The following is a 144,179-nucleotide window of genomic DNA, read 5'->3' as shown; positions in this document are numbered from 1 at the left end:
TGTGCAGATCAGTGGAAGATTGTAGCTACTACGGCTTTTTAAGTGCAAATCGGGCGATACATATATATGGGAGCTATATCGTAATCTGAACCGATGTTGATGAAATCTAGCAGATACGTTAAGATCAGTATCAAAACAATCCATGCCAAATTTTGTGCAGATCGGTGGAAAATTGTAGCTACTACGGTCAACGGTAAACAACAGTGGAACAGTGAGTTGTGTTAGGCCCCTCGACCCCAGATTTGGATATAACTGCCATAAGGACCGATCTCTCGATTTAAGGTTTTGGGCCCATAAAAGCCACATTTATTGTCTGATTTCGCCGAAATTTGGGACTCTAAGTTGCGTTAGGCCCTTCGACAACTTTCTATAATTTAGCCCAGATCGGTTCAGATTTGGATACAGCTGCCATATTGACCGATTTCTCGATTTAAGGTTTTGGGCCCATAAAAGCCACACTTATTGTCTGATTTCGCCAAAATTTGGGACAGTGAGTTAAGTTAAGCCCTTTGACATGCTTCTGGATTATGGCACAGATCGGTTGAGATTTGGATATAGCTGCCATATGGACCGATCTCTCGATTTAAGGTTTTGGGCGCATAAAAGGAGGATTTATATTCCGATGTCGTCGAAATTTGGGACAGTGAGTTGTGTTAGGACCTTCGATATCCTGCCTCAATTTGGCCCAGGTCGGTCCAGATTTGGATATAGCTGCCATATAGACTGATCCGCCGTTTTAGGGTCTTGGGCCCATAAAATCCACATTTATTATCAGATTTTGCTGAAATTTGGGACAGTGAGTTGTGATAGGCCAATCGACATCCTTCTTCAATTTGGCTCAGATCGGTTGAGATTTGGATATAGCTGCCATATAGAGCAATCTCTCGATATAAAGTTTTGGGCCCATAAAAGCCAAATTTATTGTCTGATTTCGCCGAAATTTGGGATAGCGAGTTGCCTTAGGCCCTTTGACAACTTTCTGCAATTTGGCTCAGATCGGTTCAGACCGATTTCTTGATTTAAGGTTTTGGTTTCATAAAAGGGGGATTTATTGTCCGATTTCCCCGAAATTTGAGACTGTGATTTGTATTTGGCCCTTAGGCAGCCCTCTTCAAGTTGGCCCAGATCGATTCAGATTTGGATGTAGCTGCCATATAGACCGATCTCTCCATTTAAAGTCTTGGCCCCATAAAAGGCACATTTAAAATCCGATTTCGCTGAAATTTCACACAATGACTTATGTTAGGCTTTTCTGCTTACTTAGTCCAAAGTAGCATCTGTTTGCCAGTATTAGTCTTCGCTTAATCTCAAAACTGGTGTCATTCGTTTCGGTAACGGCGGTGCCGAGGTGGATAAAGTTACAGACTGCCTCCAGAAGCTTAGAGAAGTCAAAAGTGGTCAACTTTGAAACCCTGTATAAAGATATGGACAAAAAGTTGTAAACTTATTTCCACTTATTTTGCCGTTTGGCCCACTGTGCAGTGTTTGTAAGGGGGTTAACCATGGCTGAAAATTTTCCTCATGCTCACGCCGGGGTTCGAACTCAGGCATTCGGCGTCATAAACGAACATGCTAATCTCTGCACCACTGTGGCTTCCAGGCTTGTAAATGTAACGATGTTCAAATCTGATTCTACTTGCTGCCATGTTTGTGTGCGGCGAAATCTGTAAGCCTCAATTCATTAACGGAAGTTAAATTGTGGAGGCTGAATATTTCTACCTTTGCATGCCCAATACCGTGTGCGGGGCAGTTTTCTTACGTTCTCTCTAGGCTTTCGTTAGATATATTTTTAGTCTGTTTGTCCTTGTCTGCTGTCGGGTCATGGACAAATGCGAGACTCCATCGAAGTAAATCTGGAGACAAGGTGTTCTAGTCTTCAACAAACTACAAATCTACAGCTAAACTCTTGTCTTGTATGATGGCCACTACACCTTTCGGTGTTGCTGTAACATCTCTCCCAATCCATCGCACTTCCTCTTAGATGAAAATGTCGGTCTGGTACCTTGTAATGCACCTTCTCTGCAGAGAGAGGTCGGATATACCAGGTTTAGATTAGCAAATCATGGCTCCTTAACCTTTTGTGGAGAAAATTTCAATATTAGGAGAATGTGTTTTGCTCTTTGTTCGTTTTTACAGAGAAATTTGTTGTTTAAACAATGGAGGATTACTGGCCTGCATGCTATATCACTACCTTTAACGGATGCTAGAGATAGCTACCTAAGCTCAAACAAATGGACCACTTTATTCCCAAAAGCAGGTGGATTTAAAAACGACTTTAAGTAGGTATATCATCACAAAGGCCTTTTACGATATCATAGCTATCCTATGCGTTAAATCTTCAAGTTGAACATTTTCTATACTTGTTCGCCATTATATGTGTGCCAGGAAATTTATAAAAAATATTTTTTACCCTCCCAGTTAGAGCACCAATGCCATCCATATTTAAAATATTTAGTTGTAATTTATGAGACAACAATGTCACATAAATAAATAACACAACAATGAAAGCCTTTTTCCTCCATGGTCTTGTATTTGATTTCATGAAAGGCAGGCAGTTCACAGTTTGCCTTCGCCCTCAGACTCAATAAAAGACAAACTTTTTCTCTTTCAAAATTTATGTTGATTTTATTTAGTAGCCATAGCCATAGATTTCGAAACAGAAATCTCCGATTTGAAAATCGAAAATTAACAGAGAAAAAACTTGATGATGATGATTTATGGTTTTAATAAATATTTAATTAAAATACCATTACAAAGATCAAAAGTCTGTGGAAATCTAGAAACCAAACCGAAAATATTGAAACTCACACACACTGTGGGCTCCCCACAGCAAAAGGCCTGGTAATTTATACAAATTTATGGGAAAACAAATATTGGATTTGGACTCGTTGCTTTTTTTTTTTTGCTTTTGATCTTTTGTTATCACAAAAATTTTATTGAATTGAAAAGTGGGCGCCAATTGTATGCCATAAAGTGAGGCCGAGTGTGTGTGTGTGTGTGTGCTTGGTGTCTGAACTCCCAAGCCAACGATGAACGATGAATACCAACAACAATACGGAACTCTAGATTGAAATCAAATTGAAATTTTAGCACGTCTGCTCGCCCAATCAAATCCCAAAAACCACAACGACACATTTCTATCGTAAATAAATACAACATTTAATTGCATTTCATTTCATTCGTGATTGCCGGATAACAATAAAATTGAATTTGCCTTCAATTAAAGTTGTTACAAATGCATTTTATTTGGAAATTTCATTTAAGCAAAAAAAAAACAAGAAAAACTTTTGAGTGAGTGAATGTCAGAAAAAAAACAAATTGGATTTAATAATGCCTGCGGTTATATTTCATATACAAAAGATGAATTTCAATCAAAAAAGAAGACAAAATTGATTAAAAAATCATTAAATATACACAATATGCATGAAAACTACTGAAAACCTAAACTACTGCGAAGGAAAGACCGTTAATGGATTGGGGCTACTAGACTTTGCCGTGGGAAAAAATTAGATAGTTCACACTCCCAGACTTCAACATCGTGATGTCTACAAGGCCACATGGTTGTCTCTCGAATAAAAAACAAGTAACATGTAAAAAGGCGTTAAGTTCGACCGGGCCGGACTTTGGATACCCACCACCTCGGGTATATATGTAAACCACCTTTCATCAAAATCCGGTGCAAATTGCATACCTTATGTCCCATAGCAGTTATAACGAAATATGTTCCGATTTGAACCAAATACTAATAAAACAAAAAATATTGGTCTTTTAAGTAGCTATATCTAAAAATAAACCCATCTGAACCATATACAACATGGATGTCGAAAAGCCTAACATAAGGCACTGTGTCAAATTTGAGTGAAATCGGATTATAAATGCGACTTTAAATCGAGATATCGTTCTATATGGCAGCTATTTGCAAATCTTGATTGATTTAGACCAAATTGCAGAAATATGTGGAGCTTAGCTTAACTTAACTCTCTGTACAAAATGTCGGCAACATCGGACAATAAATGCTCCTTTTATGGTCCCAAAACCTTAAATCGAGAGAACGGTCTATATGGCAGCTATATCCAAATCTGGACCGATCTGTGCCATATTGCAGAAGTTGCAAATTGGAGAAAGATGTCGAAGGGCCCAAGACATCTCACTGTTTCAAATTTCACCAAAATCGGATGATAAATGTGGCTTTTATGGGCCTAAGACCGTAAATCGGAGGATCTGTCTATATGGCAGCTATATCCAAATCTGGACCGATCTGGGCCGAATTGACGAACGATGTCCAAGGGCCTAACACAACTCAGTGTCCCGAATTTCATCAAAATCGGATAATAAAAGTGGCTTTTATGGGCCGAAGACCCTTAATCGGCGGATTGGTCTATATGGGGGCTATATCAAGATATAGTCCGATATAGCCCAACTTCGAACTTAACCAGCTTATGGACACAAAAAGAAGCTGTACTTTGCACAGCTTCAGCCCAATATCTCTATTTTTGAAGACTGTAGCGTGATTTCAACAGATAGACGGACAGACGGACGGACATGTCAAGATTGTCTTAGATTTTTACGCTGATCGAGAACATATATACATTATAGGGTCGGAAATGGATATTTCGATGTGTTGCAAACGGAATGACAAAATGTATATACCCCCCTCCTTCGGTGGTGGGTATAACAAGTAAAAAGGCCTTAAGTTCGGCCGTGCCGAACTTTGGATACCCACCACCTCGGGTATATAAGAAAACCCTACTTCGGACCAATCCGGTAAAAATTAGATAACTTATGCACCCAAATTCGACACGGATATTGAGTGGTCTAATATATACAAGCCACTGTTGAATTTTGTATTTCAAATTTCAACAAAATCGGGTAATAAATAAAGCTTTTATATGAGTATTCAGACCCTTAAACTGCACATCGGTCCATATGACAGCTATATCTAAATACAGTCCGATCTTTACCATATTTGGGTCGGATAGAGAGTGGCCTAAAACTACTTACTGTTTGAAATTTCAACGACATTGGAAAAAAATAAAGCTTTTATTTCCTTCAGACCCTTTATCGGGATATGTCAGTTATATCTTAATCTAGTCCGATCCGAACCATATTTGGGTCGGATGTCGGGAGAACTAATATTGTAAATAGAGCTTTCATGGGCTTCAGACCATTTATCGGCAGATCGGTCTATATGACAGCTATATCTAAATATAGTTCGATCTGAACCATATTTGGATCCTATGTTAGGAAGCGTAAAACTACTCAGTATTTAAAATTTCAGTGAAATCGTTTAAAAATAAAGCTTTTATAGGTTTTAGGCCCTTTATCTGGAGATCGGTCTATATGGCAGCTATACCTGAATATAGTCCGATTTGATCCATACTTAGGTCAGATATCAGGAGACTTAACATAACCCTCTGTTTCAAATTTCAGCGAAATCGTGTAATAAATAAAGTTTTTGTGGGCTTCAGACCCTTTATCGGCAGATCGGTCTATATGACAGCTATATCTAAATATAGTTCGATCTGAACCATATTTGGGTCCTATGTTAGGAAGCGTAAAACTACTCAATATTTCAAATTTCAGTGAAATCGTTTAAAAATAAAGCTTTTATAGGTTTTAGGCCCTTTATCTGGAGATCGGTCTATATGGCAGCTATACCTGAATATAGTCCGATTTGATCCATACTTAGGTCAGATATCAGGAGACTTAACATAACCCTCTGTTTCAAATTTCAGCGAAATCGTGTAATAAATAAAGTTTTTGTGGGCTTCAGACCCTTTATCGGCAGATCGGTCTATATGACAGCTATATCTAAATATAGTCTGATCTGAACAATATTTGGTTCCTCTCTTAGGAAGCGTAAAACTACTCAGTGAAATCGGTTAAAAAATAAAGCTTTTATGTGCTCTAGACCCTTTGTCTGGAGATCGGCCTACATGGCAGCTATACCTGAATATGGTCCGATTTGATCCATACTTAGGTGAGATATCAGGAGACTTAAGATAATCCTCTGTTTCAAATTTCAGCTAAATTGGGTGATAAATATAGCTTTTATGAGCTTCAGACCCTTTATCGGTAGATCGGTATACATACATATACAGATTTTTTTACTATAGTTTTTTATACCCATCACCATAGAATGGGGGTATACTAATCTAGTCGTTCCGTTTGTAACACCTCGAAATATCGAGGACCCCATAAAGTATATATATTCTTGATCATTTCGAAATTGTGATTCGAACAAGCCGTGTCCGTTCGTCCGTCTGTCGGAATCACTATAGCGGTAGAACGCGTAGAGCTAGGCGCTTCAAATTTTAAGTGATGTAGGTCATTGGGGATTGCAAATGTGCCATATCGCTTGGGTATAGCGGCCATATAAACCGATCTCCCAATTGGATTTCTCGAGCCCATGGAAGCCACAATTTTAGTCCGATTTGGCTGAAAGTTTGTACAAACTGTGCGAAATAAGGTCTAAATCGGTCAAGAATCTGATATAGCTCCCATATAAACCGATCTCCCTATTTGACTTCTTTAGCCCTTTAGCCGGAATTTTTTACGATTATGGACCGAATGACGAAATTAGTATACCCCCATCCTATGGTGAAAGGTATAAAAATGTGTTTTTATTCGTCATTCTGTTTGTAACTACTCGAAATATTTGTCTGAGACCCCATAAAGTATATATATGCTTGATCGTCATGACATTTTAAGTCGAAGTAGCCATGTCCGTCTGTCTGTCCGTCTGTCTGTCGAAAGCACGCTAACTTTCGAAGGAGTAGAGCTAGCCGCTTGAAATTTTGCACAACTGCTTCTTGTTAGTGTAGGTCGGTTGGGATTGCAAATGGGCCAAATCGGTCCATGTTTTGATATAGCTGCCATATAAACCGATCTTGGGTCTTGACTTCTTGAGCCTCTACAGGGCGCAATTCTTATCGGATTGGAATGAAAGTTTGCACGACGCATTTTGTTATAGTATCCAACAACTGTGCCAAGTATGGTTCAAATCGGTTGATAACCTGATATAGCTCCCATATAAATCGATCTTGGGTCTTGAATTCTTGAATCTCTAGAGGGCGCATAACTTAATATAGCTGCCATATAAACCGATCATGGGTCTAGACTTCTTGAGCCTTTCGTAGGCGCAATTCCTATCCGATTTGGCTGATATTTTGCACGAGGTGTTTTATGATGTCTTTTAATAACTGTGTCAAATAAGGTTCAAATCGGTTCATAACCTGATATAGCTGTCATATAAACCGATCTGGGATCTTGACTACTTGAGCCTCTAGAGGTGGCAATTATTATCCGATTTGCCTGAAATTTTGTACGACGGATCCTCTCATGACCATCAGCATACGTGTTTACTATGGTCTGAATCGGTCTATAGCCTGATACAGCTCCCACATATATCGATCTCTCTATTTTACTTCTTGAGCCCCCAAAGGGCTCAATTCTTGTTGGAATTGGCTGACATTTTACACAGGTCTCCAACAGATAATTTAATTGTGGTCCGAACCATCACCGAATTGTGATCCGAAGACCATATCATGATATCGCTCTAATAGAGCGATAGGAGGCCTAAATTTTCATCCGATGTGGCTGAAATTTTGCACATCGGGTCCAAAACGGTCAAGAGCCTGATGTAGCACCAATATAAACCGATCTCCCTATTTGACTTCTTGAGCCCTTACAAGCCACGATTTTTATCCGATTTGACTGAAATTTTGCACATGGTATTTTATTATCACTTCCAACAACTGTGCTAAGTATGGTTTAAATCGGTTCATAACCTGATATAGCTGCTTGTAATCATAGATCTTGACTTCTTCAGCTTTTTGAAGGCGCAATTCTCATCCGATTTGGTAGAAATTTTGTACAACGACTTGTCCCCTGACCTTCAACTACGTGTCCAATATGGTCTGAATCGATCTAGAGCCTGATACAGCTCCCATATAAACCGAGCTCCCGATTTTGCTTCTTGAGCCCCTACAAGGCGCAATTCTTATCCGAATGGACTGAAATATTACACAATGACTTTTACAATGTTCAGCATTTAATTCATTTAATGTCCGAATCGGACTATAACTTGATATAGCTCCAATAGCATAACAGTTCTTATTCCATATTCTTTATTTGCCTAAAAAGACATACCGCGCAAAGAACTCGACAAATGTTGACTATGGTGGAGGGTATATAAGATTCGGCCTGGCCGAACTTTGCACATTCTTACTTCTTATGTCTTTTTTCACTTACAGAGACCTGTACTTATCAAAGAATATGAACTTTTATTTCGACAATTTAAGCTTTTCATAGAATGACCCAATTTGTAGCCACATTTTATCTACCATCCCATGTCACATTCTTAAAGCATACAAAGAAAGAGTTCTATTTTCCTAGCTGGCTTGGCGTTTTGTTCATTATTTACCCACATAGTAGAATGTATTTACCGAGCTCAGAATGTTTTGAATTTTTTTTCTTTTTCAAGTGATCCATCCATATGCAGTTTCCATTGTGCAAACTCTATGGAAATTCTGTGTGTGAGTGTATGTGTGTGTGTGTGTGTGTCTTTTTGCCTGTGGTCTAGATTCAAACAAACCTGAAAGGAAATATCTGTTTATCGTGTCACAAACGGATATACAAACAATGTGGGCTATTCATTGAAATTCGCCTTTGCTTTGCATTGCATTACATTGCATTGTATGGCCATTGCATTATTCTGCTCGAATAAAATAAAAGATTTTGAAATGGACCTCAGCCATTCATTCGTTTGTTCGTTCGTTCATTCATTTGCATGCTCGGCATGTTTCAAAGCCACAAAATTTTAAATGCTCTTCTTTTAGTAGATTGAAGAATGCCATAGATTTGCATTCATAATCCCAGGCATGGGACTTTGTGGCAAAGTAATACAAATGTATAAATAGTTGGCAAAGATTTTGGAAACAAAAGACGAAAAAAAAAACAAAATCGTAAATAATATGGGGGGTTAGCTTAAGAGAAAGGAAATAGTTGTACAAATTTTTTTAATAAACGGTATTACCCCATAGGTTGGGTATGTTGGATACTTCTATGATATTCTATGTAAGACAGGCGATGTCCGTCTGCAATTAAATCTTCTGATTTGACTTCTGGAGCCCCTTAGGGGAAACAATTGATTTAACATTTGGGTCCAATTTTGCAAGAAAATGTCTGGCATGACTTCCAATATTTGTGTTAAAGTTCCCATATAATGTACACCTGCGATCCCTTTGTCACACATCAGTTATCTGTGATACCAAGAAGGTCACAGACAGGCCTCAGCAAGTTTGCTACACTCACCGAAAAAATGAGGCGCGACGTTGTGGAATTGACCCCAAGGTTCATTAAATTGATTCACCACATTATCAGACGGTTAGTGTTATCAGACCCACCGACCAATTGGTCATTAATCAACAACAATTGTCTGTGAACAAAACGTTCGAAACTGTCCACAGCCGTTGATATTCTGACAACGATTTGTGCACCGCTTGTTTTAAAGTTTTTGTTTGCTGGTGAGAATCGAAATTGTGTGCCATCCATTGCATGATTGTGTGGTGCAATGTGGTAATGCACCGCCTTTGTGCATTCAATATACAAATCCATGTGCCCGAGCAATAGGACAGTTTAAGCAACATCGTGTGCCTTCGTTCGGTTATTGTTGTTATTTTACATTTTGTTGACTGTTCGTATTTTACTGACACTCACACAAACACAATTTAGAATTTTCAAGTGTGTTAGAGAGCTCATCACTGGTTTACACACACATTTTGTAGGGATGACGTTCATAACGACTGATGCATGAAATCAACAACGTATGTTCACAAAATCCATACTCCTCTACAGGCCTTCAAAAATTCCTGTACAGGGAAATGAGACTAATGGTGTATGATTTTGCAACGCATTTTTGTAACCACCATTATAGGATAGAGGGTACATTCATTTAGTCATTCCGTTTGCAAAACATCGAAATACCCATTGCCGATACTACAAAGAATATATATTTCTGATCGTCGTAAAATTCTAAGACTATCGAACGATATCCTTGTGTCTGTCCGTCCGTCAGTTGTAATCACGCTAGTCTTTAACAAGTAAAGCGTGATAAGTTCGACCAGCCGAATCTTGGGAACCCGCCTGCATGGATCGCGGATTCCAGTGGCTCAAGAAGTCAAATCGAGAGATCCGTTTATATTGGAGCTATATTAGGTTATAGACCGATCTGAACCGGACTTGACACAGTTGTTGGAATTCACAACAGAACACTACATGCACAATTTCTGCCATATCGGATGAAAATTGTGGCTTCTATGTGTTCAAGAGGTAACATCGAGTGATCGGTTTATATGGGAGCTATATCAGAGTATATACCGATTTGGACGGTACTAGGCATATTTGTTGGAAGTCATAACAGAACACTATGTGCAATATTTCAGCCACATCAAATGAAAAATGAGGCTACCAGTATTTCTTCAATACGCAGGTTAAGTTCTTGAATGGGCCAAATCGGACTATATTTGGATATAGCTCCCATATAGACCGATCTGGCGATTTAGAGTATTAAGCACGTAAAAGCCCCAGTTTTTTGTCCGATTTCGCAGAAATTTGAAACAGAAAGTTGTACTAGGGTCCACGATATTCAAAACTAATATGGCCCATATCGGGCCATATATACATATAGATGCCATATAGACCGATCTGCCATAAAAGCCGCAGATATTATTCGATTTCAATGAAATTGAAACCTGTGAACTGTTTTAAACCCCCCGACATCCGACTCAAATATGGTTCAGTTTGGAAAATATTTAGATATCACAGAGACCGATTTGCAGATTTAGAGTCTTAAGCCAACGAAAGCCGCAATTTTTACCCGTTTTCGATAAAACATAGTGAGCCGTTTTAAGCCTCCCGACATCCGACCTAAATATGGTTCAGATCGGACTATATTAAGATATGCCTGCCATATAGACCGATTTGCCGATTTAGGTCCTAAGCCTAAAAAAGCCGCAATTATTACTCGATTTCGCTGAAATTTGAACTAGGGAGTTGTTCTGAGCCTCCCTACATCCAATTTAAATATGGTTCAGATCAGGCTATATAAAGATATGCCTGCCATATAGACCGTTCAGCCGATTGAGGGTCTTAAGCCCACAAAAGTCGCAATTATTACCCGATTTTGACGAAATTTGAAACTTTTAGTTGCTTTGTGTCTCCCGACATCCGACCCAAATATGCTTCAGATCGGACTATATTAAGATATAGCTGCCATATAGACCGATCTGTCGAAAGCCCATAAAAACTGCAATTATTACCCAATTTCGCTGAAATTTGAAATGCAGAGTTGTTATGAGCCTCCCGATAACCGACTCAAATATGGTTCAAATTGGACTATATTTAGATAAAGCTGTCATATAGACCGATCTTCCGATCGAGGGTCTTAAGGCCCTAAAAGCCGCAATTATTATCCGATTTCGCTAGATATGCTTGTCATATAGACCGATCTGCCGTTTCAGGGTCTCAAGCCCATAAAAGTCGCAATTATTACCCGATTTTGCTAAAATTTGACACTGTGACTTGTATTAACCCTTCCGTCATCCGACCACCATATGGTCCAGAACAGAGTTTATTACTAATCACATAAATAGCGAATTTTACTTGTATTAACCCTCCATTCATCCGACCACCATATGGTCCAGTTCAGAGTTTATTACTAATACCATTAAAAGCGAATTTGTTGCCCGACTTGAACAAGAGTTCTCGGCACCTGCATCAAATATGATCTAGGCCAGCCCTTACTTGCATATAACTATCGATATTTAGAGGAGTTGTTATAAAAGAGGAAGGCTAATATGTCCATGGTGGTGGGTATCCAAAGTTTGGCACGGCCGAGGCTAACACGTTTTTACTTGGTTTTATACTCACCACCATAGGATGGGGGTGTACCAATTTAGTCATTCCGTTTGGTAAACCTCGAAATATTCGTCTAAGACCCCATAAAATATATAAATTCTTGATCGTCTCGATGTTCTGAGTCGATCTAGACATGTTCGTCCGTCCGAAATCACTAATATGGTCGAACGTCATATCGGTTCAGGTTTGGATGTAGCACCCATATAAACCGATCTCCCGATTTGATTTCTGGAGCACCTGGAAGCCTCATTTTTCATCCGATTTAGCAGAAATTTTGCACACAGTGCTCTGTTAAAACTTTAAACAACTGGGCTAAGTACGGTCAAAATTGGTCTATAATCTGATATAGCTCCCATATAAACCGATCTCCCGATTTGACTTCTTGAGCCCCTACAAGCCACAATTTTTGTCCGAATTGGCTGAAATTTTTAATTTGGGGTTCTGTTAACACTTCTAACAACTGTGCCAAGTGCGGTCAAAATCGGTCTAAAACCTGATATAGCTCCCTTATAAACCGATCTCCCGATTTGACTTCTTGAGCCCCCACAAGCCACAATTTTTGTCCGAATTAGCTGAAATTTTGAATGTGGGGTTCTGTTAACACTTCTAACAACTGTACCAAGTACAGTTCAAATCGGTCTATAACCTGATATAGCTCCCTTATAAACCGATCTCCCGATTTGACTTCTTGAGCCCTTACAAGAGGCAATTTTGGTCCGATTTGGCTGAAATTTTGCATGCGGTGTTCTGTTATGACTTCCAACAAATGTGCCTAGTACGGTCCGAATCGGTGTATAACCTGATATAGCTCCCATATAGACCGATCTCCTGATTTGACTTCTTGAGCCCCCGGAAGCCGCAATTTTTGTCCGATTTAGCTAAAATTTTGCATGTCGTGTTCTGTTACGACTTCCAACAACTGTGCCAAGTACGGTCCGAATCGGGTTATAACCCGATATAGCTCCCATATAAACCGATCTCCCGATTTGACTTCATGAGCCCTTACAAGCCGTAATGTTTGTCCGATCTGGCTGAAATTTTGCATGTGATGTTCTGTAATGACGTTCCCAATCAGTTTTTAACATGATATAGTTCCCATATAAACCCGTCTCTCGATTATCCTTGTTCGGTTCCTAGTAGCTTTAATTTTTGATGGTTTGACAGAAGTTTGGTATGCAGAATAAAACTATGTCCTTCAACTAAATTTATTTTGTATGAATTTTTAGCAGAATCCATGATCGTGGGTTTCCAAGATTCGGCCCGGCCGAACTTAGCACACTTTTACTTGTTCTATTTTCGATCAGTGTAGTATCATACTCTTGCAACCTGGTCTTAGTTAGATTACACTCTTATGGTTATTGTCACAGTCCTCAGTGACCATAAAAAAGTTTACTTAACCATTCTATTCCCCATCTAAATGACAACTCTATTTGCAACCCCTTCCCATTCCAGGTTCTTTCTTCAGCATAATTTTTTCAGATATCATCATAGTTTTTCACTCTTACAAAAAACAAAAACTCACACAACAAAGACCTTTTCGAAGGTTAAATGTTAAATAAGACATTAAATTAGACAATAGTTTAGTTTTGTAGTTTTTTTGTTGATTTTTTCGTTCTTTTGTGTCTGTTGTTCTTTTTTTTCAAGTTTCTTGAAGAGTTATTTCTTCCCTTTTTTTATTGTTATTATTATGAGTCGTTTGCTTAATGGCATTTTACTCGGAAAAATACAAACTTTGGCACAGTGGCATTAATGATGGCCCCAAAAAAGCAATAAAATTCACTCCCAAGAAATACAACAGACACACACATACCCACACATACATGCAGACACCATGGGCTGAGCATAAGAAATGTTCAAAAACCCCTTCCTTTTTACAATTTTTATGAAGGGAATAAATTTTTGAAAAAAAAGAAACAAAAACTAATTACCTACCACAAAATAAAGTTGAGATTACCAGTTAAGCTTTTAGGAAAATACGTCATTGTAAAATTAACAGCAACAGCATAGTTCTTTTACGTATTTCAATAATAAAATGAGTTATAAACACAACACCAGGCAACAAAAGTTTAAGGCAGCAACTTCATTGTTAATCAAATGAAGGCATTTTGTCTTTATGGAGGACATAAAAACTAGAAAATTCACTTTTATTAAAAAAAAATTAACAAAAAAATGCTTATGAGGTATTTAAGCAAAAAAATTTAAAGGTCAAGTAAAAAATTTAATTACAGCAGCAGAATACATTTGAAAAAAAAAAAAAATAAAGCTACAAAAGTTAAAAACATTCAAAGACAAAAACTAAACTTTATAAGGCCAAACATCAAAAACTGACCTGCAAAATGCTACTGAGATTTTGAAGCGGTGACGTAGAGAATAAGGGGTACCAAGTAGGGTTTCTGAGCGTCTTAACTTGACAAAGTCCTGGTCATTCTGGTAGCCTCTTCATCTAATACTACTCAAAGTACTGTTAAAGACCCAAGGAAATAAAGATCGACATATTTGGACCGATGACAAAGTCGCTTTTGACAGAAACTTCAAGGGTATCTGAGTTTGATATGAAAATTGATACGATTTTGTGGGACGATGCCAGACCACAAACGTTCCTCAGTTAAAATAGGACTTCCCCTAAGCTCCGACGAGGAGAAAGTCACCCTCCGCCATGGATCAAAATGGAAATTTGCAAATTTTGCCCATGAACATTCCACTAAGGAACAGGGGCAAACTTCTCACCTATCAATGAGTGCATTCATATTCAAGTTTAAGCTCAATGATAAGGGACCTCCTTTTTAAAGCCGAGTCCGAAAGCCGTGCCACAGTGCGACAGCTCTTTGGAGAGAAGTTTTACATGGCATAGTACGACACAACTGTTGCCAGCATTAGGAGGGAAAAACCACCGCTGAAAATTATTTTCTGATGGTCTTGCCAGGATTCGAACCCAGGCGTTTAATGTCATAGGCAGACATGCTAACCTCTGCGCCACGGTGGCCTCCGCCCCCAACCAATGGTGGAGGGTATAAAATTATAAAAAACAAGTAAAAGCGTGCTAAGTTCGTCCGGGCCGAATCTTATATACCCTCCACCATGGATCGCAATTGTCGAGTTCTTTTCCCGGCATCTCTTCTTAGGCAGAAAAAAAGGATATAAGAAAAGATTTGCTCTGCTATTAGAGCGATATCAAGATATGGTCCGGTTCGGACCACATATAAATTATATGTTGGAGACCTGTGTAAAATTTCAGCCAATTCGAATAAGAATTGCGCCCATTGGGGGCTCAAGCAGTAAAATAGAGAGAACGATTTATATGGGAGCTGTATCGGGCAAAAGACCGATTCAGACCATAATACAAAATTTCAGGCATATCGGATAATAATTGCGACCTCTAGGGGTCAAAAAGTCAAGATCCCAGATCGGTTTATATGGCAGCTATATCAGGTTATGGACCGACTTGAACCTTATTTGACACAGTTGTTGAAAGTAAGAATAAAATACGTCATGCAAAATTTCAGCCAAATCGGATAGAAATTGGGCCCTCTAGAAGCTCAAGAAGTCAAATCCCCAGATCTGTTTAAACGACAGCTATATCAGGTTATGGCACAGTTGTTGGATATCATAACAAAACATGTCGTGCAAAATTTCATTCCAGTCGGATAAGAATTGCGCCCTCTAGAGGCTCAAAAAGTCAAGACCCAAGATCGGTTTATATGACAGCTATATCAGGTTATGGACCGATTTGAACCATACTTGGCACAGTTGTTGGATATCATAACGAAATACTTCGTGCAAAAATTCATTCAAATCGGATAAGAATTGCGCATTCTAGAGGCTCAAGAAGTCAAGACCACAAAGTCGATTTGAACCATACTTGGCACTGTTGTTGGATATCATAACGAAATACTTCGTGCAAAATTTCATTTCAATCGGGTAAGAATTGCGCCCTCTAGAGGCTCAAGAAGTCAAGACCACAAAGTCGGTTTATATGACAGCTATATCAGGTTATGGACCGATTTGAACCATACTTGGCACAGTTGTTGGATATCATAACAAAACACGTCGTGCGAAATTCCATTCCAATCGGATAAGAATTGCGCCCTCTAGAGGCTCAAGAAGTCAAAACCCAAGATCGGTTTATATGGCAGCTATATCAGGTTATGAGCCGATTCGAACCATACTTGGCACAGTTGTTGGGTATCATAACAAAACACGTCGTGCAAAATTCCATTCCAATCGGATAAGAATTGCGCACTCTAGAGGCTCAAGAAGTCAAGACCCAAGATCGGTTTATATGGCAGCTATATCAAAACATGGACCGACCATGGAGATCGACATAAAATGTCGCGAAGATCAAAAATATATATACTTTATGGGGTCTCAGACGAATATTTCGAGTAGTTACAAACAGAATGACGAAATTAGTATACCCCCCATCTTATGGTGGAGGGTATAAAAATCTTATTAATAATGGCAGTTCCCCCCTCCTATTCTTTAGAGCATGTTTATGAGTTCATTTACACATTAATAACCAGCGTCATAAATATTTTACACTTGTTTCTTTATTTCTCTTTTACTTTTGGGCCTTTCTCATGCAATAAATAAAACCATAGACAAAGTCCATAAATTTTGGCTTAAGATGGGATTACAAAACTCTCCTTAATTTTTGCTTTTCCATCACTCTTTTTTTGCGAATGTTATTGACTGGTATCTATGAAATGACTACATCCGATTGAACAAAAACGAAGGAAAAACGCCCAAATGCGTTGTAATGCCATCAAATGATTTGAAAGTCCAATAGGTGAATGAGCGAGTGAGTGAGTGAGCGAATCAATGAATGTTTCATGCCAACGATCAATTTATCATTACCAGTAATAAAAAATGTTGCTTGCCATTGATAAAACCATGAAAACAATCACCACAACTATAAAACAACAACAACAACAACAACATAAGCCATAAAAAGCCTATTAAATGAAATCGGGTCAGAGCTGATTACAAATTTTACCCGCTCTCTTGGTTTTTGGTATAATTTTTTGGTGGGTTTTGTTGTTATATTCTCGTTTTGGGTGTTGTTTCAAACAACAACAACAACAACAACAAAAAACGCCCCAAGAAAGGCAAATAAAAACGCAGCAGCACCAACAAATATCAAAATGGATAGTAAAGAGATTTCGTGAATTTATTTACAACAACCAATTTTTTTTTTGATATCTTTACGATACCCCATTTTTGGCTCTGATACCACCCCCTTGTCCATTGCTGACAGCCACTGCCTTTCCCACTTGCCCCAAACACCAAACAAAGCTTTTCGCCGCAGTTTGATGCGAATAAATATTTGTGTGTTAATTTACTTTCTTTCTTTCTTTCGCATGTATGCTGCTGCGCTCACTGGAGTAGCTGAGTCAAGTAATAAAGTTTTTTGTTTTCCTTGTTTGTTTTTCGGGCGTAATAAAATGCCATTTTATTTATAAATATTACAATTCTGCATATTAAATAATAAAAAAATAAACAGCACACCCCAGAGCAACAAAGTTTTTTTTTTTTTTTTGTTTTTGGTTTTATGAAATATTTTGTAAGCCAGCATGAAAGGGGGAAAGAAATGTGCTGCTCTGTGAATCGGTTTTTATGGCCGGGAGGCTTGGATAGACGGTACTCGTATTGCCTTAAATTGGGGGGGGGGGGGGGGGGGGGGGGTAAATAATTCACAACAGCAAACTTAGTCAGTCAGCTCAAGTCACACAGTCATCGGAATTATTAAAATGCTGGCAAAAGCAAAACAGATGACACTCGGCCAAAAAAATTAAATAAGTCAGAGCGTGCCAAGTTCGGCCGGTCCGAATCTTGTATACCCTCCACTATGGATGGCATTTGTCGAGTTCTATGCGGGGTATCTCTTTTTAGGCAAACAAAGAATATTGAATAAAAACTGTTATGCTATTGGAGTTATATCAAGTTAGAGTCCAATTCGAACCATAAATGAATGCTCAACATTGTGGAAGTCATTGTGTAATATTTCAGTTCATTCGGATAAGAATTGCGCCTTGTAGGGGCCCAAGAAGCAAAATCGGGAGATCGGTTTACATGGGAGCTATATCAAGCTATTGATCGATTCAGACCATATTAGACACGTCTGTTGAAGGTTATGAGAGAAGCCGTTGTACAAAATTTCTGCCAAATCGGAGGAGAATTGCGGCCTCTAGAGGCTAAAGAAGTCAAGACCCCAGATCGGTTTATATGGCAGCTATATAACGTTATGTACCGATTTGCGCTATACCTAGCACAGTTATTGGAAGTCATAACAAAACACCTCATGCAAAATTTCAACCAAATCGGATGAGAATTGCGCCCTCTAGAAGCTCAAAAAGTCAAGAACCAAGATCGGTTTATATGACAGCTATACCAGATTATGAGCCGATTTGAATCGTACTTAACACCGTTGGAGGAAGAGACACCAAAATACTACGTTCAAAATTTCAGTCAAATCAGACGAGAATTGCGCCCTCTAGGGGCTCAAGAAAATCAAGACCCAGAATCGGTTTATATGGCAGCTATATCAAAATATGGACCGATTTGAACCATACTTAGCACTGTCATTAACAGTCATAACAAAACACCTCATGAAGAATTTCATTCCAATCGGATAAGAATTGCGCCCTCTAGAGGCTCAAGAAGTCAAGATCGGATTATATGGCAGCTATACCAAAACATGGATCGATTTGAACCATAATTAGTGCAGGTGATGAAAGTGATACCAAAACACTATTTGCAAAATTTCAGTCAAATCGGAAGAGAATTGCGCCCTCTAGAGGCTAAAGAAGTCAAGATCCCAGATCGGTTTATATGGCAGCTACAACAGGTTATGAACCGATTTACGACATACTTAGCACAGTTATTGGAAATCATAACAAAACACCTGATTCAAAATTTCAGCGAAATCGGATGAAAATTGCGCCCTCTAGAGGCTCAAGAAGTCAAGACCCAAGATCGGTTTATATGGCAGCTATATCAAAACTTGGACCGATTTGAACCATACTTAGCACAGTTGTTGGAAGTGATACTACGTGCATAATTTCAGTTAAATCGGAGGAGAAATGCGCCCTCTAGAGGATAAAGAAGTCAAGACCCAAGATCGGTTTATATGACAGCTATATTACCTACACTAATAAGAAGTATTTGTGCAAAATTTGAAGCGGCTAGCTTTACTCCTTCGAAAGTTTGTGTGTTTTCGACAGACAGACGGACAGACAGACAGACGGACGGACATGGCTAGATTGACTTTAAATGACATGACGATCAAGAATGTATATACCTTATGGGGTCTCAGGCACATATTTTGAGGTGTTACAAACAGAATGACGAAATTAGTATACCCCCATCTATGGTGAAGGGTATAAAAATCAGTTGATAGGCTTATATAGAAGCAATTTCAATGCATTTACCGTTTAAAATCAAATCCAATTAAGTCAGATGGAAATTATGAGAGAAATCATTGCACCAAATTTTAGCTCAATCGGATGAAAACTGCGCCATCTATAGGCTTAAGTAGAATCGGGAGATTTAATAACGAAGATAGATCGGGTTATAAGCCGATTCGGACGATACTTAATTCACACAACAAGAAATCACGCTACAGTCCTTAAACATAGAGATATTGAGCTGAAACTTTGCACAGATTCTTTTTTTACCATAAGCAGATCGATATAGCCCTCATATAGACCAATCCGCCGATTTATGGTCTTAGGCGCATAAAACCCAAATGTTTTCTCCGATTTTGTTGAAATTTAGGGCTCGATTTAAGGTCTTGGGCCCATAAAAGGCTCATTTATTATCCGATTTCGCAAAAACTTGGAACATTGAGTTCCGTTAACCCCTTCGGCATTCTTCTTTAATTTGACCCAGATCGGTCCAAATTTGAATATAGCTGCCTATAGACTGATCTCTAGATTTAAGGTCTTGGGCCCATAAAAGGCGCATTTATTGTCCGATTTTAGGCCTTTCGTCATCCTTCTGCAATTTGGTACAGATCGGTTTAGATTTGGATATACCTGCCATATAAACCGATCTCTCAATTTAAGGTCTTGGGCCCATAATTGGCGCATTTGTTGTCCGATGTCGCCGAAATTTGGGACTGTGAGTTGTGTTAGGTCCATCGATATTCTTCTTTAAGTTCGCCCACATCGGTTCAGATTTGGATAAGCTGTCATATAGACCTGTCTAAATAAAATATGACCCGTATCGGTCTATTACGTGCACTTTCAAAAATTTTTATATTTTTGGGTTTATTCCAAAAATACTATTAGGTATATATTGAAACCTCATGGAAAAAATTTTAACTTCTTAGAGAGCCTTGCATTTGCATTTTATAGATAAGGCACATCATATATTTTCGTGTTCTGAGACTCTTATCTGTTGTTGATGAAAATGTTTGTTTGCTTTTATGGAATTCACACTTTTTATGAGCTTATGAAAAAAAAAAAATAAGGAATTGTTAAGTCAACACTGCTTGTAGCACGAAAACATTTTATTAGCCAAACATTTACGTGTCAAATGGTAGGCTAATAAAGCATTTTAAAACATCAAAAACCATGTGGAGAATAGGGCAGTTGCACAAAGCTACAATGGCTGCTAGGCAGACAATGGCAGGGCTTGATCATCAGTAGGCGAAGAGTATGTTGGCAGAGAAATGGTTAAATCTTTCAAAAATTCATGGATATAAGCAGAATAAACTTACCTATCACTCAAGAAGATATTTGTCCATTTTAAGCAGAAATGAATAAAATCCTGAAAAATATTTCACATTACGAGAGGGACACAATTCCGCTACCTGCTACTCCTTTACACTAGCCTATCATAATATATTTGAAATGGCAACCGTTCTGTATAAAACAAACAGCATTTTTCAAGAGTACTTGAAGCCATACTTGTATTTCCTAGAACCGATTTACAGTCCATGAAATATTCAAAATATTTCAAGAGGATTTTTAGCTCACTTTGATACACAGAAAAACCACTTAAAAATATTTTTTGCAATCAGCTTAAACTGGCAACTAAGAGATAACAATGCAAACATTTAATTACAATTTGTTGAGTTGCCATTCTTTTGTTATACCCTTCACCATAGGATGGGGGTATACTAATTTCGTCATTCTGTTTGTAACTAATCGAAATATTCGTCTGAGACCCCATAAAGTACATATATTCTTGATTGTCGTGACATTTTATGTCGATCTAGCCATGTCCGTCCGTCCGAATGTCCGTCCGTCATTCTGTCTGTCGAAAGCACGCTAACCTTCGAAGGAGTAAAGCTAGCCACTTGAAATATTTGCCCAAATACTTCCAATTAGTGTAGGTTGGTTGGGATTGTAAATGGGCCATATCGGTCCATGTTTTGATATAGCTGCCATATAAACCGATCTTGGGTCTTGACTTCTTGAGCCTCTAGAGGGCGCAATTCTTATCCGATGGGAATGAAATTTTGCACGATGTGTTTTGTTATGATATCCAACAACTGTGTTCAGTATGGTTTAAATCGATCCATAATCTTATATAGCTGTCCTATAAATCGATCTTGGGTCTTGACTCCTTGAGCCTCTAGAGGGCGCAATTCCTATCCGATTGGAATGAAATTTTGCACGATGTGTTTTGTTATGATATCTAAAAACTGTGCCAAGTGTGGTTCAAATCGGTCAATAACCTGATAAAGCTGCCATATAAACCGATCTTGGGTCTTGACTTCTGAAACCTCTAAAAGGCGCAATTCTTATCCGACTAGAATGAAATTTTGCACGACGTGTTTTGTTATAATATCCAACAACTGTGCCAAGTATGGCTCAAATCGGTTAATAACCTGATATAGCTGTCTTAAAAACCGTTCTTGGGTCTTGACTTCTTGAGCCTCTAGAGGGCGCACTTTTTATCCGATTGGAATGAAATTTTGCACGAAGTATTTTGTTATGTTGTATGGCTCAAATCGGTCCATAACCTGCAATAGCTGCCATATAAACCGATCTGGAATCTTGATTTCTTGAGCCTCTAGAGGTCGCAATTATTATCCGATTTGCCTCAAATTTTTTACGACATATCTTCTCACGAACATCAACATGCGTGTTTGTTATGGTCTGAATCGGTCTATAGCCTAATACAGCTCCCATATAAATCGATATCTCTATTTTACTTCTGAACCCCCAAAGGGCGCAATTCTTATTCGAATTGGCTGACATTTTACACAGGTCTCCAACATATAATTTAATTGTGGTCCGAACCGGACCATATCTTGATATCTTTCTACTAGCAGAGAAAATTTTTCTTTTATCCTTGCTTTGCCTAAGAAGAGATGCCGGGAAAAGAACTCGACAAATGCGATCCATGGTGGAGGGTATATAAGATTCGGCCCGGTCGAACTTAGCACGCCATTACTTGTTATACCCACCATCGTAGGATAGGGGGTATATTCATTTAGTCATTCCGTTTGCAACACATCGAAATATCAATTTCCAACCCTACAAGGTATATATTTTGGGTTGCCCAAAAAGTAATTGCGGATTTTTTAAAAGAAAGTAAATGCATTTTTAGTAAAACTTAGAATGAACTTTAATCATTCTAAGTTTTTTTTTCTAAAGCAAGCTAAAAGTAACAGCTGATAACTGACAGAAGAAAGAATGCAATTACAGAGTCACAAGCTGTGAAAAAATTTGCCAACGCCGACTATATGAAAAATCCGCAATTACTTTTTGGGGAACCCAATATTTCGGATCGTTGTAAAATTCTAAGACGATTTAACGATGTCCGTGTGTCTGTCCGTCCATCTGTTTTAATCACTCTGCAGGCTTCAAAAATTGAGATATTGAACTGAAATTTGGCACAGATACGTATTTTTGATGCACGCTGGTTAAGTTCTTGAACGGGTCGAATCGGACCATATTTAGATATAGCTGCCATATAGACCGATCTCCCGATAAAAGGTCTGAAGACCATAAAAGCTTTAATTTTTAAACGATTTCGCTGAAATTTAAAACAGTGAGTAGTTTAAGGCTTCTCAACTTCGAACCTAAATATGGATCTGATCGGACTATATTTAGATATAGCTGCCATATAGACCGATCTGCCGATAAAGGGTCTAAAGCCAATAAAAGCTTTATTCTTTAACCGATTTCGCTGAAATTTAAAACAGTGAGTAGTTTTAGGCCTGCCAACATTTAACTTAAATATGGTTCAGATCGGACTATATTTAGATATAGCAGCCATATAGACCAATCTCCCAATAAAGGGTCTGAAGCCCATAAAAGCTTTATTTATTACCCAACTTCGCTGAGATTCGAAACTGTGGGTTATTTTAAGCCTCCCGAGATCTGACTTAAGTATGGTTCAGATTGGACTATATTTAGATATAGCCGTCATATAGACCGATCTGCCGATAAAGGGTCTAAAGCCCATAAAAACATTATTTTTTAACCGATTTCGCTGAAATTCGAAACTGTGAGTAGCTTTAGCCCTACCAACATCTGACCAAAGTATGGTTCAGATCGGACTGTATTTAAATATAGCTGCCATATAGACCGATCTGCCGATAAAGGGTCTGAAGCCCATAAAAGCTTTATTTATTGCCCAATTTTGCTGAGATTCGAAACTGTGGGTTATTTTAAGCCACCCGACATCTGCCCTATGTATGGTTCAGATTGGACTATATTTAGATATAGCTGCCATATAGACCGATTTCCAGATAAAGTGTCTGAAGCCCATAAAAGCTTTATTTTTTAACCGATTTCGCTGAAATTTAAAAAAGTGAGTAGTTTTAGGCCTGCCAACATTTAACTCAAATATGGTTCAGATCGGACTATATTTAGATATAGCTGCCATATAGACCGATCTGGCGATAAAGGGTCTGAAGCCCATAAAAGCTTTATTTTTTAAACGATTTCGCTGAAATTTTAAGCAGTGAGTAGCTTTAGGCCTATCAACATCCGCTCCAAATATGGTTCAGATCGGCCTATATTTAGATATAGCTGCCATATTGACCGATCTCCCGATAAAGGGTCTGAAGCCCATAAAAGCTTTATTTTTTAACCGATTCCGCTAAAATTTGAAACAGTGAGTAGCTTAAGGCCTTCCAACATTTAACTGAAATTTGGTTCAGATCGGACTATATTTAGATATAGCTGCCATATAGACCGATCTCCCAATAAAGGCTTTATTTATTACCCGATTTTTTTGAAATTTGAAATACAAAATCTAACTGTGACTTATATGTATTAGACCACTCAATGTCCGTGCCGAATTTGGGTGCATAAGTTACCCAATTTTCATCGGATTATGACGAAAGGGGGTTTACATATATACCCGGGGTGGTGGGTATCCAAAGTTCGGCCCGGCCGAACTTAATGCCTTTTTGGTTGTTTTGCATTTCATGTGATCAATGAAAGGCTGCATCCTTCTACTCGCATAGCCATGGACCGACCACCTTCAACTCTTACCCTGATCCATATGTGTGCATATATTTACCATTTCGTTGACATTCGTGTTTGAGTCCCCATGGAGGTCGTCGTTCGTCGCTGTGTAATACAATTTCAAATGTAAATTATATTTTAATAGGTTTATGTCAGTTATCGTTAATGAATTGCATTCATTCACTTGGAATACATTATAATATAATTAATTGATAAAAATAACATTTACTCATTAATTTCCCATAAACTCGCATACAAATTTGCTGTTAATTTAAGTTTAGTGATTTTTTTCTACCGCTCTTTTTTTTTGTATCGTTCTGTGGCATTGTTGGGCGCTACTCTGGGCAAATGGGTCATTACGATTGGAGGAAATTATTTGAAACACATGAAAACTATTATTGTAGTAGACGAAATGATAGCAATCAACTAAAGTGGTTATGAGTCAAAGTCGTACATCAATCGTAAAAAATATTGAAGGGGGTTTCGTATGATGAGAAAAAGTGGTGAAAAAGTGGGAGCATTTATTGTGATTGGAGAGTATTGTCTAAGAATTATTTCTTTTTTTTTTTTTGTTTAATAGAAATTCGGATTCAGTAGGATGCAGGAAGTCCTTTTAAGGCCATAACATATGAGAGTAGAATGGGACAGGAAAGCTATGAGAACTACTATGAGAAACGAAGGAATGGTAAAAACGGACCCCCCCCCCCCCACGTTGACGACCCACGCAAACGAAACAAGGACCATGTTTAGCGGATCTGCACTTGGAATGTCCGCACTCTTTAAAGAAAAGATGCAGTATACGCGCTGGCGGATGTATTAGAGAAGGACAAGGCAGATATTACCGCCTTACAGGAAGTGCGATGGACTGGGAATGGCGTCACTACAACACCAAACGGTGACGAACTATACATCAGCTGCCATAACATGAGGCATGAATTTGGCTGTGGATTTGTGGTTAGTCGGAGACTGAAACACCTTGTCTCCAGCTTTACTCCGGTGGACGAGAGGCTAGCCACAATCCACATAAAACCCAAATTCTTCTACATCAGCCTTATTTGTGCCCATGCTCCGACGGAAGACAAGGACGAGCAAACCAAGGATATTTTGCACGAGCGCCTAGAGAGAGAATATGACAGCTGCCCCACCCATGATATGAAAATCGTTCTGGGAGATTTTAATGCGAAGATAGGGAAGGAAGATATTTTGGATCCAAGTTTAGCCTCCAAGAGATAACGTCCAGTAATGGGTTGAGGCTGATAGATTTCGCCGCGGCAAAAGTAGTTAGCAAAAGTAGTTAGTAGCACCAGATTTCAACATAAAAATATTCACAAAGCCTCATGGCTGTCACCCGATCAAAACACGAGAAACCAAGTTGATTACGTTGTGATAGATGGAAGGAAGGCATTCATCCAGCGTGTTAGGTCTACGATCGATCCGTGGAGCGAATATAAATTCGGATCATTACCGTTTGAACATGGCGAGGAAAGTACGATCGGACACTGCACGGAAGCTGGACATTGAAAAGCTGCAAACACAACAAATGGCAGCGGTATACTCCACTCGACTGACCCAACTGCTTGATGAAAGCACTCCTTGTTCCGATGATATAATGGCGCAGTGGCAAACTACTCCACGGAAAATGCTGCGAAATCCGTACATGGGTACCGGAAGCCTCCTCCAAGAAACCCATGGTACGGTCAAGTATGTGTAGATGCTACTGAAGCCAAGAATGCGGTATATAGAGCAACCATGCAATCAGTAGCAACGCGCCAGATGAAGGAGAGGTATCGGGAGAAAAGGAGAGAGGAGAAACGTCTATTCCGCAGAAAGAAAAAGGAAATGAAAAGACATGAGTGTGAGCGAATTGAGATGTACAGTAGTCAGAATGAAGTCCGGAAATTCTACCAAAGAATTAAACATCAAACCGATGGCTTTGCTGCGGGCACATCCTCCTGCAGAGACAAAGAAGGAAATCTGGTAACTGACACAGATAACATGCTGAGGATATGGAAAGAAAATTGTACCCAACTGCTAGTGTCCGAAGTTGGCAGCGAAGAGGATGGCGCAGAACCAATCTCTGATCATGGTATAAAATGTTTACCTCCTAATCAGAATGAGGTCCAAGTAGCAGTGACCCGACTAAAGATCAACAAGGCAGCAGGAGCCGACGGGTTACCCGCTGAACTATTTAAGACCCAACTGTTAGTGCCCGACGTTGGCGGCGAAGAGGATACCGCAAAACCAATCCCTGATGATGGTATAGAATGTTTATCTCCTAGTCAGATTGAGGTCCAAGTAACAGTGACCCCACTCAAGAACAACAAGGCAGCAGGAGCCGACGGCTTACCCGCTGAACTATTTAAGACCCAACTGCTAGTGACCCATGTTGGCGGCGATGAGAATATCGCAGAACCAATCCCTGATGATAGTATAGAATGTTTGCCTCCTAGTCAGAATGAGGTCCAAGTAGCAGTGACTCGACTAAAAAACAACAAGGCAGTAGGAGCCGACGGGTTACCCGCTGAACTATTTAAGAACGGAGGCGATACGCTGATAAGGCGTATGCATCAGCTTATCTAAGCAATCTGGCTAGAAGAACGCATACCCGATGATTGGAACCTCAGCATACTATGTTCCGTACACAAGAAAGGAGACATGACGGAATGTGCCAACTACAGAGGAATAAGTCATCTTCCCATCGCTTACAAGATACTCTCGTGCATACTGTGTGAACGATTAAAACCTAAAGTCAAATAGATAATTGAGCCCTATCAATGCGGCTTTAGACCTAGTAAATCCACCCTAAACCAGATATTCACACTGCTTCAAATCCTGGAAAAGACCCGAGAAGGACAAAACAACACCAACCATATCTTTGTTGACTGTAAAAGCTGCCTTCCATACTCCTTTACGCTCAAAGGTATTTCAATTCATGTCTGAGTTTGGTATCCCTGCAAAATGAATAAGACTCTGCAGGATGACACTTCCTGAAACGCGTTCCTCAGTAAGAATGGGAAAGAATCTCTCCGAACCATTTAATACCAAACGAGGTTTCAGACAAGGAGACAGCCTATCGTGTGATCTCTTTAATATGCTGCTGGAGAAGATTATACGAGATATAGATGTGAATAGATATGGCACACTAATCACAAGAGAAAACATGCTACTCGCCTATGCCGACAACATGGATATCATAGGTCGATCACCGGAAGTAGTAACTGCAGCCTTTGAAAGAATCGAAAGAGAGTTAGTGAAAATGGGTCTGGCAGTAAATGGAGCTAAGACGAAATGGATGGTTTCAACTCCCAAAAAGGTTTGCACAACCGAGCAGATAAAGAAAATGGGGAAAGTCAGTAACTTTATCTACCTCGGCACCGCCATAACCGAAACGAATGACACAGTTTTGAGATTAAGCAGAGAATAATACTGGCAAACAGATGATACTTTGGACTAAGAAAGCAGTTTAAAAACAAGGCCACCTCTCGACTGACGAAGATTACACTGTACAAAATACTGATACAAGCCGTGTTGTTATGTGGTTCTGAAGCATGGGTGCTTGTGAAAGCAGATGAGGCAGATGCTTGGAGTATTTGAGAGAAAGATTCTTCATTAAATATATGGACCAGTTTGCGTTAATGGAGAATATAGGCGATGTATGAACCACGAGTTGTATGAGCTGTATGATGACGATAGCATTGTTATACGCATCAAAATAAAACGTCTGCGTTGGCTAGGTCATGTTGTCAGAATGGATGAAGAAGCTCTAGCAAACAAGTCTTTTGAAGGCAAACACGGTGGTACACGAAAACCGGGAAGACCAAAAGCCCGATGGAAAGATCAAGCGGTGGGAGACACCTCGAAGCTTGGTGTCAGAGATTTTAGAATGAGCGCAGAAGATTGAGGCCCTTGGAACGTTATTCTGCGTTCGACTAGTGGAAGAAATATTCTATCATAGCCAATTAAAGTAAAGTAAATATGGGACAGTAGGAATCCTACCATGTTTTTTTGAAACCTAACCCCAGATTTATTTTTCAACCGTGACGATATTATGGGCATGTATTATTAAAACCATTATATTTGCGATTTAAATGTTTTTTAATATTCTTTTATAGAATTTTTTAGTTTTTTTTTATATTCTAATACCTAGAATTACTTTCGAAGTAGGGCATTCCTTGTTTTCAATATCCTACTGATATAGACTTTTTTCTTTGTTTATTAATTTTTTTGAACGTGTTTTACAATTATATTAACGATTACCGGTTGCTGTTGTTATTTGTCCATAATCTTTATTGTAATTATTCATAATTGAATTATAGTTTAAATAAATCCCCTTCTTTTGAATACCATCACAATATGAGTTTGATTACGCCCTTCCTAACATTTATATTAAAGAGGCGGATAGAAAATAAAAATCGGTTCTATGTGATTTATTAACATCCAGGTATTTTTCAAAAGTAATGTGAAACAGGTCTTTGTTAATGGTTTGGTATTTATAAGGCCAACATGTATGGGCTTATAAATATTCATGGAATATTTTTATAACGTTCTCTTCGCTCTACTTTAATGTTATAATTTTAAGCATTTTATTAATTCTCATATTGTAAATAAGTTTTTAATGAACAACATAATTTATTATATTTGTGTTATTGGTTTTGTTCTCTTTGCTAGGAGTTTTAATTATACTGTTCAAAACTTCTACATTGTCATCGCCATAACCGAAACAAATGACACCAGTTTTGAAATAAAACCAGTACCGAAGCATGGGTACTTGCCAAAGCAGATAAGGCACTGCTTGGAGTGTTTGGGAGAAAAATCCTTTCTAAAATATATGAAACAGTTTGCGTTAATGGCTAACAGATGTTTTTATGGACTCAGCAAGCAGTTGAGGAGCAGCCACCTCTCGACAGACAAAAATTATGCTATACAAGACACTGCCGTGCTACTGTATGAGTACTTGCGAAAGCAGATGAGGCAGTGCTTGGAGTGTTTGAGAGAAAAATCCTTCTTAAAATATATGGACCAGTTTGCGTTAATGGAGAATATAGGCGTCGTATGAATCACGAGCTGCGTGACGACGCACAGTGGCGCAATTTGGGTTTTTTCGTGGCAAAATCATATCTTTTGAACCAATTAAGATAACTGAATGATTTAAACGGCATATGAAAGATAACTGTTCATGCTATAAAGTGAATATTTGAAAAGGGTGTTACACCTGCAAGGAGTTATATGGGTCATCAAAATCATAATTTGTGGAAAAATGGTAAATAAGAGAATTAAGTGAGTAGTGTTTTGAAATTACTAACTAAAAAAATAAAAAAAAAGTAAATGCGTGCTAAGTTCGGCCGGGCCGAATTTTATTGGGTTGCCCAAAAAGTAATTGCGGATTTTTTAAAAGAAAGTAAATGCATTTTTAATGAAGCTTAGAATGACCTTTAATCAAATATACTTTTTTACACTTTTTTTCTAAAGCATGCTAAAAGTAACAGCTGATAACTGACAGAGAAAGAATACAATTACAGAGTCACAAGCTGTGAAAAAATTTGTCAACGCCCACTATATGAAAAATCCGCAATTACTTTTTGGGCAACCCAATATATACCTTCCACCATGGATCGCATTTGTGGAGTTCTATTCCCAATATCTCATTTTAGGTAAACAAAGGGTAAAAGAAAACGTGCAAATATTTTCGAACTGTTCACAAATGACAACATTATTGCAAATTACCCCAAAATTTGATAATATGGTACTCGTCGAGAAAAGCGTTGTGCAAAATTTTGGCAAGATTGGTCAAAAAATGTTCTTGCAGTGGCTCCAGAAGTGAAAATCGGATGATATACATATATAACAGCTATATCTAAATATGAACCGATTTCTATGAAATTCACCAGTAATGTCGAGAGTCAAGAGGAAATCCTTCCTGCCAAATTTCAAGAGAATCGGGTAACAAATGATCATTTTATTGCAGTATTACTGCAAATCGGATGAACATATATATGGGAGCTATATCCAAATCTGAACCGATTTCTATGAAATTCTCCTATAATGTCGAGAAAATCATTAGAAAATCCTGCCTGTCAAATTTCAAGAGAATCGGGTAACAAATGACCATTTTATTGCAGTTTTACTGCAAATCGGATGAACATATATATGGGAGCTATATACAAATCTGAACCGATTTCTATGAAATTTACCTGTAATGTCAAAAGTCACAAGAAAATCCTTCCTGCCAAATTTCAAGAGAATCAGGTAATAAATGACCATATGATTGCAGTATTACTGCAAATCGGATGAACATATATATGGGAGCTTTATCCAAATCTGAACCGATTTCCATGAAATTCACCAGTAATGTCGAGAGTCATTAGAAAATCATTCCTGCCAAATTTCGAGAGAATCGGTTAACAAATGACCATTTTATTGCAGTATTACTGCAAATCGGATGAACATATATATGGGAGCTATATCCAAATCTGAACCGATTTCTATGAAATTCTCCTATAATATCGGAAGTCATAAGAAAAACCTTCCTGCCAAATTTCGAGAAAATCGGTTAACAAACGACCATTTTATTGCACTATTACTGGAAATCGAACAAACATATATATGGGAGCTATATCCAAATCTGAACCGATTTTTTTCCAATTTCAATAGGCTTCGTTTCTAGGCCGAAAAACATTCCTGTACCAAATTTAAAGACGATCGGATGAAAATTGCGACCTGTAGTTTGTACACAAATTAATATAGACAGACGGACAGACAGACAGACAGACGGACATAGCTTAATCGAATCAGAAAGTGATTCTGAGTCCATCGGTATACTCTATCAATGTGTCTATCTCTCATCCTTTTGGGTGTTACAAACTAATTCACTAAGTTATAATACCCTGTACCACAGTAGTGGTGTAGGGTATAAAAATTACTATGCTACTAGAGGTATATCAACTTATGGTCCGATTCGTACCACAATTGAGGTGAATGTTGAAAACCAAGTCATTATGTAAAATTTCAGCCAATTGTGATATGCTTTCTGACCTTAAGGGGCTCAAGAAGTAAAATTGGGTAATTGGTTTATATGGGAGCTGTATCAGCCGAAAAACCGCTTCAGAACATATTTAATACGTATGTTGAAGGTCATGGACGAAGCTGTTGTACAAAGTTTCAGCCAAATCGAAAAATAATTGCGCCCTCTAGAGGCTCCAGAAGTCAAGATACCACTTGACTTCTTGAGCCTCTAGAGGGCCCAATTTTTATCCGATTTTGTTGAAATTTGAAATGAGGTGTTTTGTTATGACTTTGCTAAATATGGTTGAAATTGGTCCATAACCTGATATAGCTGTCATACAAACCGATCTGGGATTTTGACTTCTTGAGCCTCTAGAGGGCGCAATTCCTATCCAATATGGTTGAAATTTTGCACGACGTGTTAATTTAGGACTTTTAACAACTATGATAAGTATGGTTCAAATCGGTCTATAACCTGATATAGCTGCCATATAAACGGATCTTGAATCTTGACTTCTTGAGCCACTTGTGGGCGAAATTCTTATCCGATTTGGCTGGAATTTGTAATGAGGTGTTTCGTTAGGACTTTTAACAACTATGCTAAGTATTTTTTAAATCGGTCTATAACCTGATATAGCTGCCATATAAACCCATATTGGATCTTGGCTTCTCGAGTCGCTAGGGGGCGCAATTCTTATCCGATTTGGCTGAAATTTTGCATGGAAAGTTTTGTTATGATTTTCACCAACTGTGCTAAGTATGGCGCAAATCAATGCATAACCTGATATAGCTGCCATATAAACCGATCAGGGATCTTGACTTCTTGAGCCTCCAGAGGGCGTAATTATTGTCCGATTTGGCTGAAATTTAGTATCACCTCTTCTTCCATGATCTTCAATATACGTGTCCACTATGGTCTGAATCGATCGATATACCTTCTTACAGCTCCCATGTAAACCGATCTCCCGATTTTTGCTTCTTGAGTCCCTACAAGGCGCAATTCTTATCCGAATGGACTAAAATATTGCGCAAAGACTTCTACTATGGTCTTCAACATTCAATTCATTTATGGTCCGAATCAGACTACAACTTTATACAGCTCCAATAGTATAACACTTCGTTCTCATTATTCTTTGTTTGCCCAAAAAGAGATACCGCGCAAAGAACTCGACAAATGCGATCCCTGATGGAGGGTACATAAGATTCGGTCGAACTTAGCACGCTGTAACATGTTTCTAGCTATTTTAGATTCTATCCCACTGTGCTGTTAGGCATTCAAAATATGATATTTTTGTGTAAAGCGAGCGGAAGGGGACACCGTAGTGCAGAGGTTAGTCTCTCCGCCAATGACTCAGAATGCCTGGGTTCGAATCCTGCCGAGAACATCAGAAAAAAAGTTATCGGCGGTGGTTTTCTCCTCCTAATGCTGGCGACATTTGTGAGGTACTATGCCATTTGGTATGGCAGCCATGTAAAAACTTCTTCCCAAAAAGGTGTGGCACTGCGGCACACCGTTCGCAGTGGGTGGTCCCTTATCATTGGGTTTAAAAGTTGAATCGGACAGCACTCATTGATATGTGTGAAGTTTGCCCCTGTTCCTTTGTGGAATGTTTATGGTCAAATTTTGCATTAGGTAACTAATTCGAAAAATTAATCACAAAATATTATAAAATGAAAAATGACCTTAGTTTTTAAAACATGCGGTGAATAGTTCCATTTGTGTCACCAGAATATTTATATAGCCTACATAAGTACAATACCTATATAGTCTAATATTTCTATTTCTAAACCTTGACATATATTAAAAGTTATGATAGGAAAAAAAAAAACACCTGCAACCCCTATTCAAAATGTGCCCTCGCATTTATGAATAACAAAGTTGTTTCTTGTTCAATAAACAGCAAATTGCCATTAAACTGTATTATGCATACTATTAGCAAATAATTGCATAAAATAATTCTCTTTCATTTCTGCAATTAAGGTATTTTCATGATTTCAACTTTGTTGTTGTATTGTGCTGGGGGGAAAATTGTTCTGTCGGTCAATTGGTTAAGCAAACTGAAAACCTTAATGGTAATTGGCAATCGTTGACGTTTTGACGAATGCAATTATTCAGATATCGATTGGTCAATTTGTAAAAATGTAAATAAATTAATAAACCATAATAATAATAATAATTTCCTTTGAACACATCGTTCAAATCAAATGACATTTTAATTTTTGGCATTTTATTTTGCTTTTCAAATTTTTTCTATGACGCATTTAATTAATGTGGAAGAAACTAAGTGATCTCAATTTCTGTGAAATACAATTGTCATGAAAGGCTACAAATTCAATTCAATTCCAATTATAAAAAGGTCGGGGCAAGGTTTTTTTGTGAAGATTAGGTAGAAGGTTTCATAGAACTTCCTAAGTTTTAAGGTCAAGGCTTGAGGAGCTTGTCAAGACAAGAAAATACAAATATTGGGTTGCCCAAAAAGTAATTGCGGATTTTTCATATAGTCGGCGTTGACAAATTTTTTCACAGCTTGTGACTCTGTAATTGCATTCTTTCTTCTGTCAGTTATCAGCTGTTACTTCTACCTTGCTATAGGAAAAAAGTTTTAAAAAAGTATATTTGATTAAAGTTCATTCTAATTTTTATTAAAAATGCATTTACTTTCTTTTAAAAAATCCGCAATTACTTTTTGGGCAACCCAATTTTATGGAAAACTAGCCGAACCGGACCAGCTCCGCTGCGCCTTCTTTAACTCTCTAATATTTTTTTAGGTTGGCCACACTTCACCCTGAATGCGGATATCGAATTCGTGCCATTGTAGCCTATGAGGCTGAATGCGTTCGAATCCTGGCGAGAACATCGGACAAAGCGGTGATAGTCCCCTCTTAATGTTGGCGATATTTGCGAGGAACAATGCCATGCATGGTCATTTAAAATATTTTGCCCAAAGAGGTGTCGCACTGCGGGACGCCGTTCGGAGTCGGCTATAAAAAAAGGTCCCTTATCATTGAGTTTTAACTTGAATCGGAAAGCACTCATTGGTGTGTGAGAAATTGCCCCTTCTCGCTTCGTGGTGGTAATGTTCTTCCTTAGGGTAATGTTCTTCCTTAGGGGAGGGATGGCACCTCAGACATTTCGTCTCAAATATGGATATCAAATTCATGATGCACTTTCAAATGCCTTTAATTTGACCCCCATAATGCCATGGCCGGTATATATGAACCGTTTGGAGGGTGTTATGGGGCTGGGGCGGCCACCGAGAATAGATATCAAATTCGTTCTTTATTCCCAACGAAAATGAAGTTCATTTTATAAGAATGCTTTAGGGCTTACTCCAAAACACTTGGCTCCAAATTCGTTTTCTACTCTCAAATACCTTTCATTTGAGTCCCATATTGTCTTAATGGGTCAAATAACCCATTTGACGTATCTCTAGGAGGAAAGCGCCACCTAGACTTGAACGCAAATCTTAATGTCATATTCGTAATCTACTCTCAAATACCTTTCATTTGAGTCCCATATAGCCATGGTCGGCTAATATGCCCATACCCCCATATTTGGGGGTGGGCGACCTCCCATTACTTGGACCTAATGTTTTAAGCCATATTTGTAATCTACTGCCAATACTTTTCATTTGAGTCCCATTTTGACATAAACTTCGAATATATCTGTTTAGAGTAGTTTTGGGGATGGGGGGCCCGCTGGGTACTTGGACCCAAATTTTAATAACATATTAGTTTTCTAGTCCATAATAGCTTTCATTTGATATCCATATTGTCCCCATGGGGTAAGGGGGTAAGGGGAGGGTTCGCCTCCAACCGATATCTAAAAATCGTATAGCATAGTTTCCTTCCAGACAAACGTGAAAAATTTAAGAAAATCGCTTCAGCCAAACATAGTCATAGTCATAGCATAGTCATTATGGGACTAATGGCTCATTTGAGGGGTGGCGTGACCCTCTATACTTCGATCTGATTTTGTATGTCAGATTCGAAATCTTCTCCCAAATACCTTTCATTTGAGCCCCATATTGAATTAAACGTCCAATATGTCTGTTTGGGGAAGTTTTTGGGTTGGGGGCTATTGGCGTTTTTGAGGGGAGGCGTGACTCTCTATACTTCGATTTTATTTTGTATGCCAGATTTGAAATCTTCTCCCGAATACCTTTCATTTGAGCCCCATATTGAAATAATACTCCAATATGTCTGTTTGGTGAAGTTTTGGGATGGGGCGTCCCCCCAGGTTATTTGACCCCAAAAATTTTTACCTATTTAATGTTTCTGTGGTACCATAAGGTGGTATACAAATTGGCACTTAAATCGGTGCACGCATCTCCAAAATCTGGCGTTTTTATACCCACCACCGAATGATGGGAGTATATTCATTTTGTCATTCCGAAATATCCATTTTCGACCCTATAAAGTATATATATTCTTGATCAGCGTAAAAATCTAAGACGATCTGGACATGTCCTTCCATCTGTTCGTCTGTCTGTTGAAATCTCGCTACAGTCTTTAAAAATAGAGACATTGAGCTGAAATTTAGCACACATTCTTTTTTTGTTCATAAGCAGGTTAAGTTCGAAGATGGCCTATATCGGACTAATCTTGATATAGCCCCCATATAGACCGATCCGCCGATTTAGGGTCTTAGGCCCATATAAGCCGCATTTATTATCCGATTTTGATGAAATTTGGGACAATGAGTTGTGTTAGGCTCGTCGACATCTTTCGTCAATTTGGCCCAGATGGGTTCAGATTTGAGTATAGCTGCCATATAGACCGGTCCTCCGATTGAGGGTCTTAGGCCCATATAAGCCACATTTATTATCCGATTTTGCTGAAATTTGGGACAGTGAGTTATGTTAGGCCCCTCGACATCGTTCGTTAATTTCGCCCTGATCGGTTCAGATTTGGATATAGCTGCCATATAGACCGATCTCACGATTGAAGGTTTTGGGCCCATAAAAGCCACATTTATTATCCGATTTTGCTGAATTTTGGGTCAGTTTGTTGTGTTAGGCTTTTCAACATCCGTGTCGCATATGGTTCAGATCGGTTAACTTTTAGTTATAGCCTATAAAATGACCAATATTTTGTTATACACAATTGAACAATGACTTGTACCGATTAGTATTTGGTCCAAATCGGAACATATTTCGATAAAACTGCTATGAGACATAAGGTATACAATTTACACCGGAATTTGATGAAAGGTGGTTTACATTACCCGAGGTGGTGGGTATCCAAAGTTCGGCCCGGTCGAACTTAACGCCTTTTTACTTGTTATATAATAGATGAGCTTGGTGCGTTTTTACTTCTTTCAAACCTCCAACAGTATTCATCAACATTTGTGATACATTGTAACACAAAAATCGCCTTCAGCCAAAAAAGTTTTGTAATTGAGCAGAATTAATAGATTAAACTCATTGAAAGTTGAAACTATTACAATTAACCCCTGTAGTGCTGCTGCCTTTAACACAACAATGTTTGGAAAAAATTCTTTGCCTAACCCAGTAACTGGCATTCCAGCTTGCTCAAGGCTTAAATGGGTTTGGGTGGGTTTTGTAAAATCATTCCAAATAAGCAGGTAACCAACTATCAAAACCCTAATTATGATGATGATGATGATGATGCTGCAGACAGTACAATCTGAGCTGATCATTGTTGCTTACAACATTGTGTGGTTGGTTGTTTAAAGCCATGTTTTTGGGTAGAATTTTTTCTTCTTTCGTTTTTTTGGTCTGCTCACCGAAAATTGTTAACTTGTGCTTATATTTATTTCATGATTGCTTGCCATTGTTAGTCACGTCCAGACGGACCGTGAATAATAGTTCAAGATCATCATTTAATGACCTGCTGGGCAGATACAATTACCCATTACGAAGGTAGACCAAAAAAACAAAAACGAGTCAAAAAACGTTTAATGGCTGCAGAAAAAAGAGAACCCACCAAAAACAGGCCTGTATTAAACATTTTCTTCGCCTTCTCGTGGCAGAGGGCAGATTGGTAATAAAACACAATACTATGGCAATAATCGATTATTTAATACAAATGATTACAAGAAATTCGTAACTACTTATTATCATTATTATGTGGCTGAGATCTTATCTTTGCTGGGAGGGCGATTTTAACCTCAAAACCAAAAATGGGATGTAATCTTTTAAATGTATCAGATATTTTTGTAAGAATTTGATTGCGTATTTTGTGAGCAATTATATTCTACTTAGTCTAGAATGGAAACTCATGGCAAGCTCTGAAAATCGTTATTGAAGTAGGAAGTGAGCTTCCACCATAGCATGGGGGTATACTAATTTCGTCATTCTGTTTGTAACTCCTCGAAATATGCGTCTGAGACCCCATAAGGTACATATATTCTTGATCCTCATGTCATTTTAAGTCGATCTAGCCATGTCCGTCCGTCTGTCTGTCTAAATCAAGCTAACTTTCGAAGGAGTAAAGCTAGCCGCTTGAAATTTTGCTTAAATTTTTGTAGGTTTCTCTATCGAGACGAGCTCAATGATCGGAGATGCAAATGGAAAAGGAAAGCCAAAGATAGCAACACACCAACTACTATGGGATGAGTTTCGTCTTTGGTTAGAAGACTTTTCAACCACATTAGATATAATGGCTTCAAGGGCCGTGCGTTGGTATGTTGTATTTAAATCGTATTAATAGCGAAAACGCATCTATGATACAATTATCACATTAACCACACTCGACAACCCTGCTTATTAGCTGTACTTTTCCCAATGCATGTATTTTTGTGTAGTGACAGACATTCTTTCAGTGACAAATTACACTTCTTCCGTACTATACATGATTTTGTTCATCTGTTGGAAGCTGCATTGATGGCCTCGAACGCCAAGACAACGGCAATGGCACTCGCTGTCGCTCCGTGTGCCCAGGTTCGAATCCTGGCCGGGCATTGCCGAATTTTTAATTTTTTTAAGTTTTTTGCGTGCTAGGGCGAGATCATTAAATTTTCAAATTTTTTTTTGTTTCTCTTTCGAGACGAGCTCAATGACAAATACTTTTAATTAGTGCAATTCGGTTGGGAATGTAAATGGGCTAAATCGGTCCATGTTTTGATATAGCTGCCATATAAACCAATCTTGGGTCTTGACTTCTTGAGCCTCTAGAGGGGGCAATTCTCGTCCGATTTGGCTAAAATGTGTCTAAGACAAAGTTTTCTATAGAAAAAATTTTTCTATATAAAAAATGTGTCTGAGACAAAGTTTTCTATAGAAAAATGTGTCTGAGAAAAATTTTTCTATAGAAAAATGTGTCAGAGACAACCTTTTTTTCTATAGAAAAATGTGTCAGAGACAAACTTTTTTTCTATAGAAAAATGAGTCAGAGACAAACTTTTTTTCTATAGAAAAATGTGTCTGAGACAAATTTTTCTATAGAAAAGTGTGTCTGAGACAAATTTGTCTCAGACACATGTTTCTTAAGAAAAAAATTATCTCACACATTTTTCTAGAGAAAAATTTGTCTCAGACACATTTTTCTATAGAAAAATTTTTCTCAGACACATTTTTCTATAGAAAAATTTTTCTCAGACACATTTTTCTATAGAAAAACATTTTTCTGCAGAAAAAAGTGTCTGAGACAAATTTTTCTATTGAAAAATGTGTCTGAGACAAATTTTTCTATAGAAAAATGTGTCTGAGAAAAATTTTTCTATAGAAAAATGTGTCTGAAACAAATTTTTCTCTAGAAAAATGTGTGAGATAATTTTTTTCTTAAGAAACATGTGTCTGAGACAAATTTTTCTCTAGAAAAATGTTTCTGAGACAAATTTTTCTATAGAAAAATGTGTCTGAGAAAAATTTTTTTCTAGAAAAATGTGTCTGAGACAAATATTTCTCTAGAAAAATGTGTCTGAGACAAATTTTTCTCTAGAAAAATGTACCTGAGACAAATTTTTCTATAGAAAAATGTGTCAGAGACAAATTTTTCTATAGAAAAAAATGTCTCAGTAAAATTTTTCTATAGAAAAATGTGTCTGAGACAAATTTTTCTATAGAAAAATGTGTCAGAGACAAATTTTTCTCTAGAAAAATGTGTCTGAGACAAATTTTTCTCTAGAAAAATGTGTCTGAGACAAATTTTTCTCTAGAAAAATGTGTCTGAGACAAATTTTTCTCTAGAAAAATGTGTCTGAGACAAATTTTTCTCTAGAAAAATGTGTCTGAGACAAATTTTTCTATAGAAAAATGTGTCTGAGACAAATTTTTCTATAGAAAAATGTGTCTGAGACAAATTTTTCTATAGAAAAATGTGTCTGAGACAAATTTTTCTATAGAAAAATGTGTCTGAGACAAATTTTTCTATAGAAAAATGTGTCTGAGACAAATTTTTCTATAGAAAAATGTGTCTGAGACAAATTTTTCTATAGAAAAATGTGTCTGAGACAAATTTTTCTAGAGAAAAATGTGTCTGAAACAAATTTTTCTAGAAAAAAATGTGTCTGAGACAAATTTTTCTATAGAAAAATGTGTCTGAGACAAATTTTTCTCTAGAAAAATGTTTCTGAGACAATTTTTTCTCTAGAAAAATGTGTCTGAGACAATTTTTTCCCTAGACAAATGTGTCTGAGATAAATTTTTTCTATAGAAAAATGTGTCTGAGACAAATTTTTCTATAGAAAAATGTGTCTGAGACAAATTTTTCTATAGAAAAACGTGTCTGAGACAAATTTTTCTATAGAAAAATGTGTCTGAGACAAATTTTTCTCTAAAAAAATGTGTCTGAGACAAATTTTTCTATAGAAAAATGTGTCTGAGACAAATTTTTCTATAGAAAAATGTGTCTGAGACAAATTTTTCTATAGAAAAATGAGTCTGAGACAAATTTTTCTATAGAAAAATGTGTCTGAGACAAATTTTTCTATAGAAAAATGTGTCTGAGACAAATTTTTCTATAGAAAAATGTGTCTGAGACAAATTTTTCTATAGAAAAATGTGTCTGAGACAAATTTTTCTATAGAAAAATGTGTCTGAGACAAATTTTTCTATAGAAAAATGTGTCTGAGACAAATTTTTCTATAGAAAAATGTGTCTGAGACAAATTTTTCTATAGAAAAATGTGTCTGAGACAAATTTTTCTATAGAAAAATGTGTCTGAGACAAATTTTTCTATAGAAAAATGTGTCTGAGACAAATTTTTCTATAGAAAAATGTGTCTGAGACAAATTTTTCTATAGAAAAATGTGTCTGAGACAAATTTTTCTATAGAAAAATGTGTCTGAGACAAATTTTTCTATAGAAAAATGTGTCTGAGACAAATTTTTCTATAGAAAAATGTGTCTGAGACAAATTTTTCTATAGAAAAATGTGTCTGAGACAAATTTTTCTATAGAAAAATGTGTCTGAGACAAATTTTTCTATAGAAAAATGTATCTGAGACAAATTTTTCTCTAGAAAAATGTGTCTGAGACAAATTTTTCTCTAGAAAAATGTGTCTGAGACAATTTTTTCTCTAGAAAAATGTGTCTATAGAAAAATTTGTCTGAGACAAATTTTCCTCTTGAAAAATGCGTCTGAGACAAACTTTTTGCAAGAAAACTGTTTCTGTTGAGTCTGCCACAAAACCCTATTACCAGGAGAGTGAATGATTTATGTTTCTTTGACAAGCACAATTGTGTTGTATATATTGAAGTGTACATTAATCAATTTTGAAATAAAAACTAATTATAAATCACCTGCATAGATCCTCACTGACAGTGTTGTAGTGTCCTACTGTGGCTTTAGTTATAATGAAAGTTTTACCTAAATTGGTGTTAGGCCTAAATATAACGGCATTTTTCACTACACTGCTTGGCGTAAATGTAGACATTTGTGAAAATAATCCTACTTCTAATCCAAAAGATTTACCAGAATTACTGAAAAACATTTACAAGGAAAGATACTTCGAATCAATGGTGCTTTTGACATCTCACACTTCATTGATATCTCATAGTTGGTGGAATTCGAAGGCCATATTTGAGTGGAAAGTTCCAAAAATTATCTTAGCGCCAGGTCAGGAGTTTGAGTTAAGGAAAGTCTTCAATAAGGATATCATTGCTGTGGTCTTCATGCCTTCCACATTTGATTCAGTTTTATTTGACTCCTGTGCTCAGCTCCTAAACAATACGCGGCAGAGCAGAATTGTGGTGGCTACAAGTGATTCGAATATGCTTCACGGCCAATTCCAACAAGAGTTACTTCAATCATCCGCGGGATACAAAATGGCCAGACTTTTACTGGCGTTTCTTAATGTCAATGGTGGAGAGTTATGCACTCATCTAAAATTGCAACCTTATCCAACCTATCGTTGGCAGTGTCCTACGCACCATGGTTACTTCTATCCCGATTATTGGAGAAATTTACATAAGAAAGCGGTTGTTGTGTATGGTGAGCAATCAGTTCCTCGCGTTTTTCTTTTCAAGGATGCAATGGGCAATATTCAGTACAGCGGCCATATAGGTAGACTAGTTCGATTGTTTGTCCAACACTACAATGCAACTATGCAACCGTATCAGCCACCTGTGGAGGATAATTCAACATTTTATACAAAAATCGGAGTATTAGTGAAACAGAATCTCGTCGATATTCCCATGACTTTAGATTATGGGAAAGATGGACATTGGCATCTCAACTCAGACTTTGTAGAGGTAACTCAGGTCAAGCTAATGGTGCCTTGTCCCAGACCTCTTGCCATACAAGAGCTTTATCCGTTGATGTTAAATTTTGATTTCTTTGGAAGCCTGATTTTTTGTACCATCCTATTTTCATTTCTCCATACACTCATTGATGCAATCGTGGGAGAAATTGTACAAGCCTGTTACTTCTTTTTGGATGACAAGGCCTTACCTAGCATATTGGGACAATCATTTAAGGCCAGGCTGTCTCCTGTCTGTTCCCTCAAACTGCTATACCTCATAATGTTCTTCACAGGACTGCATACCAGTTTGCATTTTGCAGCCAAAATGAAAACACTCTTCACCACACCACCCTATCGCAGGCACCTTAAAGACTTTGATGAGCTCAACAGATCACCTGTGAAGATTCTGGTGTACGAGAATTTTTTCTCGGAACCACCATATCCCATTGAAAAGTTGATCATAACAAAGGACTATGCCTCTTTTCAGGAGATGCAGCAAAATTTCAATACCTCCTTTGGGTATTACACCACCACTACTACTTGGCAGATCTACAAGCGACAGCAACAAGGCATATCCCATAAGATTTTTTGTATGTACAATAACCTCACCATCACATCCAAGGTATTAGGCTTGCGTCTGCCGAGCAATTCGGAATTAAAAGAACCCATGGATGAGCTTATTCAACGAGCCCGTGATCTGGGCCTCATGAAGGCCTGGTATTCGATGACCTTTGGAGATATGTTGAAACATAATGAATTGCAGCTACATCATGGCGATAATGTTGGAGAAGCTTCTGCGTTAACTGCTAGCGACTTAAGTTGGTTGTGGATAATATCAGCCATGGGTTTAATGATTGGCACTGTGGTATTTTTGTTGGAAAATTTTATTGGAAGATGCAGCCGCCTATATCTACGATCCAAAAAAGATTGATAAAATAAAATAAATTTTTCGACGCGCATTTTGTATGATTAGAAAAGAAATTTTGCAAACTAATTTGAATAAATTAAATAAAAAACAAGGAAAAATGTGTTAAGTTCGGCCTTGCCGAACTTTGGATACCCACCACCGTGGATAAATTAACCAAACTCTTTTGTAACAACTCCACTATATGCCAATGGGGGCTGTACACGAGTATAAAAAAATTTGTCTCAGACATATTTTGTCATTTTTCAATAGAAAAAATTTGTCTCAGACACATTTTTCTATAGAAAAATTTGTCTCAGACACATTTTTCTATAGAAAAATTTGTCTCAGACATATTTTTCTATAGAAAAATTTGTCTCAGACACATTTTTCTATAGAAAAATTTGTCTCAGACACATTTTTCTATAGAAAAATTTGCTCAGACACATTTTTCTATAGAAAAATTTGTCGCAGACACATTTTTCTATAGAAAAATTTGTCGCAGACACATTTTTCTATAGAAAAATTTGTCGCAGACACATTTTTCTATAGAAAAATTTGTCTCAGACACATTGTTTTATAGAAAAATTTGTCGCAGACACATTTTTCTATAGAAAAATTTGTCTCAGACACATTTTTCTATAGAAAAATTTGTCTCAGACACATTTTTCTATAGACAGACACAGTTTTCTATAGAAAAATTTGTCTCAGACACAGTTTTCTATAGAAAAAATTTTCTCGATAAGGACGAGCTTGCGAGACTAGGACGAGCTTGCGAGACTAGGACGAGCTTGCGAGACTAGGACGAGCTTGCGAGACTAGGCCGAGCTTGCGAGACTAGGATGAGCTTGCGAGACTTGGACAAGCGCTGCATACTTGGACCCAAATTTTAATACCATATTCGTTTTCTGGTCTCCAATACCTTTCATTTGATACCCTTATTGTGCACATCGTACCACTTTCGGATATGGGTGGTGTTTTGGGGGTAAGGAGGAGCGTCCGCCTCCAGCCACATACACAATCTATGAAAAATTTAAGAAAATCGCTTCAGCCAAGTGTCATAATGGGTCTAATGGCGTTTTTTAGGGGTGGCATGACCCCCTATACTTTGATCTGATTTTTTATGCTAGCTTTGCAAACTACTCCCGAATACCTTTCATTTGAGCCCCATATTGCAATGAACGTCCCATATGTCTGTTTGGGGGAGTTTTGGGGTTGGGGCGGCCCGATGGGTACTTAGACTCAAATTTTAATACCACATTCATATTCTACTCTCCAATACCTTTCATTTGATATCTATATTGTCCCGATCGGCCCACTTTTGATTTTGGGTTGTGTTTGTGGCATAAGGAGAAGGGGCCGTCCCCCTTCCGATAGTGAAAAATTATATGGTCTATGTTTTCTTCCAGACCAACCTATACAATCGGAAAATCGTTTCTGCCGTTTTTCTGTCTATACGAAATAAACAAACCGAGTCCCGTATACTCGTGATTGGCTAATGTGCCCCCTTTTGGACATTTTTGTGGGGGTGGGTGTGGACCCCCTATACTTTGACATGAATTTGTATGCCAGATTCGTTATCTACTCCCGCATGCTTTTCATTTCATATATTAATTGTCTTGATCGGTCTACTTTTGATTTTGGGTAGTGTTTTTGGCATAAGGGGGAGGGTACGTCCCCCTTCCATTATCAGTAAATTATAAAGCCTATTCCTACTTACTGACCATATTCGTAATCTACTCCCGAATACCTTTCATTTGAGTCCCATATTGTCATGATCGTCAAAGAAATCTATTTTAAGGGGTTTTGGGGCGGCCCCCCAGGTACTTGGACCCAACCTTAAATATGAAATACGTACTCTACTCTTGAATATCTTTCATTTGAATCCCATATTGTCCCGATCGGTCCACTTTTATTTTTGGATTGTACTTTTGGGGTAGGGGGAGAGTCCGCCCCCCCTCCCGATATCAAAAAATCATATAGCCTTGTTTCCTTCCAGACCAAACTACACAATCTGTGGAAATTTCAAAGTAATCGGTTCAGCTGTTTTTGAGTCTATGCGGTACAAACCAACAAATTTCTTTCAGAATCTTGTTCGACTTAACGGATGTGAACACTGGATGGTTCAACGGTAGAAACTTGAAGGCATCTTCTCTCTCCTGTTCCTGTGGTATCACTATGGACGAAAACCTCGAAATGACTCTGATGGCAGACTGCCACTTAAACCTTATCTAACCAATCACTGCAAACTATTGAACTTTGCAGTACCAAATGCTACTTCCCCTCGGCTAGAAAATAATTTAATAAGCCTATAATTGCAATTACGCCGCTTAACAATGTGACTGATGTTATAACATATTATCCATGATTATATTCACTATTCATTGAAATTAGAACTCATACCGGAAATATAATTGAGGCATTTAAAATAAATAGTTCAGGGCAATTTAAAATGCTGGCAAATGACTGACTAAACGTTTAGCTAATTTGCAGAAATAAATGCAAATATCGAACAACCCTAAGTAGCAGTGAATAGGAGCGAAAAAAAAATGTATTTTCATCCATAAGAATGTGGCTATGAAAGCCCCTTACAAAACTACAGCCATTTCATTAAAAATAAACCCTAGATATATGGCATAACAATAAACTATAAAGTCATAATTATATCAATTATATGACTAGCCACAATGGCCGGCCAGGCAGTCAGCCCGCGAACTGCGAAAGCCAACATGTGGGCACTTACCTATGAGCGAGCTGGAAACTCAAGTCATTCTTATATGGAGGCTTTTTTTTTCTTTCTCACTCCCAATGTTAATTTTGCAAATAGCAGATATTTGCACAGAAAATTATGGCCATAAATGTTCAAAGTCTGTTTGAATTGATTGCCATATGTGGTCGATGATATGCATGGCACACACCACAATGGCCAAGTGATTGATTGGCCATTCTAGAATGGCAAGGCACTTGCGTTTGGTAATGATTTTCTCAAGATTTGTAGTACCGACAAGGGGGTCCATGGGGTGAGGAGGAACGTAGGGGCTAGGAGCGGTAGAATGGTTCATTTAACAGACCAACAATTAAATTGTTTGCTGCTGTTATTCATTATTAAGCAGGGGCACAAAGAACACACACACACACACATACACAGCCACACAGCACACAACTTCAATTCGAATGCTAACTAAGCAAATGGGCAGTTAGCAGACAATTAAATTAAGACTATAATTTTCAAAATTACCCACAGATGGATGACTGTTGGCCAGTCATGGCCAACGTTTAAAATAATAATGACAGAGCTTTAGTTGGGTGGCAGAGGGGCAATGTTTAATAATGGTGGAAATGTTTGTGCAAATGTTAAAGCAGAATGATTTACACAACGGCAGTTCTTCAGGATATTTCCGTTTTCTATAGAGAGAATTAAAACAATTTAAAGCTAAAGCATGCAACATATTTGAATTAACCAGTAACAAGTAAGTTTGCCCGGGCCAAATCTTGGGAACCTACCACCATGGATTCTGCTCAAAACTAATTCAAGACAAGTAAAAAGTTCGGGCGGGACGAATCTTTTTTACCCTCTACCATGGATCGCATTTGTCGAGTTCTATGCGCGGTATCTCTTTTTAGGCAAACAAAGGATAATAGAAAAGAATTGCCATGTTATTGGAACAATATCAAGTTATGGTTCATTTCGGACCTTAATTGAACTGAATATTGGAGACCATAGTAGAAGTCATTGTGTAAAATTTCAGCCAAATCTAATAAGAATTGCGCACTTTAGGGGCTGAAGAAGTAAAATAGGGAGATCGGTTTATAGGGGAGCTGTATAAAGCTATAAACCGATTCATGCCATATTCGACACGTATGTTCAAGGTCATGAGAGAAGCCGTTGTACAAAATTTCAGCCAAATCGGATAAAACTTGTGCCGTTTAGAGGCTCAAGAAGTCAAGATCCCAGATCGGTTTATATGACAGCTATATCAGGTTATAGACCGATTTGATCCATATTTGACACAGTTGTTGGATATCATAACAAAACACGTCGTGCAAAATTTTATTCCAATAGGATAAGAATTGCGCCCTCGAGAGTCTCAAGAAGTCAAGACCCAAGATCAGTTTATATAGCAGCTATATCAGGTTATGGACCGATTTGAACCATACTTAACATAGTTGTTGAATATCCTAACAAAACACGTCGTGCAAAATTTCATTCCAATCGGGTAAGAATTGTGCCCTCTAGAGGCTCAAGAAGTCAAGACCCCAGATCGGTTTATATGACAGCTATATAAGATTATGGACCGTTTTAAACTATACTTGGCACAGTTATTGGATATCATAAAAAAACACGTTGTGCAAAATTTCATTCCAATCGGATAAGAATTGCGCCCTTTAGAGGCTCAAAATCAAGATCCCAGATCGGTTTATATGGCAGCTATATCAGGATATGGACCGATTTGAACCATTCATAATTCAGTTGATGGAAGCCATAACAAAACACGTGGTGCAAAATTTCAGCCAAATCGGATAATAATTGCGCCCTCTAGTGGCTCAAGAAGTCAAGACCCCAGATCGGTTTACCTGACAGCTATATCAGGTTATGAACCAATTTGAACTATTCTTAATACAGATGTTGGAAGTCATAATAAAACACCTCATGCAAAATTTTAGCCAAATCGGATAATAATAGCGTCATCTAGTGGTTCAAGAAGTCAAGACCCCAGATCGGTTTATATGGCAGCTATATCAGGTTATTGACCGATTTGAACCTAATTCAGCACAATTGTTGGAAGTCATAGCAAAACACGTTGTGCAAAATTTCATTCCAATCGGATAATAATTGCGCCTTCTAGTGGTTCAATAAGTCAAGACCCCAGATCGGTTTATATGGCTGCTATATCAGGTTATGGACCGATTTGAACTATTCTAAGCAGAGTTGTTGGATATCATAACAAAACACGTTGTGCAAAATTTCATTCCAATCCGATAAGAATTGCGTCCTCTAGAGGCTCAAGAATTCAAGACCCCAGATCGGTTTATATGGCAGCTATATCAGGTTATGGACTGATTTCAACCATACTCAGCACAGTTGTTGAAAGTTATAACAAAACACCACATGCAAAATTTCAGCTAAACCGGATAATAATTGCTCCCTCCAGCGACTCAAGAAGTCAAGATCCCAGATCGCTTAATATGGCAGCTTTATCAAAACATGGACCTATATGGCCCATTTACAATCCCAACCGACCTACACTGATAAGAAGTATTTGTGCAAAATTTCAAGCGACTAGCTTTAGTCTTTTGAAAGTTAGCGTGTTTTCGACAGACAGACGAACGGACGGACGGACGGACATGGCTAGATCGACATTAAATATCTGACGAATATTTCGAGTAGTTGCAACCAGAATGACGAAATTAGTATACCCCCATCCTTTGGTGCAGGGTATAATAACCTTTCTCAAGGATGGGGAAAATGAGAGGGTTGAAAGTTTAGGCGCGTCGCCTTTAAAGCTGAACGCCTGAGTTGAATTCCCGGCGAAGACTTCTGAAAATTTTCAGCTGGACCTGGCGACCTTGTGGGCTTTTTGCCTTAGGTAATATGGCGAGTAAACTTGCAACCAAGTGGTGTCGGTCTGTGGCAAGCCGTTTGAAATCGGCAATAAAAAAGCAGTCCCTTTATCAATGAGCTTGAGCTTGTTTCGAACAGCACTGATTGATATGAGGGAAATATTCCCATTATTCCTTATTCCTTAATGGAACGTTTGTGGGCAAATTTGAAATTTGCGTTATTGGTTTCTACAAAGTATAATTTTATCACCAATTTCCATTAAGATCCCACCTCATGTATTTCAGCCTTGAGATTAATCAGGTTGATCATCTCCCATACCCTCTTTTGCACCAATTTTTACTTCCTTTAACTCATCTGTGGTCGACGAACTGACCTCATTCAAGCTCATTATGATTATGCATTTATTTTCTTTGTTTATTTTCGTTTTTTGTATACATTCAACGATCTCTCAGTATTTTCTCACTCAAATAATTTTTGAAAAAAAAAAATTAACAAAGCATTTCGTAAACTATTGGTGAAAACTTGTACTGGTACAGACATCATCATTGAGAATCACATGTATGTAAGGCCTTGTAAGCACTTTTCTCTCAAAAAATGCAAAATGCAAAACCATTTTCTATTGCCATGCCATTGACATTGAATTTGAATTTTTGGTTAAATTAGTTTCATTGCAAAATTCTACGCGGTATGTGAGTCTACGACGATTCACAATTTATCCCAAGAATTGAGAACCCAAAAAGAAAATAAAATCAAAGATCGAAAAAAAATAAACAATTAAAAAAAAAATATTTTTAATGTTTTGTAACGAGTCATAAGTGTTGATGTTGATGATGAAACTATTTCGCTGTGTCCTATGAATATGAAATTACATCACAATTAATTAAATTTGCGCAAAAAAAGGCTCTAAAAATATAAGTGAGAGGGCATTTTTTTTAATGAATAGAAAAATCAAATACAAGGAAGAAATACGAAAACGTGATTACCCAAAATCGTGTGAACAACAGTAAGTGAGTATTTTTCTTAACCCTGAATGAGCCGGAAGTATCCAAAATGGTTTATGATTTACAAATACATATCAATATTTTTATTTGGTTGATGGTGAAGGGAAACAGAGAAATACTCCCCCTATATCAAAGAATGTCACCAACTGCAGTGCACTACAACTTAAAGGGCCTACTCGTTTAGGCTAAAGGTATTTTGGGACAAAATATTGGGTTGCCCAAAAAGTAATTGCGGATTTTTCATATAGTCGGCGTTGACAAATTTTTTCACAGCTTGTGACTCTGTAATTGCATTCTTTCTTCTGTCAGTTATCAGCTGTTACTTTTAGCTTGCTTTAGAAAAAAGTGTAAAAAAAGTATATTTGATTAAAGTTCATTCTAAGTTTTATTAAAAATGCATTTACTTTCTTTTAAAAAATCCGCAATTACTTTTTGGGCAACCCAATACTTCTTGCCTAGATGTTGGCCCTTTGCTGACGTTGTACACAGATGTCGATAATGTTTTTCTTATTCGTGTCGCGATTTGAACACAAGTGAGAAAAGCTGCGCGAGCTGTATTGAGTTGACTAAATACGAGGGGTGATATATAAGTGTAGGCAATCAATATGGTAGTGCAGTATCGTTTATTACAAATTGAAATTTTGATCTAAGATCATTAAACGTAATTTATTCATGAATGGAATCTGGACCGAGTTTTAAATCGAGGTACCTATGTCCGCCCATTCATAGAGCCACCCACACAAACACGCGTTTTTAAATTTTAGGCACCTAGGGGGGGCAAAATCTCACAGGCTATGTCTTTCTACATTCTTACTTCGAATGGTTTTATAACCTAATATAGATTTTTATACCCACCACCATAGGATGGGGGTATACTAATTTCGTCATTATGTTTGTAACACCTCGAAATATGCGTCTGAGACCCCATAGAGTATATACAATTTTGATCGTCATGTCATTTTAAGTCGATCTAGCCATGTCAGTATGTCTGTCCGTCCGTCTGTCTGTCCATCCATCAGTCTGTCTGTAGAAAGCACGTTAATTTTCGAAAGGAATAAAGCTAGCCGCTTGAAATTTTGCACAAATACTTCTTATTAGTGTAGGTCGGTTGGGATTGTAAATGGGCCAAATCGGTCCATGTATTGATATAGCTGCTATATAAACCGACCTTGGGTCTTGACTTCTTGAGCCTCTAGAGAGCGCAATTATTGTCCAATTGGACTGAAATTTTGCACATGGTGCTTTGGTATCGCTTCCAACAACTGTGTTAAGTATGATTTAATCGGTCCATGTTTTTATATAGCTGCCATATAAACCGAACTTGGGTCTTGACTTCTTGAGCCTCTAGAGGGCGCAATTCTCGTCCGATTTAACTGAAATTTTTGCCCGTAGTGTTTTGGTATCACTTCCAACAACTGCACTAAGTATGATTCAAATCGGTTCATAATCTGGTATAGCTGTCATACAAACCGATCCGGGGTTTTGACTTCTTGAGCCACTAGAGGACGGAATTCCTATCCGATTGGAATGAAATTTTGCACGACGTGTTTTGTTATGGTATCCAACAACTGCGCCAAGTATGGTTCAAATCGGTTCATAATCTGCTATAGCTGCCATATAAAGCGATCTTGGATCTTTACTTCTTGAGCCTCTAGAGGGCGCAATTCTCGTCCGATTTAACTGAAATTGTGCCCGTAGTATTTTGATATAACTTCCAACAACTGTGTTAAGTATGACTGAAATCGGTCCATGTCTTTATATAGCTGCCATGTATACCGATCTTGACTTCTTGAGCCTCTAGAGGGCGCAATTCTCGTCCGATTTGACTGAAATTTTCCACCTGGTGTCTTGGTGTAAAATCCAACAACTGCGATCAGTATGGTTCAAATCGGTCCATGTTTTGACATAGCTGCCATATTAACCGAACTGGGATCTTGACTTCTTCAGCTTTTAGAGGGCGCAATTCTTATCCAATTTGGCTGCAATTTAGCACGTTGTGTTTTGGTATCACTTCCAACAACTGTGCTAAGTATCGTCCAAATCGGTTCATAACCTGCTATAGCTGCCATATAAAGCGATCTTGGATCTTGATTTCTTGATCATCCGATTTGGTCGAAATTTTGCATGAGGTATTTTGTTATAATTTCCAGTAACTGTGCTAAGTATGACGCAAATCGGCACATAACCTGCCATACAAACCTATCTTGGGTCCTGACTTCTTCAGCTTTTAGAGGGCGCAATTCCTATCCGATTTGGCTGAAGTTTAGCATGATGCATTTTATTCTTACTTTCAACGACTGTGCTAAATAAGGTTCAAATCGATCAATAACCTGATATAGCTGCCATATAAACCGATCTGTGATCTTGACTTCTTGACCCTGTAGAGGTCGCAATTCTCATCCGATTTGCCTGAAATTTTGTGCGACTGATCCTCTCATGACCTTCAACATATGTGTTTATTATGGCCTAAATCGGTCTATAGCCTGATACATCTCCCATATAAATCGATCTCTTTATTTTACTTGTTGAGCCCCCAAAGTGCGCAATTCTTATTCGAGTTGGCTGACATTTTACACAGGTCTCCAACATATAATTTAATTGTGGTCCGAACCGGACCATATCTTGATATCGCTCTAATAGCAGAGAAAATCTTTTTTAATATTCTTTTTTGCCTATGAAGAGATGCCTAAGAAGAGATGAAAAGAACTCGACAAATGCAATCCATGGTGGAGGGTATATAAGATTCGGCCCGGCCGAACTTAGCACGCTTCTACTTGTTCTTATACGTGTCGGAATTTGAACCCAAGTGAGCAAAGCTGCGCGAGCTGTATTGAATTAGGTATAGCAATGCTCATGCTACTACACTCAGAGAAATAAGTTTAGTTATATCAGCAAACACTGCCTGCTGGGTCAGTACGCGTCATGGATTGGCTTTATACTGCAGCTTTATGGTGTTGTGGTCTCGTGGACGGCACTTCAAAAGTCCACCTACTGTTCAATACTCAACCGGATCCAAAGGATGGCTTGTTTGTGCATCACAACTGATGCACTGAATTTAATGCTACATCTTATGCCTCTGGACAATGTGGCTAGACAAATTGCTGCGACCACTTTCGTGAATCTAAGGGAGCTTTCTCTTTGGTCATGTGGCGGCTATGGATACTGTATTGTCCTTGTTACAAGCAGTGTGGATTACACCCTTCCTGTGCAGCTCTTTGATAAAAAGTACTGTACCACTATTCCTGATAGAACCGATAGGAACAACGATATACCTGGCAATAGAAGTGACATTGACTTCTATACGGATGGTTCCAAACCGGACGACCAGGTGGGCTTTGGAGTATACTCTAGAGATCTAGAACTGGTCATATCGAAAAGGTTACCCGACCACTGCTGTGTGTATCACCTGTTGTGAGTGCCGGGCCACAAACATATCCCAAGGAAATACAAAGCGTGACTAGGAACTACCCTACACATTCCAGGGATACTGGAAACTGTGGGTATGCCTCTAGCGACATGTAATCTAAGTTTTCAGGACCAGGCCCGAAGGACAACGAATGATAGATGGTCACAAAGAGGGGGCTATGAGCATTCCAAAACTATGTGCCCTAATCTAGACTTGAAGAGATCTACCGCTTTGCTGTCATTGGCCAGAACAGACGTCTCAGTCATTGTGTCTGTCATGACAGGTCACTGTCTGATTGGAAAACATGCTGACCGACTGAAGGTTGCCAGTAACGACTTTTGCAGAAGCTGTGAGGACATCGAAGAAGAAGTGACTATAGAACACCTTCTGTGTGTGTGTGTCCCGCTCTAACAGTCAGAAGGAGTTCCACTTTAGGATATCATTACTTTGAGAACCTATCTGATTTGGAGGATGTGAACATTCGCAAGTGGAGGCCACCGTAACGCAGAGGTTAGTGTGTCCGCCTATGATGCTGAAAATTTTTTCAGCGGTGGTTTTCCCCTGCTAATGCTGGCAACATTTGTGAGGTACTTTGCAATGTAAAACTTCTCTCCAAAGAGGTGTCGCACTGCAACATGCCCTTCGGACTCGGCTATCAAAAGGAGGCCCCCTATCATTGAGCTTAAACTTGAATCGGACTGCACTCATTGATATGTGAGAGATTTTCTCCTGTTCCTTAGTGGAATGTTCATGGGCAAAATTTGCAAATTGCATTTGAACATTCGCAAGTTGTTGGGTTTGTTAAAGCGATCTGGATGGTTCAACGGTTGGAATTAGAAGGCATCTTCTCTCTCTTCGGTTCCTGTGGTATCACTATGTCCGCTCTCCGGACATAAAATCTGGAGACAATAAGTTGGTTATATATCAACCGATTTCGATGAAATTTGGCACAGTGAGCTCTCGACAGACACTTACCCATTCCTGTGAAGTATGGTCCAAATCGGACCATATTTGGATATAGCTGCCCCTATGGACCGATATAGGCTATAAAGGCAATAAAAGATCCATTTGTTACTCGATTGCGATGAAACTTGACACAATGAGTTTTGGTAGAACCCTTCCCATTCCTGTCAAATGTGGTCCAGATCGAACCATATTTGGATATAGCTGCCATATAGACCAATCTGCCGAAAGAGTAAATTGAGCCTATAAAGGGAGCATTTTTCATCCGATTTCGATGAAATTTGGCACCGTTAGTTTTGGTAGACCCCAAAACCCATTTGTTGAATGTGGTCTAGATCGGAGCGTATTTATATATAGCTACCATATAGACCGACTTCGCGATATACAGTGTTGAGCCCATAAATTTTACAGGCTCCACACTCTATATCGGAAGATTGGTCAACATGGCAGCTATATCCAAATATCGTTCGATCAGGACAACATTCAACAAATAGGTATAGGGGTCTACCACAACTCACTGTGCCAAAAACTTCATCGCAATTGAATGAAAAATTCCCTTTTAGTGGGCTCAACACTCCATATCTGGAGATCGGTCTATATGACAGATATATCTATATATGGTCCGATCTGAACAAGATTCAATAAAATGATGTAGGGGTGAACCAAAACTCACTGTGCCAAATTTTATTTCAAAATCGGAAGAAAAATGCTCTTTTTATAGGCTCAATGCTACATATCGGGAGATCGGTCTATACGGCAGCTACATCCAGATATGCTCCGATCTGAACGATGTTCGAAACAAAGGTCCGATCAAGAACACATTTAACAGAAATGGATAGAAAATGGTAGTAAATGGTAGCATGGGTAGGGGTCTACCAGAACTCACTGTGCCCTATTTTATCGGAAATCGGATAATGAATGGATCTTTTATGGCCTTTATATCCCATTTCAGTAGATCGGGCGGCCTGTGTATAGGGCAGCTGTACCCAAATATTGTCTGATCTGAACCACGTCGTGCCAAAATTCATTCAAATCGGATAAGAATTGTGTCCTCTAGAAGTCAAGACCCAAGATCGGTTTATATGGCAGCTATATCAGGTAATGGACCGATTTGAACCATACTTGGCACAGTTGGTGGATATCATAACAAAACACGTCGTGCCAAAATTCATTCAAATCGGATAAGAATTGCGCCCTCGAGAGGCTCAAGAAGTCAAGACCCAAGATCGGTTTATATGACAGCTATATCAGGTTATGGACGGATTTGAACCATACTTGGCACAGTTGGTGGATATTATAACAAAACATGTCGTGCCAAAACTCATTCAAATCGGAGAAGAATTGCGCCCTCTAGAGGCTCAAGAAGTCAAGACCCAAGATCGATTTATATGACAGCTATATCAAAACATAGACCGATATGGCCCATTTACAATACCAACCGACCTATACTAATAAGAAGTATTTGTGCAAAATTTCAAGCGGCTAGCTTTACTCCATCGGAAGTTAGCGTGCTTTCGACAGACAGACGGACGGACGGACGGAAGGACAGACGGACGGACATGGCTAGATCGACATAAAATGTCACGACCATCAAGAATATATATACTTTATGGGGTCTCAGATGCAAATTTCGAGTAGTTACAAACAGAATGACGAAATTAGTATACCCCCATCCTATGGTGGAGGGTATAATAACCAATTTATTGCCTTAAGGGTTCAACTCTGGAAATCGGTCTATATAGCGGCTATCTATAACTAAATTCCGATTTTATGAGATCAGAAGGTCAGGTTTATATACAAAGACTACGAAATCATCGAAAATTGTTAGGAAAATGTTTTTTATACCCAAGATATCTGAAAAATTATAAATACCCAACTTTTGGCATATATGGATAAATATCCGGGTATTTACCCAATTTACCGGGTAAATACCTTTTGGCTATTTTACCATGGCCCATATCTGTCAATGCCGGATAAACTCCAAAAATCCAATATCATGTACATACTTACAGACACTCTAACTAACTCCCCCCTTACAAAATATTCAAAAGCACCGGATCCCGGAAACAAGTAGAGCTCGTTGTTTAGACTTCCATAGTAACCCAAAACCACGAAGCTGAATTGCAAACAAATTTCTAGAGTCTAGAGGGGGCTGCAAACCAAAACCCCTCTGAGGGAATATTGGCAGTTGGTTTTTTCTAAACAGACTCACATCATTAATTATTTCTCATTAAATTAATGAGCATTCTGGGTATGACAGTGTGCCCTCCCTCTTCTCTTCCCCTTCTGCTTCCCTCACTGTAGAGATACACTGGCCATTGCACAATTGCAAAACGTTAATGAAAAATTGTCAAAGGCACAGCTATCTTTTAATTAATAACACAAATGACCAAAGCAAAATTACAAGGTATCCCCCCCCCCCCCCCCTCCCCCTGAAAGTCCATAGCCGACAGAAAAGCTGAAGATTATATTCCTAGGTAATCAACAAAATTACATCAAATACCCAATAACGTCTTATGCCTTAAGGCACCAGTCGATGGAGAAGGGGGTGGGGGGGGCGAAATGAGCTTGGTGTGACTTTAGTTTTATGGCAATTTCTTAAATTAAATCACGTGCCAGCATCGTGATTTATTTCATCAATTAATGATGACACAAGTGTTCAATGTACAACGTTCAACAATTTGCCCAAGTGAACCAATTGTGGCATGGTGAATTAGGGCGACCACTATTGCTAGCGTCAGACAAATGAAGAAAATAAACTTTTCTGGGGGACCAGTATGTATAAAAGAATGCCAATAGCAGTTGGGGGGAGGGGTAGGGGAGAAGGGGGCAGTAGCAACAAATTGATGATGTCTTGGCGATAATGAGTGAAAGAAAAGTCTTTTTTTTTATCTTCTCTCTCAAACACTCCTTTGAAGTCCAACAACAGCATCTCTCATCCATAGACAATCAATCATGCGAATTCTTGGCATTGTAAGGCATTTTGCCTTTGATTGATTCTCCTGGAGGTTGGGAGTGAGGTGGTACATCTTTAATATGGTTGTTGTTGTTGTTGTTGTTGCTGGTGAAGCAATACTGCCATAATAAATTGCCAACTTGGCAAAATTGTTTTCGAAATAGAACGAGGTCATTGCGATAAAATTCCATGGTCAAATTGAGAATTTTATGGATTTGTTGTTTCAACGTGATGGATTTGCTGGTCATTTTCGGAAAGATGATTTGGAATATTACACTGGCCTAAGTAGAACAAGGACAATATGATCAAAAGCATAATGAGCCTGGAAAGTAAATGCCATAAAATAGATACCAAAAAGAAATGAACAAACAAAATGATAGACCAAAAATACAACAGGATATCAAAAGTAAATTTAAAACAAATTGGATAATATGGACTTTCTGAAGGACATACTGAACCATATACCGGGTTCCATACCAGATCAAGAATCAACTTGGAGCGTGACAATATTCCATGAAGGAAACTATAATAAGTAACAAAGCAGCAAGAACCTATGGGCTGCCATCATAGCTTAACAAGAGGAGGTACTTTAGTAAGTAGTGGAATCTGGCATGAAAAACATAATTCACAAAATGGTGGGCAAGACAGTTTCGAAGTGTCTTACTTACTAAAGTACCTCCTCTTGTTAAGCTAAGATGGCAGCCCATAGGTTCTTGCTGCTTTGTTACTTTGTTTGGTTGTTGCCAATATTATAGGCAAATCGAGTAAAAATTGAGCGCTCCAGTGGCTCAGAGTGTCAAATTGGGAGATGGGTTTATATGGGAGATTAGGTTATCAACCGATATAGGCCATACTTGGTACCGTAGTTGGAAGCTATACTTAAACGACCCGTGAAAAATTTCAAGCAAATTGGATAATAAAAGCGCCCTCTAGGAGCACAAGAAGTCTAATCGGGAGATCGGTTTCTATGGCAGCTATATCAGGTTATGAACCGATTTGAACCATACTTGGCGCAGTTATTGAAAGTAATATCAAAACATCATATGCAAAATTACAGCCAAATCGGATAAGAATTGCGCCCTCTCGAAGCTCAAGAAGTCAAGACCCAAGATCGGTTTATTTATCGGTTATGAACCGATTTAAACCATACTTAGCACAGTTGTTGGAAGTAATACCAAAACACCACCTGGAAAATATCAGCCAAATCGGATGAGAATTGCGACCTCTAGAGGCTCAATAAGTCAAGACCCAAGATCGGTTTACAGGGCTGCTACATCAAAACATGGATCGATTGGGCCCATTTACAAACCCAACTGGCCTACACTAATACAAATTTTTGTTCAAAATTTCAAACGACTAGCTTTACTCTTTGAAAAGTTTGTGTGTTTTCGCCAGACAGACGGACGTATGGACATGGCTAGATCGACTTTAAATGCCATGACAATTAACAATATATACACTTTATGAGGTCTTAGACGCATATTTCGACGTGTTACAAACAGAATGACGAAATAAGTATACCACCATTCCATGGTGTAGGGTATAAAAAGTATTGACTAGAAATAATATAAAATATTGGTTTGCCCAAAAAGTAATTGCGGATTTTTTAAAAGAAAGTAAATGCATTTTTAATAAAACTTAGAATGAACTTTAATCAAATATACTTTTTTTACACTTTTTTTCTAAAGCAAGCTAAAAGTAACAGCTGATAACTGACAGAAGAAAGAATGCAATTACAGAGTCACAAGCTGTGAAAAACTTTGTCAACGCCGACTATATGAAAAATCCGCAATTACTTTTAGGGCAACCCAATATTTTCCTTATCACAACAAAATAAGTAAAAAGACGTTAAGTTCGGCCGGGCCGAACTTTGCATACTCACTACCTCGGGTGTATACGTAAACCACCTTTTGTCATAATCCGGTAAAAAATGCATAATTTGTGCCCCCATAGTAGCTTTATCGATATATGGTCCAATTTGGACCAAATTCGACACGGATATTGAGTGGTCTAATTAGTACAAGTCATTGTTCAATTTTGCAGAACAAAATATTGGTCTTTTTGGTAGCCATATAGACCGATATGAACCATAAACGACACGGATATCGAAAAGCCTAACATAAGTTACTGTGCCAAATTTCAGAGAAATCGGATAATCTATATGTGGACCAATCTGGGCCAAGTTGAAGAAATATGTCGAAAATCTAACGCAACTCACTGTCCCAAATTTCGACGGAATCGAACAATAAAAGCGCCTTTTTTGGGCCCAAGACCTTAAATCGAGAGATCGGTCTATATGGCAGCTATATCCAAATCCGGACTGATCTCAGCCAAACTGAAGACGAATGTTGAAGGACCTAACACAATTCACCGTCCCCAATTTTGGCTAAATCGGACAATAAATGCGCCTTTTATGGGCCCAAAACCTTAAATCAAGAGATCGGTCTATATGGCAGCTATATCAAAATTTGGACCGATCTGGGTCAAATTGAGGAAGGAAATCGAAGGGCCTAACAAAACTCACTGTCCCAAATTTTGGCTAAATCGAACAATAAATGCGCCTTTTATGGACCTATGACCTTAAATCACCATAGGATGGGGGTTTGTAACACCTTGAAATAATGATCTAGGACCCCACACAGTATACATATTCTTGATCGTCTCGCCATTCTGAGCCGACCGTCCGTCTGTAGCAATCACAACAGCGGTCGAACGAGTAAAGTTAGCAGCTTGAAATTTTGCACAGATACTTTATATCGATGTAGGTCGTTGGAGATTGCGAATGGGCTATATCGGTTCAAATTTGGATAAAGCACCCATAAGAACCGATCTTCCGATTTGACTTCTTGAGCACCTGGAAGCCGCAGTTTTTGTCTGATTTGGCTAAAATTTTGCACATAGTGTTCTGTTACGACTTCCAACAACTGTGTCAAGTACAGTCGTAATCGAGGAAGAACCAGATATAGCTCCCATATAAACCAACCTCCCGATTTGACTTCTTGAGCCCCTGGAAGCCTCAATTTTCATCCGATGTCGCTGAAATTTTTTACATAGTGTTCTGTAATGACTTTCAATAACAGTGTTAAATATAGTCCAAATCGGTCAAGAACCTGATATAGCTCCCATATCAACCGACCTACCGATTTGACTTCTTAAGCCCCTGAATACCGAAATTTTTGCCCGATTTTGCTGAAATTTTCCACATAGTGTTCTGCTATGACTCTCAACAACTGTGACAAGTACGGTTCAAATCGGTTAATAACCAGATATAGCTCCCATATTTTAGCAGAATCCATGGTGGTGGGTTCCCAAGATTCGGCCCGGCCGAACTTAGCACTCTTTTACTTGTTATTTTTACAATGGGGTGTAAGGACACTAATGAGTATGCTCAACTAATTTTCTCCAAATTACATTTAGCAACATGAGCCCTGCCTTTACACCATTTTAGACCAATTTTAGTTAATAATTAAAATCTCTTTCGTTTATAATCTTTTTCATTTCACCCTAATGTATTGATTGTAATTTTCTGTCGATACACTTCTTGCTGTCAATCTCTTTGATTAGCTATAAACAGCGATATGTCTCTCTCTCTCTCTCCCTCTGCTTTCAGTATTGAACATTCAGCAACAAAGTTTAAATATTCAGCATTTCAATTTCCTCATCATTTTAATTGGGGTTTTTTGCCTTTTTTTAGCAATTTCTTTTTTTTTTGTTTTGCAAAAAATTGTTGTACTATTTTAGAGGGTATGCTAGTTGCGGTAGTCAGTTTTTATTTGGCTTTCTTTCATTTCTTTTTCTTTACATCACCATCGAGCATACGAATGCAATAAATTTGAAAAGTAATGCGGTTGTTTTTTTGGTCTTACCAATGAATGACGCTTGGAATGGGAACACCACGGTTGCCGCTTGTCAATATAATGCGCGTGTGAACCAATTTACATATCTTCACCTACCACATTGTCTGTGTTTAGAGCAATTTAGTCATTTGGTTATATTATGGTTGGTATCTATGAGGAAGATGAAGGGATGACGAATAAGGAAGACATTTTATATTGGGGGATTGTTGTTAAATAAACTAATGACGTCTCTCATTTAAAATTTTCAATTCCTGAGAAGAGAAAATTCTCTATATGCAAAATTCTCTTTAACAAGCACGAGCGTGCTAAGTTCGGACGGGCCGAATCTCATATACCCTCCACCATGGTCGCATCTGTCGAGTTCTTTGCGCAGTATCTGTTTCTAGGCAAACAAAGTATAATGAATAAGGACGAAGGAGCAGCTATATCAAGTTATAGTCCGATTCGGGGCTCAAGAAGCGAAATCGGGAGATCGCTTTACATGGGAGCTGTATCAAGCTATAGATCGATTCTGACCATATTGCACACGTATTTTGAAGGCCATGGGAGGAGCCGTTGTCAAGAAGTCAAGACCCAAGATCGGTTTATATGGCAGCTATATCAGGTTATAGAGCGATATGAACTATACTTAGCGCAGTTGTTGGAAGTAATATCAAAAAACTATGTGCGAAATTTCAGTCAAATCGGACGAGAAGTGCGCCCTCTAGAGGCTCAAAAAATCAAGACCCAAGATCGGTTTATACGGATCGATTTGGTCCATTTACAATCCCAACCGACCTACACTAAAAAGAAATATTTGCGCAAAATTTCAAGCGCCTAGCTTTACTCCTTCAACAGTTAGCGTGCCTTCGACAGTCAGACGGACGGACATGGCTAGATCGACTGAAAATGTCATGACGATCAAGAATATATGTACTTTATGAGGTCTTAGCCATATATTTCGAAGTGATTTGCTTTGGGGTATACTAGTTGAGCGATTCCGTTTGGAACACCTCGAAATATTGATCCACGACCCTGTAAAGTACATATATTCTTGATCATCTTGACATTACAAGTCCATCTAGGTCAAGTGGTTCTTGGATTGGACTTCTTCCCGATATGTCTTCTAATCCACATTCCAATATTAATTCAAATATCAAGTGGTTCTTGGATTGGACTTCTTCCCGATATGTCTTCTAATCCACATTCCAATATTAATAAAGGGGGCCAAGACCTATCAGAATCCTTGAATACTAAAGACCTAATAGTACTTAATATTGGTAACAGCGCTACCTTTGTTAATAGGATTAGGGGGAGGTTTTAGATGTCACAATATGTTCGGAAAATATGGTCGATGAAGTTCAGGATTGGAGGGATTCCAAGGAGCATTAAGCATTAATATCTGCACCATTTTTAACCTAACCTAACCTATTGTCATAATCGACCTATAACCTGAAGTAGCTCTAATATAAACTTACATCCCGATTTGTCTTCTTTGGTAACCAAAAGCTTAAATGTTTGTCTGATTTGGCAGAAATTTAGTACGTTAGGTACACATATGCCCTTCAACTAAGTTTATTTGTGGAATTTTTCAGCAAATTCAATGGTGTTGAGTTCCCCAGTTTCATTTTTCAAGACTCTCACTAAGGATATATTTTTTAGATTCATATACAATACAATGATTATTTTCGACATCTCTATCGACAAGTATTGTATGATATGTGTATCCTAAGAACATTTATTTTAGTCTTGTCTTTCGCTCATGTTCATGTCTTTTTTTTATACATCACATGCTGTGTAATGACAAATGACACGTTTCTCTAGAGAATGTCCTTCATAGTTTGGCTGACTAACTGTGGCGTACATTAGACCGGCTCAACTAAAACCTGAACAAAATAAAATTTTTACCAGACTCCCTAATATGAGCTCTACATATATAACAGCCGGGTTCTTAACTACATTATGTGGCAAAGCCTTATGGGGAGAATGGTAAATTCCTAGAAGACGTATTGTATTTATGTTTGTTTATACCAACCACCGCAGGATGGGGTAGAAACTTACTTACTAAAAGATGCATTACCGCAGGCTTGGGATCTGTGGATCTAAAAAGATGGGTCAGAGGAACACCTCTAGGAGGTGTACTATCTCCTCTAATTTTGAATATAGCCATTAACAATATATTATTGTCTCTGGAAGAAAAATGTAAAAGTGGTCACGTATGCTGACTACATGGCAATTGCAGTTAGGGAAAGGACCCAGAAATCTAAGAAATATGGTTCAATGAGCTCTACGTGCAACAGCAAAGTGGTCTAGGTATGAATCCATGCAAGACAGAAGTAGTTCTTTTCAACAGGAGATACAAGTTGCCTACAGTGGAACCTATCTCCATGGGTGGAGAGAATGTTCCACTTACAGAAAACGCAAAATACCTGAGTGTTTTGCTGGACATGAAATTGAACTCAAATCCAACACTTTTGGAAAGGGCAAGGAATGCCGCTCCTGCCCTATACAACTGCAAAAGATTCATTGGCAAATATTGGGGATTTAGACCGTGTGTCATGCATTCTGTATATGCTGCAGTTGTCAGACCTATAATGCTATATGGTGTTGTGGTCTAGTGGACAGCACTTCAAAAATCCACCTACTGCTCAATACTTAACCGGATCCAAAGGATGGCTTGTTTGTGTATCACAACCGCACTGAGGACGACACCATTTAATGCACTGAATTCAATGCTACATCTTATGCCTCTGGACATTATGGCTACCCAAAGTGCAGCGACCACTACCGTGAGGTTAAGGGAGCTTTCTCATTGGTCATGTGGCGGCTATGGACACTGTGTTATCCTTGATACAATATCTGAGGTTCTAGTGTTGATTACACCCTACCTGAGCCGCTTTTTGATAAAAAGTACTGTACCACTATTCCTGATAGAACCGATTGGAACTTCGATACCCATGGTAACAGAAGTTACATAGACTTCAATACGGATGGTTCCAAACTAAACGACCAGGTGGGCTTTGGGGTGTACTCTAAAGATCTAGAACTGGTCATATCGAAAAGGTTACCCGACCACTGCAGTGTGTATCAAGCGGAGATCCTTGCAATTAAGGAAGCGGTGGAATGGCTAAGGTATAATGTCATAACGACGATTGGCATAAATATCTTCTCAGACAGCCCTTAAATCCCTGGAAAACGCATTTCTGAACGCAAAAACCGCCCTCGACTGTCGCAGATCTCTCAACGAGATCGGTGAATAGTTCAAAATTCACCTATTCTGAGTGCCGGGCCTCAGAGGTATCCCAGAGAACTATAAAGCGTTTTTTGCAGAAGCTGTGAAGACAACGAAGAAGAAAGGACTATAGAACACCTTCTGTGTGCGTGTCCCGCCCTAGCAGTCAGAAGGAGTTCCACTTTAGGTTCTCATTTCTTTGAGAACCTGCCAGATTTAGCGGATGTGAACATTTGCAAGTTATTGGGCTTTTTAAAGCGATCTGGATAGTTCAACGGGGGGAACTAGAAGGCACCTTCCTTCTTCTGTTCCTGTGGTATCACAATGGACGAAAACGTCCAAGTTAGTCGGATGGCAAACTTCTGGGGTTTTACTTCTCATATTTATGACAGAATTGCCTCAAATGAGCTCATCTCTCCATTTCATATCCTGAGGTGGAACACATTTTTCAATCAAACTAAAGGCCCAAAACTTTAACTTAGATCACTTTCGCTCTAATATGCATATCATTTTGTTCCCAAGAAAAACATATTCAAAATGTATTTTTCTAGTTTAATGCATTCAAGATTTTCTTTCAGAGAATATGGTATTTATTTGCTGAGCATGTTTGCTACGACTCCGTTGATTGATTCATTTCCTAGTTAATTTCCCCTTTTTCGTATGGATATTTGTTTACTACTCACGAGTGCAAATGAAGGTTTATTTGTTTAAAAAAATACATATACGAGTCTAGTGGCACAAATTGAAGTGAAAATTAATGCATTCTCAAATAATGTTAATTCACACTCAATTAAAGGTATGTAGCTTTGTTTAGTTATAATGCTGTGTTTTTAGTTCAACATGGGGTGAGGAACATATTCGATATGTGCCAGAGTCCAATGGAGACAATGTAGGGACACAGTGTTTCGATTTGGGGAAGACGAACAAAAAGGAAGCCATGGGCCAGGGACCGTAGGGGCTAAGTATGTGAGTAGCCATAAATGAAATTCACATGAAAAATTCGATTCAAATCGGATTAAAATTGGTTTCTTCAGGCCTTTAAAACCTCAAATCTAAAGATTGGTTTTTTATGGGAGCTAAAAAGGATTTTGAACAGATTTGGACATAAGAAATCTTAAAGTTTTTACAAAATGAGTGTTGCTTTTCAAGTTCCATAAGAAGTCAATACTTCATACTCTTACTCTCATACAAAAAACTTAAAATGTTGTATAACCTTAAAAAAATTTCGGATCCACAATGGACTCATTTCTGTTTCAATCATGTCTAAATATTGAAATTTCTAGCACAGTTGATACCCCATAAACGTATTACACTTAAGTGAAAAATTCCGCTTACTTGAAACTTGATGCGAAGAATATTGGGAAAGAGGTCCGCAAACTTTTTAACAGATCACGTTGTCAAAAGGATGAAGTATATTGGGATGTGTACGGATCAAGCAATACAATAAAATTGCCACAGCGGCAAAATGTGCCTCCTGGAAGCTAATCTGCGAACAGGTCGATAGCGTAAATGATACCGCCAAGATGAAAAAGTTTCTCTCAAAAACCCACAACCAAACTGAAACTTTAGTAGCCGATATGGGAGTGAGAACAGAGCCAACGGAGGGCAAGTAGAGGTTTTAGATAAAAACCCATTTTTTCACAGGATACGATGGGACTAAAGGAGACACCGGAATCCTGGAATAATAGGGTTGATCGAAGGCCTAGCATTACAGAATTTATGGCCAAGGAAGCCTTAAAGAGCTTTAAGTCATTCAAGTCACCCGGACCTGATGGAATATTTCCGGTGTTACTACATAAGGCCACCGTAGCGCAGTGGTTAGCATGACCGCCTAGGACGCCGAACGACTGGATTCGAATTCTGGCAGACCATCAGAAAAAATATTCAACGGTGGTTCTCCTCTCCTAATGCTAGCAACATTTGTGAGGTACTATGCCATGGAAAACTTCTCTCCAAAGAGGTGTCGCACTGCGGCATGCCGTTCGGACTCAGCTATAAAAAGGAGGACCCTTGTCATTGAGCTTGAATCGGACTGCACTCATTGATATGTAAGAACATTGCCCCTGTTCCTTAGTGGAATGTTCATGGGCAAAATTTGAAATTTTAAAACTTGAATCGGGCTGCACTCATTGATAAGTGAGAAGTTTCCCCTGTTCCTTAGTGGAATGTTCATGGGCAAAAGTTGCAATTTGCATTATATTGATGAAGGTTGTTGGTTGTGATTGCAAATGTGCCATGTCAGTTCAGATTTGGATGTAGCTCCCATATAAACCGATCTCTCGATTTGTCTTCTTAAGCCCCTGGAAGCCGCAATTTTCATCCGATTTGGCTGAAATTTTGTACAAAGTGTTCGATTACAACTTTCAACAAACGTACCAAGTGCGGTCTAAATCGGTCAAGAACCTGATATAGCTCCCACGTAAGCCTACCTCCCGATTTGACTTCCTGAGTCCCTGGAAGCCTCAATTTTCATTCGATTTAGCTGAAATTTTACACATAGTGTTCTGTTATGACTTCTAACAACTGTGCCAAGTGCAGTCTCAATCGGTCAAGAATCTGATATAGCTCCCATATAAACCGATCTCCCGATTTGACTTCTTAAGTCCTTACAAGCCGCATTTTTTATCCGATTTGGCTGAAATTTTGCACATAGTGTTCTATTTGGACTTCCAACCACTGCGCCAAGTACGGTTTAACTCTGTGTATAAACTGATATAGCTCCTATATAAACCGATCTCCCGACTTGACTCCTTGATCCCGTGGAAGCCGCAATTTTCATCCGATTTGGCTGAAATTTTGTACACGGTGTTCTGTTATGACTCCCAACATCTGTCCTAAGTACGGTTCAAATCGGTCAAGAACATGATATAGCTCCCATATAAACCGATCTCCCGATTTGACTACTTGAGCCCTTACAAGCCGCTATTTTTTCCCGATTTAGCTGAAATTTTGCATATAGTGTTCTGTTATGTTTCTCAACAACTGCGCCAAGTACGGTCCAATTCGGTCTATATCTAGAAATAGCTCCCATATTTCAGCAGAATCCATGGTGGTGGGTTCCCAAGATTCGGCCCGACCGAACTTAGCACGTTTGTACTTGTTTAGTATTTAGAGCGCACAACAAGCCTATTACTGGCTTAGATACATGTCCATAGTGTCATGTGGCGGAGGAATATCTGCACCCCCTTTTCAACCTAACCTATATTGAATTATAAACCTTTAAAGAATGTTCTAATCTCTCAATAACTTTTCAAAACACTGTGCTTCCCACAAAACTGACAACGGTGAAATGCATGCATGCCAGAAAGGTTTTATTTTTATAACACTGATGTTTAAACATTTTGTTGATGTTATACTAACTCACATACATACTCACATACATACTCACATACATACATACACACGTACAAGTGTACACTATCTACTATTTACTCACAGCACTTGTGCCAATAATGAATGGGTAAAAATAAATAAATATTCATTCAGGTAGTCTCATCGTCAGTCATTGTAGTATTTAATTAGAGCTGTTTGAGTACTTTCATGTACATGAGAAATGCATTTTTCAGAAAAACCACAATGCGAACAATGACTATTTCATTAGGTCTCATCTGGTTTCGTCTTCGTATTATTATTTAAACAAATGTGCAGCACTTAATGGGAAATGACAACTTTGAACAATGTGTCATTATTATGGCAAACATTGTAAATTCTACAATCATTTGTTACGCTCTTCTTAAGGGGATTATACTGGCAACTCAACTTTTAATTATTAGGAAAAATTTGCTGGTTAAAAATGAGACAAAACTTAACGACACTTGAAATATTTATTATTGAAAAGGAATGATTTAATTCAACTACCATGTTGTCATATCAAATAAGGGGGATTAAATCTGTTTTATATAATCTCTAGCATAGAATGGGGATATACTTCATGCATCATTCCTTTTGTTACATCTCGAAATATTGGTTTAGGGACTAAGAAAGAAGCAATGGGTAACAAGTAAAAGCATGCTCCACTATGGATCAAATTTGTCGATGATGAAGGTCATGGGCGAAACCGTTGTACAAAATTTCACTCAAATCGGATAATAATTGCGCTCTCTAGAGGCTTAAGAAGTCAAGACCCCAGATCGGTTAATATGACAGCTTAATCAGGTTATGAACCGATTTCCACCATACTTAGCATAGTTGTTGGAAGTCATCCCAAAACACGTCATGCCAAATTTCAGCCAAATCGCATAGGAATTACGTCCTCTAGAGGCTCAAAAAGTAAACTAAGGAGATCGGTTTATATGGGAGATGTATCTTGTTATGGAACGATTCGGACCGCATTTGACACGAATGTTGGAGCTTATGGGAGAAGCCGTTGTTCAAAATTTCAGCCAAATTGGATGGTAATTACGCCTTCTAGAGGCTCAAGAAGTCAAGACCCCAGATCGGTTTATATGACAGCTATATCAGGTTATGGACCGATTTAAACCATACTCAACACAGTTGTTGCAAACCACAACAAAACACCTCATGCAATTTCAGCCAAATCGGATAAGAATTGCGCCCTCTAGAGGCTCAAGAAGTGCAGATCCCAGATCGGTTTATATGGCAGCTATATCAAAACATGAACCGAATTGGCCCATTTACAATTCCGACCGAACTACACAAAAAAGAAGTATTTGTGCAAAATTTCAAGCGGATAGCTTTACTCCTTCCAAAGTTAGCGTGCTTTCGTCAGACGGACGGACGGAAGGACGGACAGAAGGACGGACGGAAGGACGGACGGAAGGACGGACGGAAGGACGGACGGAAGGACGGACGGAAGGACGGACGGAAGGACGGACGGAAGGACGGACGGAAGGACGGACGGAAGGACGGACGGAAGGACGGACGGAAGGACGGACGGAAGGACGGACGGAAGGACGGACGGAAGTACGGACGGAAGGACGGACGGAAGGACGGACGGAAGGACGGACAGAAGGACGGACGGAAGGACGGAAGGACGGACGGAAGGACGGACGGAAGGACGGACGGAAGGACGGACGGAAGGACGGACGGAAGGACGGACGGAAGGACGGACGGAAGGACGGACGGAAGGACGGACGGAAGGACGGACGGAAGGACGGACGGAAGGACGGACGGAAGGACGGACGGAAGGACGGACGGAAGGACGGACGGAAGGACGGACGGAAGGACGGACGGAAGGACGGACGGAAGGACGGACGGAAGGACGGACGGAAGGACGGACGGAAGGACGGACGGAAGGACGGACGGAAGGACGGACGGAAGGACGGACGGAAGGACGGACGGAAGGACGGACGGAAGGACGGACGGAAGGACGGACGGAAGGACGGACGGAAGGACGGACGGAAGGACGGACGGAAGGACGGACGGAAGGACGGACGGAAGGACGGACGGAAGGACGGACGGAAGGACGGACGGAAGGACGGAAGGACGGACGGAAGGACGGACGGAAGGACGGACGGAAGGACGGACGGAAGGACGGACGGAAGGACGGACGGAAGGACGGACGGAAGGACGGACGGAAGGACGGACGGAAGGACGGACGGAAGGACGGACGGAAGGACGGACGGAAGGACGGACGGAAGGACGGACGGAAGGACGGACGGAAGGACGGACGGAAGGACGGACGGAAGGACGGACGGAAGGACGGACGGAAGGACGGACGGAAGGACGGACGGAAGGACGGACGGAAGGACGGACGGACGGAAGGACGGACGGAAGGACGGACGGAAGGACGGACGGAAGGACGGACGGAAGGACGGACGGAAGGACGGACGGAAGGACGGACGGAAGGACGGACGGAAGGACGGACGGAAGGACGGACGGAAGGACGGACGGAAGGACGGACGGAAGGACGGACGGAAGGACGGACGGACGGAAGGACGGACGGAAGGACGGACGGAAGGACGGACGGAAGGACGGACGGAAGGACGGACGGAAGGACGGACGGAAGGACGGACGGAAGGACGGACGGAAGGACGGACGGAAGGACGGACGGAAGGACGGACGGAAGGACGGACGGAAGGACGGACGGAAGGACGGACGGAAGGACGGACGGAAGGACGGACGGAAGGACGGACGGAAGGACGGACGGAAGGACGGACGGAAGGACGGACGGAAGGACGGACGGAAGGACGGACGGAAGGACGGACGGAAGGACGGACGGAAGGACGGACGGAAGGACGGACGGAAGGACGGACGGAAGGACGGACGGAAGGACGGACGGAAGGACGGACGGACGGAAGGACGGACGGAAGGACGGACGGAAGGACGGACGGAAGGACGGACGGAAGGACGGACGGAAGGACGGACGGAAGGACGGACGGAAGGACGGACGGAAGGACGGACGGAAGGACGGACGGAAGGACGGACGGAAGGACGGACGGAAGGACGGACGGAAGGACGGAAGGACGGACGGAAGGACGGACGGAAGGACGGACGGAAGGACGGACGGAAGGACGGACGGAAGGACGGACGGAAGGACGGACGGAAGGACGGACGGAAGGACGGACGGAAGGACGGACGGAAGGACGGACGGAAGGACGGACGGAAGGACGGACGGAAGGACGGACGGAAGGACGGACGGAAGGAAGGACGGAAGGACGGACGGAAGGACGGACGGAAGGACGGACGGAAGAAGACGGACCAAGGGACGCACGGAAGGACGCACGGAAGGACGGACCGAAGGACGGACTGAAGGACGGACCGAAGGACGGACTGAAGGACGGACCGAAGGACGGACCGAAGGACGGACGGAAGGACAGACGGAAGGACGGACGGAAGGACGGACATGGCTAGATCGACTCAAAATCTCATGTCGATCAAGAATATATATACTTTATGGGGTCTTAGACGAATATTTCGAGGAGTTACAAACAGAATGACGAAATTAGTATACCCCCATCCAATGGTGGAGGGTATAAAAATGGAGGGTATGCATTTCTCTATATCCAAACAATGCTTTTGTACCCACCACCGAAGGATGGGGGGATATTCATTTTGTCATTCCGTTTGCAACACATCGAAATATCCATTTCCGATCCTATAAAGAATATATACATTCTTGATCGTAAGCGTAAAAATCTAAGACGATCTAGACATGTCCGTCCGTCTGTTTGTCTGTTGAAATCAGGCTACAGTCTATAAAAATAGAGATATTGAGCTGAAACTTTGCACAGAATCTTTTTTTGTTCATAAACAGGTTAAGTTCGAAGATGGGCTATATCGGACTATATCTTGATATAGCCCCCATATAGACCGATCCTCCGACTTAGGGTCTTACGCCCATAAAAGCCACATTTAATATCCGATTTTGATGAAATTTGGAACAATGAGTTGTGTTAGGCCCTCCGACATCCTTCGTTAATTTGGCCCAGATCGGTCCAGATTTGGTTATAGCTCCCATATAGACCGATCCTCCGATTTAGGGTCGTAGGCCCATAAAAGCCACATTTATTGTCCGATTTTGCTGAAATTTGGGACAGTGAGTTAAGTTAAGCCCCTTGACATACTTCTGCAATATGGCACAGATCGGTCCAGATTTGGATATAGCTGCCATATAGACCGATCTCTTGATTTGAGGTTTTGGGCCCATAAAAGGCGCATTTACTGTCCGATTTCGCCGAAATTTGGGACAGTGCTTTGTGCTAGCCTCCTCGACATTTTTTTGCAAACTTCCTCAAATCGGTCCAGATTTGGATATAGCTGCCATGTAGACCGATATCTCGATTTAAAATCTTGGCCCCATAAAAGGCGCATTTGAAATCCGATGTCACTGGAATTTGACACAGTGACTTATGTTAGGCTTTTCGACATCCGTGTCTTATACAGTTCAGATTGGTTTATTTTTAGATATAGCTACTAAAAAGACCAATATATTGTTGTACACAATTGAACAATGACTTGTTATTATTTAGTATTTGGTCCAAATCGGAACATAATTCGATATAACTGCTATGCGACATAAGGTATGCAATTTTCACCGGATTTTGATGAAAGCTGGTTTACATATATACCCGAGGTGGTGGGTATCCAAAGTTCGGTCCGGCCGAACTTAACGCCTTTTTACTTGTTTTTCAATGGAATACTTGGATCTTTTTTCTATCAGCCTCTATAAGAATTAAGAGGGTTCAATGCAATAAGGCCCTGGAATGGTATAAAAGTAGACAGAGCGATGAAGATAAAGGGATTATTTTCACCCTTCTCTTCTGCTTCTTCAACTTCTAAACCATTTTATGGCATTTCATAATTTTTGCCAAAATATTCAATTATAATCTCAACTCCTTTCAGAAAAAGAAAACTTGCTCAACACGACCACCGACATTGCTTACATAACTTTAGCATACTCAACTTAATGTGGAACGACAAACACTTGAATTTATTGCTTATATGGCGTGAAAATTGTTGCATTTTATGTTTCCGGTTTTGTAGGCCAAATACCAAGTGCTATGGAAAATAACTTTTACTTGCTAGGCACTATTTCATTTCGAAACAATTTCAGTTTTTTTTAACATTTCATCCTCTGGAAATATGTGCATAAAAAGCAAATCGCTTTTTTGCTGCTCGGTTGTGTAAAAAGATTTTATTATTGAAATGAAATTGCACAGGTAACAGAAAGCTCAAATGAAACCCAATTCCATGGCATAATAAAAACCAGCCACGCATTTTTACCTTGAAACAATGGTAATGTTGGTAAGCGATCCATTTAATTGTGGCATTTCTTAAGTGAACGTTGAAGGGTGACACATGGTGATATCGTTGTCGTATCATTATCATTTTCTTCCAGGGAAGGGATGACAACGATGATGATTCAAAGTAAACCGCAGCACAATAAAGACATAAAACCAATAGCCATGGCAATGTTTTCAGGAAAAAAAAAATTTTTTTTGTTAAGCGGAATCTAATTGAAATTTATTAAAGAATCTTCCCCTACAGGTATTTCTAAGATATCTATAAATATCTTAGAAATACCTAATGTTCCAAAATTTATTAACTAATATATGATATAATTTCCGAAAACATTTTGAGCTTTGGCCTACCTGGGCTTGGTTTCGGGTTCTGGTGTTTTTACACACTTTTCCTATACCCTCATAGCCTATGGTCTTAACTTATTGCCACATACAGCATGGATAAAAAATTCTCGCCGTCTCTTCGTCTATACGAAACGCCTTCATGGCATGCCGAAAATTTCATTACATCATAAATTTAATTAATTTCAGAAAAAGTAGTTTTGCTTTTTTTGATAATTTCCATAATATCCTACGACACATGAACTTTAACAACTTTAAATTTATGATCCCTTCAAAGTCTTCCCACACACAGCTGCAAAGCTTTTGCTAGCATTATGCGGAGAATATGAAGCACAAAAAACACACACACGCAGAACATGTACAACGCTACACCGGAAATGTAGAGAACTCTGTTTGCACCGGAAACAAGTGAAACAGCAACTGCTTCGACACAAGCATAATTTATGGCCGATAAGTAAGTGTATAAGTGTGTGTGTGCGCGCGCGTGCATGTGAGTTGTATAACATTAAAGCAGATATCAACATCTACATATGCATGGGGAAATTTTTAATGCCAACTACAAAGGCTAAAACTAAAGCATTATGCGAAATATTTTTAGCACTTCCCCCCCAGGGAATGGGCATATTTAAATTCTCAGTTGTGAAGAAAGATAAATGAGTCAAGTTGTTGTAGACTCTGCTTGAAGTTGTTGTAGATGTTAAGCAAACTGTGTGTGAGTAGCGCAAAAGGCAAACAAAAAAGGTTCATTCCCAAGGACTGCAATGTTGTTTGCATACATAAGGCGTTAACATGGGGGAAACTTCCGCTCATAAAAGTTTATGCTGTTTTCATAAAACTTTAAAACAACAGGAAGGCAGAAGGAATCTATGAGTTATTTGGAATAAGGTGGGTTAGAGCGGAGGGCTACCGGAAAATGGGTCATTATACCCTCCACCATAGGATGGGGGTATACTAATATCGTCATTCTGTTGGTAACAGCTCGAAATATGCGTCTGAGACCCCATAAAGTATACACAATCTTGATCGTCATGTCATTATAAGTCGATCTAGCCATGTCCGTCCGTCTGTCCATACGTCTGTCAGTACGTCCGTCCGTCTGTCTGTCGAAAGCACGCTATCTTTCGAAGGAGTAAAGCTAGCCGCTTGAAATTTTGCACAAATACTTTCTATTAGTGTAGGTCGGTTGGGATTGAAAATGGGCCAAATCGGTCCATGTATTGATATAGCTGCCATATAAACCGATCTTGGGTCTAGACTTCTTGAGCCTCTAGAGGGCGCAATTATCGTCCGATTTGACTGAAATTTTGCACGTTTTGTTTTGCTAACACTTCCAACAACTGTGTTTTGGTATGATTCAAATCGGTTAATAATCTGGTATAGCTGTCATATAAACCGATCTTGGATCTTGACTTCTTGAGCCTCTAGAGGGCGCAGTTCTCGTCCGATTTGACTGAAATTTTGCACGTGGTGTTTTGGTATCACTTCCAACAACTGAGCTTAGTATAGTTCAAATAGGTCTGTGTTTTGATATAGCTGCCATATAAACCGATCTTGGGTCTTGACTTTTTGAGCCTCTAGAGGGCGCAATTTGTATCCGATTGAAATGAAATTTTACACGTGGTGTTTTGGTATCACTTGCAACAACTGTGTTTTGGCATGATTCAAATCGGTTAATAATCTGGTATAGCTACCATATAAACCGATTTCGGATCTTGACTTCTAGAGCCTCTAGAGGGCGCAATTCTCGTCCGATTTGACTAAAATTTCGCATGAGGTGTTCTGTTATGACTTCCAAGAACTATTCTAAGTGTGGCGCATATCGGTGCATAACCTGATATAGCTCCCATATAAACTGATCTGGGATCGTGACTTCTTGAGCCTCTAGAGGGCGCAATTTTCATCCGACGGACAGCGCGCTACGGTGGCACAGCTAACAAAAATCGAAACAAATCACTTTATACAAAATTTTATTCAAATCAGTTAATAATTGCGCCCTCTAGCGGCTGAAAAACTATAATTGAGAGATCGGTTTATATGGGAGCTATATCAAGTTGTGAACCGATTTATACCATACTTGGCACAATTATTATAAGTCAAAACACTTCATGCAAAATTTCAGTCAAATCAATTTATAATTGCGCCCTCTAGCGGCTCAAGAAGTAAAGATCCAAAATAGGTTTATATGGGGGTAATATCAGGCAATAAACCGATTTGGACCGAACTAGGCCCAGAGGTTGATGGTCAAACCACAACACTTTATGGAAAATTTTAATCAAATCGGATATTAATTACCCCCTCACAATACATAATTCAACTCGCAAGCTCGAAATATTGATCTGCGACCCCAATAAAGTATATTTATTATATCGTCCATCCGTCCTTCCGTCTGTCAAAATCACGATAGCGGTCGAAGTCGTAAAGCTAGCCGCTTAAAATTCTGCACAGATACTTAATTTTAATGTAAGTTGTGGCAACTTGGCCATATCGATCCCCCGATTTGACTTCGTGAGCACTAAAAGCCTCAATTTTCGTCCGATTTGGTTAAAATTTGGAACAAAGACTTAAGATACATCCATGCCGAGTATGATACGAATCGGTCTATAAACAGCTATAGCCCCCATATAAACCGATCCCCGGATTTGACTTCTTGAGCCCTTAGAAGCCTCTATTTTCATTCAGTTTGGCTGAAATTTGGAACAAAAACTTGAGTTAAGACTTCCATCATCCATGCCAAGTATGATTCGAATCGGTATATAAGCAGATATAGCCCCCATATAACTTTAACTTGTTGAGCCCTTAGAGGCCTCCATTTTCATCCGATTTGAATGAAATTTGGAATAAAGACTAGTGCAATGATTTTCTATAAGTATGTCAAGTTTGATTCAAATCGGTCTATAAACAGATATAGCACCCATATAGCCGATCACCAGATGTAACTTCTTCAGCGTCAAGAAGCCTAAATTTTCACCTTATTTGGATGAAATTTGGCCCAAAAATCTATCTTATGACTATCATCATCAGAGCCAAGATTTATCCGAATCGAGCAATATTGGTGATATAGGCCCCTCTAAGTACCGATATCCTGAAATGACTTTTTGAGATCAAAATAATTCAAATTCAAACTCAGTAAATCATTTTTAGCAGAATCTATGGTGGGCCCAAAAATCGACCCGGCCGATTAGACTTGTTTTTAACTTAAATGCGTGATTCAATTGATTTCTCACAATTCGCTGATTTCTTTGACTAAGCCAGCTCAAATATTAGTTTCCTCTAACACTAATGATGACTTCATCATTTACTTCCCACCTATCATCACAAAAAATATCGTCTGGGCATGTGTCATTTTAACAATTGTGACATTTTTTGATTGCTTGCATATTTCTATGGCCAATCAGTAACAACATCATCGTCATCTTTAGCTGACACAAAATTCCAAAAAAGCCAAAACAAGAATCATCACGAAAAACCGCATTTTGATGGTAAATTTAATTTCATATGAATTCCGTTCCATTTCCAATTGAGCACATTCAAGTGAAACCATACAAAATTCACATGTGAGCTTTTATTTTTTTCGTTACTAATTTTTAAGTATTAAATTCGCTGATTCATTCATTTAATAACAATAAAAAAATTATGAAAAAAACCCAAAACTGTTAAATGAGGGAATTACTTAAGTTGCGTCTTTTTGTTTTATGGTTATTAAAATTAAGTCCATACAAATTATTAATGCAGACGCATTCATTTAACACTTTCAATGGAATTATGGTTTCCCGTGGCACAGTGATGTGCATTATGGTAGAGTAGAGTAGAGTAGAGTAGAGTAGAGTAGAGTAGAGTAGAGTAGAGTAGAGTAGAGTAGAGTAGAGTAGAGTAGAGTAGAGTAGAGTAGAGTAGAGTAGAGTAGAGTAGAGTAGAGTAGAGTAGAGTAGAGTAGAGTAGAGTAGAGTAGAGTAGAGTAGAGTAGAGTAGAGTAGAGTAGAGTAGAGTAGAGTAGAGTAGAGTAGAGTAGAGTAGAGTAGAGTAGAGTAGAGTAGAGTAGAGTAGAGTAGAGTAGAGTAGAGTAGAGTAGAGTAGAGTAGAGTAGAGTAGAGTAGAGTAGAGTAGAGTAGAGTAGAGTAGAGTAGAGTAGAGTAGAGTAGAGTAGAGTAGAGTAGAGTAGAGTAGAGTAGAGTAGAGTAGAGTAGAGTAGAGTAGAGTAGAGTAGAGTAGAGTAGAGTAGAGTAGAGTAGAGTAGAGTAGAGTAGAGTAGAGTAGAGTAGAGTAGAGTAGAGTAGAGTAGAGTAGAGTAGAGTAGAGTAGAGTAGAGTAGAGTAGAGTAGAGTAGAGTAGAGTAGAGTAGAGTAGAGTAGAGTAGAGTAGAGTAGAGTAGAGTAGAGTAGAGTAGAGTAGAGTAGAGTAGAGTAGAGTAGAGTAGAGTAGAGTAGAGTAGAGTAGAGTAGAGTAGAGTAGAGTAGAGTAGAGTAGAGTAGAGTAAAGTAGAGTAGAGTAGAGTAGAGTAGAGTAGAGTAGAGTAGAGTAGAGTAGAGTAGAGTAGAGTAGAGTAGAGTAGAGTAGAGTAGAGTAGAGTAGAGTAGAGTTAGAGTAGAGTTAGAGTAGAGATAGAGTAGAGTTAGAGTAGAGTTAGAGTAGAGTTAGAGTAGAGTTAGAGTAGAGTAGAGTAGAGTAGAGTAGAGTAGAGTTAGAGTAGAGTAGAGTAGAGTAGAGTAGAGTTAGAGTAGAGTTAGAGTAGAGTTAGAGTAGAGATAGAGTAGAGTTAGAGTAGAGTTAGAGTAGAGTTAGAGTACAGTTAGAGTACAGTTAGATTTGGGTGAAGAATAATAACTGTCGAACTCATTGCACCTTTAATAGTTATAAGGATACGGGTAGCGTTGCCAAACCCCATACTGTTGTTCCAAAAAACTACAACAACACCTGAAATAGTTCGACCAATGAAAGTTCGAGTTCATCGAATTTTAAGACGTAGTAGAAATCAAATGGTTAAAGATCTCAAAATATCCCGGGAAAGGATGTTGAAAAACGAAGCCCAAATAAAGCTTTCCAAATTTACAAGAAAGAAAAGAAGATGGGATATCTACCACCATGGATACCGCTAAAACTTTACCGTAATTATTTCAGTTAAAAATGTAAATTATTTGGCAACAATCAAATCGGGTATGATTTAGGCTTCTATGGTCTCAAGAAGTCATGTCGGGGTATCGGTTTTTAAGGGGATTTGGTGTGAGTAGTTGAGGCGCGAACCAAATTTCAGCCAAGTCGGATGACAATTTTAGCTTTTAGGGGCTCAAGAAGTCAAATCCGATAATTGGTTTAAATGGGAGCTATATCAGTTTAAGGACCGATTCGAATTTTTACTGGAAGTCAGAAAAAAGTCTTTGCGCTAAACTTCAGCCAAATCGGACGAAAAATAATTTTTTTACCCTCCAACATAAGATGGGGGTATACTAATTTCGTCACCCAGTTTGTAACTCCTCGAAATATTCGTCTTAGACCCCATAAAGTATGTAATTCTTGATCGTCATGACATTTTAATCGATCTAGCCATGTTCGTCCTTCCGTCTGCCAAAAGCACGATAACTTTTGAAGGAGTTAAGCTAGGCGATTGAAATTTTGCACAAATAATTCTTATTGGTGTAGGTCGGTTGGGATTGTTAATGGGCCAAATCGGTCCATGTTTTGATATAGTAGCCATTTAAACCGATCTTGGGTCTTGATTTGTAGATCATCTAGAGGCCGCAATTCTTATCCGAATTGGCTGAATATTTACATGAGGTGATTTATTATGACTTTGAACAGCTGAGTGGTCTAAATCAGTCCGTAACCTGATATAGCTACCATATAAACCGATATTGGATCTTGACTTCTTGAGCCTTTAGAGCCGCAGTTGTCATCCAATTCGGTTGAAATTTTGCACATGTCGGTTTGGTATAACTTCCAACAACTGTGCTAAGTATGGTCCAAATCTGTCTATAACCTGATATAACCGCCATGTAAAACGATCTCCCGATTAGACTTCTTGAGCTTCTAGAGGGCGCCATTCTTGTCCAATTTGGATACAATTTTGCATGCGGTGTTTTGATGTGACTTCTAACAACTGTGGTAAGTGTGGTCCAAAATCTGATATAGCTGCCACATAAACCGATCTCCCGATTAGATATCTTGGGCTTCTAGAGTGCTTAATTCTTAGCCGATTTGGCTGAATTTTTGCATGAGATGTTTTATTATGACTTTCCAAAAGCTGAGTGGTCCAAATCAGTCCATAACCTGATATAGCTGCCATATAAACCGTTCTTCCGATAAGACATCTTGAGCCTCTAGAGGGCACAATTTTTATCCAATTTGGTTGAAATTTTTCACCTGTTGGAAATCGTAAATTTTGGGACAATCAGGTTAAAGACCTGATTCAAATCGGTCTTTAATCGGTCTCGAATATCCTTGTTCGATTACTAGAAGCTTGCATTTTTGACTGGTTTGGCAGAAAATTTTTACCTAGGACAAAATTATGCCCTTCAACTAAATTTGTTTTATGTTAATTTTAGCAGAAGCCATGGTGAAGGGTTTCCAAGATTCCACCGAACATTGCACCCTTTTACTTGTTCAGCATTATTTTGCCTCTGCCACCTCATGGGGATTCACTTTACCCATTCCAATTAACACATTGGTAAATATTTAACTTCCGCTTTGCATTTAACTTCAAAATTCTCCATTAATCGAAAAAAATCATTCTACTCCCTACAAAGGTTCAACGCGTACAATAAAACATTTAATTGTTGTTTAAATATTCAAAAATGTTTAATCGCTATGGCGTTTCCGTTGCAGTTGTTTCAACATTTTTCGCCAATGGCATAGCGCACCACGAGAGATTGCGATATCAATTTTCAATTCAAGTAAAAATTTTGATAGACTTTGAAGCTATGAGCACCCCCAATGGTGTTGCAATGGCAGCATAGGAAAACAAAACAGAAACGCCTTAATTTGCCTCAAACTGCGGCAACAGTTTCCTCTTTCTGCATAATTTACAGTAAAACTTTAAAAAGGGACTCTGGGCATGGAAGCTAACATAGCTGGAAGGCCGGAGACCGGAGAATTAAGCCAATTTCGTATTTTGGCGGATATACGCATTTTGTTCGTACACAGCCAACGATCGTTGGGCCACGTTCAAATGGCCTGAAACAACATCCGCGTATATAATCGCTCATCACGCCATGACGCCGCATATGATCCGTAGCCATTGCTGCAAGCCTTTATGCAGCACCCCTTTTATGTGCTGCTTCCCAAAAACGCCATCATCCTTCCTCCAGCACAGGCATGTTTTCTATGGAGGAGCTGCTGTCTTCCTTTTCTTTAATTTGGACTCCTTGTGCTTTTGGTTAAATTCATCTTTTTTTTCGCCTTTTGCATGCATTCAAATTACAATTTTCACTTGGACTCATACATCATTTAAAACGTGTTAAGCGTTAAGATTTCTTCTTGTTTGATGTAATCTTCAAAACAAAAACAACAACAACAACAGCAACAAAATGCAAGCAAAAGCAACTGAAATGAAACGAAACGAATTTAAATACAAGGCAGCTGTTCTTGTCGGCAAACATAGCATGGGAAAGATACCAATGAACCCAGCAAACATTTTGAACAAAATTCTAAAGGCATGCAAGTATATATCCTTCAACGTAGCTGTATTTACATGGAAGAAGTCCATTTACAAACCCAAGCCAACCCAACCCATAGAGGGATGGACAGACAGAAAAACATAGCAATATCAACTTATAAGGTCATAAAGACTAAAAAAGTCCTCACGGGGTCCTAGATCTATATTTCGATGTGTAACAAGCTAGATGGCCACATTAGAATAGTGGTGATTTAAAATTTTTATACCCTCCACCATAGAATGGGGGTATACTAATATCGTCATTTCGTTTGTAACACCTCGAAATATGCATCTAAGACCCCATAAAGTATATATATTCTTGATCGCCATGTCATTTAAAGTCGATTTAGCCATGTCCGTCCTTCCGTCCGTCTGTCTGTCGAAAACACGCTAACTTTCGAAGGAGTAAAGCTAGCCGCTTGAAATTTTGCACAAATACTTCTTATTAGTGTAGGTCAGTTGGGATTATAAATGGGCTATATCGGTCCATATTTTGATATAGCCGTCATATAAACCGATCTTGGGTCTTGACTTCTTGAGCCAATAGAAGGCGCAATTCTCATCCGATTTCACTGAAATTTTGCACGTAGTGTTTCGGTATAACTCTGAACAACTGTGTTGAGTATGGTTCAAATCGGTCAATGTTTTGATATAGCTGCCATATGAACCGATCTTGGGTCTTGACTTCTTGGGCCTCTAGAGGCGTAATTCTCGTCCGATTTGACTGAAATTTTGCACCTGATGTTTTGGTATCACTTTCAACAACTGCGTTAATTATGGTTCAAATCGGTCCATGTTTTGATATAGCTGCCATATAAACCGATCTTGGGTCTTGACTTCTTGAGCCTCTAGAGGGCGCAATTATCGTCCGATTTGACTGAAATTTAGCACGTGGTGTTTTGGTATCACTTCCAACAACTCTGCTAAATATGGTTCAAATCGGTTCATGTTTTGATATAGCTGCCATATAAACCGATCAGGGATCTCGACTTCTTGAGCCTCTAGAGGGCGCAATTGTCGTCCGATTTGACTATACTTTTGCATGTAGTGTTTTGGTATCACTTCCAACAACTTTGCCAAGTATGATTCAAACCGGTTCATAATCTGGTATAGCTGCCATATAAACCGATCTTGGATCTTGACTTCTTGAGCTTCTAGAGGGCGCAATTCTCATCCGATTTGGCTGAAATTTTGCATGAGGTGTTTTGGTATCACTTTCAACAACTGCGTTTAGCATGGTTCAAATCGGTACATGTTTTGATATAACTGTCATATAAACCGATCTTGGGTCTTGACTTCTTGAGCCTCTAGAGGGCGCAATTCTCGTCCGATTTGACTGAAATTTTGCACCTGATGTTTTGGTATCACTTCCAACAACTGCGTTAAGTATGGCTCAAATCGGTTCATGTTTTGATATAGCTGTAATATAAACCGATCTTGGGTCTTGACTTCTTGAGGTTCTAGAGGGCGCAATTTTCATCCGATTTGGCTGAAATTTTGCATGAGGTGTTTTGGTATCACTTCCAACAACTGCGTTAAGTATAGTATCGAATCGGTCCATCTTTTGATATAGCTGCCATATAAACCGATCAGGGATCTTGACTTCTTGAGCCTCTAGAGGGCGCAATTATCGTCCGATTTGACTGAAATATTTGCACGTATTGTTTTGGTATCACTTCCAACAACTGCGTTAAGTATGGTTCGAATCGGTCCATGTTTTGATATAGCTGCCATATAAACCGATCTTGGGTCTTGACTTCTTGAGCCTCTATAGGGCGCAATTCTCGTCCGATTTGACTGAAATTTAGCAAGTGGTGTTTTGGTATAACTCTGAACAACTGTGTTAAGTATGGTTCAAATCGGTCAATGTTTTGATATAGCTGTCATATAAACCGATCTTGGGTCTTAACTTCTTGAACCTCTAGAGGGCGCAATTATCGTCCGATTTGACTGAAATTTAGCACGTGGTGTTTTGGTATCACTTCCAACAACTGCGCCAAGTATGGTTAAAATCGGTCAATGTTTTGATATAGCTGTCATATAAACCGATCTTGGGTCTTAACTTCTTGAACCTCTAGAGGGCGCAATTATCGTCCGATTTGACTATACTTTTGCATGTAGTGTTTTGGTATCACTTCCACCAACTGTGCCAAGTATGATTCAAATCGGTTCATAATCTGGTATAGCTGTCATATAAACCGATCATGGGTCTTGACTTCTTGAGGTTCGAGAGGGCGCAATTTTCATCCGATTTGGCTGAAATTTTGCATGAGGTGTTTTGGTATCACTTTCAACAACTGCCTTAAGTATGGTTCGAATCGGTCTATGTTTTGATATAGCTGCCATATAAACCGATCAGGGATCTTGACTTCTTGAGCCTCTAGAGGGCGCAATTGTCGTCCGATTGGACTGAAATTTTGCACGTAGTGTTTTGGTATCACTTCCAACAACTGTGCCAGGTATGATTCAAATCGGTTCATAATCTGGTATAGCTGTCATATAAACCAATCTTGGGTCTTGACTTCTTGAGCCTTTAGAGGGAGCAATTCTCATCCGATTTGGCTGAAATTTTGCATGAGGTGTTTTGTTATGACTGGCAATAATTGTGTGAAGAATGGGGCAAATCGTTACATAACCATAAAAATCATATTTTCACGTCTCTGAGTCCAGCTTAATGACCCGGCGAATATAATACACAATAAAAAAATATTTTTCTCCTTAAAAGTTTCACTGGACAATATTCAAATACTACAGTGGTTTGAGCTTCATTTTTAATTTGATTTTGAATATAAGAATAAATTGTTCTGCGTTGCTTGATGGGCTATTGGTGGTGCGCTTTGATACTCTTTCAAGTTGAGTGGTACCCTTACCCTTACAGGCATCCTCATTCTCATCATCATCAGCAGCAGCAGCAGCAGTTTTACTTTATTTTCACCATTCCGTTGATGATTCTGTTGTGATGTTTTTAAGAATTTAATTGAAATTTTCTGTTTTGCACAACATGCAACTGAAATAGAATTAGTTTTCTGCTGCTGCTGCTGTTGCTTCTTCTTCTTCTGCTCCAATCAACTCAACATCATTAAAAATTGAAGTGGCACGGCATTATAGATCTCTCTAGCTCAGTGTAATGGCAATAAGGTTCTGGTGTGATTTCGAAGGTACTACCAGCGCTCAAGTGATTTTCCTGCTATCAATTCAACTGCTGTTGCTGATTCTTTGCCTTTGTGACGCTAATGGTCGCTGCCGACTGATGTGATTGGCCGTAACAGAATCATTGAAAATATTTGATTTCATTGCAGTTGATTGAGATATGGCGTGTCTTTGTTTCATAAAATTGAATTCCCAGTCTCTGTTCATTGGTATCGAAAGGAGAGTGGAAAATAAGGAAATTGAGAATGAAATGAGCTTAAAAAGGGAAAAGCTTTGAAAGCAATCGAACAGCTTAAATTGTTAAGAAAAAAACTTAATGAGCAAAAAGAAAATGTCAATGAAATTTGATTTAAAAACAAAAATTAAACAAAATTTTCCAAATCTGAACCAATCTGGGCCAAATTGAAGAGGGATGTCGAGGGGCCTAATACAACTCACCATTCTAAATTTCGGCGAAATCGGACAATAAATGCGCCTTTTATGGGCCAAAAACCTTATATCGAAAATCGGTCTAATGGCATCTATATCCAAATCTGGACCGACCTGAGCCAAATTGAAGAGCGATATGGAAGGGCCTAACATAACTCACTGTCCCACATAATAACAAAATCGGACAATAAATGCGCCTTTTATGGGCCAAAAACCTTATATCGAAAAATCGGTCTATATGGCAACTATATCCAAATCTGGACCAATCTAGGCCATATTGCAGAAGTATGTCGAGGGACGTAACTTAACTCACTGTCCCAAATTTCAGCAAAATAGGACAATAAATGCGCCTTTTATGGGCCTAAAGCCTTAAATCGAGAGATTGGTCTATATGGCAGTTATATCCAAATCTGGACCGATCTGGGCCACATTGATGAGGGATGTCGACTAGTCTAACACAACTCACTGCAAAACACAACTCACTAACACAATTTTGGCAAAATCGGACAATAAATGCGCCTTTTATTGTCCCAAGACCATAAATCGAGAGATCGGTCTATATCGCAGGTATATCCAAATCTGGACCGATCTGGGCCATATTGCAGAAAGTTTTCGAAGAGTCTAACGCAACTCACTGTCCCAAATTTCGGCGAAAGCGGACAATAAATGAGCCTTTTATGAGCCCAAAATCTTAAATCGAGAGATCGGTCTATATGGCAGCTATATCCAAATCAGGACCGACCTGAGCCAAATTGCAGAAAGTTTTCGAAGAGCCTAACCCAACTCACTGTCTCAAATTTCAGCAAAATCGGATAATAAATGCGCCTTTTATGGGCCAAAAACCTTATATCAAAAAATCGTTCTATATGGCAACTATATCCAAATCTGGACCGATCTGGGCCAAATTGCAGAAATATATCGAAGGGTTTAACTTAACTCACTGTCCCAAATTTCGGCGAAATCGGACAATAAATGCGTTACTTATGGGCCCCAAACCTTTAATCGAGAGATCGGCCTATATCGCAGCTATATCCAAATCTGGACCGATCTGGGCCACATTGATGAGGGATGGCGACTAGTCTAACACAACTCACTGTCTCAAATTTTGGCAAAATCGGACAATAAATGCGCCTTTTATTGTCCCAAGACCTTAAATCGAGAGATCGGTCTATATCGCAGCTATATCCAAATCTGGACCGATATGGCCCATATTGCAGAAAGTTTTCGAAGAGTCTAACGCAACTCACTGTCCCAAATTTCGGCGAAAGCGGACAATAAATGCGCCTTTTATGGGCCCAAAACCTTAAATCGAGAAATTGGTCTATATGGCAGCTATATCCAAATATGGACCGATCTGGGGCAAATTAAAAAAAGATGTCGAAGGGCCTTACACAACTCACTGTCTCAAATTTTGGCAAAATCTGACAATAAATGCGCCTTTTATGGGATTAAGACCCTAAATCGACGGATCGGTCTATATGGCAGCTATATACAAATCTGGGCCGATCTAGGCCAAATTGATCAAGGATGTCGGTGGTCCTAGCAGAACTCACTGCCCCAAATTTCAGCAAAATCGGATAAAAAATGTGGCTTTTATGAACCAAAGACCCTAAATCGGCGGATCGGTCTATATGGGGGCTATATCAAGATATATTCCGATATAGCCCATCTTCAAACTTAAACTGCTTATGGACAAAAAAAAAAAGAATGTGTGCAAAGTTTCAGCTCAAAATCTCTATTTTTTCTACCCTCCACCATAGGATGGGGGTATACTAATTTCGTCATTCTGTTTGTATCACCTCGAGATATGCGTCTGAGACCACCTAAAGTCATTTTAAGTCGATCTAGCCATATCCGTCCATCTGTCCGTCCGTCCGTTTGTCTGTCGAAAGCACGCTAACTTTCGAAGAAGTAAAACTAGCCGCTTGAAATTTTGCACAAATACTTTTTATAAGTGTAGGTCGGTTGGGATTGTAAATGGGCCAAATCGGTCCATGTTTTGATATAGCTGCCATATATACCGATCTAGGGTCTTGACTTCTTCAGCCTCTAAAGGGCACAATTCTCGTCCGATTTGACTGAAATTTTGCACCTGGTGTTTTGGTATCACTTCCAACAACTGCGTTAAGTATGGTTTGAATCGGTTCATGTTTTGATATAGCTGCCATATCAACCGATCTTGGGTCTTGACTTCTTGAGCCTCTAGAGGGCGCAATTGTCGTCCGATTTGACTGAAATTTTGCACGTGATGTTTTGGTATCACTTCCAACAACTGCGCTAAGTATGGTTCAAATCGGTTCATAATCTGGTATAGCTGTCATATAAACCGATCTTGGTTGACTTGACTTCTTGAGCCAATAGAGCGCGTTATTCTCATCCGATTAGGCTGACATTTTGCATGAGGTGTTTTGCTATGACTACCAATAACTGTGCTAAGTATGGCGCATATCGGTACATAACCTGATATAGCTGTCATATAAACCGATTTGAGATCTTGACTTCTAGAGCCTCTAGAGGGCGCAATTCTTATCCGATTTGGCTCAAATTTTGTACAATGGCTTCTCTCATGACCTTCACCATACGTGTCTAATATGGTCTGAATCGATCTATAGCTTGATACAGCTCCCATATAAACCGATCTCCCGATTTTGCTTCTTGAGCCCCTACAAGGCGCAATTTTTATCCCAATGAACTGAAATATTACACAATGACTTCTACAATGTTCGGCATTCATTTATGGTCTGAATGGGACTATAACTTTTTGGTGTAGCGAATCTATCTTAGAAACCGAATGACTAAACTAGTATACCACCTACCCTATAGCGATGAGTAATTTATAATCTTCCAAAAAACCCAACTCAAAAGAGTTTAAGCAAATGTCAATATCAGTAATTCAATCCAACACATGGAATATGTGTTTTTAATATTTCTATTCATGTTCCCTTTAACATTCATGTTCAGGAAGTTTTAACATTACAAATTTTCTGTTTTTTCTCCCAGAGGCAGCTCTTGCCTTTGGTTTTCTATGTTTAATCGACTTGTAGACGTGCCACAATTGCATTACACTTGCAAAGAAGCCTTTGCCTTTTTTGAAGCATGTTGGCTCCAGCTGAGGAAGTCTATGCAGCACTCGTGCGTAACTCAAGTCTATAGGTTTATTCTCAGAATTTAAATATTCTATGATGTTGCACGAGGGCTTAAAAGGTTTCCTCTGCCCTGCACTTGGTGTGGTATTATATGCACAGCCGGAGGTTATCATGTAATGCAACACGATTGCATGTTGTCAAAGAGATTTGATATATGGGCGTTTTTTTTTCACAAAGCTATTGTTCGCCAAACGCAGGCTTTGGGGCTTAAAGCGAAAGAAGTATAGGGGGGAGTTAAATTATTATAACACCCACGTATATGAGTAAGGTGATAGGAAAAAATATAGGTTTTTAAGTTATTGGACATGTTTTAACAATAGACTTACCATGACTCTTTAATTCTTGCCAAGGATATGAAACTATTTTCCAAGGCCAGGATATCTGAAAAGGTAGCAATTGTTGACCGATATATGAATGACATACAGAATGTTTACAATAAAAATATTTTTTACATAAAATTAAAGCAACTGCAATCAGTTCAATAAAATTTAATATTTCTACATAAAATATTAATAGTATATTTCTACATAAAATAAAAAAATAAACAGTAGGAACACAAAAATTTGCGAAAAACACCATGACCAACATCAAAACCCAGTGCATAACGTTTTTAAAAAGGAAAACTTCATTAGAAAGTTTTACTACGTTTAAGACTTTAAAAATTTTTTATGTGAAATTTTTATTGTAGATGGGAACAGTAGGAACTCAAAAATCTGCGAAATACTCCTTGATCCCTGCCAAAATCCAGTGCATTACGTTTTCAAAAGCTTGTTAAAAATTCCAAAATCCAGTCCATTGTGTTTTAAAAGGAAGTATCAACACAGCGCAACGAGGACCCGACGGTGGACCCATCACCGACTTCAAGATTCGAAAGACTATGGTAGCTAAAGATCCTAATATTGAAACATCAGGCAGCGCAGCGACAGGAGTCCCAATGCAGCCAAAAGAACAGGGAGCTGACGATGGAACCATCACCTGCTTCCAAGAAGCCCATTTACTTAAGATTAGGAAGACTAAGATAGGCAAAGATTCTAGTATTGAAACAACAGGCCCGACGATGAAACCATTACCCAGCGAGAAAGGCGGTGAATTCGAGGCCTGATATTGTTCCTTGTTATGCATCCGCGAGTCCTGGTCTGCCATAGATGGCCTTGAGACGGACAGAATTACTGCATAAAAACATCAGCAGTTCAATAGACACTCACATGAGTTTCATATATTTTATGGGGTACTTCAGGAGGAATACAAAGAGACGGGAGAGGCATCCCTTACCAAACTTTTGGAAGTTGCAAATAATCCTCTTACAAGCTTGATTTCACATTTAATCGCTGTTATTAGGCCAGATTTAAGCAGGCCTTACTATTCTTCCCACTAGGTACCGACTTTATAAAGAGTCGGATGACTAAAAAACTGACAAAGAACCTAATACGAAAACATCAGCCAGTGCAGTGACAGGAAAGTCAAAGCAGCCTAATGAGCAAGGAGCAAACGATGAAGTTATCAACCACTCCCAAGAAGCGTATTTAGGTTTAGGTTAGGGTTAGGTTAGGATATCACAGGAACAAAAGAAGAAATATGCCTTCAAGTTCCTACCGTTGAACCATCCAGATCGCTTTAAAAAGCCCAACAACTTGCGAATGTTCACATCCGCTAAATCAGAAAGGTTCTCAGAGAAATGAGAACCCAAAGTGGAACTTCTTCTGGCTGACTGCTAGTGCGGGACACACACACAAAAAGTGTTCTATAGTCCCTTCCTCTTCGATGTCCTCACAGCTTTTGCAAAAGTCGTTGCTGGCAAACTTCAATCTGTCAGCGTATTTTTCGATTAGACAGTGGCCTGTCATGAAGGACATAATGACTGAGACGTCTGTTGAAGCCATTGACAGCAAAGCGGTAGGCCTCTAGATTAGGGCGCATAGTTTTGGAATGCACAAATTAACATGGACAGACAGACAGAAAGACAGGCAGACATAGGTAATCAATTCAGAAAGTGATTCTGAGTCGATCGTAATACTTATCAATGGGTCTATCTCTCTTCCTTTTGGGTGTTACAAATAAATGCACAAAGTTATAATACCCTGTACCACAGTAGTGGTGTAGGGTATAAAAAGATAGAGCAAGATTCATATTGCCTTAATTCAAGAGCCATGGACGACCCGGAACAAAGTTTCGGGACTGAACCATATCAACTACCAATTTTTTTATTTTAGTATTGGAACTCGACCGAGGACCTGTATTATTTTTCATAAAACTTAAATTAGTATTTTCACCCGAGATGTCAACGACGGATGCAACAGTGATGAGACAGGGAGACGGTGGACCTGGGATCACTTTATATACCTTTCGACTCTCCGACACCGCCATTTGTCTCCCGATACAAATATTCTATAAACATTTGTCTCCCGATATAAATATTCTATAAACATTTGTCTCGTGATACAAATTTTCTATGAAAATTTGTCTCCCGATACAAATTTTCTATGAAAATTTGTCTCCCGATACAAATTTTCTATGAAAATTTGTCTCCCGATACAAATTTTCTATGAAAATTTGTCTCCCAGTACAAATTTTCTATGAAAATTTGTCTCCATGTACAAATTTTCTATGAAAATTTGTCTCCATGTACAAATTTTCTATGGAAATTTGTCTCCATGTACAAATTTTCTATGAAAATTTGTTTCTTCTTCTTCTTTCTCGATACAAATTTCTATGAAAATTTGTTTCTTGATACAAAATTCTATGAAAATTTGTTTCTTGATACAAATTTTCTATGAAAATTTGTCTCCCGATACAATTTTTTTATGAAAATTTGTCTCATTATATAAAGTTTCTATGACAATTTGTCTCAGAATAAAAATTCATTATGATAATTTGTCTCATAATACAAATTTATCATGAAAATTTGTCTCATAATACAAATTTTCTATGAACATTTTGTCTCCTGATACAAATTTTTTATGAATATTTGTCTCCCGGTAGAAATTTTGTATGAAAATTTGTCTTCCAATATATGAAAATCGGTTCATGGAATCAGGTCTTGATTCTTGAGCCGCTAGAGGGCGCAATTCTTATCCGAAATTTTGCATGAGATGTTTTATTATGACTTCCAACAACTGTGCTGAATATGGTTGAAATCGGTCCATAACCTCATATTGCTGTCATATATACCGATTTGGGGTTTTGACTTCTTGAGCCTCTAGAAGGCGCAATTAATATCCGATTTGGCTGAAATTCGGCACGACGTGTTTCATTATGATTTACAAGAACTGTGCTAAGTATGGTTCAAATCGGTCCATAACCTGATATAGCAGCCAAAAACCCGATCTTGGATCTTGACTTTTTGTGCCACTAGGGGGCGCAATTTTCTTCCGATGTGGCTGACATTTTGCATGAAGTGCTGTGTTATGATTTCCAACTACTGTGCTGGGTATGGTTTAAATCGGTCCATAACCTGACATAGCCGTCGTATAAACCAATCTGCGGTCTTGACTTCTTGAGCCTCTAGAGGTCGCAATTCCTACCCGATTTAGCTGAAATTCGGCATGACGTTTTTCATTATGACTTTCAAAAACTGCGCTAAGTATGGTTTAAATCGTTTCATAACCTGATATAGCAGCCATATAAACCAATCTTGGATCTTGACTTCTTGTGCCAATAGAGGACGCAATTCTCATTCGGTTTGGCTGAAATTTTGCACGATGTTTTTTGTTATGACTTCCAACAACTGTACCGATTAAGGTTGAAATCTGTTCATAACCTGATATAGCTGGCATAGAAACCGATCTGGGGCCTTGACTTCTTGAGCCTCTAGAGGGCGCAGTTCCTAACTGATTTGGCTGAAATTTTGCATGACGTGTTTCGTTATAACTTCCAACAACTATGCTAAGTATGGTTCAAATCCTTCCGTAACCGGATATAGCTGCCATATAAACCGATCTGGATCTTGACTTCTTTAGCCTTTAGAGGGCTTAATTATTATCCGATTTGGTTTTGCAATTTTGTACAGCGGTTTTTCCCATGACCTTCAACATACGTGTCAAAGATGGTGTGAATCGGTCTATAGTATGATACAGCTCCCATATAAACCGATCTTCCTATTTAACTTCTTGGTCCCCTAAATTCTGCAATTCTTATTCGATTCGATGACTTCTGCAATGGTCTCCAATTTTCAATACAATTATGGTCGGAATCCATAGCTTGCCCATTGCTTGATATAGCTTCATTAGCATATCATTTCTCTTCTATTTTCCTTTGTGAGCCTTAAAAGAGGTACCGGGAAAAAAACTCGACAAATGCGATCCATGGTGGAGGGTATATAAGATTCGGACCGGCCGAACTTAGCATGATTTTGCTTGTTTTTTTTTTTGTAATTTTGCCAAACATTTTTTTTTAATTTCTACCACGATATGAGTGTTGATTACCATGCAATTTATCTTAACAATGCAATTGCTATACCTTTTCATAAAAAGATCTCTCACTCATTATGCAACTCTAGTGCAAGACAAACAATCCGCCATTGCATTTCCATCATTATGTTTGTTTCGCTACATTTACTTCTTAATTATTGCTTACCAATAATGATAAGAGCTGGAGAAACTTCAAACATCCATTAGGTGATAGGAGTAGCAAAAGTATATCCATAGATGCATTACCTGCACCTTAGTCATTAAAGTCAAAACTGAAAGCCTTGTGAGCTAAATGATAGCTATTGAGGAAAATTGAAAAAAAAAACTGAACAAATAACATTGAAGAGCTAGAGTACCACATTGAAGAGTTGCAGCAACACAAGATTGTCATTAAAGGTAAAGTTACAAAGGCAACATTGGAGACGATGGCTGGCAGTGGGAACTTCAAGTAACTTCATCTTTTATTTGTACGATATCTTCGAAATGTTATACGAGTGTTTGGCAAATAAACGCCACCCGTCCAATGGCAATAAAGCCATATTAGTCGATACACATACTTTTCAGCCACAAATATGTGTTCAGCAAACATCCACAAATCATATGGGGTAAATGGATGGAGGGAAACTGTGGATTGAGAAGGTAAAAAATGATATTGACAATCAAAATAATTCGAACCCAACCATATTCGGCAAGGGTCTTATAAAATGAACTAGTCCCAAAATAATCCATACGACTGCTCTGAGACTAACATCGAAAATCGGAAAATCGGTGTAATGACTGCCTACGGAGTAGCCATAATTTTTTCTAAAACCGTATTTCAAAAAAAACGATTTGGCACTACATTGAGCTAGTCCCCACCAGGAAAGAGGAACTGGCTACGGACCTGATGACAGCAATATCCAAAATATAGTCCCAATCTCAATCGAAAATCGGAAGATAGGTGTAAAGACTGCGAAATAGCCATGGGTAGAGGCTATCATTTATTCTAAAACCATATTTAAAAAAATCGATTTGGCGCTACATTGAGGTGGTCCCCACCCGGAAAGTGAACCTACCTACGGGCCTGATGACAGCAAGATCTAAAATATGGTCCCAATCTAAACCAAGCCATTTGGGGGCATTAATACAACAAATTTTCAAATTATGCAAAATTTTGGGTCAATATGTTTATACTCATGCTGAGGATACGGAAAGAACATTTTACCCAACTGCTAGTGTCCGACGTTAGCGTCGAAGAGGATACCGCAGAATCAATCAATGATAATGGTATAGAACTTTTACCTCCTAGTCAGAATGAGGTCCAAGTAGCAGTGACCCGACTGAAGATCAACAAGGCAGCAGGAGCCGACGGGTTACCCGCTGAACTATTTAAAACGGGAGGAGACACGCTGTTAAGGCGTATGCATCTGCTTATCTATCCAATCTGGCTTATCTAGAATGCTTACCTTCTAGTCAGATCCAAGTAGCAGTGAGCCGACTGAAGAACACCAAGGCAGCAGGAGCCGTTGGGTTACCCGCTGAACTATTTAAAACAGGAGGCGACACGCTGTTAAGGCGTATGCATCTGCTTATCTATCCAATCTGGCTTATCTAGAATGCTTATCTTCTAGTCAGATCCAAGTAGCAGTGAGCCGACTGAAGAACACCAAGGCAGCAGGAGCCGATGGGTTACCCGCTGAACTATTTAAAATAGGAGGCGACACGCTGATAAAGCATATGCATCAGCTAATCTGCGCAATTTGGCTAGAAAAACGCATACCCGATGATTGAAACCTCAGCATACTATGTCCCGTGCACAAGAAAGGAGACAAGACGGAATGTGTCAACTACAGAGGAATAAGTCTCCTGCCCCTCACATACAAGATGCTCTCGAGCGTAATGTGTGAATGATTAAAACCTAAAGTCAATGAGATAAGTGGGCCCTATTAAGGCGGCTTTAGACCTGGCAAATCCACCCTAGACCAGATATTCACACTGCGCCAAATCCTGAAAAAGACCCGAGAAGGACAAATCCCCACCTACCATCTCTTTGTTGACTACAAAACCGCCTTCGATACTCTTTTACTTTCAAAGATATTTCAAGCTATGCCAGAGTTTGGTACCCCTACAAAATTAATAAGACTCTGCAGGATGACACTTGCTGATACTGGTTCCTCAGTAAGATAATAGGAAAGAATCTCTCCGAACCATTTAATACCAAACGAGGTTTCAGACAATCGTGTGATCTCTTCAATATCCTGCTGGAGAAGTTCATACGAGATGCAGATGTGAAAAGATATGGCACACTAATCACTCGCCTACGCCGATGACATCGATATCATAGGTCGGTCACCGGAAGTTGAATCTGCAGCCTTTGAAAGAATCGAAAGAGAGTCAGTGAAAATGGTTCTGGCAGTAAATGGAGATAAGACGAAATGGATGGTTTCAACTCCCAAAAAGCCTTGAAAAACCGAGCAGATAAAGAAAATGGAGAAAGTTGGAAACCACAACTTTGAGACGTTCAGTAACTTTATCTACCTCGTCACCGCCGTAACCGAAACGAATGACACCAGTTTTGGGATTAAGCGAAGACTAATACTGGCAAACAGATGCTACTTTGGACAAAGTTAGCAGTTTAGAAACAAGGCCACCTCTCGACAGACGAAGATTACACTGTACAAGACACCGATACTACCCGTGTTGTTATGTGGTTCTGAAGCATGGGTACTTGTGAAAGCAGATGAGGCAGTACTTGGAGTATTTGAGAGAAAAGTTCTTCGTTAAATATTTATATGGACCAGTTTGCGTTAATGGAGAATATAGGCGACGTATGAACCATGATCTGTATGACTGCAGCTGTATGAGTTGTATGTCTGCAGCTGCATGAGCTGTATGACGGCTGCAGTGGCTAGGTCATGTTGTCAGAATGGATGAAGAAGCTCCAGCAAAGAAGTCTTTTGAAGCCAAACACAGTGGTATACGCAAACCGGGAAGATCAAAAGACCGATGGTAAGATCAAGTGGTGGGAGACACCTCAAAACTTGGTGTCAGAGATTTTAGAATGAGCGCAGAAGATCGAGGCGCATGGGACGCTATTTTACGTTCGGCTAGTGGAACAAATATTCTGTCATTGCCAATAAAAGTAAAGTAGAAGTATGTTTTTTTTTCAAAGAGTTTACAAGAACTATGGAACCACTGTGTTTCATAAAAATTTTGTCACATGCTGTCAATAAAAATGAAATGGAACCCCATTATCTAAATTTATGTTTTTTTTTTTCTTCTTTTTTTATAAAAAAAAAACCCAACCGTCTCGTTTTGCCCCCCATCTATACATTGATGGATTGATTGAAATGCATGATACATTGATGTATATATTTATTTACAAAGTGACAGACAAACAGACGGACGTAGAGTTCCACAAACTCCAAGTACAAATGTGTGCGGGGCGGCGCATACATTTGGTGCCCTTCCAAATCGAGTTGTGTTCTTCTCGATACACTTGAGAATGTTTGAAATGCAAACATTCGTTGGTTGTGTCAATGATTACGCTGCGCCGTTGTGCCTGAGTTTCGTTGATGGTGGCTTGATGATTGGTTTTGAGTTGATTGCTTCAAGAGATTGATTTGATTTGACAAAGAAGCCATACCCTACCACCAACCCCATAGTAGAGAAAAGCTATATTTTTTTCGTTATTTAAATATGAAAGGGTTTGGTGTGTGCCTGTCAAAGACCCCTGGTGTGAAGCAGGGGTTGAGGTTGAGGGGTTCCTCGCATGTGTTGCCATCAATAACCCAGAGCAGACAATCGTCAACGAATGTTGTATGGTAATTGAATTGAATTTTAAACTATTTCAAATGGGCTAAGGCTTAGAGTGTGTTGCATTGGCTGTTGTCTGCTACTTTTACAAAATTGGTGTGGCAGTTGTTTTTGCGGAATAACAAAGAATACATATTCCATGAAATTTTGTCTCACAATACGTCTATTTTTCTTAAAACGCAAACTTTCTAGGGAAATGTGTCTCACAACATAAATTTTCTATGAAAATTCGTCTCACACACAAGCAAAAAATTGCAAAATTTTGCCCATGAACATTCCACTAAGGAATAGGGGCAAACTTCTCACATATCCATGAGTGCAGTCTATTTAAGTTTAAGCTGAATGATAAGGAGCCTACATTTTATAGCCAAATCCGAACGGTGTGCCGCAGTGCGACACCTCTTTGGAGAGAAGTTTCACATGGCATACTACCTCACAAATGTTGCCAGCATTAGGAGGAGAAAACCACCGCTGAAAAATTTTTCTGATTGTCTTGGCAGGATTTGAAGGATTCGAACCCAGATGTTCATCGTCATAGGCGGACACGCTAACCTCTGCGCCACGGTGGCCTCCAAGCCACACAAGCTTTCAATGAAATTTATCTTACGACACAAACCTTTTATGAAATTTTTTCTCTTAACTTAAATTGACAATGACAGAACATTTGTTCCACTAGCCGAACATAGAATTGCGTTCCAAGCTCCTCGATTTCCTGCGCCCATTCTAAACCAAGTTTCAAGGTGTCTCTTTCCACTTGATCTTTCCATCGAGCGTTTGGTCGTCCCGGATTGCGTGTACCACCATGTTCGCCTTCAAAAGACTTCTATCCTAGACCTTCTTCACTCATTCCGACAACATGACCTAGCCAACGCAGCCGTCATACAGCTCATAAAGCTGCAGACATACAACTCATACAGCTGCAGACATACAAGTCATACAGCTGCAGACAAACAACTCATACAGCTGCAGACATACAACTCATACAGCTGCAGTCATACAACTCATACAGCTCATGGTTCATACGTCGTCGCCTATATTCTCCATTAACGCAAAGTGGTCCATATATTTTATGAAGAATCTTTTTCTCAATCACTCCAAACACTGTCTCGTCTGCTTTGACAAGTAACCATGCATCGGAACCACATAACAACACGGCTAGTATCAGTGTCTTGTCTATTGTAATCTTCGTCTGTCGAAAGGTGGCCTTGTTTCTAAACCGCCTACTTAAACCAAAATAGCATCTATTTGACAGTATTAGTCTTCGCTTTATCCCAAAACTGGTGTTAATAGTTTCTGTTACGGCGGTGCCGAGGTAGATAAAGTTGCGGACTATCCCAAAGTTGTGGTTCCCAATTTTCTCCATTTTCTTTATCTGCTCGGTTGTGTAAGTCTTTTTGGAAGTTGAAACCATCCATTTCGTCTTATCTCCATTTACTGCCAAACCCATTTTCACTGATTCTCTTTCGATTTTTTCAAAGGCTGCAGTTACAACTTCCGGTGATCCACCTATGATATCGATGTCGTCGGCATAAGGGAGTAGCATGTGTTGCTAGTGACTAGTGTGCCATATCTATTGGCATCTGCATCTCGTATAATCTTCTCCAGCAGGATATTAAAGAGATCACATGATAAGCTGTCTGTCTCCTTGTCTGAAACCTCGTTTGGTATGGAATGGTTCGGAGAGATTCTTTCGCATTCTTATTGAGGAGCGTGTATCAATAAGTGTTGTTGTTGTAGCAGTGTGTTGAACACTGGGGCAGTAGCCCTTGCCGATGAATAAATCCATCGGGTCAATCCGGTACGCACAACCAGCTGCCAAGGGATTGTCATTTTGCAGAGTCAAGTGTAATCCTGCAGAGTCTTATTAATTTTGCAGGGATACCAAACTCAGACATGGCTTGAAATACCTTTGAACGTAAAGGAGTATCGAGGGCGGCTTTGTAGTCAACAAAGAGATGGTAGGTGTTTGTCCTTCTCCGGTCTTCCCAGGATTTGGTGCAGTGTGAATATCTGGTCTAGGGAGGATTAACTAAGTCTAAAGCCGCATTGATAGGGCCCAATTATCTCACTGACTTTAGGTTATAATCTTTCACATAGTACGCTCGAGGGTATCTTGTATGCAATGGGGAGGAGACTTATTCCTCAGTAGTTGGCACATTCCGCCTTGTCTCCTTTCTTGTGTACGGGACATAGTGTGCTGAGGTTCCAATCATCGGGTATAAGTTCTTCTTGCCAAATTGCGCACATAAGCTGATGCATATGCCTTATCAGCGGGTGGCTTCTGGTTTTAAATAGTTCAGCTGGTAACCCGTCGGCTCCTGCTGCCTTGTTGTTCTTTAGTCGGGTCACTGCTACTTGGACCTCATTCTGACTAGGAGGTTAACAATCTATACCATCATCATTAATTGGTTCTGCGGTATCCCCTTCGCCGCCAATGTCGGACACTAGCAGTTTGGTAAAATTTTCTTTCCATATCCTCAGCATGCTATCTGCGTCAGTTACCACATTTCCTTCTTTGTCTCTGCAGGAGAATGTGTCTGCAACAAAGCCATCGTTTTGATGTTTTATTCTTTGGTAGAATTTCCGGACTTCATTCTGACTCCTGTACATCTCAATTCGCTCACACTCAAGTCGCACACTCATGGCATGCCAACTTTTCCGCTATGGTATATTTTGTATGTCTCTGCCATCCATAACGGTCCCACAAGCCATTGTCAATATTCATTACCTTTCGATAGCGTCTAAAAGAAATACCCCTTGCCGAAAAGTTGATGCCAGTTGACAATAAGGATGGATGACTGCAAACAAGCCTTTCAAATTACCCAAATGCTTAAAGTGTGTTCAAAAGAGATTTTTGCTTAGACTTGGAAATTTTATCTAAACAAAACTTTGAACCAGTAGGGGGAATCGGTTGCTGCACACCCCAACTCTTAAAAATGCGGCATGTGCAATATCGATAACCTCTCCTCACCTCCCCTCCACCTCATTCTCCCCTATCACTTTCTTCTTGTTGTAAATAATGATAATGATGATGATGACGACGTCTAAGTCATTCAGATAAATCCTTTAACGGAAACATGAAAAACTTTTCACCCAAAACGAAGGGGACCGTAAAAGTGGAAAGTGGAAAGGGGTTCGGGCCTATACCTCTTCTACTATTTCACATCAATGCTAAGGACTCTTTGAACATTTTTTGGAGGGTGAAAATGTTTGATAACAACAGCAATCAATGAATGTGTTTCTGATATCTTGTCACTTTTATCTTGGCCTTTACTTCCATTTCTCCCCCCTCTCTTAACCACTATACCATCAAATGAGGTACATTGTCTGCAGGCAGACAAGCAAGGCGGCAAGCCTGCCTGCCCATTGAAGAACCCACACACACGCTTTTCGTGGTACGAAACAACATTGAAACATTTACTGCACGAACAAATGACAGACGGACGTGCGGCATACTGCACAGACATATGCTACTGCAACACTTAAGTAACATAGATGGGGTCGACATAAAAATAAAACAAGTAAAAGCGTGCCAAGTTCGGCCGGGCCGAATCTTTTGGACCCTTCACCATGGATAGCATTTGTCGATTTCTATGCGCGGTATATCTTTTTAGGCAAACAAAGAATGATAAATAATAACTGTTATGTAATTGGAGCTCTATCAAGTAATAGTCCGATTCGGAACAGAAATGAATGCTGAACTATGTAGATATGAATTGCGCCTTTTAGGGGCTGAATAAAGATAATCCGGAGATCGGTTTATATGGGAGCTGTGTCAGGCTATAGATACAACGGCTGTGAGCCGTTGTACAAAATTTCTGCCAAATCGGATGAAAATTGCGCCCTCTAGAGGCTAATGAAGTCAAGATCCCAGATCGGTTTATATGGCAGCTATACCAGGTTATGAACCGATTCGAACTATTCTTAGCACAACTGTTGGAAGTGATATCAAAACACCACGTGCAAAATTTCATTCCAATCGGATAAGAATTGCGCCCTCTAGAGGCTCAAGAAGTCAAGACCCAAGATCGGTTTATATGACAGCTAAACCAGATTATTAACCGATTTGAATCGTACTTGGCACAGTTGTTCGAAGTGATACCAAAACACTACGTGCAAAATTTCAGTCAAATCGGACGTGAATTGCGCCCTCTAGAGGCTCAAGAAGTCAAGACCCAAGATCGGTTTATATGACAGCTATATCAGGTTATGGACCGATTTGAACCATACTTGGCACATATGTTGAATATCATAACAAAACACGCCGTGCAAAATTTCATTCCAATCGGACGAGAATTGCGCCCTCTAGAGGCTCAAAAAGTCAAGACCCAAGATCGGTTTATATGATAGTTATATCAGGTTATGGACCGATTTGAACCATACTTGGCACATATGTTGAATATCATAACAAAACACGCCGTGCAAAATTTCATTCCAATCGGATAAGAATTGCGCCCTCTAGGGCTCAAGAAATCAAGACCCAAGATCGGTTTATATGACAGCTACATCAAAACATGGACCGATATGGCCCATTTACAATCCCAACCGACCTACACTAATAAGAAGTATTTATGCAAAATTTCAAGCGGCTAGCTTTACTCCTTCGAAAGTTAGCTTCCTTTCGACAGACAGACGGACGGACATGGCTAGATCGACCTCCAAAATTTCAGCCAAATCGGATAAGAAGTGCGCCCTCTAAAAGCTAAAGAAATCAAGATCCAAGATCGGTTTATATGACAGCTATATCAAGTTATGTACCGATTTGCGCCATACTTAGCACAATTATTGAAAGTCATAACAAAACACCTCATGGAGAATTACAGCCAAATCGGATGAGAATTGCGCCCTCTAGAGGCTCAAGAAGTGAAGATCGGTTTATATGACAGCTATACCAGATTATTAACCGATTTGAATCGTACTTGGCACAATTGTTGGAAGTGATACCAAAACACCACGTGCAAAATTTCATTCCAATCGGATAAGAATTCCGCCCTCTAGAGGCTCAAGAAGTCAAGACCCAAGATCGGTTTATATGGCAGCTATATCAGGTTATGAACCGATTTGAACCATACTTAGTGCAGTTGTTGGAAGTGATACCAAAGCACTACGTTTAAAATTTCAGTTAAATCGAATAAGAATCGCGCCCTCTAGAGGCTCAAGAAGTCAAGGCCCAAGATCGGTTTATATGGCAGCTATATCAAAACATAGACCGATTTGGCCCATTTACAATCCCAACCGACCTACACTGATAAAAAGTATTTGTGCAAAATTTCAAGCAGCTAGCTTTACTCCTTCGAAAGTTTCGACAGACGGGCGGACGGAATTATATGGAATTCGGGTTAAGTTTTCTTTAAAACTTCTTTGGATTGCAAAGTCTGCATTTTTTTAAAAACACTCTGCACTTCCCTCCACTCCAAGGTTTGTAGCTGCCAACAAACAAATTTCAAGGCTGCACCCCTTTTTCTGGGACTTCAGTTCAATTGAAGACACACTCACCAAAAAAAAAAAAAAAAAAAAAATACAAAACGAGCCGCATTGACTTTAAGAAAATAAATTTGCTACACGTTGTATCTAAAGCCAGGAGGGGAGTTTCGGCAGACATACAAAAGGACGGACAGACGGACACATAAACATTTTGTGGCTACTAAATTATCTTTAACACGAAACACTCGTGCAATGTTTCAATGTTTCCATTTAGTGATGTTGCAGCCAGCTATGAATGGGAAAGACAACCAACAAAAACAAAAAACACACACGAAACAAAACCACCGCATGGATAGGGAAAAACTTTGTTTTTTAAGGCTTGTGGAAATGGAGGTATGAAAGGAAGAACCAGCGGACAGACACATAGAGAGACAGACATATGAAGTGTATCAAGTGCCTCAGCTTGGTTGGTTGGCTGGCATTGCTAAGGCTCTAACAAAACAAATCCAATGGCAGAGGGGTCGCATGGATCGTTAGTTTAACGGTCGCCGCAATCAATTGACGGTAACGTTTTGCTTTCCTTGTCATTTGAAGGAAATCTACAAAAAAAAACACACACACACACATTTACAAAGCACAGCTACCTTCAAGTGCCATACGGTTGTTGGTCGGTTAAATAATTAAGGAAGCTCATACACACACACATACACACACACACACATTGGAAATAGGTTTTCATTGTCTCTTTGTACGACAGTAGCCTTTCTGATTGTGTGGAGGGGGTGCCCGACAATATGTGATGCAAGTTTTTCTCTCTTCATGTTGGATGTTTTGTACCGGGTAAATGCACTTCAAATGCTGTTTGTCGTGTGTCTTATCATCAGAAAAAATGTTGGTCCGATAAAGTGGAAGAAGGTGGAGTACCAAACTCTATAAATGACATTTAGCTGTGGTTCGTTAATTGAGTTCCCAACACGCAACAATTATCTGCAACTGTAGGGAGAGAGAGACACACACACAGAAATATATGAAAATTCAAATGAAACCTGTTTAATAAGTTTGTTAAATTTTTACCAAATTTTATCCTATGGGGTGGTGTGTCAAAAGTGGTCGCAATTAAATTTTTTTTCTGTCAGCCAACACGCAGGGAATGGGAAATAGTGTAGTGCCTATTGACATTTGTCTCAAATCTTTGGATGTCGAAGTGGGTGGGAAAAAACATTACCCGGAAGTCGATTCCACATACGAACGGTTCGGAGAATTCTCTCTATAATGCATTGTGCGGTCCGCTGGCCAATCAATTACAAACCGCTGTGAGTTCCTGGAATGTCTAGTATCCCTGACATACATCCTTACATCAGGAATAAGAAGACGAATATCAGACAAACACACACCATGAAAGTACCGATAGAACAGTGCCAAACAACCCACATTGCGACGATGTTCAAGTGGGGGGGCAATAGAGTTGGATACCCTAATGTCCCCAATCAAGCCATCGCTCTCCTCTGTACACGGTCCAGTAGCTCCAGGGATGATTTTTTTGAAGCTCCAGCCCATACATGTGAGTTGTACTCCATTCTCGGCCTTATGAAAGTGGTGTAGATGTTAAGAAGATCACACGGAGTGAAGTAATTCTTACATCGTTTAAGGAAGCCTAAACACTTGAATGCTTCTTTCGACACTTCAAATACATGTTTAGCCCAACGGACATGACTTTGTATTTTCATGCCCAGAACATCAAAAGCTTCTGATTGCTCAACATCTACACCGTTGATGGACAAAGATGATCGTAAAGGCTAAGCTAATCGTGTGTGCGCAACAAGCAGCACTGAGTCTTACGTGCATTAAAATCTAGAAATGGCCAGCAAATCCTGGCAGAGTGTATTGTCCATAACCCGACTCTTGTCCTCAATCTCTCGAAGACTCGGCCTATGGTCGAATAAGTACGAATGACAGAGATTACTGTCATGACCCAATAGATCGTTGATGAAAATAAGAAAAAGAGAAGGAGAAAGAACATAGCCCTGGGGTAAACCTGCGGTCAATTTATGCTCATTGCAGGAGAACCAACCTATAACGCCTCGTATAGTGCGATCTCTGAGAAAGCTCGAAATAAATCGAATGAAGCCATTACCGACACCAAATGCTTGACAAGCTTTGATAGTAGTGCACCGTGCCAGACCCTATCAAATGCCTTGGAGATATCCAGAGCCACAACCTTACTCTCACTAAAATGGTGGATTGAGCGACTCCAACGTTCCGACAGAAGTGTGCCATGAGGTCGCCCGTAGAGCGATTTATGCGGAACCCATACTGTTGGTCGCTAAGAAGGCCATTAGACTCTAAATACCTCACAAGATGGTGATAAACCATGCTCTCCATGACCTTGGAGAGAGCGGAGCATATCGCAACTGGCCGATAATTCATAGGGTTGTTTGCCTCACCCTTCTTGGGTATTGGCTGAACGTTCGCAACCTTACAACGCGTCGGGAAGACTACCGCACGCTAGGCAAGGTTGAAAAGGTTGCATAATGGACGAGCGAGCTTCGAAGAACACTTGCGCATGACAAGTGTTGATATGCCATCCGGGCCCGGGGATTTATTTACGTTTAGATTCTCAAGAATCCTTTAAACGTTACGAGTTCGAAAAAATATTTGGGGCATGAGGCCAGATACATTTTTGATTGAGGGGAGCGGATAATTGCTATCCGGCAGGGAAAAGTTCCCTGCAGCCAACTGGTTAGCCTTATCAACCGGGTCAATGAACTTTTGATCATCCTTAACAAGAGTTAGAATAGATGAAGAATTACCCTTTACTCTTTTCACAAACGACCGCTTAGCACTTTTTTAAAAATATTTTCCTATTTATTTATTTATTGTTGACATCTGGTGCTGATATCTTAAATCTGATGATTACAGCACAAGAATTTTATATAAAATAAGGAGATTTGGCGGATTATTATGAAAATTTTCGAAATGCAAGTTTTGAGTGTTTTGCCAACATTTATGCAAATAAGTTCCAACGACGACAAAATATAAAAATACGCCTTTTGCAAATACTTTCCCATTTATGAGATTTTGGGGACTATATGGAAAATTTTGGGAATTCAAGTTTTGAGTGTTTTTATCAACATTCTAGCAACTGCATTCCAGTGCCAAAGACACATCAGCAAAGTCGGAAAATCCCAAATTTTTTAGCATGTTTCCCCATTCAGAAGATTTTGGGGATTATCGTAAAAATTTTGGGAATTTAAATTTTTGAGTGTTTTTGCCAACATTCTAGCGACTGCGTTGCAACGTCAAAAATTATAAAAAAAACAGAAAATCTCAACTTTTTGAACATATTTTCCCATTTAGAAAATTTTGGGGATTATTGTGAAAATTTTGGGGATTATAGTAAAAATTTTGGGAATTAAATTTTTGAGCGTTCTTGTCAACATTCTAGCGACTGCATTCCAAAGTCGAACAAAAACCAATGAAACCGGAAAATCTCACTATTTGAACATATTTCTCCATTTGGAAAATTTTAAGGATTATCGTGAAAATTATGGGGACTTTTGTAAAAATTTTGGGAATTAAATTTTTGAGTGTTTTTGCCAAATTTAAAGGGACTGCCTTCCAAAATCGAACAAAAATCAATAAAACCAGAAAATCTCACTTTTTGAACATATTTCCCCATTTAGGAGATTTTGGGGATTATTGTGAAAATTATGGGGATTTTGGTAAAAATTTTGGGAATTTAATTTTTGAGTGTTTTCGTAAAAATTCAAGGGACTGCATTCCAAAATCGAACAAAAATCAATAAAACCAGAAAATCTCACTTTTTGAACATATTTCCCCATTTAGGAGATTTTGGGGATTATTGTGAAAATTATGGGGATTTTAGTAAAAATTTTGGGAATTAAATTTTTGAGTGTTTTTGCCAAAATTCCAGCGACTGCATTGCAACGTCGAAAAGATATCAAAAAAAAAGCCAAAAAATCTTATCTTTTTGAACATATTTCCCCATTTAGAAAATTTTAGGGATTATGGTAAAAATTTTGGGAATTCAAGTTATGTGTGTTTTTATCAACATTCTAGTGACTGCATTCCAAAGTCGAATAAAAATCAATAAAACCAGAAAATCTCACTTGTTGAACACATTTCCCCATTAAGGAGATTTTGGGGATTGTATGGAAAATTTTGGGAATTCAAGTTTTGAGGGTGTTTAGCCAACATTTTTGCGAACGCATTCCAAAGTTGAATAATATCAATAAAGTCGCTTCCAATGTAAAAGATACATCAGTAAAGTCGGAAAGTCCCACATTTTTTAACATATTTCCCCATTCAGCAGATTTTGGGGATTATTGTAAAAATTTTGGGAATTAAATTTTTTAGTGTTTTTGTCAAAATTCCAGCGACTGCATTGCAACGTCGAAAAGATATTAAAAAAAAACAAAAATCTTATCTTTTTGAACATAGTTCCCCATTTAGAAAATTTTGGGGATTATGGTAAAAATTTTGGGAATTCAATTTTTGAGCGTTTTTGCCAACATTCTAGTGACTGCATTCCAAAGTCGAAAAAATATCAAAGAAAAAACCAGAAAATCTCACCTTTTGAACATATTTCCCCATTTAGGAGATTTTGGAGATTGTATGTAAAATTTTGGGAATTCAAGTTTTGAGTGTTTTTATCAACATTCTAGCAACTGCATTCTTATGTAAAAGAAACATCAGTAAAGTCGGAAAATCCCACATTTATAACATATTTCCCCATTCAGCAGATTTTGGGGATTATTGTGAAAATTTTGGAGATTATAGTAAAAAATTTGGGAATTAAATTTTTGAATGTTTTTGTCAACATTCTAGCGACTGCATTCCAAAGTCGAACAAAAATCCAGAAAATCTCAAATTTTTAAACATATTTCCCCATTTAGTAGATTTTGGGCATTATCATCAAAATTTTAGGAATTTAATTTGTGAGCGTTTTTTGCCAACATTCTAGCGAATGCATTTCCATGTCGAAAAATACAAGTAAAACCGGTCGACTTTTTGGACCTTTTTCATCATTTTGAAGCTTTTGGGGATTGTCGTGAAAATTGTGAGAATAAGTTTTTAAGGTGTTTTGGTCAAAATTCCAGCGATTGTATTCTACAATCGAAGAAAAATCAATAAAGCCAGAAATATACACTTTTTGAACATGTTTCCCCATTAAGGAGATTTAGGTGACTACATCCAACGTTTTTAGAAATTAAAGTTTTGAGTGTTTTTACCAACATCCATGTCAAAGAAATGTTCAATAAATGTCCGTCCGTCCGTCTGTTGAAATCACGATAGTGGTCGAACACGTAAAGCTAGCCGCTTGAAGTTTTGCACAGATACTTTTTGTTGATGTAAGTGGTTGGGGATTGTAAATGGGTGGTATCGTTTCAGATTTGGATATAGCCTTCATATAAACCAATCCTCAGTTTTTATTTCTTGAGCCCCTAGAGACCTTAATCCTCATCCGATTTGACTGAAATTTTGCAAACGTGCTTTTGCCCGTGACGAGTATGGTCTGAAGTGGTTTAAAAACTCATATAGCTCCCGCACAAACCGATCCCCAGATTTGATTTCTTGAGTCCCAAGAAGCCTCATTTTTCATCTGATTTGGCTGAAATTTGGCACAAGGACTTCTGTTCTGACTTCCAAGATCAGTGCAGATTAAACCGATTCCTAAATTTGACTTCTTGAGCGCACAGAAACCTCAATTTTCATCTTATTTCATCTGAATTTGGCACAAAGACTTCTGCTATGACTGCTTTATACACTTAAAGGGGTTTCTTCGGGGATTTTTTCGAAAGTTTTGGGAATTAAATTTTTAGGTGTTTTTCGCCATAGACGACTTACCAAGGCGATTCACCATTGAGGCATGTTAGCATGTCCGCCTACGACACTGAGAGCCTGAGTTCGAATCATGGCCAGAATATCAGAAGAATTTTCAGCGGAGGTTTTGCCCTTCTAATGATGGTGACATTTATTTGTGAGCTATTAGGCCATCTAAAAACTTCTCCTCAAAGAAGTTTCGCCTTGCAACATGCCGTTTGGAGTCTGCTATAAAAAATGATTTTCCTTACCATTGAGCTCAAAACCCGAGACCATATGGGACTAAAATGAAAGGACTATGAGAGTAAATTGTAAATGCGAATTTCAGAAAAACTCACGTGAGGGCCGACCGAGATCATATTGGGCAAATTAAAAGAGGTTAAGCCTAAGTATGAAACTTTGGACAGCACACGACTGTCCTTCAATATTTTTGACCTCTAACAGCCTTAGTAAATATGATCCCTCCATATATACCCAGCCTCCTTATTGGACGTTTTTAGTCCCTTCATTCCTTTAGGGATATATTCTGCCATGTATTGGGTACCCAAGTTTCGGCACCAAACAACTTCTGACGCTGTTACTTGTTTCGCACTCATTGGAAAGTCTTTGGCACATTTAATTGCTATGGTGAACCAATCCCCTCCTTCTCATTTTTCCATACAGTATGTAGTCCCCCAGCTTCAAATGATGAGACTGATGGTAATTTCATGCATTTAAAAACACATTTCGAAATGTTCGTTTTAAAAGCCGCCACATTTTTTCCATGGAGGGCTGCTTGTCCTTCCAAAAAATGGCTTTCCTCTTGGCATCATTGTGGCTGTGGCGCGAGAGCCAAGTCTTTGATTTAAAACCTCCATGGCAGGGGTATTGCGATTAATGGGCAAAAGGGTGTTGTTTGTCTTCTGCAAAAGTTTTTCATCACCCCAGTGTTGTGATGATCATCACACTGCCTCCATCTTTCGCTTAATTTTCATCACGGAAATTAGCCTGAGGTGGTCGTTGTGAGGTTGTTGTTGTTGTTGTCATGGTACTGTGGCAGGATGTTTATGATGGAGATGGTGTTGGTTTATTTGTCTTCTAATTGCCTAATGGCAGTTTGCGAGCTAGGCAGACGGGCAGGAAGGCGGTTGATTGGATGTAGGAATGGAGTGTAGTGTTGGAAATATTCCCTCCTCCACAGATCCATACACAGCAAGAGGGTATAAAGCGAGTACTTCACTTAATTACTTTTCATGAATTGTAGGATTTGGTTTTCACTTACAATTTTTCCTGTTACAACAATTTGGCAGCTGTTGAAATTTGAAGATAACATTTGGTAAAATAAAAAGAAACAAAAACGATGCAATCACCAAACCTATTCAAAGGCATGGCCATAGAATCGGTGAATTGGAAAAACTTAAAGGCCTTTTTTAAATGAGCCCTACAAAGCAAACATCAGCGACATATGTGCGACCTTCGGCCTTATAGGATTTCTTTAAGAGGAAGTTTCACTCCGGTTCACGGCATTCGGACTCGGACATCACTACCAAAAGCATGTTAAGTTAGGATGGACTGAATCTCATATGCCCCTACCAACCGTAGATGGCATTCGTTAGGTTCTCTGCATGGTTTCACTTAATAGGCAGAAAGGATAATGAAAGTTATGAACAAACATCTGAAAGGATATTCTTATACCCTACACCATAGGATGGGGGGGTGTACTAATTTCGTCACTCCGTTTGTAAAACCTCGAAATATGCTTCTAGGACCTCGTAAAGTATATACATATCCTTGATCGTCATTACATTTTAAGTTGATCTAGCCATGTCCGTCCGTCTGTCGAAAGCGCGCTATCTTTCGAAGGAGTAAAGCTAGGCGCATGAAATTTTGCTCAAATATATATAACTTGTGTAGGTCGGTTGGGTTTGTAAATGGGCCAAATCGGTCCATGTTTTGATATAGCTGCCTTATACACCGATCTTGGGTCTTGACTTCTTGAGCTCCTAGAGAGCGCAATTCTTATCTGATTTGGCTGAAATTTAGCACGAAGTGTTTTGCTATGAAGTCTAATAACTGTGCTAAGTATGGTTGAAATCGGTCCATAACCTGATATAGCTGCCACATAAACCGATCTTGGGTCTTGACTTCTTGAGCCACTGGAAGGCGCAATTCTTATCCGATTTGGCTGAAATTTTGCATGAAGTGTTTTGTTATGATTTCCAACACCTATTCTGACTATGGATTAAATCGATTCATAACCTGATATAGCTGTCATATAAACCGATCTGGGATCTTGACTTCTTGAGCCACTAGAGGGCACAAGTCTTATCCAATTTGGCTGAAATTCGCATGAAGTTGTTTCTAATGACTTCCAACACCTGTTTTAAGTATGGTTGAAATCGGCTCATAACCTGATATAGCTGCCATATAAACCGATCTTGGGTATTGACTTCTTGAGCCACTAGAGGGCGCAATTCTCATCCGATTTGACTGAAATTTTGCATGTGGTGTTTTGTGCTAAGTATGATTTAAATCGATTCAAAACCTGGTATAGCTGCCATATAAACCGATATTGGATCTTGACTTCCTTAGCTTTTAGAGGGCACAATTCTTATCCGATTTAGCTGTAGTTTTGCAGGTGGTGTTTTGGTATCACTTCCAACAACTATGATAAGTACGAATCAAATCGGTTCATAACCTGATATAGCTGCCATATAAACCTATCTTGGGTCTTGACTTTTTAAGCCTCTAGAGGGCGCATTTCTCACCCGGTTTGGTAGAAATTTTGTTGAACGGCTTCTCACATGACCTTCAACATGCTAGTGGAATATGGTCTTAATCGATCTATAGCCTGATACAGCTCCATATAAACCTTCTCTAGCCCCTACAAGGCGCAATCCTTATACGAATTGACTGAAATATTACCCAATGACCTCTACTATGGTTTTCAACACTTAATTCACTAATGGTCCGAATCGGACCATAACTGGATATATCTCAAAATTCTTATCCATTATTCTTTGTTTGCCAAAAAAGAGATACCGCGCAGGGAAGTCTACAAATGCGATCCATGGTGGAGGGTATATAAGATGCGACCGACCGAATTTCCTTCCAATGGTGGTCTAGCCCAGTCATATGCCATATGCAAGACCCTTTCCACCCTTCTGCATAGCTCGTTCGGATACTTACCCCTTACAAGTATTATAACAGACGGGTTCAAATCTCTCCTCAGTCAGCATCCGTAATAGGTCATTTATGGTGATCACCCATAGGAGTGGCGATAAAATGGAAATGAGCTTTCTAAGATCTTTATTAAAGCCCAAATATTGGGCGGGCCGTCCAATCTCCCATAAATAAAAGAAAATTTTCCCATGAACATTCCATTAGGGGACTGGACAAACTGGAACTGGAGCCCACCGTTGTGTAGAGGTTAGAATGTCTGCCTATGACCCTGAACGCCTGGGTTCGAATCCTGGCTGGATCATCAGACAGTTGTTCAGCGGTAGTTATCCCCTCCTAATGCTGGCGACATTTGTGAGGTACTTTGCCATGTAAAAACTTTTCCCCAATGAGGTATCGGTCTGCAGCATGCCGTTCGGACTCGGCTATAAAAAGGAGGTCCCTTATCACTGAGCTAAAAAATTGAATCGGACAGCATTCATTGATTTGTTAGAAGTTTGCCCCAGTAATCTCCAATAAACTATTGGGACAATATTAGAACTAAAGTAAATGGTTTTTGTGAGTAGAGTACAAATCTGCAATCAAATTTGAGGCAAAGTGTTTGAAGGCCAAACTCGCCATCAAGTCTATGTGAAAGGCCCCAGGAAGGAGGCATATCCAAAACCCTCCAATTTAGATTACTAAACCAAACAAGGCATTAGAGACTCAATATGGTATGTTGGGGATCATACATCCAAGGGTATCCAAATCTGTTTCAAATATCATCGAAATTATATAACAAATGCATTTTTTGTAGAGCCAAGACCTTCGTTTCGAAGTTTGCATCTAATGTTCATCTTGTTAAAGGCCTAGCCTAGTTTTTTCTTTCTTTCCCTCGATCCCACATTGAAGCTACACTTTATGGAATTTAAGGAAGAAACACAAAATCCATTGAACAACCAACCAACCAGCAAACGCTGAGCTGGTGGATTGTTATTTTCAGAGTTGTGTGATGTGAATTTCAAAAAAAAATTTTTTTCTGTTCTGCCTTCAAACATAATCTACCTTTTGTATAGCAGTTGAGGTACTTTAATATCCGCATTAGACTACAACCGAACCATTCATTTTCCGTCCACTTTACTTAGTCACTTCATGTAGTCATCCTTAGTTATTTGTTGGGTTGAAGAGAACAAGCGGCGATATGCAGCCAAAGACATTACCATGAGTAGACATAAACGTTAGTTGGGAACATGTTTGGCATATTTAAAAAGGGGACCGAAAACTAACTTTTGAAACATTTCAGTTTCATGCTTGTCAAGTCAAGAGCTGCTCATCGACATCTGCGTTTATGTGTGGCCAATGGAAGGGGCTCCCAAAGAATCCTTAAATGAATTTCTTGTCCAGGAATGTTAAGATATTCAAAGTGTTCTCTACAACCCATATCTGTTTGGGCAACCATCTTCTCTTCCCTTACATTTCCATACATTCACCAAAAGTTGTTTTAATTTCTTAAAATCTCCCAAGACTATCTGCTTAAACATCTGAAAGATATTAAAACGAATTTCCAAATGATTTCATGAGTAAATATTTACCTTGCATTTCTAATTGAGATTTCTGCTCATATCTCTTATCGTTAGAAGGAAAACGTGTCTGGAATATGAAGGAATTGATTGCAGAAAGTATTCAAATAAATATTTATGGCCTCATTTAATACAGATAAATATACAAATTGAATTTTAATGTCATCATTAAAACAAAGTGCAGAAAATGTGTTAACGACAGGGTGTGCCAGGACCAAATGTTTTAAACCTGGACACAATCTTGAAGAAACCAAAATAATGCATCGCAATGTGTTTTAATGAAAAATTTGTAACACAGGGCATTATTGAGTTGCCCAAAAAGTAATTGCGGATTTTTTAAAAGAAAGTAAATGCATTTTTAATAAAATTTAGAATGAACTTTAATCAAATATACTTTTTTTTACACTTTTTTTCTAAAGCAAGCTAAAAGTAACAGCTGATTACTGACAGAAGAAAGAATGCAATTACAGAGTCACAAGCTGTGAAAAAATTTGTCAACGCCGACTATATGAAAAATCCCCAATTACTTTTTGGGCAACCCAATATAATTTAGTGAATTTGTTGGTAACAACCAAAAGGAAGAGAGATGGACCTATTGATAAGTAGACCCATCGACTCAGAATCACTTTTTGATTCGATTTAGCTATGTCCGACTGTCTGTCTGTCCGCCCGTCTGTCCATGTTAATTTGTGTACAAAGTACTTACTTTACTTTAACTGGCTATGACAGAATATTTGTTTCACTAGCCGAACGTAGAATAGCGTTCCAAGCGCCTCGATCTACTGCGCTCATTTTAAAATCTCTGACACCAAGCTTTGAGGTGTCTCCCACCACTTGGTCTTTCCATCGGGCTTTTGGTCTTCACCGTGTTTGTCTTCAAAAGACTTCTTTGCTGGGGCTTCTGCATCCATTCTGACAACATGACCTATCAAACGCAGCCCTTGTATTTGGATGCGTTAAACTATGCAATCGTCGTCATACAGCTCATACAGCTCGTGGTTCATAGGTCGCCTATATTCTCCATTAACGCAAACTGGTCCATATATTTTACGAAGAATCTCTCTCTCTCTCTCAAATACTCCAAGTACTGCCTCATCTGCTTTCACAAGTATCCATGCCTCAGAACCATATAACAGCACGGGTAGTATCAGTCTCTTGTATAGTGTCATCTTCATCTGTCGAGAGTTGGCCTTGTTTCTTAACTGCTTACTTTGTCCAAAGTAACATCTGTTTCCAAGTATTGCAAATGCAAATTTTGCCCATGAACATTCCACTAAGGAACAGGCGCAACTTCTCACATATCAAAGAGTGCAGTTTGCCAGTATTATTCTTCGCTAAATCCCAAAAATGATGTCAATCGTTTCCGTTACGGCGGTGTCGAGGTAGATAAAGTTACTATCTCAAAGCTGTGGTTCTCAACTTTTTCCATTTTTTTTATCTGCTCGGTTGTGCAAGGCTTTTTGGGAGTTGAAACCATCCATTTCATCTTATCTGCATTTACTGCCAGACCCATTTTCACTGATTCCCTTTCGATTCTTTAAAAGGCTGCAATTACTATTTTCGGTGAACGACCTATGATATCGATGTCGTCGGCGTAGGCGAGTGATTAGTGTGCCATATCTATTGACATCTGCATCTCGTATGAACTTCTCCAGCAGCATGTTAAAGAGATCACACGATAGGCTGTCTCCTTGTCTGAAACCTCATTTGGTATTAAATGGTTCGGAGAGATTCTTTCCTATTATCTTACTGAGGAACGCGTATCAGCAAGTGTCATGCTGCAGAGTCTTAATAATTTTGGAGGGATACCAAACTCAGACATGGCTTGAAATACCTTTGAACGTAAAGGAGTATCGCAGGCGACTATGTAGTCAGCAAAGGTGTTGATTTGTCCTTCTCGCGTCTTTTCCAGGATTTGGCGCAGTGTGAAAATCTGGTATAGCGTGGATTTACCAGGTCTAAAGCCGCATTGATAGGGCACAATTATCTCATTGACTTTAGGTTTTAATCTTCTTTCACAGAGTACGCTCGAGAGTTTCTTGGATGCGATGGGGAGGAGACTTATTCCTCTGTAGTTGGCACATTCCATCTTGTCTCCTTTCTTGTGTACGGGACATAGTATGCTGAGGTTCCAATCATCGGGTATGCGTTCTTCTAGCCAGATTGCGCAGATAAGCTGATGCATACGCCATATCCGCGTGTCGCCTCCGGTCTTAAATAGTTTAGCGGATAACCCATCGGCTCTTGCTGCCTTGGTGTTCTTCAGTCGGGTCACCGCTACTTGGATCTGACTAGAAGGTAAGCATTCTAGATAAGTCAGAATCAGCGTATCGCCTCCGGTCTTAAATAGTTCAGCGGGTAAAACGTCGGCTCCTGCTGTCTTATTGTTCTTTAGTCGGGTCACCGCTACTTGGACCTGACTAGAAGGTAAGCATTCTAGATAAGCCAGATTCGTAGATAAGCAGATGCATACGCCTTATCATCGTGTCGCCTCCTGTTTGAAATAGTTCAGCGGGTAACCCGTCGGCTCCTGCTGCTTTGTTGTTCTTTATCCAGGTCACTGCAAACTTGGACCACATTCTGACCCAGGAGGTAAACATTCTATACCTTCATCAGGGATTGGTTCTGCGGTATACTCTTCGCCGCCAACGTCGGACACTAACAGTTGGGTAAAATGTTCTTTCCATATCCTCAGCATGTTATCTGTGTCAGTTACCAGATTTCCTTCTTTGTCTCTGCAGGAGGATGTGCCTGCACCAGGTTGCGCACATAAGTTTATGAATACACCTTATCTGCGTGTTGTTTTAAATAGTTTAACGGGTAACCCGTCGCATCCTGCTGCCTTGTTGTTCTTTAGTCGGGTCACTGCTACTTGGACCTCATTCTGTCTAGGAGGTAAACATTCTTTACTATCATCAGGGATTGGTTCTGCGGTATCCTCTTCGCTGGCAACGTCGGACAATAGCAGTTGGGTAAAATGTTCTTTCCATATCTTCAGCATGCAAACTATGTCAGTTACCAGATTTCCCCCTTTGTTTCTGCAGGAGGATGTGCCTGCACCCAAGCCATCGTTTTAATTTTTAATTCTTTGGTAGAATTTCCGGACTTCATTCTGACTCCTGTACATCTCAATTCGCTCACACTCACGTCTTTCCATTTTCTTTTTCTTTCTGCGGAATAGACGTTTCTCCTATCTCCTTTTCTATATATATATATATATATATATATATATATATATATATATATATATATATATATATATATATATATATATATTATATATATATATATATAATATATATATATATATATATATATATATATAATATATATCTATATATATATATATATATATATATGTATATATATATATATATATATATATATATATATATATATTATATATATATATAATATATATATATATATATATATATATATATATATGTATATATATATATATATATATATATATATATATTATATATATATATATATATATATATATATATATATATATATATATATATATATATATATATATTATATATATATATATATATATATATATATATATATATATATATATATATATATATATATATATATATATATAAATATATATATATATATATATATATATATATATATATATATATATATATATATATATATATATATATATATATATATATATATATATATATATATATATATATATATATATATCGCCCGATTTTCACTCCTAGAGCCACTGCAAGCATTTATTGACCAATCTGGAAAAAATATTCCAAACCGCTTTCTTCGACAACTACCACAATAAACATAATAGAGTTTGGTCAAAATCGGTTCAGATTTAGACATAGCTCCTATATATATGTTCGTCGATTTGCACTAATATTGCAATTAAATTGTCTTTTGTTAACCGATTCTGTCGAAATTCGGCAGGAGGGATTTTTTTACGACTTCCAATATTACTGCGGAATTTCATGGAAATTGGAAATCATATATATATAATATATATATATATATATATATATATGTATATATATATATATACTATATATATATATATATATATATATATATATATATATATATATAATATATATATATATGTATATATATATATATATATATTTATATATATATATATATATATATATATATATAGTATATATATATATATATATATAAATATATATATATATATATATATATATATATAAATATATATATATATATATATATATATATATATATATATATATATATATATATATATATATATATATATATATATATATATATATATATATATATATATATATATATATATATATATATATATATATATATATATATATATATATATATATATATATATATATATATATATATATTATATATATATATATATATATATATATATATATATATATATATATATATATATATATATATATATATATACATATATATATATGTATATATCGCCCGATTTTCACTCCTAGAGCCACTGCAAGCATTTATTGACCAATCTTGAAAAAATATTGCAAACCGCTTTCTTCGACAACTACCACAATAAACATAATAGAGTTTGGTCAAAATCGGTTCAGATTTAGACATAGCTCCTATATATATGTTCGTCCGATTTGCACTAATATTGCAATTAAATTGTCTTTTGTTAACCGATTCTGTCGAAATTCGGCAGGAGGGATTTTTTTACGACTTCCAATATTACTGCGGAATTTCATGGAAATCGGTTCAGATTTAGATATAGCTTTCATATATATATCGCCCGATTTTCACTCCTAGAGCCACCGCAAGCACATTTATTGATCCATCTCGCCAAAATTTTGCAAATCGCTTTCTTCGACAACTACCACAATATACATAGAGTTTGGACAAAATTGGTTCAGATTAAGATATAGCTCCCCTATTTATATGTTCGTCCGATTTTCAGTAATAATGCAATAAAATGGTAATTTGTAAAACGATTCTCTCGTAATTTGGCAGAAAGGATTTTTTTACGACTCTCGGCGTTAGTGGTGAATTTCATGGAAATCGGTTCAGATTTAGATATAGCTCTCATATATATATATCGCCCGATTTTCACTCCTAGAGCCACTGCAATCACATTTATTGACCAATCTTGCCAAAATTTTGCAAAACGTTTTCTTCGCGGACTGCCACAGAATCTGAGGAGTTTGCTCGAAATCGGTTCAGATTTAGATATAGCTTTCATATATATGTTCGTCCGATTTTGAGAAATACTGCAATAAAATAGTCATTTGTTAACCGATTCTCTCCAAATTTGGCAGAAAGGATTTTTATACAACTCTCGACATTAAAGCTGAATTTCATAGAAATCGGCCCGGATATAGATAAAGCTGTCATATGTGTATATCGCCAGATTATAACTTCTAGGGTCAAAGCAAGTGCATTTATTGACCTATCTTGTCAAAATTTTGAACAACGCTTTCCTCGACGACTACCACACTATCTGAGAAGTTTGTTAGGAATCGGTTCAGAAAAAGATATAGCTCCCATATATTGGGTTGCCCAAAAAGTAATTGCGGATTTTTTAAAAGAAAGTAAATGCATTTTTAATAAAACTTAGAATGAACTTTAATCAAATATACTTTTTTTACACTTTTTTGCTAAAGCAAGCTAAAAGTAACAGCCGATAACTGACAGAAGAAAGAATGCAATTACAGAGGCACAAGCTGTAAACAAATTTGTAAACGCCTACTATATGAAAAATCCGCAATTACTTTTTGGGCAACCCAATATATGTTCGTCAGATTTTGGCTAATTTGCCATAATGTTGCCATTTGTCAACCGTAGTTTTTACAGTTTGAACATATTTGCTCGCCGAGGTCCTTTAAAATTGGTTCAGAATTGGATGTAGGCCTCACATGGTACTTATAGGGTAGGTGTAGGGTATTATACAGACGGCACCGCCCGACTTTTGCCCTTCCTTACTGGTTGAGACTCAATTTATTTTTATTTCTTGTAATTTCTTTCAGAACGCCATCGTATAGTCCAAAGAATCTGTTAGCTCAGCCACTTTCTTTTTCTCACCAGACAATAAGCACAGACAATAATGTTGACCCGGGTCTTTCGCACATTTTCCGAATTCACTCATAAACATCAAATACTACGTGGTATGATTTCCTATGGAATTCTATTTCCATGTGGTTCACTGGCCGAACAAACTCTGGTGGAGAAGAGGAATTTCAGAACATATGATTGGAATAAATGTCTCAAGTAAGTATTCCCAGAAGAAATGCCATCACAAAACCATACCATCCATGCATTAAAAGTTGCCAACAGTTGTCATCTGTGTCCATGGTCCAACAACAATTAACACCTTAATTAAATATGGTCTGTTTGGCAGAGAAAATTCGAAAAGCATTGTGGCCGGAAACCCACAGCAAATGAGCACAAACAGTTGCAAGCAGAAGGACAGACCAACAAACTGCCATTAACCATAATCAACTTGAGCAAACAATCATTAACTGCACTGACACCCTTTCACTGCCTCAATGTGTGTGTGAGTGTGTGTTTCTCAACAATCAAGAACTTGCCACAACTTGGTGATGTGGCATGTTTGCCCCCTGTATGGTCTTACCCTTCTTTCCCCAACCTTAACTCACAACCTTCTTTGCCATTCATTCATTGTGGTTTGTCATCTTTTGCAGATTCTGTTTATTTGGTGTCTGCTTTAATGGACCCGCTCTCTATATGTGGATGCGTGTGGCAGCCGTCATGTGGCCACGCACAGACATCAAATCATCGATGTGCAAGGCCCTCACAGAATTGGTGGCATATGATCCCATCGCAATTGGTACATTTCTATTTACCATGAGCCGCATGGAGGGCAGATCAACAGAGGAATCCCGACAAGAGGTAAGTTGGCCAATGAATGTAATGACTTGAAGACTTAATCAATGAAGGATTTGGGTAATTACGCACAACAGGGCTGAAGTAGATGAAAAGAGATACTTAGACCAAAGTTTATGAAGTTTACATATAAGAAGTGAAAGCGGCCGGCCGGGCTGAATCTTGGCTACCCACCACCATGGATTCCCCAAAAAATATACTCATAATAACTGAGATTGTCTTTGAATTATTTTCGTCTCAAGAAGTCATATCGGGCTATTGGCACTTAGGGTGGCCTATGTCACCATATTGACCAACTCAAATAAAACTTGGCACTGATGTTGTAAGTCATAACTCAAGTCTTCATCCCAAATTTTATGGGGCTTTATATGTTTACAGACCGATTCCGATCATACTTGGCATGGATGTTGGAAGTCATAACTCAAGTCTTTATCCTAAATTTTAGCCAAATCAGATGAAAATGGATGCTTCTAAGGACTCAAGAAGTCTAATCCGGGGATCGGTATATACGGGGGCTATATCTGTTCATAGAGCGATTCGCATCATACTTGACATAGATGTTTGAAGTCATGACTCAAGTCTTTGTTCCAAATTTTAGCTAAATCGGATGAAAATTGAGGCTTCTAGGGGTTCAAGAAGTCAAATCGGCGAATCGGTTTATATGGGGGTTATATCCAAATCTGAAAAGATACGGCCCATTTGCAATCCCCAACGACTGACATGAAAAAAAGTATCTGCACAAAATTCAATCGGCCAGCTTTACGCGTTCGACGGACGGACATGGCTTATGGGGCCACAGATCGATATTTGGACCTCCTACGGAGGTGGGTATAAAACAAGTAAAAGCGTGCTAAGTTCGGCCGGGACGAATCTTGGGAACCCACCACCATGGATTCTGCTAAAAATTTTTACAAACTGAATTTAGTTGAAGGGCATACATTTTTTCTCCATGCCAAACTTATGCCGGTTTATATGGGAGCTGTATCAGGTTATAGCCTGATTTGGACTGTACTTGACACATTTGCTGAAAGTCGTTACAGAATACCGAATGCGTAATTTCAGCAAAATTGGACAAAAATTGCGACATGTAAGTGGTCAAGAAGTCAAATCGGGAGATCGGATTATATGGGAGCAATAATGGGTTAAGGACCCATTCGGACCGTATATGGCACAGTTGTTTTAAGTTTAAATAGAACACTACATGCAAAATATCAGCCAAATCGGACAAAAATTTCGGATTGTAAGGGTTCAAGAAGTCAAATCGGGAAATCGGGCAAAAACAGTGGCTCCAGGGGCTAAAGAAGTCAAATCGGGAGATTGATTTATATGGGGGCTATATCAGGTTGAGGACCGATTCGGTCCGTTCTTGACACAGTTGTTGGAAGTCTTAACGGAACACTACGTGCAAAATATCGGCCAAGTCGAACAAAAATTGCGGCTTGTAAGGGTTCAAGAAGTCAAATCGGGAAATCGGGCAAAAACAGTGGCTCCAGGGGCTAAAGAAATCAAATCGGAAGATCGGTTTATATGGGAGCTATATCGTAAACTGAACCCGTATGGCCCATTTGACCCATCCCCAACGTTCTATATCCATAGTAGGTATATGTGCAAAATTTCAAGCGCCTAGCTCTTTACTTTCGACCACTATCGTGATTTCGAGAGACGGACGGAAATGGCTAGATCGACTCAGATGGCTTACAAACGGAATGACTACTTTATTATACCCCCATCCTATGCTGGTGGGTAAAACAAAAACAAGAAAACTATGTATTATCAAACTCGATAACTTTTTCAGGGTAAACCAAATTTCGATAAATTTTTTTATTGTAAAAATAACATTTCAACAAATTTTTCCATGACAATCAAGCTTGGAAATCCAATGTCGCCGATATTTTCTTAAGAAAACAATTTCGATACATTTTTCTATGAATTTAAAATTTTTCATAATTCATTAAAAACTCAATTCTTACAAAATTTTCTTGGTGAAAAAAATTTCGACTAAATTTAAAAAAAATCGAATTCGATAAAAATTCGATAACAATTAAAATTTCGATAATTTTTTCGCATATTAAATTGTTCCAAAATTTTCCCCAAAATTCGAATTTTGTTAAAGTTTTCTGAATAAAAATCCAGAGTATGAAACCAAATTTCGATAAAATTTTACAGCGATAATTTAGTATCGATAAAATTTTACAGCGATAATTTAGTATCGATAAAATTTTACAGCGATAATTTAGTATCGATAAAATTTTGTTAGAAATTTCTCTTAAAGCACAAAAAGCAATTTTTCGATACAATATACAACAGCAAAATATTTGGGTAGGTTATGCCAAATTTGTGTATTTTTATGATTCAAATCGGTCTGTATTTCGACATAGGAACCAAAAAGACCAATATATAACCCAAACTAAAGGGTGACTTTTATTTATTAGACCACTTAAGGTCTGTGCCACATTGACCCAAATCGGACCATATTTGGATATAACTGCTATAGGTGCATAAATACCATGGCGAAAGGTGGTTTGCATATATACCCGAGGTGGTGGGTATCCAAAGTTCGGCCTGGCTGAACCAAACGCTGTTAACTTGTTTAATTTAGGCCGTACTGTCATGGCACCCTTTTATATCCATGGTGGCGGATATCATAAGATAAGGAACCGGCTAAACTTAATGTGTTCTTAAATTTTTGACATATTTGGTACACAAAAAACGTTTGCTTCAATATCCACCCACAGTTATAGAAAATGGCAATTTGTCCTTTGCAACTTCTTGCTCCTTCATAGTTCGTTGGCTAACAACAAAATATCTTTGGCACCACTTGAAAGACTTCATCATTAACGATAATTAAGTGCAACCTTAATTGAATATGAGGCTCTTGAAAGAGGCCTAGCTCTAGAAGAGGCCAAGACAGACATTGTTAGCTGACAATCAAACAATCATGGCTTGTTGTATGCGGTTCTTATTTCGCTGAAATGTGTTTTCGTTTTGTTTAGAGTTTCAAGTGTGTTTGTAATTTGAACATTTTTGAATCATTCCAACTCAAGCGTTGAACATTTTTTGAACATATTTGAATGTTCGACATATCCTACATTCGAAAGCAGCCCATCACGAACATTAAAAACACAGCAAATAACAAGCGCTTAAAAACAAGCATGAGCATTTTTTCCTCTATATTCTTTTTTGGTGGTATCTGTTTCAGGGGTGGGGGGAAAGAAGAGTACTACTTGAACAATGTACAACGTGCATTCATTACATTTCACTTGATAACATGCAGCTCATATACGCATGAGGCTGTGAGATCCTTTGAATATGGGACACTCCATACCATGTCTATATAGGCGATGGTAGTTGGAATGCTTAGAAATGAGTATATGACTGATATATGTAGCACCTACAAAGACATTTCTTTTCTTCAGTGACCCATGGTAAAATTCGATATAGAATATTTCCTTCTTTAACATCATGCTGCCAAAGTGGACAATTTCTGGAAGTAGGCATTAAAAAGTCGAAAATTGACTTGGTTATCTTAACTATGAAACATGTGGCATAAAATATTTTTCAAAATTAATGTTCCTCCCATTTTTTCCATGAAACCAACCTGCCTTATAAAGCCCCATTTGTGGCTCCTTTGAAGTGTTCTGTGTGTGCATTCTGTATGTGTAACCCCCCCACAAAAAAAAACCATTGTTATTGCGGCCATCAGTACAACATCATCTCCAACAACATTTTGGAGATGGACAAGGGCAACGAGGACAATAACACGGGTATCAGCGACAACAATATTATCATTGCAAACATCATCAACAGAGGCAGCAGCAAGCAGCAACAATGGCCTATACTCGTACAACCAACCAACAGCCATTGACATGCTACATAAGAATGAATGGACATGTTCTACATTAACATAAAAATACAAAGGGGTTCGCACTAGGCACCATAGATGCCTTAGCAAAAAAAAGGAACTCAAAAATTTTCCTACAATAAAGGAAATTTAGTTTTGTGTTTTTCTTTTTAGTTTTGCTTCGCGTTCCTTTTTTTATAAAATCTTTTCTTCTTGGTAAAATCCGATTTTTTTTTATATTACTCCATGTGAGCCTCTTTAGCCTAATAACCATCATGCTGTGCCTTATGCCTTGTGCCTATAACAACTCATATATGCGGCCACAATCGTGCAAACAATTTCAGCCGCGAGACAGTCATCCATCGATTCAATGCGCCAGCCAGTGAGTCCGTCATTAAAGCAAATAGTCAACAATTGAGCCTGTGGAGTGGTATCCACTTAACTAAGCACTCGCTGATGATGGCAAGTAAGGAGGAGGTATGAAAAATTTGGAAAATTAAAGGAACAAAAAGAAGGAAGCCACCGTAGCGCAAAGGTTAGCATATCTGCCTATGACGCTGAACGTCTGGTTTCGAATCCCGGCGAGAATATCAAAAAATTTTCTTTCAGCGTTGGTTATTCCCTCCTAACACAGACGACATTTGTGAAGTTCTACGCCATGTAAAAACTTCTGCCCAGAGGGGTGTCGCACTGCGGCATACCGTTCAAACTCAGCTTATCATTGAGCTAAAACTTGAATCGGACAGCAGTCAATGATATGTGAGAGGTTTGCCCCTGGAATGGAATGTTTGTGGGCAAAGTTGCATTTGCAAAGAAACAAAACATACTGCTTTCGAAATTAATTAAAAATGGGAAAAAACGAATATCTTAAATTTTTTGTCGACATTTTTCTTTACAAACAATTTAAAAAAAAAATATGAAATAAACGTTCGATAACATTTTCTGAGAAAATCAAATTTCGATAATTATTTTCTCGGATAAAAGGAAAAATCTATAAAATTATTCATGAAATTGAAATTCATCTTAAATGTGGGAAATTTCGATAACATTTCCCGGAATTTCCAATTATCGATGAAACCGATAAAATCGCATCAAACTAAAATTCCCAAAATTTAACCAAATTTCGCTACGACCGTTTTTAAAAAATAAAATTTCTAATCGGCTTAAACAATGAACATTCTCAAATATTAAATTTCGATAACACTGCTTTTAAATCGAATTTGCGATAACATTTTGTGGGATAACGAAAATTTAATACAATTTGTTATGAAATCCAGATACCGGCACTTAGGTGTGGACATAATACCAAACATGAACGAATTTAGGGGCGTGTAAGGAAAACAACTAAGGATTTTGTAAGTAGTGTTCAAAGTACGTTTGAACATGAAGTCATGTGCACCCATGTGCAGACATGCGTTCACGTATGCACATGACCCACTGTGCATAACGGTACATTGAAGTAAGTTCTTAATCGCTGATTCCGCCTTGACTTCATATTTGTTTACCTGGAATTGTTGCTTGTAGCTTGGAAAGTTGACCGTTTTCGCGGGGTCCAAGTGACAAGCAACAACCAAAAAAAAGATCAGTCTCGTTTTAAATCTCAAACCCGCGCATCGTATTCTCTCCCCCTCAAAGTGAAAACCCAAGTGAAGTGAAAAGTAAAAAGTGAACATACATACAAACATATATAACTAGAGTGAACATTGCAACAATACACTTTGAAACAGTGAACTAATATATTTAACATTTTAGATACAAAGTGACACAATAACAACCGACTCAAAAACCAAATCTACACTCGACCCACAATTGCAACATCACAACAACCATAAGTGCGGGACACAACATACAACACCAACTAATTCTAATATTGCAAACCCCCCACCTGTTAAATACAATGTCTATCTACTACAATCAACTACACTCATAATTTAAATTTTAATCTACTTATTACTGCTACTTAAATCTATGAATTGTGCTATCTAAACCTAAATATTTGCTACTTAAACACTACGATCTACTTATAACTAATGAATTTAAATAACATAGAAAAGAACATCACAATAAACAATCACCACCACATTTGAATTTTAAACATAAAACTTCCTATGTTTTATTTCGGAAGGCAAAACCCTTAGTTTGACCCCAAACATTTGGTCCTTCGAGCCGGATAAGTGGTTTTTTTAAATAATTAAAAAACCAAAAATCAAAAAAAATTTTCTGTTTTCTGCCCAAAAATAATTCATTTTCATTTCAAAAGACCCAGTGACCGAAACACAAAAAATTCGCAACAACAAAAGTGCAGTGACCCACCAATTAAAAGCAAAAGTAATAGAGAAAAGTGCGAAAAAAGGGTTGGTTACACACAACCGTACATACAGACACGTATGGACGGACGGCCAACATAAAACAAGTCACAAAACACATATAAAAGGAATTTGGCCATAGTTATTAAAAGCAACAAAAAAAAAAAATAATTTTTTTATTTATTAAGCGGCTTCGGAAACCCATAATTTGTTTTCTGCATTTATTTTATTAATTTCTTGATAAAATAATCCAACCAAAGCGATATCAAAAAGAAATAAACAAAAAAAAAAAGAATAACACAGTTGCAAAGGACAAGAAGACTCATACAAAATAAAAGATAATTAAATCAACAGGGTGCCCAGAAAAGATATATTCCGACAATGGAAAGAATTTTATAGGCGCAGCAGAAATGCTCAAGAAAGATCAGAAAGAGTTTATGAAAAGTTTACAGAGCAGCGCCATTCAGCAACATGCTCATCAGAATTTAGAGTGGAAATTTATTCCTCCAGGAGCTCCCCATATGGGGGGATTGTGGGAGGCAGGAGTTAAATCATTCAAGATACACCTTAAGAAGTCTATGCCCAAAATGAACTTCACGTTCGAAGAACTGTCAACCATATTGGCACGTATCGAGGCCTGCCTCAATTCACGACCCCTTAGTCCAGCTTCTGAAGACCCTAACGATTTAGCACCCTTGACCCCAGCTCACTTCCTTATAGGCTCTTCCCTTTTGACCCCGGCAGAACCCGACATCTCAGAGGAGGACATAACGCTTGCAAATCGGTGGAAGAGATTAAAGATTATATCCCAAAACTTTTGTCAGAGGTGGAAGTCAGAGTACTTAAATGAGCTTCACCGTAGATATAAATGGAAGTATCAGCAAGATAACATACAGGTCAATGATTTAGTTGTCATCAGGGATGAGAGATATCCCACCGAGTGGAAGTTAGGACGAGTTTTTAAAACATACCCCGGTGTTGATCAGAACACTCGAGTTGTAGATATTCGAACTTCCAATGGCATAGTCAGTCGACCCATAACTAAGATTGTCAAATTATTCTCAGACACCCCTAGCAATTCATAATCACATCAAAACACGGTACTCACGAGATTTTGGTTACAGATAATGGCCGGATATTTACCTCGCCCAGAGTCCCCACGACCCGCCAGACCCACACGCCCTCGCTTCGACCCACGGGAACCCAGGTATCGCCCCGCATCTTGGCAGTATGCCTGTGGCCTCTGCCAGGAGGACCACGCCATACGGTCATGCCCGCGGTTCCGGCAAATGACACCGTATCAGAGATACGAGACAGTTGAGAGACGGAGTTACTGTCGGAACTGTCTGGCGCGCAGCCATCTGGCCCCAGACTGCCCCGTGGTCACTGCCTGCCGAACATGCGACTACCGCCATCACACAATGCTGCATGGAGCCCCACAGCTTAGGGAGACATATGGCAGCTACAGCCCGCCCCCAATGGAGATTGCCAACCCACGGCAACTTGCAATCGAACCAGCCAACCAGATGCCCATCGTCCAAGGCCCTCCCCCGGTCGAGATACCTTACAGCCGGGCCACTGTTTTTGTACCCACGGCGATGGTGGAATTGGCACCCGAGGAGCAGGACGATTGGGCTGGGGTACGGGTACTTTTGTGCCAGGCATCGACCATCACCCGAATCGCGGCAGCCACAGTAACTCGCCTGGGGATACCAACGAGAGAGCGCAGAGGGCACCGTCTGGCAACAATAAGACTTCGGTCAAGGCATGCGTCGAGGAGGACCATGTATACCATCCGGGCAGTGGTGACCCGGGATTTGCCGCGACGACCCTATTCAGATCCCATCATTCCCGACCCCACAAGCAGCCTAAGATCCCTTTCTTTGGCAGATGCTGACCCTAGAGGCAACGAACCAATCGATGTAGAGGTAGGGGCCGATGCCTACGCCCACCTCCGGAGGAGTGGTGTTGTACAACCCGGATTGGGAGCCGTCTTCGCCCAGGAGACAGATTGGGGATACGTGTTCGTCGGCCCAGTCACCTCACAGGCAAGAAACCAAAATTAAAAAGGTAAGATGTCACTTCGTCACTTGGAGGGGGAGAATGTTCAAAGTACGTTTGAACATGAAGTCATGTGCACCCATGTGCAGACATGCGTTCACGTATGCACATGACCCACTGTGCATAACGGTACATTGAAGTAAGTTCTTAATCGCTGATTCCGCCTTGACTTCATATTTGTTTACCTGGAATTGTTGCTTGTAGCTTGGAAAGTTGACCGTTTTCGCGGGGTCCAAGTGACAAGCAACAACCAAAAAAAAGATCAGTCTCGTTTTAAATCTCAAACCCGCGCATCGTATTCTCTCCCCCTCAAAGTGAAAACCCAAGTGAAGTGAAAAGTAAAAAGTGAACATACATACAAACATATATAACTAGAGTGAACATTGCAACAATACACTTTGAAACAGTGAACTAATATATTTAACATTTTAGATACAAAGTGACACAATAACAACCGACTCAAAAACCAAATCTACACTCGACCCACAATTGCAACATCACAACAACCATAAGTGCGGGACACAACATACAACACCAACTAATTCTAATATTGCAAACCCCCCACCTGTTAAATACAATGTCTATCTACTACAATCAACTACACTCATAATTTAAATTTTAATCTACTTATTACTGCTACTTAAATCTATGAATTGTGCTATCTAAACCTAAATATTTGCTACTTAAACACTACGATCTACTTATAACTAATGAATTTAAATAACATAGAAAAGAACATCACAATAAACAATCACCACCACATTTGAATTTTAAACATAAAACTTCCTATGTTTTATTTCGGAAGGCAAAACCCTTAGTTTGACCCCAAACAAGTAGCATGAAATACCTAACTTAGATTTTCATTTTCGAGGTTACTTTTCTGTCGATTACTGTCTTAGGTGTATGCCCATAGTGGCATGGGGCGGATTAATATCTGCACCCTCTTTTCAACCCAAGAACCTAACCTAACCAAAATTTTCTATAAAATTAACCAAAATTTTCTTTAAAATTTCAATTTTACCTAAATTTTCAATAAAAAAATATAGAAAGTTATTTCTGTGAAAATCAAATGTCGATAATATATTCTGGGGAAATCAAATTTCGATTAATTTTTCTAAGAAATTTAAATATCACAAAATATTTTGTAAAAATCAAATTTCAACACAATGGCCAACAAAATCAAAATTCGCAAAAAAAATCTACGAAAATTAAGTGTCGATAACATGTCACATTTCGTTGATATATTCGATAATAAATTGCAGATTTCGATAAATCTTTTCATGAAATAGAATTACTGCTAAAATTGTTTCTTAATAATCAAATTTCAACACAATGGCCAACGAAATCAAAATTCGCAAAAAAAATCTACGAAAATTAAGTGTCGATAACATGTCATATTTCGTTGACATATTCGATAATAAATTGCAGATTTCGATAAATCTTTTCATGAAATAGAATTACTGCTAAAATTGTTTCTTAATAATCAAATTTCAACACAATGGCCAACGAAATCAAAATTCGCAAAAAAAATCTACGAAAATTAAGTGTCGATAACATGTCATATTTCGTTGACATATTCGGTAATAAATTGCAGATTTCGATAAATCTTTTCATGAAATAGAATTACTGCTAAAATTGTCCCTCATAGTATACATCTAATGAAATCTTCAATGAAAATCCAATTTCGATAACATTTTCGATGAAAACAAAATTTCGATAAATGTTTCGATAACTCTAAAATTTGATCAAAATATTTGGTATAATCAAATATCGATGAAATTTTACCATGAAAATATAATTTACCTTAAATCGAAAAGAAAATCAAATTTCGATACAACATAACGGAAAACACAAATTTCGATAAAAATTGCAGTTACAATATTTCCAAAACTATTCATAACAATTGAAAAAGGAGATTGTTTTATGTTAAAATAAACTGAGCCCGAAATACGCAATGACATTAAATTTGACCAAATTGTCTATGAAGTCCCAATTTCGATTACATATTTCATAAGAATGAAATTTCGATAAATTTTTCTATAAAACCAAAATTTTATTGAAATTCTGCGTGGAAATCGTATTTCACAAAATTTTTCGTAAATCTCGCATTTTTAGGGAATTTTCGTTAAAAAATATGTCTCAGAAACAAATTTCGATATAATTTTCTGTGAAAAAAATCGATCAAATATATTGTAAAATTAAAATTTTTTAAATTTTTTATGAAATTAAAATGTTATCAATATTTTAAGTAAAACTCAACGAAATCGAATTTTGAAAAAATTTTCTATGAAAAGGAAGTTGCGTAAAGTTTTAAGATTAACAAATTTCGATAAATTTTTCTATGAAATTGAATTTTTGCAAAAAACGATTATCATCGATTTATATCGATAAATTATTTTAGGAAAAAAAAAGATACAAAATTTTGCGTAAAATGAAATAGCAACAAAAATTGGTATCAACCTCAAATTCCTGTGAAATTGCCGGTGATATCAAAATTCGATAAATAATTTTCGATAACAAATTTTTATGAAATCAAGTTTTGATTGATTTTTCTATACAATTACCATTTTACCGACATTTTCCTTGAAAATCAAACACTTATGAAAATCTTACTTAAACAAAATTTCAAACGAAAAGGACCTTTCCAAAAAAAAAATTCTTAGGAAATTCAAATTTCCCTGAAATTTCCAAAAAATTTCTATTCCACCTTTCAACATTTCTATAAAAATTTCCCTGTACCTTGAATGTATATCGAACATCGTTATAAAAAAAAACCTGCCCCGGTCTGTAAATGACAGTACGATTCATTGACGGCATATCCCCATACTTGACACGTCAATTGTCATCCTTGTTCGTCTTCGTCGTCGATGTAGTCACGGAGGGTATTGTTGGTCTGTCTCACTGACACACAATGTCTTGATGGCACGATGTTAATGATGATGCTGTTGAAGTGGGCATGGGGTAATGGGTATGTCGATGATGGTGATGGTGATGATGATGATGATGTTGGTGATGGCTCTTTGCCTCCACTCCAAAAAGATAACAACAGTGTGGAGTAGCATTTTGTGGAGTGGAATGTGTGCTTGTTGACGCCGTTTGCAATTTAAATTGGAGCATCTTAATGTCGTTTAGCAATTCATGTTGTTTGTTGTCAGGTTCGTGTGAAGTGGGGAGGGGACTATTAAGCTTCAAACTTTTCTTTAGCTCTAAGGCATGATGTAAAATTGTATTTGCTTGGATACTTAGGAAACTGCAAAGAAGAAACAGACTTTCTACCTACCCCCAGAATTGGGGATTGAGATTTGTAATTTCCCCCAAATTGTGTATTTCTTCCAAAGCTAAAACGGCTGCCATGGTTTTTGGGTGTAGTGGGCCCCCCAAATAGGCAACCAATTAATTGTTTATCATTATCATTAATTAATGTCGAAACGCTTAATTAGTCTATGGGGAGCAATAGAACTTCAATCAGCCATTGCAAAGGGGAACAACAAAATTTATGACCCTTTGTCCTTCAATCGTCGCAGCATTACCGAAGATGATGGTATGTCACGAATGTTGTCACACAATTAACTGCATTGTTGCTGGTCATTATGTTCTTTGAATGTTTCCAAAGGAGGCTTAAAGGGGTAACATTGGATTTTCGTAATATACCCAACACCCCAGAATGGTGATGTGCTAATATTATTTATTGTCTTAACTTTCTTAATCGTTACAGCAATGTACGTCGGCAAAGTCTGACACAGATCCCGTGTCCAGGCAAAAGTCTGACACAGATCCCATATAAATCTGTCCCTCGATTCAAGCGCACAGCTTTACTCCTTCGAAAGTTACCGAGCTTTTCAGACGGATGGACAGACAGACAGATAGACGAACAAACAGATAGGTGGACACAGACAGACAGACAAACGGGCAGATAGAGGGACAGGCAGATTAAAGAATAGGCAGACGGTCAAACAGACGGATGGATGGATGGACATACTGTCAAACAGACGAACGAACGGATAAACAGACCGGCAGGCAGACAAACGGACAGACAGACAAATGGACAAACACATATACATACAGACGGGCAGACAGACAGACAAATTGCTGGAAAGATAGGCAGACTAACGGATAAACAAACAGACGGATGGACGGACAGACAGAAGGTTGGATAACCGGCAGGCAGACAAACGGATGACCGGACGGACGGAAGACAGACAGACAGGGAGACGGTTCTGGACAGCCAGACAGGCAAACGGACAAACAAGCATATAGATAAACGGATGGAAAGACAGATCGACTGATAGATAGACAGACAGGCAGATATATAGACAGACAGATAAATGGACAGATAGACGGACAGGCAGATAAAATAATGGACAGACGGTCAAAGAGACGTACGATCAGAGGGACAAACACATGTACAGACAGATGGATGGACGAACCGACAGGCAGACAAATGGATGGACAGCCAGACAGACAAATGGACAAACAAATATATAGATAGACGGATGGCAAGACATATGAACTGATAGACAGACAGACGGACAGGCAGATAAAAGGGTGGCCCGTTGGTCAAACAAACGGACGGACAAGCCGACAGCCAGACAAACGGACAGACAGAGGAAAAGACATACAGATAGATGCACAGACAGATGGACGCACAGGCATACAGATAAACGAACAGATAGACAGACATACGGACAGGCACATAAATGGATGGACAGACAGACATATGGCCGGAGAGACAGGCAGACCAACGGATGGGTAGACGGACTGACAAATGAACAAGCAGACATTAATACAAATGGAGGACGGGCAGAGAGACAAATGGGTAGACAGACAGAAAAATGGATGGACAGACAGATAAATGGATAGACAAACAGACGGACAGAATATATATTTCGGATCGTCATGAAATTCTAAGGCGATTTAACAATGTCCGTGTGTCTGTCCATCCATATATAGATAGACGGATGGCAAGACATATGGACTGATAGACAGACAGACGGACAGGCAGATAAAAGGGTGGCCAGTTGGTCAAACAGACGGACGGACAAGCCGACAGCCAGACAAACGGACAGACAGAGGAAAAGACATACAGATAGATGCACAGACAGATGGACGCACAGGCAGACAGATAAACGAACAGAGAGACAGACATACGGACAGGCACATAAATGGATGGACAGACAGACATATGGCCGGAGAGACAGGCAGACCAACGGATGGGTAGACGGACAGACAAATGAACAAACAGACATTAATACAAATGGAAGACGGGCAGAGAGACAAATGGGTGGACAGACAGAAAAATGGATGGACAGATAGATAAATGGATAGACAAACAGATGGACAGAATATATATTTCGGATCGTCATGAAATTCTAAGGCGACTTAACGATGTCCGTGTGTCTGTCTGTCCGTCTGTTTTTATCACTTTACAGCCTTCAATAATTCAGACATTGAGCTGAAATTTCGCACAGATACGTCTTTTTGATGCACGCTGGTTAAGTTGTTGAACGGGACCATATTTGGATATAACAGTGAGTTATTTTAAGCCTCCCGACATCTGACCCAAATATGGTTCAGATCGGACCATATTTAGATATAGCTACCATATAGACCGATCTCCTGATAAAGAGCCTGAAGACCATAAAAACTTTATTTATTACCCGATTTCGCTGAAATTATTTTATTTTAAGCCTCCCGACATCAGACCTAAATATGGATTAGATCGGTCCATATTTAGATATAGCTGCCATATAGACCGATCTCCCGATAAGGGGTCGAAGGCCATTAAAGCTTTATTTTTTATTCGATTTCGCTGAAATTTGGAATTGTGCGCGGTTTTAAGCCTCTCAACATCCGACTTAAATATGGCTCAGATCGGACCATATTTCGATATAGCTGCCATATAGACCGATCTCCCGATAAGGGGCCTGAAGTCCATAAAAGCATTATTTTTTATCCGATTTCGCTGAAATTTGCAACAGTGGGTTTTTTTAAGCCTACCGACATCAGACCTAAATATGAATTAGATCGGATTATATTTAGATATAGCTACCATATAGACCGATCTCCCGATAAAGGGCCTGAAGCCCATAAAATCTTTATTTATTACCCGATTTCGCTGAAATTTGCAACAGTGAGTTATTTTAAGCCTCCCGACATCAGACCCAAATATGGTTCAGATCGGACTATATTTAGATATAGCTGCCATATAGACCGATCTCCCGATAAGGGGTCTGAAGGCCATAAAAGCTTTATTTTTTATCCGATTTCACTGAAATTTGCAACAGTGAGTTATTTTAAGCCTCCAGACATCTGATCTAAATATGAATTAAATCGGTCCATATTTAGATATAGCTGCCATATAGATCGATCTCCATATAAAGGGTCTGAAGGCCATCAAAGCTTTATTTTTTATCCGATTTCGCTCAAGTTTGAAATACAATATTCAACAGTGACTTGTATTTATTAGACCACTCAATGTCCGTGCCGAATTTGGATGCATAAGTTATCCAATTTTCACCGGATTGTGACGAAAGGGGGTTTACATATACACCTGAGGTGGTAGGTACCCAAAGTTCGGCCCGGCCGAACTTAACGCCTTTTTACTTGTTTAATATTGTTTTGCAGATATTATTGATGTTAAAACAATAAAAAATAATTTATATTTGTTTTTTTCAGGTTTACTCAAAGTTCCTGGATGCCTATAAGGTGGGAGCCATCTACTGGCCTTGTGTACAAACTGTGAACTTTGCATTTGTGCCACTCAAAAATCAGGTGGTCTATACATCGTTCTTCAGCATGTTGTGGACAACGTTCTTGGCCTATATAAAACAAATGGATATACCAAATGTCGATGTCGATCATCATATGGAATTCCATATGGATATACATATTTTGGATTTCCATATACATTTCTAAGAAAACAAAAAAAAAACGAGCGAAATAAAATAAAATGACAAAATAAAGTAAAAAAAAAAACAAAGGGAAATTTTACTCAAATAGGTTAAGTGTGAATAGTTAATTTTTAAAAAAATGTTTTTTTGTAATATTTTAATTAAAAAGAAAAAAAAACGAATAAAAAATTATGTGTTTTAAAATTTATATTTTTTTTACATATCAACAACTCTTCCCTCACACTCTCTAAAAAATTAGGCGCAAACTTTGCCCTGCTGCCTTTATTTAGGTCTCCACTTTTTGCATATTGCAACTTTCTTTGCCATTTCACCCCCCGATTAGTTAGGCAATTGGCCAGCACAGCTAATTACGGACCATCGTACTTTGTGCTATGCACGGGAATAGCACAACCAGCACGTAGCCAATTTAATTTAAAAAAAAACGCTTTTCATTAAAATTCTTTAATTACTTCCCATTGAATGAGCGACGAACGATTCAAGTGTTTCCTGTGCACGCAACCATTAATTTTCGAATTCCATGGATGTTCGTTTTTTCGTACGTAACGAAATGGCTTAGTAATGCCATGTGTAAGGTAGATAATTTTTTTTTTGCTCCTTCTAATTACCCTCTCAAAAACTTCTATCGTAATGGCACTTATTTGTGTTACAAACAAACAAAAAAAGGGAAAGAGTTATTAAGTTGGTTTGGTTAAGTTATTCTAATGACTCACAGTGGTACTTATCGGAGTGAAACATTTAGAACACGTATGTTATAAAGGTAAAAAGGTCTGCGAAGCCGACTTTTAAGCACCCTCTACCTCGTATGGCGTATGATTATTTTGCTCAAGCATTGACTTGGAAGCCGCCCGGTTGAAAAGGAAACTCTTCACGCTATTGAGCTTCGAACGACAGCCACCACGCAGCCACCGCGCAGCCACCACGCAGCTCCCATGACACCCGTGGTACCAAATTAAAGTCTCCGATCAGACCTCTTGGTCGTAAATCGCCATAGGCTATCTATAAAAGAACTGAAAATTGCAATGCCACGTCGAACCCACCTCTACCCACGATTTGAAGCTCAAACACAGCCAACATATTGCAGCCCGAACGGTGCTGCCTTACCATAATCTGGCTAGAACCGAAGTCCCAGAGGATGCTGAAGCCCGTAGACTTCGTAGCCTTTGGTAAAACTCAGCAGCCCACAGACTACTACCTGATCTACTCTACCCAGACTGATAAGCTCTGAAAGGAGAAAAAATGCAATTCCAAGTTGAACTCTGATCTTTAGCCAGCACGGTGCTGCCGCACCATTGTCTGGCTGGAACCCAAGTCTGCGAGACTTCGTAATAAGAATGGACTCCAAAACTGGTTGTTGGCACAACCAAAATTGGTATATCATGTTCTTGACCGATTTCAACCGTATTTGGCACAGTTGTTGGGAGTCATAACTGAACACCATGTCCAAATTTCAGCCAAATCGGATGAAAATTGAGGCTTCCAGGCGCTCAAGAAATCAAATCGGAAGACCGGTTAACATGGGAGCTATATCAGACTATAAACCGAGATCGGTTAATATGGGAGCTATATCAGGTAATGGACCGAAGGGAGGGTCGGAGGGACGGACGGAGGGACGGACGGAGGGACGGACGGAGGGACGGACGGAGGGACGGACGGAGGGACGGACGGAGGGACGGACGGAGGGACGGACGGAGGGACGGACGGAGGGACGGACGGAGGGACGGACGGAGGGACGGACGGAGGGACGGACGGAGGGACGGACGGAGGGACGGACGGAGGGACGGACGGAGGGACGGACGGAGGGACGGACGGAGGGACGGACGGAGGGACGGACGGAGGGACGGACGGAGGGACGGACGGAGGGACGGACGGAGGGACGGACGGAGGGACGGACGGAGGGACGGACGGAGGGACGGACGGAGGGACGGACGGAGGGACGGAGGGACGGACGGACGGAGGGACGGACGGACGGAGGGACGGACGGACGGAGGGACGGACGGAGGGACGGACGGAGGGACGGACGGAGGGACGGACGGAGGGACGGACGGAGGGACGGACGGAGGGACGGACGGAGGGACGGACGGACGGAGGGACGGACGGAGGGACGGACGGAGGGACGGACGGAGGGACGGACGGAGGGACGGACGGACGGAGGGACGGACGGACGGAGGGACGGACGGACGGAGGGACGGACGAACGGAGGGACGGACGGACGGACAGAGGGACGGACGGACGGAGGGACGGACGGACGGAGGGACGGACGGGCGGAGGGACGGACGGACGGAGGGACGGACGGACGGAGGGACGGACGGAGGGACGGACGGAGGGACGGACGGAGGGACGGACGGAGGGACGGACGGAGGGACGGACGGAGGGACGGACGGAGGGACGGACGGAGGGACGGACGGAGGGACGGACGGAGGGACGGACGGAGGGACGGACGGAGGGACGGACGGAGGGACGGACGGAGGGACGGACGGAGGGACGGACGGAGGGACGGACGGAGAGACGGACGGAGGGACGGACGGAGGGACGGACGGAGGGACGGACGGAGGGACGGACGGAGGGACGGACGGAGGGACGGACGGAGGGACGGACGGAGGGACGGACGGAGGGACGGACGGAGGGACGGACGGAGGGACGGACGGAGGGACGGACGGAGGGACGGACGGAGGGACGGACGGAGTATAAAAATATGAGTATAAAAAAGGCTTTCAACTTGGGGAAGGCAGGTGCATACGCCGCCGAAAATAGCTGACATACAGCAAGACCTCGTCCAGAACAAGAAGCTTCCACTGAGTTTAGTCCTTCTCTTACTAAATACTTCTCGTAAAAAGGTGACAAACCTTGCAACACTTGAATTGTCTTCAAGGGTTCCAAAATCCCACATTGCTTCGGCGATCCCCGCACAGCCTTGATCTCGAATGTCAACATAGTAGGGATATTCCGCAGTGCAAGAAGTCAGACCTCAGAACTCCCACAGCTGCACAAATCACAGACAGGGTATTCTAATATCAGCATAGTACGGACACTCTGCCAGTATATGACTCATGCCCTCAGGGGTTCCATAGTCGCATAAATATGTCGTGGATAGGTTTCTTTAAAGGAGCCACATTCCTTTAAATTTCGACTAAAGCCAAAGTCGGGGCTGTTCTTTAAGGAACGGGGGCAAACCTCTTACATATAAACGAGTTCTGTCCGAATAACTTTTAGCTCAATGATAATGGACCTCCTTTTATAGCCGACTCCGAAAGGCGTGCCGCAGAGCGACTTCTCTTTGGATGACAGACCATAGCGGAGTAAGGGGGAATGAAAGGGCTCGGTAGGACGGCGAAACGCCCTATGAGGGAATCCTAATCGTGAAAGGACGAGGTTCTTACTAAAATGAAGTAAGAAAGAGGTCAGTTTAGCTATTGGTATCATAACGGGACACATAGGACTACGAGCTCACTTATGTAAAATCGGTGCGGCAGGTGCTAGCTTGTGTAGGGTATGCGGGGAAGGTGATGAGATGTTAGAGCATTTCCTTTGTCATTGCCCGCGTCTAACAGATACCGACACTTATGTGGGGACACAAAACCAGAGATGAACCAACTTAGGGGCGTGGCATGGAAGACAATTAAGGATCGTTCGTATCAGAATGTTTTCAATATCGGACATGGTCAATTTCTTGGGAGTGACAATGGATGGGAAACTGCTGTGTTACAGAAGTGTCCCAAAAATGTCAACATCATTTAGAAAGAATAACCAATGCTGAAAATTTTTTATGATTTGTTTTTTCCAGAATTAGAACCCATGAGTCAGCATTATAGGCGGACATGCTAACTTCTGCGCTACGCACGTTTCCCTGCATTGTAAATTTGTCAAAAGGGGTCAAATTTCATACGATCCGATCAGAAACCTGTATCACCTCTTTCGATTTTTAGGTGAAATTTCCTTAAAACTGCCAATATTCCGCTGCTTGGAGGTCCGCCAATCCCCATACCCAAAATCAAACTTAATTGTTGTGTTCCTTGTTTCGTTTAAGGGGGATACACGAAAAATTGAATATTTAACCATTTGGGGGTATACAAAAAAAAATCGATTTTTTGTGAATTTTCCCTTAAATTGCGTCCATTTTCCCCACATATTCAAGAATATCGTGAATTTCTCCCAAATGCTTAATGGCGTATTTAAAGCCATCCCACCCGCGGAATAATGGCACCATTAAAATATTGCAATCATAAACTTGTGGCGTTACAAGTCCAAAGAAATAATGAAGAAAAACTACGAATGTGGGGAAAACCGTCAGACGCCGCTCAATCATTGAAACTCCAGGCGTTCAACTTATGCGCCAACTGAAATTAATCATCCTTTATGGCATGGAAGGCTTTTTGTTTCTCTTTTGTGGTGTTGGATGATGGTGGCAGAGCGTGGCCATAATTACCCCTAATCACATGAGTTTTTGTTTGTTGTAGTTGAGCAGTTGCGTTTCAAATTGTTTTGCCAAATGCCAACAATTTTCAATTTGTGGGGTGCTCAATGTCCATAATTGTCTTCCTTCTACTGCTTCTTTTTTTGAACTTTGTTTAATTAGTTTGTTTAATTGTTGGCCGGAATGTATACGAGTATATGAATGTATGCATATCGGTGTACTAACACCATTTGTACGATAAGTATCTATAATTATTAAGGGCACAAAATTTTACACATTGAGGGAATGGGGAGAGCCACCTTAATATTATAATTGTCATAATTAGTGCACGAGCGTCCAAATGTTATTGGGGTTTTCCATGGACATAGGTATATGCGTCCCTATGATATATTGGTGATTAAACTGTCTCACAGGTCCTACACTCTCACCCATTCGTCTTTACAAATTATCACAACTCATTTATCAGTTTCAATTGCCAGCGGTAATTCGTCAGTACCGGACGTTTGATAATAGCAAAAAAACAAAAGCATGGACTTTGTTTGTCTAGCTGCCCTTGTTAAATGTACAAAAAAAATGCTAAAAATAATTATTTTATAAAAATTCTAATCTAGAGTGAATATAAACGTCAAATGGTTGCAATTACTTTAATGTTAAAGTTCTATTAAGCACACCATTTGGCATAGGCCACATTAAATAATAATAAATAAATTTGTAATGGCCTGAGTAATAAGAAGTGGTGGGTTATTTATACACTTCACTGGAGGTATATTAACCATGTCATACCTAAACAAGATATAAATAACTTATTAAGTCCATGTGTCTGTTTGCCTAACTGTCCGTCTCATATTTGGAATAGTTATATCAAATTGATGTTATATGAAATTAGTGAACACATCAATTATGAAAATGTCGATTAAATAAAAAGCTCTAATAAAAATCAAATTTTACATGAAAATTCATTTCATATCAAATATTTCCTAAACAATTCCTTACAAATAGTATAGTTTGCAATTTGCTTGAAATGCAACTAATTTCAATATAGTTTCAATTTCGATATAACTAAAATTTCGATAAAACTAGAATTTCGATAATATTAAAAATATCGATAAAATTTAATTATTCGAATTTTATATAAATAATAATAATAATAATAAATTAATAATAATAATATGAAACAAATTTCTACAAAACTCAAATTTCGATTAAAATAAAAATTCCGATAAAATTAGAAATAAAAATGAAAATCTGTCAAAAAGAAATTTGCAATTACGATTTCGGTAAAACTTAAACTTCAAAAAACTAAAATTTGGAAAAAAAAACTAAAATTTCGATAACTCCAAAATTTCGATATAACCAAAATTTTGATAAAAATAAAATTTCGATAAAACCAAAATTCCGATAAAACAAAAAATTCGATAAAACTAAAATTTCGATAAAACTAAAATTTCGATAAAACTTGAACATCGAAAAACTAAAATTTCGATAAAACCAAATTTCGATAAAACCAAATTTTTGATCAAACTAAAATTTCGATAAAACCACAATCTCGATAAAACCAAAAATTCGATAAAACCAAAAATTCGATAAAACCAAAATTTCGATAAAACTAAAATTTCGATAAAACCAAAATTTTGATAAAACAAAAATTTCGATAAAACCAAAATTTCAATAAAACAAAAAATTCAATAGAACTAAAATTTCGATGAAACTAAAATTTCGATACAACTAAAAATTCGATAAAACTAAAATTTCGATAAAAGTTAAACGTCAAAAAACTAAAATTTCGATAAAACTAAAATTTCGATAATATTAAAATTTCGATAAAACAAAAAATCGATAAAACTAAAATTTTGATACAACTAAAAACTAGATAAAGCTTAAATTTCGATAACACTAAAATTTCGATAAAACTAAAATGTTGATAAAACCAAATTTAAATTTAACGTTAAAAATCTGATAACTGAATTCGATAAAATAAACAAATTTTTACAAAACTCGATTTTCTGTAAAAAAAAAATAAACTTCCGATAATATTAATAATATAAATGAAAATCTGTTAAATTGAAATTTGCAATTACGATAAAAAAAAAACCAATTTCGGTTAAATTTAAATTTCGATAAAATTTACACGTCAATAAAACCAAAATCTCGATAAAACTAAAATTTCAATAAAACCAAAATTTTAATAAAACCAAACCAGTCGAAATTTGCAATTACGATAAAAAAACGAATTTTGGTTAAATTTAAATTTCGATAAAATGTGCGTCAATACAACCAAAATTTCGAAAAAACTAAAATTTCGATAAAAACAAAATTTTGAAAAAAAAAATTAAATTTCAATAGAACTTAAACGTCAAAAAATCTAAAATTTCGAACAAAAACTAAAATTTCGATAAAACCAAAATTTCGATAAAACAAATATTTTGATGAAACCACAATTTCGATAAAACCAAAATTTCGATACAACTAAAATTTCGATAAAACAAAAAGTTTGATAAAACTTAATTTTCGAAACAACTAAAAATTCGATACAACTAAAATTTCGATAACACTAAAATTTCGATAAAACTAAAATTTCGATAAAACTAAAATTTTGATAGAACTAAAATTTCAAATTTTATGTTAAAAATCTGATAATTGAATTGGATAAAAAACAACTCATTTTTGCAAAACTCGAATTTCTATAAAAAAATAAACTTCCGATAATATTAATAATAAAAATTTAAATCCGACAAATCGAAATTTGTAATTACGATTGTTTGTGCCACACAACTTCCAGGTCTGCATTTTTATAATGCCACATACAGAGGGCACTGAGAACACTACACTTTTTAGTTCTAAATTTAGTTTTATGGTAAACTAAATGTCATTATTTTGAGAAGTCATGACTATGAAATGAAAGACTCGTTCATTCCGTTTAACTTCGAGAGCAATAAAGTTCAGTCTTCGTAAAATCTAAACATATATCGTTTTTTTTTGTTAAGTCATTGTGACTTGGTATTAAGGTTACTTTTTTACATACATAACCCAAAAACACATTTCGAGTCTTAAGGGTTTTGGACTTTCCAAACGTCCAAAAAGAATTTCTATCTTTCAGGAGGCCATTATCACCCTTTCGTTCACAGTCCACTGAACCCCAACGTTTTCATGATCCTTCAACCCGGATTTTGGCTAACCTAAAAGACGTGAAATCTGGAAAATCATCCAAATCAATCCCTGCAGTTCACAAGGAAAACCAGGTAACCTACATGCCATTGTCGTACAAAATTTCTTCCTACATAAGTTTAGAAAGTACGAGCAACATTCTTTTTTTGTGAAGGTCAATTACACAAAAATTCATTTCCGTGAAAGTGATTTCAATTTCATTGTAAGTTCAATTTTTTCCAAGAAATTGATACTAAATTCTTTCGTTTGCTTGCTTATAATATTTTGCTTAAACTTCTGGCAATTACAACTTCAAAAAAATTCGCTGAATTGGTTCACACATTTCAAACCAATCTCCTTATCAAGTGTGTCAAATTATTTTGCTTATTTCAATTTCAATCCTCTTAAACACAAAAACTTTGATCTTGATTTATAAGAAGACAAAGCACAGTAATTACACTTAATGGTCTCCAAAGGCTCTACTTGACAGTTTTTTTGTCGTATATGGTACATTCGTGTTCATCATAGTGGTTATTAAAAAACAAGCAACAACAAAAAAAATACTCTTTACATCATATTTTTTCCTATCCATATTCCAATCGATCACCACAGAATCAATCATCCACGTTGATTTTCATTCCTTTTCGATAAAAGTTGTAAGTACCTACAGACTACCCATCCCTTGTTGTTTCTTTATTCGCTGACTACACGAGAGAACCACAAGCAGTACCAGTACCAGTTTTATAATTTTTTCTCACCATACTACAATCCCTCCGTCAAGAACTAGATTTTGTAGCTTAACCAAAGCTAAGCTACACGTTGTCTCCCACATCAGGTCGCTCGAATGTTGATGATTTTTTGCCTTTTCGTCTTATTCGTTGAAATTTCCAAACTAAGTGTGATAACATATAGTGTAGACGAGCATGTGATAGATTTTATAAAATTTCATTTTGACTTGATGCCATCGAAATAAATAAAGGAATTAAATGAATATTTGGATGTTAAATTTATTAAAATTTCATATTATTCGAAGAGAAAAAAGATTGAGCGATTGAAATATAACCGAATTGTCAAATTTGGACAAACATTTAGTGCATTTGGTATTGCTGTTACTGTTTTAGAAAGTCCACGTGAGTAGTGAGCAGTTTGCTGGTAAAGAAATAGTAGACAATTGAATAATTTTGATAATTGAGACTATTTAAATAGAATAGTGGAAGAAGAAGAACAGCATTTCGCTAATTGATAAAGCAACTTTAGAAAAATTCGATGAAACCACACAATTGAGAAGAGAAATCAAAGGGCCAGGTGAAAGAAATAATTGTGTTGGATAAAAGTGTTTATAATTGATATTTTTGATGCTGCAGTCTATTCTAGTGGATACAACCAAACAAATTTTTTGATTCCTCTTCGGTGCATTAGTAAGTACGACAATTCCAAAGTCGTATATTAACCAGACTGTCCTTTGTGCATTAAGTTTCCGATATTTCGTTTTATTTTTTCAAAGTGAAATAACAATTAGAATCAAATTTTTAATTCCTTGTTTCTGATACGAATTACATTGCAGACAATTTTTAGTGGAGTGAATAGTACTACATACTGTGTTCTTCATAGTTGGCTATATAGCTATTGTTTGGACGTTTTAGAGTTCTTAGACGTGGAGATTAGCTTTTTTTTGGATCACCTTTGTTCGGTTTGCCCTCTTGGGATCCACTCACTTCCTTCAGAACATCGATTCTGGTAGAAATTTCCTTTGAAGTAGTGGCCCGTATAATTTGCATCGAATTTTCCTTTTTTTTTGACATCCGTTGCTAGCGAAAGATTTTTGATAGAACAGAATGGCCCTATCAAACTTTATCCAAATATCCGATGCTTTAATCGAGTTCAATGCAGAACTCGAAAGCGAACTTCTGCACCAGTCCGCGATCCACTCCTTGGAGGTTCATCGGGACGAGTTGAGGGAAATATGGCAGAGAGTTAAACCAAAGTATGAGGCTAGCTTGGCTGAGTTAGCCGCTGCTGACGATAAGAGGGACATAGAAACCCTGAAAGCGCGGTATCAGACCACTTATCGAACTTACGTTCATGGCATAGCTAAAATAAGTGAGGTTATAGAATCCAAAAGGTCCGCTGCTGTTTCTCCCCCCAATCCAACGCGGTTGGAATTCTCTTCGAGTCCGAATGTAAACCTACCTCCTTGTGACACCGACCTCTTTCACGGGGATTACCTCTCCTGGCCATCGTTTCGCGACCTTTTTACTGCCTTATACATCAATAACACGAGGCTCTCCCCTGTCGAAAAATTATTTCACTTGAATTCCAAGACTCGCGGTGAAGCCAGGGAAATAGTTCGAAAGGCACCTCTCACGAATGAGGGATTTGAGTTAGCATGGAGGGCGTTGGAGGTTAGATTCGACAACAAACGTTTACTACTGAACAGCCAACTTAAGACCCTTTTTAATTTGCCAGGAATTACCGTTGAATCAGGCGAGTCCATAAAGCAGATTCAAAGTACTATAAATGGGATTATAGCTTCACTAAAGCTCTATAGTATAGATATCAAGAGTTGGAACCCCATTTTTGTGTATGTTTGTTCCATGCGTTTGCCTGAGATCACATTGTCCCTGTGGGAGCAATCAGTCAAGAATAAAAGTGACTTTCCATCTTGGACAGAACTTGATTCCTTCTTGACATGTCGATTTCAGACATTGGAGACGGTGAGGGATTTCGGTTTTCCCAGCACTTCTCAATCGATATCAAATTCCAAGAACGAGAACGTTGGCAAATCAATGCCAAAGAATAGCTCCTCCAAAAGAGTGAATTCGTATCGAAATGGTGTTGTCATTCCAAATTGTAAGTTATGCCCCAATGAAAACCACACCATAAGATTGTGTTCGAAATTTCATAATATGACCTACGCCGATAGACTGACAACCGTGAAGCAGTTAAAATTATGCCTTAATTGTTTTTCTAAGGGACATCTTGTCAAAGACTGTAAAAGTGCATTTAACTGCCAAAAATGCAACAGGAGGCACAACAGGAAATGGAAATTCCCGAAACTGATCAGAAATCGATACAGTCCACTTCCAATGGTGATTCCATTGTTCCCATACAGTCTTGTTTCGCAGCCAACAGCAA

At 38.8% G+C, this 144,179-nt stretch overlaps 3 protein-coding genes across 4 annotated transcripts in view; all 3 read left to right on the top strand.

Moving 5' to 3' along the window:
• Window positions 1-41,112: 41,112 nt before the first annotated feature.
• On the top strand, window positions 41,113-46,183 carry LOC131994851 (uncharacterized). Its single transcript, XM_059361790.1, has 2 exons — window positions 41,113-42,864; window positions 46,148-46,183. Exons 1-2 carry the CDS (start codon window positions 41,113-41,115, stop codon window positions 46,181-46,183), a joined length of 1,788 nt encoding a protein of 595 aa, XP_059217773.1.
• Window positions 46,184-49,140: 2,957 nt separating this feature from the next.
• On the top strand, window positions 49,141-133,594 carry LOC106080998 (uncharacterized). Of its 2 annotated transcripts, none has more exons than XM_059363786.1 (4): window positions 49,141-49,469; window positions 117,494-117,734; window positions 118,169-118,376; window positions 133,254-133,594. In XM_059363786.1, exons 2-4 carry the CDS (start codon window positions 117,571-117,573, stop codon window positions 133,491-133,493), a joined length of 612 nt encoding a protein of 203 aa, XP_059219769.1. In that variant the 5' UTR covers window positions 49,141-49,469; window positions 117,494-117,570; the 3' UTR covers window positions 133,494-133,594. The 2 variants fall into 2 exon arrangements, with proteins under 2 accessions (XP_059219769.1, XP_013098112.1); XM_013242658.2 differs by having other exon boundaries at window positions 49,141-49,473; window positions 133,254-133,593.
• A 10,466-nt stretch (window positions 133,595-144,060) lies between these two features.
• LOC131994850 (uncharacterized) overlaps window positions 144,061-144,179 on the top strand; it is a 3,896-nt gene continuing 3,777 nt past the window's right edge. The window contains exon 1 of the mRNA XM_059361789.1: window positions 144,061-144,179. This exon is cut by the window's right edge and continues 3,689 nt beyond it. Within this exon, the coding sequence (XP_059217772.1) occupies window positions 144,061-144,179 (119 nt within the window).

The sequence above is a fragment of the Stomoxys calcitrans genome, chromosome 2 (genome assembly GCF_963082655.1).
Source record: "Stomoxys calcitrans chromosome 2, idStoCalc2.1, whole genome shotgun sequence".
NCBI lineage: Eukaryota > Metazoa > Arthropoda > Insecta > Diptera > Muscidae > Stomoxys > Stomoxys calcitrans.
Note: the sequence above shows the minus strand (reverse complement) of the source record. Positions and strands in the feature narration are given on the sequence as shown.

Excerpts from the sequence above, each read along its gene's own strand:
- LOC106080998 (XM_059363786.1), top strand. The coding sequence starts at position 117,571 with ATGTTGACCCGGGTCTTTCGCACATTTTCCGAATTCACTCATAAACAT. Across the intron at positions 117,735-118,168 it reads GATTGGAATAAATGTCTCAA|ATTCTGTTTATTTGGTGTCT; the intron begins GTAAGTATTCCC and ends CATCTTTTGCAG. Across the intron at positions 118,377-133,253 it reads CAGAGGAATCCCGACAAGAG|GTTTACTCAAAGTTCCTGGA; the intron begins GTAAGTTGGCCA and ends TGTTTTTTTCAG.
- LOC131994851 (XM_059361790.1), top strand. The coding sequence starts at position 41,113 with ATGAAAGTTTTACCTAAATTGGTGTTAGGCCTAAATATAACGGCATTT. Across the intron at positions 42,865-46,147 it reads GTTTAATGATTGGCACTGTG|ATGGATGACTGTTGGCCAGT; the intron begins GTATTTTTGTTG and ends AATTACCCACAG.